Source organism: Ziziphus jujuba, chromosome 8 (assembly GCF_031755915.1).
Source record: "Ziziphus jujuba cultivar Dongzao chromosome 8, ASM3175591v1".
NCBI lineage: Eukaryota > Viridiplantae > Streptophyta > Magnoliopsida > Rosales > Rhamnaceae > Ziziphus > Ziziphus jujuba.
Genome location: NC_083386.1, coordinates 11,919,458 through 12,050,599, shown reverse-complemented (window position 1 = coordinate 12,050,599; position 131,142 = coordinate 11,919,458). Strand labels below are relative to the sequence as shown.

The 131,142-nt window shown below is 29.8% G+C and overlaps 16 protein-coding genes, 1 long non-coding RNA gene, 1 other non-coding gene and 1 pseudogene across 22 annotated transcripts; 12 read left to right on the top strand and 7 right to left on the bottom strand.

Moving 5' to 3' along the window:
- The first annotated feature begins 4,325 nt into the window (after nt 1–4,325).
- On the top strand, nt 4,326–5,964 carry LOC125421538 (CASP-like protein 4D1). The gene is made up of 3 exons (XM_048470743.2): nt 4,326–4,561; nt 5,386–5,506; nt 5,748–5,964. Exons 1-3 carry the CDS (start codon nt 4,401–4,403, stop codon nt 5,949–5,951), a joined length of 486 nt encoding a protein of 161 aa, XP_048326700.2. The 5' UTR covers nt 4,326–4,400; the 3' UTR covers nt 5,952–5,964.
- An 8,414-nt stretch (nt 5,965–14,378) lies between these two features.
- On the top strand, nt 14,379–15,392 carry LOC125421537 (CASP-like protein 4D1). Its single transcript, XM_048470742.2, is given in 4 exon segments — nt 14,379–14,522; nt 14,525–14,550; nt 14,666–14,789; nt 15,183–15,392. Coding segments are annotated over 4 exon segments (504 nt in total).
- Nucleotides 15,393–21,287: 5,895 nt separating this feature from the next.
- LOC107413482 (heat shock cognate 70 kDa protein 2) lies at nt 21,288–24,695 on the bottom strand. Its single transcript, XM_016021437.4, has 2 exons — nt 24,134–24,695; nt 21,288–23,893 (listed from the first exon to the last, which is right to left on the bottom strand). Exons 1-2 carry the CDS (start codon nt 24,345–24,347, stop codon nt 21,621–21,623), a joined length of 2,487 nt encoding a protein of 828 aa, XP_015876923.3. The 5' UTR covers nt 24,348–24,695; the 3' UTR covers nt 21,288–21,620.
- Nucleotides 24,696–33,489: 8,794 nt separating this feature from the next.
- LOC107413493 (CASP-like protein 4D1) lies at nt 33,490–35,105 on the top strand. Its single transcript, XM_048470741.2, has 3 exons — nt 33,490–33,687; nt 34,517–34,637; nt 34,888–35,105. The coding sequence occupies exons 1-3, from the start codon at nt 33,527–33,529 to the stop codon at nt 35,089–35,091; spliced, it is 486 nt and encodes a 161-aa protein (XP_048326698.2). The 5' UTR covers nt 33,490–33,526; the 3' UTR covers nt 35,092–35,105.
- A 2,539-nt stretch (nt 35,106–37,644) lies between these two features.
- Nucleotides 37,645–39,740, bottom strand: LOC112491399 (protein ALP1-like). Its single transcript, XM_025072984.3, has 5 exons — nt 39,324–39,740; nt 39,010–39,235; nt 38,508–38,933; nt 37,943–38,298; nt 37,645–37,844 (listed from the first exon to the last, which is right to left on the bottom strand). Exons 1-5 carry the CDS (start codon nt 39,738–39,740, stop codon nt 37,794–37,796), a joined length of 1,476 nt encoding a protein of 491 aa, XP_024928752.3. The 3' UTR covers nt 37,645–37,793.
- A 9,945-nt stretch (nt 39,741–49,685) lies between these two features.
- LOC107413469 (CASP-like protein 4D1) lies at nt 49,686–51,872 on the top strand. The gene is made up of 4 exons (XM_048470740.2): nt 49,686–49,790; nt 50,845–51,041; nt 51,146–51,269; nt 51,663–51,872. The coding sequence occupies exons 1-4, from the start codon at nt 49,686–49,688 to the stop codon at nt 51,870–51,872; spliced, it is 636 nt and encodes a 211-aa protein (XP_048326697.2).
- A 3,957-nt stretch (nt 51,873–55,829) lies between these two features.
- On the bottom strand, nt 55,830–57,627 carry LOC107413478 (protein VACUOLELESS GAMETOPHYTES). The gene is made up of 2 exons (XM_016021433.3): nt 57,439–57,627; nt 55,830–56,851 (listed from the first exon to the last, which is right to left on the bottom strand). Exon 2 carries the CDS (start codon nt 56,835–56,837, stop codon nt 56,070–56,072), a length of 768 nt encoding a protein of 255 aa, XP_015876919.3. The 5' UTR covers nt 56,838–56,851; nt 57,439–57,627; the 3' UTR covers nt 55,830–56,069.
- Nucleotides 57,628–63,587: 5,960 nt separating this feature from the next.
- LOC107413479 (protein VACUOLELESS GAMETOPHYTES) lies at nt 63,588–66,098 on the bottom strand. Its single transcript, XM_016021434.4, has 2 exons — nt 65,972–66,098; nt 63,588–64,586 (listed from the first exon to the last, which is right to left on the bottom strand). Exon 2 carries the CDS (start codon nt 64,567–64,569, stop codon nt 63,814–63,816), a length of 756 nt encoding a protein of 251 aa, XP_015876920.4. The 5' UTR covers nt 64,570–64,586; nt 65,972–66,098; the 3' UTR covers nt 63,588–63,813.
- A 1,611-nt stretch (nt 66,099–67,709) lies between these two features.
- LOC107413477 (uncharacterized) lies at nt 67,710–69,003 on the top strand. The gene is made up of 2 exons (XR_001581065.4): nt 67,710–68,396; nt 68,781–69,003. It is a non-coding gene; the product is annotated as an uncharacterized LOC107413477 (long non-coding RNA).
- A 4,206-nt stretch (nt 69,004–73,209) lies between these two features.
- Nucleotides 73,210–76,836, top strand: LOC107413476 (KIN17-like protein; annotated as a pseudogene).
- A 1,821-nt stretch (nt 76,837–78,657) lies between these two features.
- On the top strand, nt 78,658–81,725 carry LOC107413483 (very-long-chain enoyl-CoA reductase). Its single transcript, XM_016021439.4, has 4 exons — nt 78,658–79,061; nt 79,404–79,443; nt 80,213–80,967; nt 81,411–81,725. Exons 1-4 carry the CDS (start codon nt 78,993–78,995, stop codon nt 81,477–81,479), a joined length of 933 nt encoding a protein of 310 aa, XP_015876925.3. The 5' UTR covers nt 78,658–78,992; the 3' UTR covers nt 81,480–81,725.
- A 2,046-nt stretch (nt 81,726–83,771) lies between these two features.
- Nucleotides 83,772–86,995, top strand: LOC107413481 (actin-1). Of its 3 annotated transcripts, none has more exons than XM_016021435.4 (5): nt 83,772–83,924; nt 84,911–84,980; nt 85,080–85,473; nt 85,914–86,527; nt 86,630–86,995. In XM_016021435.4, the coding sequence occupies exons 2-5, from the start codon at nt 84,921–84,923 to the stop codon at nt 86,693–86,695; spliced, it is 1,134 nt and encodes a 377-aa protein (XP_015876921.1). In that variant the 5' UTR covers nt 83,772–83,924; nt 84,911–84,920; the 3' UTR covers nt 86,696–86,995. The 3 variants fall into 3 exon arrangements, with proteins under 3 accessions (XP_015876921.1, XP_015876922.1, XP_060675454.1); XM_016021436.4 differs by lacking the exon at nt 83,772–83,924 and adding an exon at nt 84,002–84,087; XM_060819471.1 differs by lacking the exon at nt 83,772–83,924 and adding an exon at nt 84,063–84,081.
- A 714-nt stretch (nt 86,996–87,709) lies between these two features.
- Nucleotides 87,710–89,666, bottom strand: LOC107413468 (epsin-3). Of its 2 annotated transcripts, XM_025071726.3 has the most exons (4): nt 89,075–89,439; nt 88,836–88,958; nt 88,427–88,588; nt 87,710–88,337 (listed from the first exon to the last, which is right to left on the bottom strand). In XM_025071726.3, exons 1-4 carry the CDS (start codon nt 89,179–89,181, stop codon nt 87,887–87,889), a joined length of 843 nt encoding a protein of 280 aa, XP_024927494.3. In that variant the 5' UTR covers nt 89,182–89,439; the 3' UTR covers nt 87,710–87,886. The 2 variants fall into 2 exon arrangements, with proteins under 2 accessions (XP_024927494.3, XP_060675903.1); XM_060819920.1 differs by lacking the exon at nt 88,427–88,588 and having other exon boundaries at nt 89,075–89,666.
- Nucleotides 89,667–90,753: 1,087 nt separating this feature from the next.
- Nucleotides 90,754–95,624, bottom strand: LOC107413474 (uncharacterized). Of its 2 annotated transcripts, XM_016021432.4 has the most exons (10): nt 95,391–95,615; nt 95,224–95,272; nt 94,822–94,928; nt 93,819–93,864; nt 92,824–92,958; nt 92,608–92,697; nt 92,366–92,497; nt 92,192–92,275; nt 91,969–92,033; nt 90,754–91,170 (listed from the first exon to the last, which is right to left on the bottom strand). In XM_016021432.4, the coding sequence occupies exons 1-10, from the start codon at nt 95,507–95,509 to the stop codon at nt 90,984–90,986; spliced, it is 1,014 nt and encodes a 337-aa protein (XP_015876918.2). In that variant the 5' UTR covers nt 95,510–95,615; the 3' UTR covers nt 90,754–90,983. The 2 variants fall into 2 exon arrangements, with proteins under 2 accessions (XP_015876918.2, XP_048326890.1); XM_048470933.2 differs by lacking the exons at nt 93,819–93,864; nt 94,822–94,928 and having other exon boundaries at nt 95,391–95,624.
- Nucleotides 95,625–95,677: 53 nt separating this feature from the next.
- TRNAK-CUU (transfer RNA lysine (anticodon CUU)) lies at nt 95,678–95,750 on the top strand. The gene has a single exon. It is a non-coding gene; the product is annotated as a tRNA-Lys (tRNA).
- Nucleotides 95,751–99,061: 3,311 nt separating this feature from the next.
- LOC107413467 (uncharacterized) lies at nt 99,062–100,096 on the bottom strand. Its single transcript, XM_025071443.3, has one exon. It carries the CDS (start codon nt 99,902–99,904, stop codon nt 99,134–99,136), a length of 771 nt encoding a protein of 256 aa, XP_024927211.3. The 5' UTR covers nt 99,905–100,096; the 3' UTR covers nt 99,062–99,133.
- Nucleotides 100,097–109,148: 9,052 nt separating this feature from the next.
- Nucleotides 109,149–110,564, top strand: LOC107413425 (zeatin O-xylosyltransferase). Its single transcript, XM_016021373.4, has one exon. The coding sequence runs from the start codon at nt 109,149–109,151 to the stop codon at nt 110,562–110,564; it is 1,416 nt and encodes a 471-aa protein (XP_015876859.4).
- A 6,182-nt stretch (nt 110,565–116,746) lies between these two features.
- Nucleotides 116,747–118,720, top strand: LOC107413438 (zeatin O-xylosyltransferase-like). The gene is made up of 2 exons (XM_016021388.4): nt 116,747–118,365; nt 118,406–118,720. Exon 1 carries the CDS (start codon nt 117,213–117,215, stop codon nt 118,356–118,358), a length of 1,146 nt encoding a protein of 381 aa, XP_015876874.3. The 5' UTR covers nt 116,747–117,212; the 3' UTR covers nt 118,359–118,365; nt 118,406–118,720.
- Nucleotides 118,721–124,563: 5,843 nt separating this feature from the next.
- On the top strand, nt 124,564–126,298 carry LOC107413443 (zeatin O-xylosyltransferase-like). The gene has a single exon (XM_016021393.4). The coding sequence runs from the start codon at nt 124,641–124,643 to the stop codon at nt 126,054–126,056; it is 1,416 nt and encodes a 471-aa protein (XP_015876879.1). The 5' UTR covers nt 124,564–124,640; the 3' UTR covers nt 126,057–126,298.
- The last annotated feature ends 4,844 nt before the right edge of the window (nt 126,299–131,142 follow it).

The following is a 131,142-nucleotide window of genomic DNA, read 5'->3' as shown; positions in this document are numbered from 1 at the left end:
TGGTAAATACACCACATTAGTTCATATATCCTACAATAGCCACAGAATTTTTAATTACAACGAATTATTGTGAATAATATTATTTTTGGTTACAACAATTAATTTTAGCGACTACCTTAGCTTTTAGCCACAGGATCTTTGCTGTCTTTGCCTATAAGATAGTAACGATATTTATTTTAGCCAAAAATAGATAACCACAAAATATAAATCACTTTAAGCCATAATATATATTGGGGCTAATACCCTGTTTTCTTCGTAGTGGGTTATTTAGGAACACCATATAGAGGCATATATTTCTATAAAAGATTTGCGTCTCTTCTACCCTTAAAATGCTTGGATAAATTATTTACCAGTCATAATTATACTAGTTTAAAATATTGCAGTAATTTATCGAACTAAAAAATTTATGAAAGTTTTTTTTTTTTAGAGAAAATAAATTATACTAGTGTTTTGAGTTTCCTTTGTTTTAAGGGACAAAATAGACATTTTATAATCGTTGAAGGCCGAGTGATGAACTTTTCCTCTCGTACCAACAGCACCTCCACAAACTTTTTGAGTGGACATCTAAACATATTTCACTATAATGGGTAACTTAATATTGTTGCATGAAGAAACAATGATCTAGTTATTGTTTATTCTTGTGAGCACAGTTGCATGACAAAATCATTATTTTCTTTGAGGAAGATTCAATGTTCACGTATCTCACCTTCAATATCGGGAAAAAAGAAAAAGAAAATTAAAAAATTACACATTGAATGGTCTTTGAATGACGGTTTAAGAACATTGCTTTCATCCTTTTGGATAAAACATGATTAGAATTTGGACCAGAGCCTGGGACCATATACTTAGAAGATTTGAACAGGAATCCGAGGGTGGTTAAAGTTTTTATTTTTTTGGATAATTGGTTGGCGTGTGGTCCAAATAATCAAATAATGTAAGCTGATAATGTATCAGAATTTTCAATAATCGCTTTTTCATAATCTGTCACTCTCCATGTTTAGGAGATAAAAAAAGGGCAATCACATATAGCTTCAAAAAATACCAATCCCAAAATCACTGATAAAAGATACTTTTACCCTCCCTTTACATGTCATACAACTAGTTTGGACCACAACCTTTTTTCCCTGCAGAGGCAACAAATTCAAGCCCAAAATTCCCGATCAATAAAGGGATCTTCCTAGTTTGGGCCAAACTGAAATTGGGCCCTTTTCACAGGTAGATCCACAAAAGGCTGTCCATGGTGCCCAACACGAATCAATAAAAATTATAGCCCAACAATTTCCGGCCTGAACCTTTTGAGGCAGAAAATGAGTCACATTGATGAATGTATAAACTATAAAACAAAGTCAAGCGACGTCGTTTCTTGATTTTAAGTCAATCATCTTAAACCACGTTGCAATCTCCATATATCAGTGATATCCACTTTAGAATTTCTTATGCATTTAGGGCTTTCCCACTTTGACTATGAAGGGGTAAAGTTCCTTCTAATCAGCGTCGGATAGGAACTATATATAGGAGATGAAAAGGGAAGTATAGATATTGGAGTGGTCAAAAGTTTGTAGCTATGTATTAATTAAATTAATATTGGGTTTCTATAAGACCCCATTCAGACTTTTAAAATCCCATGTAAATTCGTGCATTAGCTTGAAAAGTGTAATCTGTAAAATGGGCCTAATGGTTGTAGCTAAAAAAACAAAAATAAAATAAAATAAATAAATAAGGGCCCTAATGGAAATTGCTACTTATTGATCATATAAAATGCCTTTTCGAGTATCTCAATCTTTTTTCTTGTTAGTATATTGGTTTTTGGCTTTAGCCTGTCTACTTAGTGCTTGATACCTTTACTATCTCTTAATGGGACCAATAGATATTTTGACCTAAGTCAGGATGGCGTTAAAGCCACGGGGCTTTTCTCCTCTACCAAGGTAACTTAATTTTTTTGCTTATCTAATTCCTCTTTTGCCCCTTATTCTTTTTAAACCAAGAGTTTCTCCTCTTCCCTTAATCTCATGACTCTGTATCTTGCTCATTATTTTTGGTAATATTGTATTTTACTCGTTAGAAATTTAAAATACTTGGAGATGATATTTACTTATTTATTTGTTTATTATTATTATTGTTATTTTTATTTTGATGATAAATATTTGTTTTGGTGATTTTTTTTGGTGAATTTGGTAATAAATATTTGGAGACACACCATAAGGACTTGCCCTCTGATATGTATGATAAAACTCATACATAAAATGACTTAGAAACTTTTGAAGAAACCAGTTGTAACATCAGAGAATGAAGAAAAAATAGAAAAGAAAAAACAAAACAACAAAAATTAGCAACTGATTCATAACATTGTCAATAATAAAATTTTGGAAAATAGACATTGGAGGTTGAAGCAGACAAAGGAGTTTAAATAAGGAGATTTACAGGTATGGGTTGGTTGCTGTAGGCGGAAGGAGAGAAAATGTGGCAAAAAAGTATGTGTAGAACGAGGAGAGGAAGGAGAGAGAGAGAGAAGAGAAGTTGCTAGCGATAGTTGCTGCTATCATGATGGTGGACAAATTAACTGTTTCAAGTTGCCGGAGACAGCGCCCAACGGCTGCTTCAGGATCGGCAACCAGCGATTCTCACTTTGGGATGGATACAAATAGAGACAAGTTACCTGAAAATTGCAAAGTGTAAAGAAAATGGCTGAAAGATTAAAGGGTATAAAAGAAAGATAGTAAAGTGTTTATTAAATTTATTTATCTAATTATATTTATTAAAATATTATTATTTAACATATTTATATAATTTAAATATAAAAAAAATTTAAATGAATAAATAAATTAAAAAAATTAACTAATTAAATGTAATAATATTATTTAATAAATAAATTTGATAAATTTAATATTATTAAAAAATAAATTATATAAAAAAAAAAAAACAGCACCATGGTAGAGGAGAAAAGCTCCGCGGAAATAACACCACCCGTAAAGTTATATCTCCAACCTTTTCACATATGTCGTATTTTCGATTTGAATTTTTTTTTTCTTTATATTTCATATTATTTTGTTTATCTTATTTGTTTTTTTAACACGAGAGTTTCCAAAGTTTCCAACTTGATGCCAATGGCTCTTCTGAGTTTCGACCGAGTGGTTGTCCATGTTAATTTGGATTAATTAATAATAACATTACTTTTTTTTTCTTTTTATTTATTTATTTATTTATTTTTCATGTACAACTCAACTTCTTTGGCTTTGTCATTGACTTCATATATATATATATATATATACACACATACATACATAGAGTAATTACTTGGAATGCTAAATCATTTATTCACGCTTCCAACTTGATGAGAAGTAGCCTAGTAATTGACCAAAACTACGTCAATATAGAAGATTTACTTGGAATGCTAAATCATTTATTCACGCTTCCAACTTGATGAGAAATAGCATAGTAATTGACCCAAAAAAAAAAGCAAAAAAAAAAAAAAAAAAACTTTATAAGAATTTGACCCCAGAATAAATAAAGAAATAAACGAATTGCTAATCTAATTTCCCTTTAATGTATAAGGATTGCTATATATTATTTTAATTTAAATTCGGAAGTTAGAAATTTTAATTAGAGATTCTGTGAGTGAGGACCACCTTCCGCTCCTTTAGTCTTACATTGCTGCCGAAAACATCTAATATGCATATATGTACACGCTCCACTTGCTGGAAGAATATTGTAGATAAGTACTAGAGTTGATCTTTATCCATAGTCAACTAATCAATTAAGGAGAAATATGAACTTCAATTGAAAACTAAGGAAACTATGACATATCCGTATACAACATCTTACTATATCAAATCCTTATATGTAATTTATATAGTTATTTACATAATTTAATTTTATATATATTTATATATATACATATATATATGATGGATGCCATCGTCCATCTTAAATACAGTTAATATTCAATGTTTGATTTTATGTTATTTTTGTAATATAATTCATAAATTAAATGCAATCGGGCTTTGACCACACATATGTTGCCAAAGAATGAAGCCAGTGAACCACCGTAATTTCTTCTCAAATTGTTTGTTTTATATCAATATTTCGCCATCTCTTTCGTGTCAAATTAGCACGATCTGATGAGTGTATCATTTTTTCAAAGTAAACTCACTACATTGAGTACACAAGGTATTGGCGGTATACGAGGCTATGGTAAACTGCCCAAGCAATTTCCAACTATGCTTCCAATAAAATATTAATTTCATACGAATAATAAAATAAAACAAAAGAAAACTAAGGAGTGTGTTTTGGATTGACCAATTTGCTTATAAAAGGGCCTAGTTTGGAGTTGCAAAGTAGACGTGCTTGAGATTGAGAGCATATAGTACTTAATTGTCTGAATTGAGAAGCAATTCAGAAAGATGGCACAAACTGCAACTTCAAGGATTTGCAGTCTTGTATTGAGGATTTTTACGCTGGTTCTTCTGTTAATATCACTCATAGTCCTCACCACCAATACAAAGACAATCGAAGTTAGTGATGGTTCTGTAAGACTTCGTTTTTCCGATGTTTATGCTTACAAGTAAGCAATTCATGAACCGTGTTTGCTTTTATATTTTTGGTTTTTCTTTTATTTATGCTTCGATATCTTAATTTCTTCATATTTACATATATACACAAAATAGAAAGTTAATAAGATTCATAATATATACATATATACAAAAAATGATATGGTAAAGAATTTATAAAAATGAATTGTGAGAAACAGCATTTATAATCATCAGATCTACATGATTTTAATAATTTAACCATTATTGATGGCTATTCTACACATCTCTTTTTATAAATTTTTTTTCATATCAAAATTATATACATACATATATATGATGTTTCGATAATTATCTATTAATTTATTTGTGGAAATCATAATAATAAAATAAGCATAAAAAATTATTACTTTGGAAGTAATTTTATAACTTTTTATTATTTATTAAGGTGATAACCACATCTAAGTTTATATTACATTACAAATTTTCTATATTCGTATTTAGGATATAGTTTTGAGGAGAACAAAATTATACATGAATGTATAAAGACTTTTAGAATTACTTTTGAATTCTTTTAAGTTTGCCTTATATTTTTGTTGAATTGTGGATTTAACTTATGTATAAATATATTTTGAAAAACAAGAAAAATCTCTTTTAGTTATTATTTGGCCCGTTTTGTTAAATGAGATAATTGGTAGCTCAATCTGGTCCCTCATTAACTTAATTTTTTTAATATAATTATGTATATATATATATATATATGTGCAGTGTATGTGTCAAACTCTTCCTAATGTGAATAAATTAATGAACATTAACCAACTTAATTAAGGTGCTAAATCTTATGAAATATGATTTGCAGATATGTGCTAGCAGCAATCGTTTTTGGGACGGCGTATACTCTTTTGCAAGTGGGACTCTCAGTCTTCAAAGTTATAAATGGCAGCGACAGCAACATTCTATTTGACTTTTATGGGGACAAGGTACGTAATAATTTATTAATTACAAGACATAAAATTACCCTAATTCACTTTTTTAGCTGAAAATTAAAAAACCAGCAAATATTTTAAAAATATGATTTTGAGTACCCAATTATATATTCTGATATTATAAATGAATGCTATTATTATTATTATTTTTCCAAATTTGTTTGTTTGTTTGTTTTTTTTTTTTTTTTTTTTTTTTTATTTAACAAAGATTAATCAAACACTTTTGGTGTGGCAGATAATGTCGTATATGCTAGCCACAGGTGCAGCAGCAGGATTTGGTGTGACCGCAGATATGAAGCAATTGTTTGATGCCTCGGAATTATACTTCCATGATTTTTACGACAAGGCGTACGCATCATGTAGTATGCTTTTTTTTGCATTCGTGTGCACTGCCGTTTTGTCTGTGATGTCTTCCTACGCTCTCCCCAAAAGCATTTAGATTGCTTGTTGCAAATACCAAAAAGATTTTCTTTTTTTTTTTTTTTTTTTTTTTTGAGTGTTCTAGTTCTTATTTGTAATGTGGAATTATCTCATTGAATGTGTAATTGGTAATTCTAAACCCTTAATTAATTCAATAATTGTTTTCTTTACTTGTTAAATGTGATCATTTTTATCTAAACTATTTTTTTAAGGGCATATAATACGATAACGTTCATTTATTTATTTTTAGGAAAAGTGCGTTGACCATCCATGTATTTTTTCAATATTACGCAAACCTAAAATAATTATATTGATATCCTCTTCATGCAAACTGTATTGACTTTCCATTAAAAATAATTGTTTTGCCCTTTGATCAAGCAGTATTGACTTTCCATTAAGCTGTTTTGCCTCTCTCTCTCTCTCTCTTCTTATATTTTGCTAAAACTACATAAACTTCCCTTTAAAAAAATGAATAAAACTATAATTAGAACAAATTATAAGATAATAAGAAAATAATGTTCTATAATATTTTTAAATTGATTAGTAGTTTGAAATAAATAATGAGCTTTAAAAATAAAAGTGACGAAAATCTTTGTAATAGTGATGGGTCTAAAATAAAGAAAGAGGTCTTTTTTTTTTTTTTTGGAATTATTTCTATTAATTCTATACTATAAGATTAATTTTGATGTTTAGAAATGTTAATGTGCTATAAATAAAAATATTTCGTTTGTTAACTCAACTAGCTAGTGACTAACCAAATAAATGTTGGTTTAAATTATTTTTGTTTTAGGAGAGAGGTTCATGGAATTCGTAAAAATACAAAGATGTCAGAATAATTTTCATTATCTATAAGTTTTCACATTAAGTTATTTTCCAAAAAAAAAAGGTTTTAACATTATTATTATTATTATTATTATTATTATTATTATTATTATTTTGATAAAAGTTTTAACATTATGTTTTGCATGAAAACGTTATTCACGTTTTATACCAATCAGGAAGTTCCCTTCCGTTAGTCGGCCCTGTTCAAGTGCACTGTACAATAAAGTCAACTTAGCCCGGCCAATAATGGACTGAAAACTGCCCAAGACAAAACAAAATAAAAATATTTTATCCAAAACATATGTATTATTTTTAAGCGAAACAAAGAAATTAATGTTTTCTGATGAATTAAAAAAAAAGAAATTTTAAGACTGTAAACATTAAGCAAACACATCCTATATATATATATATATATATTATTTAATAATAATAATGATTTTTTTCATAATTAATAATAATATTAATTTTTTAAAAACATTTTTGACTTATTATTTTATTTAAGGGTACAAAATAGCCTTAGAAGCCGCTCAGTTATGAATGGCAATATTGTATCCAAAATTCAAAATTTTAGTATGGATAAAAGTATCAAAAATTTAAAATAAAATTTTTTTTATAAAAATATTTGAAAATATTAAATATCGATAAAAATTCATAGAAAATAATAAAAATTTATTTAAAAAATAAAAATTTTTGTTAAAATTTTAGGATTAGCTTATTTAATTAATTAATTAGTGAATTGGTTTTAAAAATTGCTAAAATATTGAACAAATATTATATTTTTCTTAATCAATTTAATTTATAATAAATAACAATAATTATAAATAAACTATTATTAATAAAAATATACAAAAAAAGTGTATATTTGATAAAATTGTTTATTAGCTAAAATAAAACACTTCTAATAATTATATTATATTTCATAAATATTATCTCAATACTCATAAAATTTTTAGGTAGTTGAAAATTATTGGTCTCTTCTTCATTCTTATTTTAAGATATGAAATATAAAAATTATTAAAAGATATATCTCCTTGATAATTTTCATATATTAATGTATAAACCATAAGCATCTTATAATAAATATAGTTGTCCTTAATATTTAGTATAATATATCTCATCATCTTTTTATTTTTATTTGCTTAATATCAATATCAATTCTACATAATATTGTATTTTTATATTATTATTTTATGCTATTATTTTTCATGCTTATATAATCAACTATTAACTTATAATTATGAAATTCTAATGAATCTATTTTATACAAAAAATATAACAAGTACTTATATACTTTATTAATAAATAGAACCTATTAAGGTTATGTAATTCAATTTGTTTCATTTTATTTATATCATTAAATATTTAAAAGACAACTAAAAACTAAAACAACTATCACTAAAGTTAATTTGGTAAACAAATTTACTAAATATTAATAATATTTATGAATTTTTTGATAAAATTTTTTTAAAAAAATTATAGATATTTTTAAAATTTTCATAGAAATTTTTAAAATTCCAATAAATATTATGGATTTTTTAATGAAATTATTAAAAGTTTGATGTAGATATTTTAATGAAAATAACAAAATTTTAAAAATTTTAATAAATATTATGAACATTCTATCGGTTTTCATTTAAGATTTAATTTTTTTTTAACCCCTCATAAAAACCAAAATCCCAGCCAAAATTTCAATATTTAAAACCTTAACTATACTTTAACGTAAATAAAGAAAATTTTTCAATATGATTGCGTGTTTTCTACTTTCACAAGAGTACGTGGGGTATAATATGAATAATTGAATATCAGTGACCCTCTTCTAATTAAAAAAGAAAAGAGGGTTGTATCAAGTGAATGTTAAATAAGCTCTTAACAATTAATATTTACATTTTAAAGCACACATTCGGTACTAGTGAAAAAGAGGTAACACAAGTATATAAAGCATACATAATAATTAATTAATAAAATAAATGAATCCTATTATTTTCTTATTCATCCCTTAAGTGGAGCGTCAAAGAGTTAAAAAGGATTATTCTTTTAACAAATTAGACTAATTAGTTACTGTTAGTGCATATTTATTACATATCGTGGCTTTTATACTCCTTTTTTTATAAAAAAAAAATTCTGAATATTTAGCCGACTGGTTCAAATGAAACACCCAAGAAAGTTTAAAGAATGAAAAAAATATATATATATATATATAAAGTTAGTACAGCCTTGAGATTGGTTTATAAAAAGGGTAGGAAATGCAGAGTAAAGGCCTAGTATATGTGTGAAATTAAACGGCGGAGCTTTCAGGAGCAAGGAAGGAGCAGGGATTAAAAGTGTGATACTAAGGGTTGTGACTTTGGTTGTGCAAGTAATCTCGCTTATTATCCTTATTGCTGATAAATGCATCATAGTCTTGCATTATGATTATTAGCAAAAAAAATATTATTAGAATGATAATAATGATGATCATACTGATGGTCCACTAAGACTCATCCATCTCTGTTTTCAATATTTTCATTCTCACTGGTCTGCCAACTGAGATTTAATAAAATAAAATAAAATATTAAAATTAGCGGATCGTTTTGATTTAAACATTTGTCTTTATATATATATATATATATATAGATCTAAATTAGTCTCTATTTATTCATGAATAATATATATATATATATATATATTTTTTTTTTTTGTGATTTGTTATTAATATTTATGATTTGAAATGCTTAATAGGAGGACTATATATATGATCAAGGGCTACAACAACAAAGGGTTTCCGAAGGGGATTGAACTATGCACTTCCCAAAACTGAATTTCCTTTTTATGCAGTATTGTAGGCACTTATTGTCTCCAAAATCGGCTGTGCATTCAACGTAGCAAAAAGGGTCTGGTGCTTTCTTCAATCCCACATCATCTACAATAATATCTCAAATAACATTAATTACTGCAAGTTAGCAAGCAAATTTAATCTATACTCAATTTATTATTCTTTATAAATGTAAAGAAAATAAAAAATATTCTTGTTGTAGGCAAAAATATTTTGGACTGGAAATTACATATACAACTTTCATTTATTACATTTAGCCAAAAAAAAAAGAAAAAGAACTCTTTATTTATTACCAAAATTTACATACTTATATTTTATACGTTTAATTGCGAGTGAAGAGTATAAAACTTTTATGAGATATTCAAAATTTAGTATACCTGTAAGGAAAATGGAAGAGAGAGTTCTAGCGCTAACTACAACAGAAACCATAACCATTGCAGCTAGAGTGAGCAGAAGAAATTTTTGGAATTCCATTCTTCTTGCTCTTGTCCTTCACAGTAATTTGAATAATGGCAATGTTTTAAATATATATATATATATTTATATGATAGACAGCATAATATCATATAAGACTATTATTTGTTATTGTATACGTATATACCATATATATGGTTCTTCGAGGTTAGATCTAATTAGTAAATACATTAATTATAGATGCGCAGATGAAGTTTTGCTGTATTGTGTAGAAGTGTACTAGATATTTTAAGATGGGTTAATCTACATGTAATTGTTTGTATGTAATTTCCATAAGAAGATCATTTTTAAATTTCCAAATTACCATTGCATGGCTGTGTCTTCTCTTATATGGTATGGGATCGGACTCCATTTGGAAATTATTGAATACGCAATGGAAAAAAAGGCTAAAATATATGGAAATTTTTTCTCTTTTTTATAAAAAATATGTTTTTCAAAAAAACTTTGTTTTTAAAGAAAATTCATAATATTTACAAGGACTTTAAAAATAAACATTTCCCTAGCAATGTTTAAACTTTAAAAGAATGTTTATATTAATGCATATATGTTATGTTAATTTTTATAATCCATATTTTCATTGTAGATGATGTCTTCTCCAACATTATTTAAATATTATCAACTTTTTTGCATATTATTAACTTTTTCATGGGATTGTGGGTAGGACCCACCTAAGAATTTTTTTTTTAATATTTGAAAACAAATATAAAAATATGAAAAATGAAAATAATAAATGGATTTATTAGTATATATAAATAAATAAAAGAATTTTAAAAATGGTTTTTTTTAAGTCAAATATTTAAGTGCTTAACCCCAAAAAAAAAAAAAAAAAAGTTAACTATAAGTTAACAAATTGTTTGATTAATAAAGGGCCGAAGTGAAACAAAAATAAAATGCAAAAGAACTATAATGAAGATTTTCAAAATAGAGATACATTTGTGAAAATAAAAAAGAAAAGAAAAGAAAAAGAAAAACAAAGTAGAGGATATTAACGTGAAATTTATTGAAAATTATGATTTTGTTACTCATTTGGGCCATGCTCAACTAGGCTACATTAAGGTATGTTCACCAAAAATGTCTTAGGTTGTGTTTTTAATGGGTCGAATTTGAAAGGATCAAAAAAATTGGAGCCCAACACTCTCTGCGTTCCTCCATTTCCATCACATTGATTTTTTTTTTCTTTTTTTTTTTTTGTTTTTTGGTCCGTCAGCCAGCCTTGCTTGATCCTCATTCCACTATTTATAAAAATAAAATCCCAAATGAATCTAGTTGTTTCTTAAATTAAAGGTGTAATCTTTCATCTTGCATTAACAATTTGGGTACCTCAATCTTTTTTTTTGTTGTTGTTTTAAAAAAAAATTAATAATGCTTGTCTTTGCCTTCCCAATATAGTTGTTGTATTTTTATAAACTTTGCCCATCTACTCAATGAAAATTAATAATTGTTCATGGAAGTTTAGTCAAAACTTTAATTGTGAATTTGAATCTCATCACTCTCATTATTAAAATACAAAATGAACTAATAACGATATTTTTAGATAAGCATTATTAATGCAACTATAATGCTCCTTGGAACGCATTGGCATTGGAGAACCAAGGTCTCTAACTTGATTCCCAAGCCTTCTCTGGTGCTTATTTTGCATATGACGTATACAAGAGAGAGCAGAAAAGGTGATGATATATATTCCAGTGGCCCCAAATTATAAGGAAGAAAAAGAAAAAAGCAAATTAAAGGGGCAGCAGGCAAAAGCAATCAATATAATTACCCCAACGCTGTCAAAAAAAATGGATCAATAGTATTTATTGGAAAGAATATGGCAAAACCTGGTGCTCAAATATTGCAACTCTTATATTGAGGCTGCTTATTTTTGTTCTTCTATTGATATCACTCATTTTCCTACCATTTTTGAGTTTTAAATTGATTCCTTTCAGCATTCTCCTAAATCTGTATTTTTATATATAATTGTTTTGAATTTATAACATTGATATATTACAGGATATTAGTTAATTAAGTTTTCTATTTAAATGGGAGGCTTATGTTAACTACCTCTCTTTCTCTCTCTCTCTCTCTCTCTTTTTTTTTTTTTTAATCTTGCTATTTATTATTATTGGTGATGATCATCAATTTATATGGTAAATTTTATTTAGAGTATTTAATCTATTATTTTTTAGACTAAAAGCCTAAAAACGAGAATTATTATTAACTATTTTTTTTTTCAATTTTATTATTTACCACGATTGATGATGATTATCAGTTTTTGTGATAAATTTAAATTGAAATATTTTATTTATTATTTTTAATAAAAAAATTCTAAAAAATAAGATAAATATTTAAATTGTCATTTTGTATATAAATCTCCATTTATGATTGTTTATTAGTGGTGATAATAAATTCTTTTTTCAATAGAATTAATTATCTTTTATTTTATTTTATCATTTACAGTATTATTTTGATTTTTCACTTGAAATGTCAAATCTACAACCTTTTCTAAGTGGCTTACCAATTGAGCCAATTTTACTTAAGGAATTACCTATCTATTAATTGTTTTGTTTTGAATTGAAATTACAACATTCACAAAGAAACAAACAAGAAAAGGACAAAACAAAAAAAGAGAGAGAGAGGGAATTGAAAGAAAACCTGCATATGATATATAAGCCCTTCAACGTATTCAAGGGCTAAACTTAAAAGCTCCACAAATGTGGCACTTTTGGACGACCCCACGGGAGAGTCGTTGCTGTATACGGTTTCTGTTTCTAAGGAGTCCAAGCCCGCAAGGCCCATTGAATGGCTGTTAAAGAAAGGTTTGGGCTTTGCCTTTATCAAACTTTCACCTATGAAGCTCAAATTAATAATTTTCCTCTTTAATTACAATAATGAGTGATTACTTTGTCTCAGCAAATAATAACAACCATTTCGATTATTTTCATTTGCCTAACTATTACTTATTGGGGGTATGGAAGTTCGAGTTTGGGATCATTGCTCGATGAAATAGATGGTGGATGTTTCTTTTTCTATTATTAATAATTCGTATATATTATTTATATTTGTAACATGTAGTACACGTTATTTTTTTCCCTTTTGAATATTGAATGTAAATTAATAAATATGTAGACACAAGCGAGCTACGCTCATGTGCATTCCATATACCATCTTGCAACTTGCATTCTCAGTCACCAAGTTGTAGTTAGCAGCCAGCAGAACAACATTCTATTTGACTTGTACAGTGACAAGGTACATTAATTTTGACTAAAAATATCAAAATTAATCTATATGTTTAAGACCTCGCTCTCGATGTTAATTCAGAGTTAGATTTACTAAACATTTTAAATTAGAAATTGATATTTAAAATCTTTTAATTTTGGGCAGATTGTATCATACATGCTAGCAACAGGTGGTGCAGCAGGGTTTGGCATAAGCATAGAAACAAAGCAATGGTTATCATCCATATTATTTGATCAAATTTACGATAAGGCATGGGTATCATGTAGTCTTTTAACCGTAGCATTTGTCTGCACTTTCATATTATCTGTCATTTCTTCTTATACACTTTCCAATAGAGTTTAAAATTGTCTCAAGACTTGAAACTTTATTTTAATTTGTTAAATATTTCTTTGTTCCGCTAAATGAATATTGAAAGCAAATAATAGTATTGTTATTTTTTTTTTTTTCTGTTTGATTAATTATATGTTGTAGTTGAAAGTTTTGGAAATAAATCATTATGTTGTAGTTGAAAGTTTTGGAAATAAATCATTCTCACTATTATGATAATTCTTTTTTGTTTTGGGGTGATTTTTTCAATTATTCTATTTTCACATTCAAATATTATGAAATATAAAATATAAATAGCTTAATGTAAGTGAAATTTTATTAATTCCTTAATTTTAACGTGACCTAATTAATTAATTAATTAATTAAATAAAGTGTCTGAAATTAGGACGATGCAAACAACGTTGAGCCACTCTTAGCTGTCTCTGATCGAGCTAAATGCAGCCAGAAAGCAACAAATCAAAGCAGGCATGGCCAATTGGTAAAAGCCAATACAAAGATGATAAAATTGGCAATAGGCTGGTCATTAATTGGTCAATGAATTCTTTAAGGACAAATATATAAACACAAAAAATCAGTGAGTGGACAAGTGAAGCAGCCAGAGGAAGCTGTTCGCATTGGTTGTCCTTTTTTCAGGCAAGACTTGGTACCAAGTGGGGATCTTAGGTAGTTAATAACTAGGAATTTCATTGATCAATGTTTTTGACCTTTATCGAAGAGCTATAAAAGCCATGGCAATTTGTCAAACTTTTGTGTGTATAAGAATTTTAGTATTTGGAAAGGGAAGAGAGGTAAATGGAATCAATTGTCTCTTCAGGGGGTTGGCGAATTGCTGCTCTGGTCTTGAGGGTCTTAACCATCCTTTTACTACTTGTTTCCTTTGTAATCCTTCTCACTAATTTCGTAAAGTAACTTACACTGATGGTCGGACCAAATCTTTCCATTTCTACGGTGTTGTCGGGTTTAAGTAAGTGCTATTTCAAAAAAAAAAAAAAAAAAAAAAAAAAACTGTTTCTATTTTTTTTCTTCAATTAATTTTATTTATTTTTGTAATAAATCTTCTTGTTTTTGTTTAAATGTAGGTACATAGTTGCCACTATTTTTTTGGGGCTTGCATATTCAATTATGCAAACCATCTTTGCAATTGGCCGTATCAAGAATGAAAATTATGATGGAAGATTGTTATTTGACTTTTACGGTGACAAGGTAATTAATTACTTTTTTTTTTTTTTCTAATATGAAGGTATATATAATTTCAAATTCAGAATTATTTTCCAAATAATTTCTTTGAAATGTTGTACTGGAAAAGATACATTCTCTTAAATTATACAAAATTAATATATATTAAAAAACACCAATTACTTAATTTTTATTTGGTCACTAGATATCTAAAATTTGCTTAACAAAATACATAACATAGAGAATATTCCAAATTACTTTTTCTTGGATGAGAAATTTAAATTCAAATTTTATATTTGAAAAACAGTAGACTATATCACTAAACTGATTGCCGAAGGATGAATATTTCCAATTATGTTGGTTCAAATATGTAAAACCATGTGGGTTTGACAATCCAAAGTAACAATATTATATGTGCAGGTAATTTCAAATCTATTAGCCACAGGTGCTGCAGCAGGGTTTATTGCTACAAGAGAAAGGCAGGAAAGTTTTGGTGAATCGGGAAAATACTATCAGAAACATTTCGACAGGTCTTATGCATCCGCGTGTATCCTTCTGCTTGCCTTCGTATGTACTCTCATATTGTCTGTTATATCTTCCTACGCACTTCCTAAGAGAGTCAACAATTAATTTCTCTCTATAATAGGAAAAGAGAAGAGTGTTTTTGGCCTTCAAGAAAATTTAATTGTAAGCAAGCATATGCATATATATATATATATATATATATATATATATACGGAAATTTTATGGTGAAGACGGTCTGCATGAGGATCGCAGTATTAGTGACGGTTTTTCATAATATTAACGACGATTTCTTAAAAAATCGTCACCAATACTATGAAAAACCATCACTAATACTGTGGTCCGCATGAGAACCGTCCGCACCATAGACGGACTGTATTTATATATATATATATATTTATATCTTGTTGTATGACAATTTTAAATTTAATGAGAGAGATATTGACTTATCACAAATTCACAACGTGTATTTTTAGTCCCTCTACAAATAAAACAGGAAGATGTTAAAAGATTTCAAAATTTTTGGTTTCCTAAAATGACATAATAATAAGTTATTGGTTATCACTTTACCAGTAGATATATTTCATTTGAAAAAGATTCCAAGCCCCTAAGTTTGAGATCCCTTGCATTGATTTACCACCAAGGAAGGAAAAAAAAAAAAAAAAAAAAACCCTTGCATCTTCCAAAACTAAAAAGCACAAATTTGATCAATATATCATTTTTTGCTTTCGATCAGACTAAATTAGACCGGACTATATATAAAATACTCTGCCATAGATTTGAGTCATCTTCTACAGAGGATATTATAGATTTTTTCTTCCTTCTCTAAGCTATAAATAGGTGTGATGCTTAGTTATTAGAAGAAAAAGCTCAATTCTATATGGGTGAGCAAAAGTTCTAAGGAAAAAAAAAAAAAAATTCTAATGAAAAACTAAAAACAATTCCAAATGGCATGACATCCAAACTGCTTAAATCCATTCACTTGGTAGTCCTAACTTCAACAGAGTCTGGAGGAACTTTGAATCATTTTCAGTATTTTTATTTTTTTAGCTAGGCTGGAGCGTTGGATTTTATTTTATTTTATTTTTCTTTTTAATTGTCTGATATGTGGCATAATGAGGTTAAAAATGCAACATGTAACCTAAGCAAACAACCCTAGTTAATAGTTATAGCTATTTTCATGGTTCTTTTAAAGTTTTACCAGATAAACTAATAAGTAAAACAATTGGAATTGATTCAAAGAGCAAGATCAAATTAACTTTAAAAGTATGTTAAAAGGATAACATATGAATTAGTTTGAAGAAAAAATTATATAAAACAAACAACATATTAGTTTGTGTTTGGGATTATAACATGTAGATATATTCCACAAGTGTTTGGCTATGTTCTCTGTTTTTATTATCTTTTTTTCATCAAATAAAAAAGAGTTTTCTTGAAAATAAGTTGTAGTTGTTTGTAAATTTTGTGGTTTTTTTTTATTTGTTTTCTGAAAACTGTTTTTGGCAAAAGAATGACCAGAAAATGTCTGACATTCTCAAAAAATTTCTAATTCTTTGAAACAGAACACATTTTTAAAAGTGATTGGCAAGTGGCATACCCTCCAATCCCCACAGATATTGAAGTAAACCAAAATTGGTAATTTTGTTCACGGGGAACTTAAAATTGTGTTCTTATTACAATAAATTATAGTATCTAGGACTCATCGTGCGACATAAAATAAATGGTATTTACCTTTAATTAGTCTATAGTAATTAAGAAATGTACCTCAATTTCTCCACAACAAATTAAAGGAAACCAAAAAAAGGGGGTGGGGGAAGAAATATTAACAAACAAAGGGGAAAGAAAGTGATAAAAAAATCAACTCTGAAAAATGATACTTTGCTCTTTTTTAATTTATATTTACACCGATTGACTTAAAACTTAGTGAGCGAAAAAAATGAAAAAAGAAATTCCGTATAGGAAAACTAGCTAGGAAGGACTAGTCTACAATTTTCTTTCCCTCTTTTTTTTTTCCCTTGTCCTTTTGAGCTGGTAATAAATCAACCTTTTCAAGCACATTATTTTAATTTGCATTATAATTTCAAAGTAAACCATGCCACAATTTGCAGGGCGACCAACAAAAAATAAATTAAGAAAAAAATTAGTACAACGCTGTTTTGCTGCCTCCTCCTCCTAATTTCTAATTTGCTGTGCTTTTTTCCATACTCTTTAGACTAATATATTCCCTTTACAAAGTCATTTTGTTGGATTCCGGAACGGGCTTCTTTTTAACATTTTAGTCGTGTAGGACTTATCTGCATGTATATATATAGCCAATAAAAAAGGTTTTGGAGATTTTTTTTTTTTTCTTAAATATTGGATTGGAGGATTCAAATTTTGAATTTTTATTAAAAAAATAATAATTTTATCACTAAACTGTTCATTCATGCTTATAAAAAGAAAGCAGTTACCCTAAATTTTCCATGTTCAAGAGCTTCAATAGAGAGAGAGAGAGAGAGAGAGAGAGAGGTGGAATCAATAGTGATCTCTAGGTGTTTGACGATGATCAGTCTAGGGTAAAAGATTTTTACTGTCATTTTTCTGTTCTTCTCAGTGGCACTTCTAACTTCTAATGTTTTGGTAGTAAAATATCAAGAAGATGAATTTAGATCCAACTTTTTTTCATGTTATTGCATATCCGTAAAATTAAGCATATTTATGTTTTATCTAGCCTTTATTCTCATATTTTCAAAATGAATTTCATTTACCAATTTATTTTTTGGATCCATTTATCAAATTAAGTTTTAAAATATTTTCCCTTTTCTTCTAATTATAAGTTTTAGCCAATTGAATTTGTAGATACATGCTGTTGACAATTATTATTGGGATTCCATATGCATCGTTGCAAACTGCCATTTCAATTTATAAAATGAAGAGGGAATTAAATCATGAGCACAACTTTTTGCCGGACTTCTACGGTAACAACTTCTACGATGCAATTCTGTTTACTTTCCATTTCATTTTGAGCTTTTTCAAAAAAAAGAAAGAAAAAAAAAGATAATTATTTTAGAATTAAAGTAGTATTATTATTATTATTTAGTCAGGAATTCAGGTATCATACAAGCGAGAGATTTAGTTGCAATTTTATTTACCCCCAAATTTGATATCTAATGTTTCGCAAAAAAAACCAAAAAATTCAATATCCAATGGGCTAACCTGTTAAAATCTAGTAAGAGATAATGTATCATATCCTATGTACGGCTCAAACCGATTCAAATTTGTCAGCTAAAAATAAATTGGACTCTTGGCATCTCTTCAAATGGCCTAAAAACATGCTGGACTCATTCACAACTAACAGTCCACAAAAACGACCCATTGAACCAACAAGCCCAAAAGTCAGGTGGTAGTTAGTAGGTAGAAATCAGGCCTGCAAATCCTATATAGCTCCGAGCCCGCACATTGAATCTGAACACCCCCAGAAAAAATAAATAAATAAATAAAACTTAAATTTGATCCATATATCAATTGTAATATTTCTGAGAAGGGATATAAAGCTTTTTTAGTACTTTGTGTTAGGAAATTAAGATATATGACATATAATTACAGCTGAAATAGAAATTATAAAAATGAAAAATTTGTATATAAAATATTCAAATGAAACATACACAAAATAATTGACAATTGTAGAAAAATTTTATTATAATAAAAAAATATAATAATTTTTTTATAAAATAAAGAGATCATAATTAACAATATTTTTTTTCTTATAATAGAAAAGAAAAAAAAAACATTTTCTCTTGCAAAGGCAAAGGAAAGAGACAAGTATTTAAAAGAAATTCCCTTTATGATTCTCTCTCTAATACTCTGCTCTTTCTCTTTATTTTCTATGAATTTCGTTTCCTTCAAAGGGTTGAATCGGCTACAAGAGAGACAGCACTAGATTGCGAATATACGGAGAAATATATGACGAAACAAATAAACAACACTTTGAAGCAGCTGGAAATTAGTTTAACAAGTATTTACAAAAGGCATATGCATCAGAGTGTCTATTTCTCTTGGGATTTCTGACCGCTGAAGTGTTATTGGTTATCGCAGTGTAAACAACTCCATAACAAGAATATTTCACAAAAAGAAGAAAATATTACTGAATTCTAAATGTGTATGTTTTGATATTATCAAGCCCCTGCATGCAACCATGTACTCGTACCAAAGATGAGGGATATTGTCCTGCATATATATATATATATATATATGTATATATATATGCTAAGAATTGATTAATTTTTTGAATTTTTTTTTATTACAACTTTAAAGAGAGGAGATTTTCATTGAAATGGACGTTTAAACTTGGATCTGAAATGGATTTTCAATGGTTTTATAAGTGGTCCAAGAGGTTAAAAGTAATGGTACATTCTTGATACCATTTATAAGTTTTTATGATTATAACTTCAGAAAGCTTTTTCCACTGTCGATATTTGAAAATACTTTTCTTTGGTTCGAACACAATATACCAAACTCCAAAACTAACACAACTTGTATAAGTTTTGCCCCAAAAAAAAAGGCCAAGAAAAAAAAAATACAAATCCAACGTCCTGTCATAATAAAACAAACTGACGTAGGAAGTCACAAGTGGAGTCACCGAGGAGCAATTCTCAGGTCTTCAACCTGTCCAGAATTTTACTCTGGTTCAATTCCGTGTTCTTTCTAACAGAGACGGAAGAAAGAAAACTGAAAGTTAAATATTTCAAAATAAAGATTCGTTTGGTATATAATATTGGATTATATTGAATTGTATTGGTATATACTATATTATATTAGATTGTATTGAAATATATTATATTATATTTATACTGTGTTTAATATTGAATTGTATAAAATAATACATAATACAGTATTTGGTATATTTTGATATTATAATATATTATTTTTTATTTTTTATTATTTATTAAATTATTACTATTAAAAAATTAAATATTACAAAAATATCTTATATTTCTCTTTCCATATTATTTTTATTTTTGAAAAAATAAAATAAAAATTTTAAAAAAATAAAAAACTATTAAATTGACAATTAAATAAAAAATAAAAATGTTTCTTCATATTTAATAATCAATATCTCCACTACATAAACATATTTTTCTATGATTGAAATTGTATAATTGAGCTTGGAGTATACAGACGGCCACATTTCAAATTTTCAATATAGAATCTAAAAAGAGCTTGGAGTTGATCAATTTCTTTTTTTTTTTTTTTAATTCATCAATGGAGCATGAGTTTATGTAAAAAGAAAAATAAATGAATACATCGGGTTTCATGCAAAAAGAAAAAAATAAGTGATACTAGCACATCATTCCAAATCCAAACACTTTTTTGTTTCCAGGCATTTTCCAAGTGATACTAGGCCTTTTACAAGTCCAAAAAATAAGTGATACTAGGCCCCATTATCGGGTTTCTAAAACTTTTTTGTTTTTTTGCTAAAAACATATTACACTCAATTAACACGCAATTAACACTTTTTTGTTTTTTCTAACACTTTTCCAAGTCCAAACACTTTTTTGTTTCTAACAATTTATTATACTCAATTAACAAGCAACTTTATTCTCATAAATGAACCACCGAATTTGACCAAGTCCTCCAAAACTCACCAACAGCCAATTCACAGCACAACAAAGATCTAACTCACAACACAACAAAGTCATCTTATCATAAATAAAATAATTAAACAAAATTACTGTAAAGGTTAAAAAAGCAATATCCAATCCAATTATTTCAACAGCAGATTCGAATCAAACTACTCAAGTACAATCAACTGATATTACAAAATTTTCCACAACCGTATTTGCTTGCAGAAAAATCTCCAGAAACGGGGCAAAATTTTCCACAACCGTGTATGCTTGCAGAGAAATCTCCAGAAATGGGGAAAAAAAACAGAAAAAAGGAAACAAAAAAATCAATTCGAAATTCACACCCTCTCTGTCTTACGAGCTTCAAGAGATTCAAAGGAAAAGGGAAGAGATTCAAAAATACGGAACCTTTTTCGTATTTTTATATGTCATAGTTAATGCAATCCATTCCAATACATCCTAATACATCATACAAATATACCCTAAAGGTCTCTACCCTTACATTCACTGGGCTATTCCTTATATTCGTTTTTCCACCATGCAGGGCGAGTAAAATAAAAGAAATAAAACCACATCAGCAAGAAAATAAAAAGAATACAAAACGCAGCGTTTTTTCTTATTTAGATATAAGATATAGACAGAAAAAGAAAGAGTTATGCAGCATTGTATGTCTGGTTTTCTCAGCTGCATCAGAAACTTATTGGAAAACCCATAATTAACTACTATCCACTTTTTACTTAAGCAGTTCAATAAAAAGGGAAGTCACGAGAGTGGTTGGTTCACCTAGGATACAAGCAATTGTCCTGAGAACTGTTTTTATAATCTTCCAATACATCTTCTTACGACTTGCATCATGTTTTCTCAACTTTGCCAAACTCTCTGGAAGCTTCAAGTTCTCCAAATCCAAAGAGTCATTTTTATTATTATTACCGCTACCGACCTTGTCTCTACTTTTCCAAACCTCGGAAACCATTTTAGTAACACAATGAACATGAAGACGGTACTCATTGCGCGATGAAACATAAGACAAGCCTCTTATACCGTCTTTAACTTTCTCTTTTCCGCACCAAAAACAACATGTCGAATGCACGCCTCTGCTGAGCGAAAACTTTTTACCATCGATTTTAAACTCTTGCTTGAGATTACTGCAACAAGGGTGCAAATCTAGACCATTTTTTTTGCAATGGTAAACAAAACCCTTGACGGGTTTTCCACATGCGTCGCAAAATCTTTCGCAGTCTTTGCAGTACTTGTCTTGTTTGCATTTTCGCGGAGGATGTTCCAAGAACTCGAATGTCGAACCTCTGAAGGAAGCGTGGGATTTTTGGTCGGCGAGAAACATGCAATCTTCGTGGAGATCGAAGTCGCATCGGTCGCATCTGTATCTCTTTCCGAAGCCTGTCTCTTTGCAGCCGTCGCATTTGTAGGGTTTGTCAAATTGCTTGAGCTCCAGTGGGTGCTTTGGGTGGCTAGCTGAACGAATGACTGTTTGGATCTTCATCTTGTCTGCTGCTGCATGCTTGGAAGCAATCTTGTCATCCTTAACAGTGTTCCTCATGTTATAGGCATAGTTCTCCAAAGCATTCTTGGCGTCAACCTTCTTCTTGTGCTCCTCATCTTCAGACTTGTATTTCTCTGCTTCCTGAACCATCTTCTCAATTTCTTCCTTGGACAATCTTCCCTTGTCATTGGTAATCGTGATCTTATTCTTTTGGCCGGTGGTCTTGTCCTCGGCAGAAACATTGAGAATACCGTTTGCGTCAATGTCAAAGCAAACAGTGATCCGAGGAACTCGCCTGGGTGCTGGAGGAATGCCAGACAGCTCGAATTTGCCCAACAAGTTGTTATCCCTGGTTCTAGCTCTCTCACCCTCGTACACCTGGATCAACACACCAGGTTGGTTGTCCGAGGAGGTAGAGAAAACCTGCTCCTTCTTGGTGGGAATTGTTGTGTTCCTGGGAATCAATACTGTCATAACACCTCCAGCAGTCTCCAAACCAAGAGACAGAGGCGTGACATCCACAAGCGATAGATCCTGGACCTTCTCATTCCCTTCACCACTCAAGACTGCAGCCTGAACAGCTGCACCGTATGCAACAGCCTCGTCTGGATTGATGCTCTTGCAGAGCCCCTTTCCATTGAAGAAATCTTGCAACAGCTGCTGTACCTTGGGAATTCTGGTAGAACCTCCCACAAGAACAACATCATGGACAGAGCCCTTATCCATCTTAGCATCTCTCAAACACTTCTCAACGGGCTCCATACACTTCCGGAACAGATCCATGTTGAGCTCCTCAAATCTAGCACGGGTGATCGTGGAGTAAAAATCAACACCCTCATAGAGGGAATCGATTTCAATGGTAGTTTGGGCAGTGGATGAGAGAGTCCTCTTTGCTCTCTCACAGGCAGTCCTCAACCTCCTAAGGGCTCTTGGGCTGCCACTAATGTCCTTCTTGTGCTTCCTCTTGAACTCTTGAGCAAAGTGGTTCACCATTCTGTTATCGAAATCCTCTCCTCCAAGGTGAGTATCACCAGCGGTGGCTTTCACCTCGAAAATACCCTCTCCAATGGTGAGCAATGACACATCGAAAGTACCACCACCCAAATCGAAGATCAACACGTTCTTCTCACCCACGCTAGTGGCCTTCTTGTCAAGCCTGTAGGCAATGGCAGCGGCAGTTGGCTCATTGATGATACGCATCACATTAAGGCCAGCAATAACACCGGCATCCTTGGTAGCCTGACGCTGGGAGTCATTGAAGTAAGCAGGGACTGTAACGACGGCGTTCTTGACTGTGGAACCAAGGTAAGCCTCTGCGATCTCACGCATCTTGATGAGAACCATAGAGGAGATCTCTTCAGCAGCGAACTGCTTCTCTTCGCCCTTGTACTTAACCACAATCATGGGCTTGTCTCCAGCTCCTGCAAAAACCTTGAATGGCCAGAGCTTGATATCGCTCTGAACCGATGCATCACTGTATCTCCTACCGATCAATCTCTTTGCACCTACAATTAAAAAAATTTTTTTTTTTTTTTTAAATATCGAAAAACAATTGATTCAAGAAACACAAACACACAGATCTATCTCTATACAGTACATAACGTTTTATTATGAAAACAAAACCAAATCTCATAGTACATGCATTCTTCAGATTTAACTAACGTGTATATATAAAAATTGCGAACGAAAAAATTAGATGCATTATTAAATTTAAAAAAAAAAAATGAAAAAATTGGAGGACTTACCAAACACGGTGTTGATGGGGTTCCTGGCGACCTGGTTCTTGGCTGCATCGCCGATCAAACGCTCAGAATCAGTGAAAGCGACATAAGACGGCGTCGTTCGGTTACCCTGATCGTTGACGATGATCTCGACCCTGTCGTGTTGCCATACTCCTACACAAGAGTATGTCGTGCCGAGATCGATACCGATTGCTGGACCTTCTCCTTTTCCAGCCATTATCGTCGTGATCTTAGATCGAAAGAGCTTCCGAGAAGAAAAGAATCAGAGATAAATATTAGCAACAAAAAATGAAAAACAAGCAAAATAGAAAGGCCAAGGATTTTAAAAGTTTGAAAATAAACAAAAGACACCACAATGAATCTTTGCATGTTCATCCCTCTAAGATGATAGATATTTAAATGCCACCGATGGATTCTAAGGTAGCTTCCTGGAAGTTGCCTACATGTGTAAGTAATAGTGCGCGTAGGTCGTTCTAGATTCCAAGCCAAAAAAAAAGCAAAACAGAACGCAGGTTGTTCTAGATAGTTCCTATTTGGTGCGAGCCGAAAACAGGATTTAGAGCGTAGTAGCAGTGATGTTGTCGCACCAGATTAATTAATTTAAAGGAATGTTTGATTGGATTCGGAATCAACTTTTGAAGTCTGTAGGGATAAAAGATCTTCCTAAAGAATAATATTCAATGTGGAAAATTCAACAAACTATAGCTTGTAATTGACGCATCACGGATTTAATATTTGCATGCCAGTGCCGACCTATCAAAATAATAAAAAAATGATTGCGCGTGCCGAAGAGACAGGAAATAGGGAAGAAATTATGTGGAAAAAAAATTGATTTCTAAAGCTGTCGTAATTCTTGCCCAACCAGCAAAACTTTAAAAAACAATAATAAAATATACAAACAAACAACGTAAATAAAAGCCGTCATATAATATGTAACAATCCATCTTTTTCGTCACATATATATACATATATATGTAGTTTTTTTTCTCTGAAAATCACATATATCTTACAAAATTTTGTTGAAAACAAATAAATTTATTTATCTTGAAATTAGTTTGATTTTATAGTATTATTATTATTATTTTTTTTTTTTGGGGGGATTTCGCAATGCTGCTCATTATGAAATAAAGCGGCATATGGAGAAGCCCAATAAGACCCACGGAAAAGTGAGTGTTGACCATAGGGACAACCTAAAGTCATGCGGGACAAGAATCCGCACATAGCCTAAAGAGACGCTCGGTCATATTTTGAAACTATTATATATAGATGTGTATGCATATGATAGACATAGAGGAGGGTTTGGTACGCCGAATAGGGCCGATTAAATAGAATAAATTATATTTGTTATAGTTTCGAACTGAATAATGAATTAATTGTCTTATATTTGATATAGAATTGGACTGAATTAGACTATTTTATAAATATATTTATAAATTTAAGTGCTATATTTATATTAAAACAACTATTACATCTAATTAAAATTATAAATTTATATATTTATAAAAAAAATTATTACATCTAATTAAAGTTGTAAATTTATATATTTATATATACATGCAAAATAATTTACAAAAGCACAGATAAATGACATGAAACTTGAAACCCACTCAAATTTAAATGAGCTTCTTTTTCTCAAAAAAGGTCTTCTAGTGTCATAACTGCATTCTTGCCACCGACAAGCAAATAACAATTGAGAGAAGAGTAAACACGATCATCTTGGTGCTAGTTGATTTGTTAAGCCCCTGCACTTCTTCCTCTCTGAAAAGGGACGTTGAGCATCAAGAACAGTTTCAAATGAATTCTCATGAATACCACAAAATGGGTTTGTCAAAAACCTCAGTTAACCATGAATAAATTAAATAACCCCACAACAAAACCAATAAATTTAGGAAATATAAAATGTCTAAGGAAACCCGTTCTTTTGCCTTGAACTCATGCTCCCACATATAAAAAGCATTTACCTTTTGGCAAACTCAAATTCTATCAATAAACCAATCCCAATTGCGGAAAAGAGAAATCAGAAAAGAAAAACTTTACCTCAACAGAGCCTTTCTTAGCAACATTGGACCAATCTTCAGCAGAAAACCCAGTCCTCCAATCAAATTCAACAGTCAACGTGGTCTCGGGCTTGTGATCAGGGGCAAAGAAGCAAGTCATGTAACTTCCGGTGCCCTGAATCCTGGTGGTCCGCAGGGTGAAGGGTATTCCCATATTGCGAAGTTACCTATAAATTTCAATCAACCAAACAAATTATCCAACACCCAGTTGACGAAAGCTTGTGGGAAGCGGGAAGAGGATGACCCTCGTTGGGCTTGACGACGCTGTACTTGCCCATCGTCATTGAATTGCTATTTATATCTTCTAAAACGCATTTGGTGTGGCCAGATTTCAGGTCGAACCGAAGGGACTCAGATGTAAATGATAGAAATCCCATGACCAAAAGAAATACTGCTAGTCGTGATTCCACCATTGCTATATTGAAGAGGCTCACTTTAAGAAGAAGGAAGCAGGAAGCAGGAGGGTAGAGAGAGAGAGAGAAGATTCCTTCGTTATTATCGGAGAGAAATATAGAAGAAAAACTCACGGATTCAAGAAGAACACTACTCACCGGGGGGGTTTCAACTCCGAGAGCCACGAATGGTCCGGCGAGCTTGATCTGGCCAGAGATACCAGCAGGAGACACTAGCGAGAGAGACCACAACATTCGATGAGCTTCGGATAAAAAGCTGACCCAGGAGGAGAGACGGGTCAGTTTAATCCTCCTTGAGGGGAATTATTTTACTGTAGTGGTAAGTTATCTGGTTCTCTATTTGATGCTACCAAACACTTGGGATACAATCCTGTCCAACCCGGTGAAACAAACTGCCCATATTAGCCTCACATTTTGGATTTCAGAGGCATGTTATCCTCTAAGCGTTGAACTTTTCTTATTCATATAATGAATAAATAAAATAAAATTATTCATATAAAATATAACAATAAAATAATTGGCACTTGCAATTTCACCAAAAAAATAATAATAAAAAAACAAAAAGTGGCACTTGGGAGAACGTTTTTAAACACTCTAATATGCTTATAATTGTACGAATAATTATGTAAAGTGTATATATATTTTGTAAAGTCAAAATATCCTGGTGTAATCAGGATTATATATATGTATACCCGCAAATCTAAGCTTAGAACTATTATCTTTTTTAGACACCAAGGGGTGGAGCAAATGGTCATCATCATTGGCTTCCTATCATATATGCTTGTAAAAGTTGTGGATTCGAGTTCCAACAGCCCCATTTATCGTTTTGGTGTAGAACCTTTATACACTATAGGGGAAGGGGATTGGGGTAGCCGTATGATGGCGGGCTAGGTAGTCAATGGACTCCGATGAGAGTTGTTTAAGCCATGACCATTAATATTCCATAGTTCTCAATTTTCTGGGCTAAAAATACTCATCAAAAGGTTTATTAATTATTCACCCAAAAAAAAAAAAGAAGCTATTATCTTTCTATTTTTATATTCAAAAAGGAAAAAAGAAAAAAAAAAAAAACCCTTTCCTTTTCATAGAGCCTTTGAATTTTTTATTTTTTCAAATAATATTAGATAGTGTCAAATGTTTTATTTTTATATTCTTTTTATGTATTGAAAGTACGGAGATCATTACCAAAAAGAAAAAAAAAATAGGGAGAATGAAACCTGGACGTTTGCATTACTATAATCATTTTTTTTGTATTCTTATTTAGTTGAAGTCTCAACATAAAAAAGTAAAAAATATAAAAAATTACGTACCTTGTTTCATTGAGGTAATATTACCATGATAGGTAAACATTAAACAAGAAGTAAGAAAACAAAAAATTATAATAAAATTGATATGGAAGTTTAATGTCTTTAGAATATATAATTCGTTTTTGACATAAGAAAATAAGAAATTTTAAGAACATTATTTGGTAGATGTAGAACGGGCTTTCAAGCCAAACAAATAATAAATGTGCTAAAGAAATCCTAGCAACCCTGGTCCGCATTGTCTGCCAATTGCAGTTTCATTTTTCTTTTCTTTTCTTTTTTTTTTTTTGTTTTTTTGTTTTTTTGTTTTTTTGGGTCTTTTGCAAAGCAGTTTAGTTATTTCTTTAATATATTCAAGTTGTAACAATTTAAATTCATAATTATTGTTAATAAAAAAAAAATGGATTGTCCCTGTATGCTGCCACTTTCTTTTTTCCCCAACCTAAAAAATAGAGAAAAATCTATAGTTTCCATTAAATAAATAAATAAATAATGTGTGTGTGTGTGTGTGTGTGTGTGTGTGTGTATATATATATATATTATCATAACTAGGTAGTTGGTTGGTAGAAAACCATTAGAAATCCATTGGCATTGGTGCTACGGCTAGTTGTTAAAAGCAAGGTTTAAAATATTCAATATTTATTTGAAATTTTTTTGATATTTTCATTTTTGGAAGGGTCGAAATAAAATATACGTTCGAAGTGGAAGTGGATAAAACTTCTATAATATCCATTGAATTTCCATAAAAAAATTTATAATTTCCATCGAATTTCCATGGAAAAATCAATTTTTCATAATATCCATCAAATGCTTAATGATTTGGTTAAAAAAATCTATAATTTCCATGAAAAATTTTTAAAATTTTTATTGAAATTTCAAAAATATTAATAGAATTTTTAAATTTTTTTTAAAAAATTCATAAATATTATTTATATTTAATAAAAAAATTATCAAATTAACTTCATTGGTAATTTTTTTTATCATTTAATTACTTTTTAGACATTTAATGATATAAGCAAAACTAGTCTATTGTGATTATAATATGAAACTTACTACAAGAAATTTGCCTTTTACCATCAAAATAATATTGTTGGTAAAAATATAAATTCATCACTAAAACATTTACCGACGAAAATAAATTCATCGGCAGCTTCGTCGTCTATACCTTCTCTGCAATTGTATTTACCGACAAATTTTCAACTTTCCTCCAAAAAAAAAAATATTTGCCGACAAAAATATAATTTTCTCGCTAAAGACTATTTCCAACAAATTCAAAATTGTTGATAAAAAATTTTGGCGACAAAATATGGCATCAAAAAAACTATTTTTCATATTGGTGAAAATTTAACTAGCGATGAAATAATTTTGTCAGCAATACATCTTTTAGCGACGAAAATAATTTAGTCAGCAAAGAATTTTCCAATTTTTTTTTTTAAAATTTGCAAATAATTTTTTAAAATTTTATTTGCTTATAATATTTTTTAATCTTTTTTGCTAACACAAATATTATAAAAGTATTCATATTGTATAAAAACAATTAAACAAAAAAAATAGTTCATACTATTAATAGTAAAAAAGAATATGTATATTACTAAAATTTTTAAATCTACTACAATAAAATAAAAATGAAAAATGTCAACAAGCAATTAATTGCATATGGATTTACTTTACACCATATACAATCCATTTCTCGTAGAATAACTATATTATACTGTTTTGTGAGAAACTAAATTACATATTTATCCAAAATTTATTTATTATGAAAATAGTTAAGTCAAGTAGGTAAAGGAATTTACATCGTTTGTGTTTGGAATGTCACAGGACATTTAAAACCAACATCTTTGGCCGCACCAGCAACAAGGTTCAGATCTTTAGCCTGCAAAATGTAGAATATAATATAATCAATAACTCTCATTCTGAATACCACCAAATCTAGGTATTATATAATTCCTCATAGGCAAAGTTTATTGTACTTTGGTCGCTAGTCCCCAGATCGCTGTTCTTTTTCATGAAATAGTAAAAGTAGTTTCCAACAGTTACTGTCGTCTTTTTAATATTTAGTCAACTAAATGCACACCTATTTTTTTTTTGGGGTAATTAAATGCACACCTTTTTATCTGGTAGTTTTTATTACTTTACTTGCTTCTCTGTTTTTGGGGAAAACTTTACTTGCTTCTCAGCGAAACGTAAAGAAAAATAATAATGCCACCCAAAGTGAATTATGATTTGGTAAGATCTCTAAGCAAATTAAGAAAATTTGTTGCTTAGTTGACTTAATTAACGTAATTCTCTACCCATATGTCTTCGCTAATTGTTCCTATAGAAAGTTTTTCATAACAATTTGTACAAGTTTGTACATATTACATCATATGACTAATGTTGTTTGTAATAATTAATTGTTTAAACAATGTCATCACATGTATAATATGTAAAAATTGCAAGGTGAATCTTATACATGTTGGTAAATATATATATATATATATATGTTCAAAAGCTCTAACTTATATCATGTTTAAAAAATAAAAAAAAAATAAAAAGAAAAGAAAAAGGATCTTACAGTGTTTTTTTTTTCTTTTTTTTTTCTGAATAAAAAAACAGAAAAAAAAAATTCTTAAAGTTGATCAAATATGAGAGTCAACATATGCGGCCCGAAAAATTGCCCCATATATATGGAGATCCATTGGTGCAATTTTATTAAGCTAGGGCTTCTATAAAAAGTAGTGCTGATCTATTCATATATATATATATATATATATATATATATTTTATTTTTTTGTATTACCAAAAATAATTTTTTTTTAAACTCATATCTGACTGTTATTTAGGATCAACTAGATGGTAGTATTTATTGGTAATAACCTCAAAATTGTTAGTTCAACATTAAAATCTCCTTTTCAATTCATGAAAAAAAGTCTAATCATTAATAAATTAAAATTCTATTGCACATATGGTAAATAGTTATTATTATTATTATTATTAACTGAAAACTTCACTGGATTTGTATTTTATAGTGGAGTAATTGAAGAGTTCCATATATGCATATAAAGTTTTGATTTTTAGAAATATGTTTCTAATATAAGAAGAGAATCGTGTAGACATGTGAACTAATTAAAGGGTATTGTCTCAACTACTTATTTAAAATTAAAAACTCAATTGGAAGTTTAAATACCTTTAGTACTTCCAACATCAATATTTGCCAAATTATTAAGATGAGAATTACATACATTAAGAAATCAAATCTATGGATGGAAGGTCATGAATTTGAGATATGAGATGGAAAAAGATTATTGTAAATGATAAAAAAAAAAAAAATTGTATATGTATTCATATTCTGTTAATATGGATCATCATCAATTGTCTAAGAAATAATCGCCTTATTACTCACTAAATGCGCACATACAGGCATCTTGTTTTGATCCCCTTTTAAGAAGTAGAAAGTTTGTGCGCCATCAAACCAAACTTAAATATTTGCACAAAGCATTATTGTTTGTTATATACGTACAAGCCAAATCAAAGTATGTATACACTAACGGCTAGTGTTTTGAGTTTCCTTTGTTTTAAGGGACAAAATAGACATTTTACAATCGTTGAAGGCCGAGTGATGAACTTTTCCTCTCGTACCAACAGCACCTCCACAAACTTTTTGAGTGGACATCTAAACATATTTCACTATAATGGGTAACGTAATATTGTTGCATGAAGAAACAATGATCTAAACATATTTCACTATAATGGGTAACTTAATATTGTTGCATGAAGAAACAATGATATAGTTATTGTTTATTCTTGTGAGCACAGTTGCATGACAAAATCGCTATTTTCTTTGAGGAAGATTCAATGTTCACATATCTCACCTTCAATATCAGGAAAAAAGTAAAAAAAAATTAAAAAATTACACATTGAATGGTCTTTGAATGACGGTTTAAGAACATTGCTCTCATCCTTTTGGATAAAACATGATTAGAATTTGGACCAGAGCCTGGGACCATATACTTAGAAGATTTGAAGAAACCAGTTGGAACATCAGAGAATGAAGAAAAAATAGAAAAGAAAAAACAAAACAACATAAATTAGCAACTGATTCATAACATTGTCAATAATAAAATTTTGCAAATACACATTGGAGGTTGAAGCAGACAAAGGAGTTTAAATGAGGAGATTTACAGGTATGGGTTGGTTGCTGTAGGCGGAAGGAGAGAAAAATGTGGCAAAAAAGTATGTATAGAACGAGGAGAGAAAGGAGCTAAATCATTTATTCACGCTTCCAACTTGATGAGAAGTAGCCTAGTAATTGACCAAAACTACGTCAGTATAGAAGATTTACTTGGAATGCTAAATCATTTATTCACGCTTCCAACTTGATGAGAAATAGCATAATAATTGACCAAAAAAAAGGGGAAAAAAAAAACTTTATAAGAATTTGACCCCAGAATAAATAAAGAAATAAACGAATTGCTAATCTAATTTCCCTTTAATGTATAAGGATTGCTATATATTATTTTAATTTAAATTCGGAAGTTAGAAATTTTAATTAGAGATTCCGTGAGTGAGGACCACCTTCCGCTGCTTTAGTCTTACATTGCTGCCGAAAACATCTAATATGCATATATGTACACACTCCACTCGCTGGAAGAATACTGTAGATAAGTACTAGAGTTGATCTTTATCCATAGTCAACCAATCAATTAAGGAGAAATATGAACTTCAATTGACAACTAAGGAAACTATGACATATCCGTATACAACATCTGACTATATCAAATCCTTATATGTAATTTATATATTTATATACATAATTTTATTATATATATGGAAATTCTATGATGAGGACGGTCCGCATGAGGATCACAGTATTAGTGACGGGTTTTCATAATATTAACGACGATTTTTTAAAAAATCGTCACCAATACTATGATCCGCATGAGAACCGTCCGCACCATAGATGGACTATATACATATATATATATATATATATATATGGATGCCATTGTCCATCTTAAATACAGTTAATATTCAATGTTTCGTCACCAATACTATGAAAAACTATCACCAATACTATAATCCGCATGAGAACCGTTCGCACCATAGACGGACTATATACATATATATATATATATATATATATATGGATGCCATTGTCCATCTTAAATACCGTTAATATTCAATGTTTGATTTTATGTTATTTTTGTAATATAATTCATAAATTAAATGCAATCGGGCTTTGACCACACATATGTTGCCAAAGAATGAAGTCAGTGAACCACCGTAATTTCTTCTCAAATTGTTTGTTTTATATCAATATTTCGCCATCTCTTTCGTGTCAAATTAGCACGATCTGATATGAGTGTATCATTTTTTCAAAGTAAACTCACTACATTGAGTCCACAAGGTATTGGCGGTATACGAGGCTATGGTAAATTGCCCAAGAAATTTCCAACTATGCTTCCAATAAAATATTAATTTCATACGAATAATAAATAAAACAAAAGAAAACTAAGGAATGTGTTTTGGATTGACCAATTTGCTTATAAAAAGGCCTAGTTTGGAGTTGCAAAAGTAGACGTGCTTGAGATTGAAACCATATAGTACTTAATTGTCTGAATTGAGAAGCAATTAAGAAAGATGGCACAAACTGCAACTTCAAGCATTTGCAGTCTTGTATTGAGGATTTTTACGCTGGTTCTTCTGTTAATATCACTCATAGTCCTCACCACCAATACAAAGACAATCGAAGTTAGTGATGGTTCTGTAAGACTTCGCTTTTCCGATGTTTATTCCTACAAGTTAGCAATTCATGAACTGTGTTTGCTTTTATATTTTTGGTTTTTCTTTTATTTATGCTTTGATATTTTAATTTTTTCATATTTACATAAACACACAAAATAAAAAGTTAATAGGATTCATAATATATACATATATATAAAAAATGATATGGTAAAGGATTTATAAAAATAAATTATGAGAAACAACATTTATAATTGTCAGATCTACATGATTTTAATAATTTAACCATCATTGATGGCTATTCTATACATCTCTCTTTATAAATTTCTTTTCATATCAAAATTATATACATACATATATATATATATATATATATGATATTTCGATAGTTATCTATTAATTTGTTTGTGGAAATCATAATAATAAAATAAATACAAAAAATTCTCACTTTTGAAAGTAATTTTATAACTTTTAATTATTTATTAAGGTGATAACCACATCTAAGTTTATATTACATTACAAATTTTCTATATTTTAATTTAGGATCTAGTTTTGAGAAGAACAAAACTATACATGAATGTATAAAGACTTTTAGAATTACTTTGAATTCTTTTAAGTTTGCCTTTTATTTTTGTTGAATTGTGGATTTAACTTCTGTATAAATATATTTTGAAAGACAAGAAAAATCTCTTTTAGTTATTATCTGGCCCGTTTTGTTAAATGAGATAATTGGTAGCTCAATCTGGTCCCTCATTAACTTAATTTTTTTAATATAATTATGTCTATATATATGTGCGTGTGTGTGTCAAACTCTTCCTAATGTGAATAAATTAATGAACATTAACCAACTTAATTAAGGTGCTAAATCTTATGAAATATGATTTGCAGATATGTGCTAGCAGCAATCGTTTTTGGGACGGCGTATACTCTTTTGCAAGTGGGACTCTCAGTCTTCAAAGTTATAAATGGCAGCGACAGCAACATTCTATTTGACTTTTATGGGGACAAGGTACGTAATAATTTAATTAATTATGAGAAGATATAAAATTACCCTAATTCACTTTTTTAGCTGAAAATTAAAAAACCAGCAAATATTTTAAAAATATGATTTTACGCACCCAATTATATATTCTGATATTATAAATGAATGCTATTATTATTACTATTTTTCCAAATTTGTTTTTTTTTTTTTTTTTTTTTTTTTTTTTTTTTTTTTTTTTTTTTTTACAAAGATTAATCAAACACTTTTGGTGTGGCAGATAATGTCGTATATGCTAGCCACAGGTGCAGCAGCAGGATTTGGTGTGACCGCAGATATGAAGCAATTGTTTGATGCCTCGGAATTATACTTCCATGATTTTTACGACAAGGCGTACGCATCATGTAGTATGCTTTTTTTCGCATTCGTGTGCACTGCCGTTTTGTCTGTGTTGTCTTCCTATGCTCTCCCCAGAAGCACTTAGATTGCTTGTTGCAATACCCAAAAGATTTTCTTTTTCTTTTTTTTTTTTTTTTTGAGTGTTCTAGTTCTTATTTGTAATGTGGAATTATCTCATTGAATGTGTAATTGGTAATTCTAAACCCTTAATTAATTCAATAATTGTTTTCTTTACTTGTTAAATGTGATCATTTTTATCTAAACTATTTTTTTAAGGGCATATAATACGATAACGTTTATTTATTTATTTTTAGGAAAATTGCGTTGACCATCCATGTATTTTTTCAATATTACGCAAACCTAAAATAATTATATTGATATCCTCTTCATGCAAACTGTATTGACTTTCCATTAAAAATAATTGTTTTGCCCTTTCATCAAGCAGTATTGACTTTCCATTAAGTTGTTTTGCCTCTCTCTCTCTCTCTCTCTCTCTCTCTCTCTCTCTTTCTTCTTATATTTTGCTAAAACTACATAAACTTCCCTTTTTAAAAAATGAATAAAACTATAATTAGAACAAATTATAAGATAATAAGAAAATAATGTTCTATAATATTTTTAAATTGATTAGTAGTTTGAAATAAATAATGAGCTTTAAAAATAAAAGTAACGAAAATCTTTGTAATAGTGATGGGTCTAAAATAAAGAAAGAGGTTTTTTTTTTTTTTTTGGAATTATTTCTATTAATTCTATTCTATAAGATTAATTTTGATGTTTAGAAATGTTAATGTGCTATAAATAAAAATATTTCGTTTGTTAACTCAACTAGCTAGTGACTAACCAAATAAATGTTGGTTTAAATTATTTTTGTTTTAGGAGAGAGGTTCATGGAATTCGTAAAAATACAAAAATGTCAGAATAATTTTCATTCTCTATAAGTTTTCACATTAAGTTATTTTCAAAAAAAAAAAAAAAGGTTTAACATTATTATTATTATTATTATTATTTTGATAAAAGTTTTAACATTATGTTTTGCTTGAAAACGTTATTCACGTTTTATACCAATCAGGAAGTTCCCTTCCGTTAGTCGGCCCTGTTACAAGTGCACTGTACAATAAAGTCAACTTAGCCCGGCCAATAAGGGCTCGTTTGGTACGCAGGATAGGTCCGGATCGGACAGGATAGGTTCGGATCGGACAAGATCGAATAGTGCAGTACTGTGTTTGGTATAGTTCTGGACTGAATGTTGGACTAGTTGTCCCATGTTTGGTGCAGGATCGGACTGGATTGGATTATTTTATAATTATAGTATTTATTTTGTTATATATGAAAAGATTTAAAATTATATTTATATTTACAAAAAAATTAAATATTATATTTAATTAAAGTTTTATTATTACTTATATTTAATATGTTTTGTATAGATATTTATATGTTCAATTAATTAATAATAAAAATAATTTAATGATATTTATAATACATTTGTAATTTTTTTTTAACACCCATAAACTACTTAAAATATTGTTTTCAAAACCAATTAAAATAAAATTACTAATCATGATTAACAATTAAATACAAATAAAAAAATTGACATAATATTTAATTAAGAACTTGTTAATAGCATAAAAATATCTATCTTCAATTCATACATATAGATATATAGATATATAAATAAATGTCACATGTAGTTGCACTTTTAACAAATATGACATCCGTATATATATATTGGATTTTACAAGGATAATCTAATTATATAAGAAATAAGTAAATAAACCTATTGATAGTAAGCCAACTAAGCAACCTAATACAAAATCATTACCCCACTCATTGTGAAATTGAGCACGTGTATGTACGGTGGTGGTATTTTGTATTGGATTTGCTTCATTACGATTCCTCATTGTTTGTTCTACAAACTCAACATATGCAATTTCAGTTTCTTCAATTGTATTATAGGCTTGATATAAATTATTTGTAAATCCGTGCACTTGTTGATGACATTCAGACCAAGAATTATATATCCCTGGTTGTCGACCTTTAAACACAACATAAACCCTTCTCTTTGCCATTCAATATTCCTGCATATAATAATAAATGACAATATAATATAGTAATATTATTAAACAAAATAACAACTAACCAAATCAATAAAGTACATGTTAATATTCTAAAACATAACACATAATAATAAAATTATCCGTGCATGCATAATTAGAAACCAACATTCAATACGTTACAATATATGTCCATAAGTTTCAATTCCAAATGTTTATAGTTGTCATCCTCTCATACATATCCATAAATATATAATCCACAACAATACTAATTTAGTTATCCAAAAATCCACGAGCAAATTCAATCTTCTGCACATCGGTTTTAATAATCTTGAAAACCTCAACGTTCAATGGATCCGATCTTATTGCCTTAGAGATTTTGAGATTGTCAGTAATAGGGAATCCTAACCTGTCAAGCTTCATAGCTAAGTATTGTGGATAGTTGATATCAGACTTCTCCAACTTGTCTAACTGTGTAGCCAATTTATCAATAAACTTATCTGCTACATTGTTTAACCCGCTAACGACGTCAACATCCTTCGATTGAGCTTTCCTCTTAGCTCTTAATTGGGATTGTGTAGGCAGTTGACAATGTGTTTGATTCATAGACATTGGAGAACCCACATCATCAAATTGGTCATTGTCAGGCTCCATATTTATATCATTAACTAAATCAATTGGAGTTTGTGCTCCATGTCCTGTTGCCCGATCCTTCCCAAAAATATTAGCAAGCCTCTCATATATCGGAAAAAGGTTTATCTCTCCAACTTTTTGCACTTGGATTACTCTAAAATAAAAAAAAACCATCATTTAGTAAAAACATTATATATTTAAGATAAGAAACACAAAATTTAATAAAGGTATTTTTCCTAACAAAGTCAAAACCTGCACATATGCTTTCCAAGCATCGTCACTGTCAATCTCCACACATTTAAGAGTGTCATTCCATCCAAATCCACTTTTGTTCAGCATGTCGTATATGATGCCATATTGCTTCTTCCACTTTTTTAGCTTCGATTCAATATGTGGAGTTGCTCGCAATCCCGAGTTAGGACACATTTCAGCCAGTTGCCGCTCAATCATATTAAGTGTACCAGGTTTAAATGCTCCCATGTCACAACGTTGCCCACTAGCTACTACTTCATCTAAAAGAACCAGCAAAGCTTCTTCCTCACCTCTACTCCATGTACGCCTAGATTCACCCCACCTATTATTGTTACTGCTACCTCCAGCTTTCATTGCTATTCAAGTAAACATTTCATGATTCCAACATTATCAAAACAAGATGCAAACAAAATAACAATAAATCTCAAATGTTGCACTTAATATAATATAAGTTTGCCTTCATACATATTATCCAAAAGATTTAACAAACAATATTAAATAAGCAGTGAGAACATAATTTTTTACATAACCATCAACTAGTAATCATGATGACCTCTCTACTCACCAAACATTTGCTTAGCTAACTCATCTCTCCAATTCATCCATTGATCTGAGGAAGCAATTGATCCTATAATGTCCTCCTCTTCATTAATGTCCACATTTTCCATCCTATCATATTCGACTTCTCCAGGATCGAGTGTCATTTCTCTTCTAATCAGATTATGTATCAGACAATATGCAGTAATGGTTTTGATTTGTGTTGCAATTGGGTAGAAAGATGGACTTCTTAAAATTGCCCATCGCATTTTAAGAACCCCAAAGCATCTTTCTATGATATTCCTAGCTGATGCATGCTTCATGTTGAAATACTCTTGATGATTTATGGGTGCACAACCATCTCTCCATTCGGAAAGGTGATATCTTGTTCTCCTATATGGTGCAAGAAATCCTTCACCATTTGTGTAACCAGCATCCACTAAGTAATAACAACCTAACACAGAAAAATTTCTCCTATTAGTTTATGCAATGTTAATCCACTCGATGAAATATTTAAGGATTGGTCTTACCGGTTGGTACTTTTAGTCCATTTGGCCTACTTATTGCATCTCTAAGTACTCTGGAATCTGAAGCGGAGCCTTCCCAACCCGGTAATACAAATATAAATTCCATATTCGGGTTACATACACCTAAGACATTTGTTGCGATCTCACCCTTTCTTGTTCGATATCTTGGCTTATCGATTTCAGGTACTTTCACCTTAATATAAGTTCCATCTAATGCTCCCAAACAATTCTACGACACAAACAATTTTACTAACGTCAGATAATGCTACAAGTCATCTAACTATAAAATTAATAACCAAACTAGTCCACATACGTACCTTAAACATTTTCCATCTATCATCCGAGCAATTATCCGACACAGGTTCAGGATGCCTCAACAAAATGGAATGTAAGCGCAACACCCCATTCAATACTGAATTGAAATATCTACTAATTGTCTCCCCTGATCTATAGAATCGACTGATAATTGTACGGTTTTTTGTATGATGAGCAATTATGTGCAAAAATATGCACACTTGCTCTTCCAATGTAACAGTACCATCTCTTTTCACATATCCATCCTGGCGTAATAACCGACATAAAATAACAAATGTTCTCCTATCCATCCTCAATTGACTAATACAAGTGACATCATTGTCCAACAAACTATCTATAAAAGATGTACGCAATTCGGTATTCCTAGTTATTCTATTCCTAACACGTCTTTCATTTCTCCTTTGCCACGCTACATACATGTACGTAAAAAAGATAAACATAAAGCCCCAACAAAAAGATTGAATCACAACTAATTTTCTTCCATCCATCTCTACAAAAAAGAAAAAAAAACAACAAATAAAAACAAAATTATAAGAAATACAATAAATTGAGCTGCTATTGCCAATACAATTGAATAAATACAGAAAACAAAAATTTTCCATAAATAATATATTTATATATTAGCATTCACAATAAACATTATATATATTTGGAAGGTCAAAATAAAAGGTGGATTTAAGTATTTTTAAACTCTTCAAACTCAATATATATATATATATATCAAATTTTTTTTATTATTATTAATGATAGAGCCAATGAAATAGTTTTCAAACAACATTGGTAAATTACAAAAATAAAAAATAAAAAATAAATAAAAATTATAATTATTGCAAAAACTAAATACAACTTTTTGAGCTTTTATAATTTGGATAATCATTGTGTTGCAACCCAAACTTATGGTGAAGTATGAGTTAGATGGAGAAAAATATATGTTGTATATAATTAAAGACAAAAAATGAATTATATAAAGAAGTTATTTGAAATAGATTTAATTAATAAATATGCTTAAAAATAACTTTATATAAACAATTGGATTGCAATCATTTTAGCAAAATGATGTAAGTATTTTTATTTTTATTTTAATTTTTGGTTAAAAAGGTTTGAATTTATTGTTGATGGGATTAAGAAGCTTTTTGTTCAGTCTTGTTAATATGATTCTGCTATTATTGAGGTGGAAATATGTACTTATATTTTGTCTTATCTTTAATGTTCAGGGAAGAGCACGCTTTTCGTTCATGGGAGGAAGAGGTGGATATCTTTGGAAGCCAGTGACCTTTAGATTGTCTGATGAAAGGTTAATCCAAATTGTAAATTCAGAAAGATTTAGCATAATATACTTTCTTTTAAAAAAAAATTTTTGAGTTCCTTTTTGCTTTGAACATTTTCATATGGTTTTAAGACTTTGTGTCTTTAACATGATGGTGCTGTTTTTCCATATGGTGTATTACTCTGGAGAACTTTTTACTCTGTTGTAGAACTATGCAAGTTTTTTTTCACTTTAAATGAAAGTGACATACTTACAATTTACAGTGATATGGCTTCAAAAGGTGGAGGTTATCTATCAGTTGAAGATTCTTGAAAATAGTGTGTGTGGGTGTGTGTGTGATAGCTACACTTGAAAAGTGGAAACTACAACTAAAACATTTTGACCACCAAAGCTTATATAGCTATGTATCTCCATTTGCAAGTCTGCGAATTCAAAATACAGAAATACTCCAACAAGCTTAGACATATGACAAGGAACAAGTGGGAATTCAAAATTGACAAAGTTGAGGACAGAAATACTCCAACAAGCTTAGACACATGACAAGGAAAAAGTGGGACACATAAAAATTAGAAATCCATGTCCCTGTACACCTGACATGCATATGTTCAATAATCCGTCCAGCCAATGAGCATATATGATGCAAGAAAACTACAACTAACTATTAATATAGCCATATATGTACATATTCTAATTTCATAATAAGTCTTCGCATATTTTTAACCTGCAGTTTTTTTGTCATGATGTCCATATTTTATAACCATTAGAATAATATAAGGTTTTAAGGGCTAAATATAAAACTGAGAACCTGGTTGGAGCCATCATATTCAGCTTGATATGTTATAGAACAAATTATATTCAAATGCCAAATGACAAAAAAACATTCTTTGACACTTCTTATAGAATACATAGCCACCCAATGTTTCCATTTGTTGTCAGACAATGAAGATAAAAATATGTTTGATAACAAGTTTCAAACAAGTTGACACCAATAAGGGGTGTTAGATTTTTTAATAGAGATGCACATAACCTTATGAGAAACTCACAAATTGCACAGCAAATATATTTCACAAAATATGCAGTGATAAGTTACATTACAAATAACTTCCATAAAGGACTATTATGGTTACATTTTCCTTTTTGTAAAAGTTCTTTTTATTATTATTATTATTATTTGAGAGGCACTTATTTTGCTATAGCCAGGTTTAAGGATATTTCTAACATAAAACAGATAACAGTTTTCCCACTTGTAAATTACAGCCAGGAGAAAAAATATACATGGGGAGAGAGAGAAAGAGAGAAGAGTGGCTGCATCTGGCTTAGCATGATGTAAGCCATAAGTTTTTTATCAACCGTATTAGCCACAAGAAAAATAATTTTAAAAGAAAAAAAGAAAAAAAGAGGAGAAATATTTTCATATTCTGCCAACCACTCCCCATGCTTCAGCACCAAGAAGAGCTTATGAAAGAATTGATTAAGCTAAATTTTTCCCTTACTAAGAGCTAATAGACAACAGCAACACCAGAGTAATCTTAAAAAATTTCAAACTGCTCAGGCTTTACAACCCAAAATACACAACTGGCCCACATCAAATATTCATGAGTAGGTAGCTCACTAGTGCTTGAAAGTCTCTCTCAAATAACCACAAAATGATTTTCTATCTAAATGCAATGTACAATTTAAATACAGATCAGATTTCTTATGCACATACTGATTTATGGTTATTGATTTATATTTAGGAGCTCCTGTTATTTCATTATGAAGAAAAAGATTACGAAGGATTGCCATTTCAGTTCTATGGTGGATATATTGGTTACATTGGGTATGCATTTAAGTTTTATGATTATGATAGTAGTGAACCAGTTTTTCATTTTTATTTGGTGTTCCTTATTACAGAAATCCCTTTCTGTTCTAATAGCATGCAGACAACTATTCACGTACAACTTAATCTTTTATAAAATAGTGATTGTGAATTATCTTTTCAACTCTACCCATGTTTCTATTGGCTGCCTACTTAAACATCTTTCCTAAGTCCTTCCCTCCAAAAACAATAAGATCAAACTTTCAAATGCAAATTATTTGATACATAATTTCATGGTGTGGGGTGTTTGCAGAATTCTGCAGTTCCAGTTCGCAGAGGACAAGGCAACCAAGCAGTAGCCTTGAGAATTGCAGGTGATAAAGCAATGTTCTATAAAGCAAGGTTTTTGGGGAAGCAAGATACGCTTTTAGATGAAAGTGGAACACACTTTTTCTACAAGTGTTTCATCCAAGGCAGAGTTGATTTTGTATTTGGCAGAGCAAGATCACTCTACAAGGTTAAAAAGGAAAAAAAATAAAATAAAATAAAAGCTTATCCATTTTTTATTAGAGAAGACAAAACCCATGTTTCATATTTAGTCTCCTAATCTAGGTTTCTTTCTTTGCTTTCTAAACCTTGCAACTAGGAATGCCATCTGAATTCAATAGCTAAGAGATCAGGAGCAATTGCAGCTCATCACAGGGATTCACCAGATGATCTGTCTAATGTGTTCATTCAGTATGCTTCATTTTGTATCTATCTGCTTGTATCTATCTATCAATCTATCTATCTATCTATCTATCTATCTATCTACTTGGGGTAACACACCGAATTATTACAAACCAACAACCTCAAACCGATTCAAAACAACCACCAATGACAATCCAAAATAAAAACCAATTACACAAACCGGATCTTTACAAGTTTGCATTAGACATGTTAGATCATTCAGAAGAATTTTTCATCATGTTAGAAAAATCAGTAAAAGCGTCTAAACTAGTAATAAAAAAAAAGCAATCTAAAAAGGTTGATATTGCATTGTCATAATTTCAACCATTCTTGCAAGAATGACTAAATAGAAAGCTGTCTCATAGAAATTGTTAAAGGGTCTCATGTTGATTACCTGTTAGATACGGTCACTAGCCTTGGGGATCAACAGGGTGGAAGAGTGGGCAATGAGGGATTGGGGAAAGGCAAGGGAAAAAGAAATGAAATGCTGGAATTTCGGAGTTGGGAGAGAAGGCCGGTTGCTGAAATGCTGAAATGCTTAAATACGCAAAGATATACGATTACAAATTTAATAATTCAAAAATAAATAAAAAAATAAACCACAAATCAAGCAAAGATATCGGCCACTCACAGTGACAAAAAAAAATCCAGTTTTGGATTTTACTTTGGTCGACGTTTGGGTTGAGATTCGAGCTCTTGAGGAGTCTTGGCGACGATAGAAAGGGCGTGGAGTCCAAATTGGAGCTCGTCGGCCAAGGCGTCGTAGACCAAACGATGCCGTTTCACGAGGTTCAGGCCTTCGAATTTCGGGGAGACAATCTTGAGGTTGAAATGGGTTTCGCCAACGGCAGAGTTAGGGTTAGCTTTGACAGCTGCGTGGCTGGCGTGCTGGTAGGAAACGTCTTCGAGGTCAAGAATTGTGGCTTCAAACCGAAAAGATGTGGCGAACGGGTGTGGGAGGCTGAGAGGTTGAACGCATCGAAAGAGGACAGGACAAAAGTGACCCAGGTGTTTTGGTGGGTCAGTTTTGTCCCCTTCGTTTCAGATAATTTGATTAACGGGATAAATGTATCCCGTCCTTCGTTTTCCTTCCCAAACACCAGATTGGGACTCTATCCCATCCGGTCCTGGCCAGTCCCATGTAACAAACACCACCTAATGGACTGAAAACTGCCCAAGACAAAACAAAATAAAAATATTTTATCCAAAACATATGTATTATTTTTAAACGGAACAAATAAATTAATGTTTTTTGATGGATTAAAAAAAAGTAATTTTAAGACTGTAAACATTAAGCAAACACATCCTATATATATATATATATATATATATATATATATATATATATATATATATATATATTATTTAATAATAATAATGATTTTTTTCACAATTAATAATAATATTAATTTTTTAAAAACATTTTTAACCTATTATTTTATTTAAGGGTACAAAATAGCCTTAGAAGCCGCTCAATTATGAATGGCAATATTGTATCCAAAATTCAAAATTTTAGTATCGAGAAAAATATCAAAAATTTAAAATAAATTTTTTTTATAAAAATATTTGAAAATATCAAATATCTATACAAATTTACAGAAAATAATAAAAATTTATTTAAAAAATAAAAAATTTTGTTAAAATTTTAGAATTAGCTTATTTAATTAATTGGTTTTAAAAATTATTAAAATATTGAACAGATATTATATTTTTTTAATTAATTTAATTTATAATAAATGATAATGATTATAAATAAACTATTATTAATAAAAATATATAAAAAAAAAGTATATATTTGATAAAATTGTTTATTAGTTAAGATAAAACAATTATTACAATTATATTATATTTCATAAATATTATCTCAATACTCATAAAACTTTTAGATAATTAAAAATTGTTGGTCTTTTCTTCATTCTCATTTTAAGATGTGAAATGTGAAAATGTAATTATTAAAAGATATATCTCTTTGATAATTTTCATATAATTATTAATATATAAACCATAAGAATCTTATATTAAATGCAATTGTCCTTAATATTTAGTATAATATATCTCATCATCTTTTTATTTTTATTTGCTTAATATCAATACCAATTCTACATAATATTGTATTTCCTTGTTATTATTTTATGTTATTATTTTTCATACTTATATAATCAACTATTAACTTATAATTATGAATTTCTAATGAATCTATTTTATACAAAAAATATAGCAAGTACTTATATACTATATTAATAAATAGAACCTATTAAAGTTATTTAATTCAATTTATTTCATTTTGATTTATATCATTAAATATTTAAAAGACAATTAAAAACTAAACAACTATCACTGTAGTTAATTTGGTAAACAAATTCACTAAACATTAATAATATTTATGAATTTTTTGATAAAATTTTGTAGAAATTTTCGAAATTCCAATAAATATTATGGATTTTTTAATGAAATTATAAAGGATTTGATGTAGATATTTTGATAAAAATTTTAAAAATTTTGATAAATATTATGAAAATTCTATCGGTTTTTATTTGAGATCTAAATTTTTTTTAACCCCTTATAAAAACCAAAATCCCGGCCAAAATTTCAATATTTAAAACCTTAACTATACTTTAACGTAAATAAAGAAAATTTTCAATATAATTGCGTGTTTTCTACTTTCACAAGAGTCCGTGGGGTATAATATCAATAATTGAATATCAATGACCCTCTTCTAATTAAAAAAGAAAAAAGGGTTGTATCAAGTGAATGTTAAATAAGCTCTTAACAATTAATATTAACACTTTAAAGCACACATTCGGTACTAATAATTAATTAATAAAATAAATGAATCCTATTATTTTCTTATTCATCCCTTAAGTGGAGCTTCAAAGAGTTAAAAAGGACTATTCTTTTAACAAATTAGACTAATTAGTTACTGTTAGTGCATATTAATTACATATCATGGCTTTTATACTCTTTTTTTTATTAAAAAAAAAAATTCTGAATATTTAGCCGACTGGTTCAAATGAAACACCCCAGAAAGTTTAAAAATTGGAAAAAAAAAAAAATATATATATATATATATATATATATTAAAATTAGTACAGCCTTGAGATTGGTTTATAAAAAGGGTAGGAAATGCAGAGTAAAGCCCTAGTATATGCGTGAAATTAAATGGCGGAGCTTTCAGGAGCAAGGAAGGAGCAGGGATTAAAAGTGTGATACTAAGGGTTGTGACTTTGGTTGTGCAAGTAATCTCGCTTATTATCCTTATTGCTGATAAATGCATCATAGTCTTGCATTATGATTATTAGCAAAAAAAATATTATTAGCATGATAATAATGATGATCATACTGATGGTCCACTAAGACTCATCCACCTCTGTTTTCAATATTTTCATTCTCACTGGTCTGCCAACTGAGATTTAATAAAATAAAATATAATATTAAAATTAGCAGATCGTTTTGATTTAAACATTTGTATTTATATATATATATATATATAAATTAGTCTCTATTTATTCATGAATAATATATATATTTTTTTGTGATTTGTTATTAATATTTATGATTTGAAATGCTTAATAGGAGGACTATATATATGATCAAGGGCTACAACAACAAAGGGTTTCCGAAGGGGATTGAACTATGCACTTCCCAAAACTGAATTTCCTTTTTATGCAGTATTGTAGGCACTTATCGTCTCCAAAATCGGCTGTGCATTCAACGTAGCAAAAAGGGTCTGGTGCTTTCTTCAATCCCACATCATCTACAATAATATCTCAAATAACATTAATTACTGCAAGTTAGCAAGCAAATTTAATCTATACTTAATTTATTATTCTTTATAAATGTAAAGAAAATAAAAAATATTCTTGTTGTAGGCAAAAATATTTTGGACTGGAAATTACATATACAACTCTTCATTTATTACATTTAGCCAAAAAAAAGAAAAAGAACTCTTTATTTATTACCAAAATTTACATACTTATATTTAAAATACGTTTAATTGTGAGTGAAGAGTATAATACTTTTATGAGATACCCAAAATTTAGTATACCTGTAAGGAAAATGGAAGAGAGAGTTCTAGCACTAACTACAACAGAAACCATAACCATTGCAGCTAGAGTGAGCAGAAGAATTTTTGGAATTCCATTATTCTTGCTCTTGTCCTTCACAGTAATTTGAATAATGGCAATGTTTTAAATATATATATATATATATATATATTTATATGATAGACAGCATAATATCATATAAGACTATTATTTGTTATTGTATACGTATACACCATATATATGGTTCTTCGAGGTTAGATCTAATTAGTAAATACATTAATTATAGATGCGCAGATGAAGTTTTGCTGTATTGTGTAGAAGTGTACTAGATATTTTAAGATGGGGTAATCTACATGTAATTGTTTGTATGTAATTTCCATAAGAAGATCATTTTTAAATTTCCAAATTACCATTGCATGGCTGTGTCTTCTCTTATATGGCATGGGATCGGACTCCATTTGGAAATTATTGAATACGCAATGGAAAAAAAGGCTAAAATATATGGTAATTTTTTCTCTTTTTTTAAAAAAATATGTTTTTCAAAAAAACTTTGTTTTTAAAGAAAATCATAATATTTACAAAGACTTTAAAAATAAACATTTCCCTAGCAATGTTTAAACTTTAAAAGAATGTTTATATTAATGCATATATGTTATGTTAATTTTTATAATCCATACGTTCATTGTAGATGATGTCTTCGCCAACATTATTTAAATATTATCAACTTTTTTGCATATTATTGATTTTTTCATGGGATTGTGGGTAGGACCCACCTTAGATTTTTTTTTTTAATATTTGAAAACAAATATAAAAATATGAAAAATGAAAATAATAAATGGATTTATTAGTTTATATAAATAAGTAAAAGAATTTTAAAAATGTTTTTTTTTTAAGTCAAATAGGTAAGTGCTTAACCCAAAAAAGAAAAAAGAAAAAAAAGTTAACTATAAGTTAACAAATTGTTTGATTAATAAAGGGCTGAAGTGAAACAAAAATAAAATGCAAAAGAACTATAATGAAGATTTTCAAAATAGATATACATTTGTGAAAAGAAAAAAAAAAAAAAGAAAAGAAAAAGAAAAACAAAGTAGAGGAGATTAACGTGAAATTTATTGAAAATTATGATTTTGTTACCTATTTGGGCCATGTTCAACTAGGCTACATTAAGGTATGTTCACCAAACATGTCTTGGGTTGTGTTTTTAATGGGTCGAATTTGAAAGGATCAACAAAATTGGAGCCCAACACTCCCTGTGTTCCTCCATTTCCATCACATTGATTTTTTTTTTCTTTTTTTTTTTTTTTTTTTTTTGGTCCTTCAGCCAGCCTTACTTGATCCTCATTTCACTATTTATAAAAATAAAATCCCAAATGAATCTTGTTGTTTGTTTCTTAAATTAAAGGTGTAATCTTTCATCTTGCATTAACAATTTGAGTACCTCAATCTTTTTTTTGTTGTTTTAAAAAAAATTAATAATGCTTGTCTTTGCCTTCCCCATCTAGTTGTTTTATTTTTATAAACTTTGCCCATCTACTCAATGAAAATTAATAATTGTTCATGGAAGTTTACTCAAAACTTTAATTGTGAATTTGAATCTCATCACTCTCATTATTAAAATACAAAATGAACTAATACCAATATTTTTAGATAAACATTATTAATGCAACTATAATGCTCCTTGGAACGCATTGGCATTGGAGAACCAAGGTCTCTAACTTGATTCCCAAGCCTTCTCGTGCTTTTTTTTTTTTAGCCTTACTATTTGTGATAAATTTTAATTAAAATATTTTATTTATTATTTTTAATAACAAAATTTTAAAAAATAAGATAACCATTTAAGTTGTCATTTTGTATATAAATCATCATTGATGATTGTTCATTAGTGGTGATAATAATTTTTTTTTTCATTAGAATTAATTGCCTTTTTTTTTATTATTTACAATATAATTTTGATTTTTCACTTGATATGTCAATCTACAATAATAATTTTGATTTTTCATTAGAATTATTGAAATTAAAACTGCATATGAAATATAAGCCCTTCAACGTATCCAAGGGCTAAAATTAAAAGCTCCACAAATGTGGCACTTTTAGACAACCCCACGGGAGCGTCGTTGCTTTACATGGTTTATGCTTCCACGGAGTCCAAGCCCGCAAGGTCCATTGATTGGCTGTTACAGAAAGGTTTGGGCTTGGCCTTTATCAAACTTTCACCTGTGAAGCACAAATTAATAGTTTTCCTCTTTAATTACAATAACGAGTCATTACTTTGTCTTAGCAAATAATAACAACTATTTCGATTATTTTCATTTGCCTAACTATTACTTTTTATTTTAACATTGAGGGTATGGAAGTTCGAGTTTGGGATCATTGCTCGATGAAATAGATGGTGGATGTTTCTTTTTCTATTATTAATAATTCGTATATATATTATTTATATTTGTAACATGTAGTACACGTTATTTTTTTCCCTTTAGAATATTGAATGGTAAATTAATAAATATGTAGACACAAGCGAGCTACGATCATGACAAGCATTCCATATACCATCTTGCAACTTGCATTCTCAGTCCACCAAGTTGTAGTTAGCAGCCAGCAGAACAACATTCTATTTGACTTCTATGGTGACAAGGTACATTAATTTTGACTAAAAATATCAAAATTAATCTATATGTTTGAGACCTCGCTCTCGATGTTAATTCAGAGTTAGATTTACTAAACATTTTAAATTAGAAATTGATATTTAAAATCTTTTAATTTTGGGCAGATTGTATCATACATGCTAGCAACAGGTGGTGCAGCAGGGTTTGGCATAGGCATAGAAACAAAGCAATGGTTATCATCCATATTATTTGATCAAATTTACGATAAGGCATGGGTATCATGTAGGCTTTTAGCCGTAGCATTTGTCTGCACTTTCATATTATCTGTCATTTCTTCTTATGCACTTTCCAATAGAGTTTAAAATTGTCTCAAGACTTGAAACTTTGTTTTAATTTGTGAAATATTTCTTTGTTCCCCTAAATGAATATTGAAAGCAAATAATAGTATTGTTATTTATTTATTTTTTTTTCCTGTTTGATTAATTATATGTTGTAGTTGAAAGTTTTGGAAATAAATCATTCTCACTGGTATGATAATTCTTTTTTGTTTTGGGGTGATTTTTTCAATTATTCTATTTTCACATTCAAATATTATGAAATATAAAATATAAATAGCTTAATGTAAGTGAAATTTTTTTAATTCCTTAATTTTAACGTGACCTAATTAATTAATTAATTAAATAAAGTGTCTGAAATTAGGACGATGCAAACAACGTTGAGCCACTCTTAGCTGTTTCTGATCGAGCTAAATGCAGCCAAAAAGCAACAAATCAAAGCATGCATGGCCAATTGGCAAAAGCCAATACAAAGATGATAAAATTGGCAATAGGCCGGTCATTAATTGGTCAATGAATTTTTTAAGGACAAATATATAAACACAAAAAATCAGTGAGTGGACAAGTGAAGCAGCCAGAGGAAGCTGTTCGCATTGGTTGTCCTTTTTCAGGCAAGACTTGGTACGGAGTGGAGATCTTAGGTAGTTAATAACGAGGAATTTAATTCATCAATGTTTTTTTATCTTTATCGAAGAGCTATAAAATCCATGGCAATTTCTCAAATTTTTGTATGTATAAGAATTTTCAGTATTTGGAAAGGGAAGAGAGGCAAATGGAATCAATTGTTTCTTCAAGGGGTTGGCGAATTGCTGCTCTGGTCTTGAGGGTCTTAACAATCCTTTTACTACTTGTTTCCTTTGTAATCCTTCTCACTAATGTTCTTAAAGTAACTTACACTGATGGTCGGACCAAATCTTTCCATTTCTACGATGTTGTCGGGTTTAAGTAAGTGCTATTTCAAAAAAAAAAAAAAAAACTGTTTCTATTTTTTTCTTCAATTAATTTTATCTATTTTTGTAATAAATCTTCTTGTTTTTGTTTAAATGTAGGTATATGGTTGCCACTATTTTTTTGGGACTTGCATATTCAATTTTGCAAACCATCTTTGCAATTGGCCGTATCAAGAATGAAAATTATGATGGAAGATTGTTATTTGACTTTTACGGTGACAAGGTAATTAATTACTTTTTTTTTTTTTTGTTAATATTAAGGTATATAGAATTTCAAATTTAGAATCATTTTCCAAATAATTTCTTTGAAATTTTGTACTGGAAAAGATACATTATCTTAAATTATACAAAATTAATATATATTAAAAACACCGATTACTTAATTTTTATGTGGTCACTAGATATCTAAAATTTGCTTAACAAAATACATGACATAGAGAATATTCCAAATTATTTTTCTTGGATGAGAAATTTAAATTCAAATTTTATATTTGAAAAACAGTAGACTATATCACTAAACTAATTGCCGAAGGATGAATATTTCAAATTATGTTGGTTTCAAATATGTAAAACCATGTGGGTTTGACAATCCAAAGTAACAATATTATATGTGCAGGTAATTTCAAATCTATTAGCCACAGGTGCTGCAGCAGGGTTTATTGCTACAAGAGAAAGGCAGGAAAGTTTTGGTGAAGCAGGAAAATACTATCAGAAACATTTCAACAGGTCTTATGCATCAGCGTGCATTCTTCTGCTTGCCTTTGTATGTACTCTCATATTGTCTGTTATATCTTCCTACGCACTTCCTAAGAGAGTCAACAATTAATTTCTCTCTATAATAGGAAAAGAGAAGAGTGTTTTTGGCCTTCAAGAAAATTTAATTGTAAGCAAGCATATATATACATATATATATATATATATATATATATATATATATATATATATATATATATATATATATATATATATTTATATCTTGTTGTTTGACAATTTTAAATTTAATGAGACAGATATTGATTTAGCACAAGTTCACAACTTTTATTTTTAGTCCCTCTACAAATAAAACTGAAAATGTTAAAAGATTTCAAAATCTTTGGTTTCCTAAAATGACATAATAATAAGTTATTGGTTGTCACTTTACTAGTAGAAATTATTCATTTGAAAAAGATTCCAAGCCCCTAAGTTTGAGATCCCTTGCATTTATTTACCACCAAGGAAAAAAAAAAAAAAAAGAAAAATCTAGCATCTTCCAAAACTAAAAAGCACAAATTTGATCAAAATATCATTTTTAGCTTTCGATCAGGCTAAATTAGACAGGACTATATATAAAATACTCTGCTTCTACAGAAGATATTATAGATTTTTTCTTCCTTCTCTAAGCCTATAAATAGGTGAGATGCTTAGCTATTAGAAGAAAAAGCTCAATTCTATATGGGTGAAGCAAAAGTTCTAAGGAAAAAAAATAAAAATAGTAATGAAAAACTAAAAACAATTCCAAATGGCATGACATCCAAACTGCTTAAATCCATTCACTTGGTAGTCCTAACTTCAACAGAATCTGGATGAACTTTGAACCATTTTCAGTATTTTTATTTTTTTAGCTAGGCTGGAGGGTTGGATTTTATTTTATTTTATTTTTCTTTTTAATTGTCTGATATGTGGCATAATGAAAATTAAAAATGCAACATGTAACCTAAGCAAACAACCCTAGTTATAGCTATTTTCATGGTTCTTTTAAAGTTTTACCATATAAAATAAGTAAAACAATTGGAATTGATTCAAAAAGCAAGATCAAATTAACTTTAAAAGTATGTTAAAAGGATAACATACGAATTAGTTTGAAGAAAAAATTATATAAAACAAACAACATATCAAGTTATGTTTGGGATTATAATATGCAGATATATTCCACAAGTGTTTGGCAATGTTCTCTGTTTTTATTATTATTATTATTATTTTTTCATCAAATAAAATAGAGTTTTCTTGGAAATAAGTTGCAGCTCTTCTGTAAATTTTGTAGTTTTTTCTCATTTGTTTTCTGAAAACTGTTTTTGGCAAAAGAATGACCAGAAAATGTCTGACATTCTCAAAAAATTTCTAATTCTTTGAAACAGCACACATTTTTAAAAGTGCTTGGCAAGTGGCATACTCTCCAATCCACATTGATACTGAAGTAAACCAAAATTTGTAATTTTGTTTACGGGGAACTTGAAATTGTGTACAATAAATTACAGTATCTAGGACTTACCGTGCGACATAAAAAATAATTGATATTTACCTTTAATTAGTCTATAGTAATTAAGAAATGTACCTCAATTTCTCCGCAACAAATTACAGGATACCCAAAAAAGGGGGTGGGGAAAGAAATATTAACAAACAAAGGGGAAAGAGAGTGATAAAAAAAATCAACTCTGAAAAATGATACTTTGCTCTTTTTTAATTATATTTATACCGATTGACTTAAAAAAAACACAGAAAAAAAATAAAATAAAATAAAAGAGAAAATTGTAGACTAGTCCTTCCTAGCTAGTTTTCCTACACGGAATTTCTATTGGTTTTTTTACCCTTTTTTTTTTTTTTTTCCTTGTCCTTTTGAGCTGGTGATAAATCAACCCTTTTAAGCACATTATTTTAATTTGCCCTATAATTTCAAAGTAAACCATGACAATTTGCAGGCGACCAACAAAAAATAAATTAAGAAAAAAATTAGTACTACGCCGTTTTGCTGCCTCTTCCTAATTTCTAATTCGCTGTGCTTTTCCATGCTCTTTAGACTAATATATTTCCTTTACCAAAATCATTTTATTGGATTCCGGCTTCTTTTTAACATTCTAGTTGTGTAGGATTTATTTGGAGTGCATAAATATGTAGCTAATGAAAAAAGTTTTAGAGATTTTTTTTTTTAAATATTGAATTGAAAATTTCGAATTCTGAATCTTTATAGAAAAAAATAATTACTTTATCATTAGACTGTTCATCAGCGTTTATAAAAAAAGAAAATTACACTAAATTTTCCATGTTCAATAGCTTCAATAGAGAGAGAGATGGAATCAATAGTGATCTCTAGGTGTTTGAGGATGATCAGTCTAGGGTTAAGGATTTTTACTGTCATGTTTCTGTTCTTATCGGTGGCACTTCCAAGTTCCAACTTCTAATGCTTTGGTAGTAAAATATCAAGAAGATGATTCAGATCCAACTTTTTTCATGTTATTGCATATCGATAAAATTAAGCATATTTATGTTTTACCTAGCCTTTATTCTCATATTTTCAAAATGGTTTCATTTACCCATTTTTTTCTTTTTTCTTTTTTTTTTTTTTGGGATCCATTTATCAAATTAAGTTTTAAAATATTTTTACTTTTCTTCTAATCATACGTTTTAGCCAATTGAAATTGCAGATACATGCTGTTCACAATTATTATTGGGATTGCATATGCATCGTCGCAAACTGCCATTTCAATTTATAAAATGAAGAGGGAATTAAATCATGTGCACAACTTTTTGCTGGACTTCTACGGTGACAACTTCTACGATGCAATTCTATTTAATTTCCATTTCATTTTAAGCTTTTTAAAAAAAGAAAGAAAAAAAAAAAAGCTAATTATTTTAGAATTAAGGTATTATTATTATTATTTATTCAGGAATTAAGGTATTATACAAGCGAGAGAATTAGCTGCAATTTTATTTATCCCCAAATTTAATATCTAATGTTCCCCCAAAAAACCAAAAAAATAAAAAATAATTCAATCTCCAATGGGCTAGCCTGTTAAAATCCAGTGAGATAAGGTATTATATCATACACAAGGCTCAAACCTATTCAAATTTGTCAGCTCAAATTAAATTGGACTCTTGGCTTTTCTTTAAATGGGCTGAATCACATGGTGGACTCATTCGCAACTAGATAGTCCACAAAAACGACCCATTGAACCTACAAGCTCAAAGGTCAGGTGGTAATTAATAGGTAGAAATCAGGCCTACGAGTCCTAGATAGCTCCGAGCGAGTACAGTGAATCTGAACCAAGAAAGAAAAAGCAAAAAAATAAAAAAAATCTATGTATCAATTGTAATATTTCTTAAAAATGGATATAAAGCTTTTTAGTACTTTGTAAATCCAAGTTTTTTTTTTTCACTGAAAAACTATATTATAAAATTTAATATCAAGTGCATATATGGGCAGGTTATATCAGACTTACTAGCCACCGTGGCTGCAGTAGGATTTGCCATGACGAAATAAATGCAGCAACCCTTTGAAGCAGCTGGAATTTACTTTAACAAATATTTCCAAAAGGCATAGGCATCAGAGTGTCTACTTCTCTTGGGATTTCTGACCACTGAAGTATTATTGGTTATCGCATTGTATCAACTCCATAACAAGCCCAAGAATATTTCACAAATAGAAGAAAATATTAAAGAATTCTGAATGTGTATGTTTATCAATTTTCAAGTCCCTGCATGCCTTTCTCTCTATTTTATTTCTTTGAAAATTAACCATGTACTCATACCAAAGATGAGGGATATTCTCCTGTGTATATATATATATATATGCCAGCTAAGAATTGGCTTGCCTTCAGAGGTTAATTTTTTGAATTTTTTTTATTACAAGTTTAGAAAGAGGAGATTTTCATTGAAATGGAAGTTTAAACCTGGATCTGAAATGAATGTTCAAAATTGGATAAAAAAAAAAAAAAAAATGGGATCAAAAAAAGAAATGAATGTTCAATGGTTTTATAAGTGGTCCTAGAGGTTAAAAGTAATGGTATATTCTTAATACTATTTATAAGTCTTTATGATTATAACTTCAGAAAGCTTTTTCCACTATCGATATTTGAAAATATTTTTCTTGGTTCGAATACAATATACCAAACTCCAAAACTTACATAACTTGTATAAGTTTTGCCCCAAAAAAAAATAAAATAAAAAAAATCCAACGTCTCTTACAACTCTCACACCTATTTACAATGATTCTGTCATAATAAAACAGAGAAACTTATTGGAAAATCCATAATTAACTACTAAACACTTTTTACTTGAGCAATTCAACAAGGCAAGTCATGGTAATGGTTGGTTCACCCATAAGGATACAAGCAATTGTCCTGAGAACTGCTTTTATAATCCTCCAATACTTATTCCCCCTTGCACCATTTTTTCTCAACTTTGCCAAACTCTTTGGAAGCTTCAAGTTCTCCAAATCCAAACAGTCATTTTTATTATTATTACCGCTACCAATCTTGTCTCTACTTTTCCAAACCTCGGAAACCATTTCAGTAGCACAATAAACATGAAGACGGTACTCATTGCACAATGAAACATAAGACCAGCCTCTTATACCAGAAACACTGCCTTTAACTTTCACTTTTTCGCACCAAAAACATTTCGACTTCACGCCTTTGCCGAGCCGAAACTCTTTGCCATCGATTTTAAGCACTTGCTTGAGATTACTGCAACAAGGGTGCAAATCTAGACCATTTTTTGCGCAATGGTAAACGAAACCCTTGACGGGTTTTCCACAAGCGTCGCAATATCTTTCGCAGTCTTTGCAGTACTTGTCTCGTTCGCATTTTCGCGGAGGATGTTCCAAGAACTCGAATGTCGAACCTCTGAAGGAAGCGTGGGATTTTTGGTCGGCGAGAAACATGCAATCTTCGTGGAGATCGAAGTCGCATCGGTCGCATCTGTATCTCTTTCCGAAGCCTGTCTCTTTGCAGCCGTCGCATTTGTAGGGTTTGTGAAATGACTTGAGCTCCAGTGGGTGCTCTTGGTGGCTAGGATGGTAATTACCAGTTTTTCCCATATCTGAGTTGCAACCTGGAAAATGATGAGCACCTCTCAATTATTAGAAAAAGGGAAGAAAACAAATCATATCTATATATATATATATATATAGTTAGTCTCTTATTAAAGAAATTTTTGTTTAGGATAAAAAAGTTAAAGAGTGTTTCTTATAAAGAGCAAAATATACGTACAGTTTGTTGATTTAATGAATTATCTATTTGTTTTTAAATATATGATATTCACGTGGCACAAAACTAAATAGGGGTAAAAAAATCCAATATTATTTATATACTATATAAAAATTAGATTGATTTTCATTAAAAAGTTTACATTTTATTATTACAATTTTAGTATTAAAAGATAAAAATAAAAAACGCTTTAAATTATTAAAGCTGTATATGATTTATCAATTTTATTTTGGATAACCTACTAAATCATTACTGCATTTATATATATATTATGTAAATTAATAAACAGAACTTGCTATGCGTCTGGCTAGCATTTAGAGGCTCTTTAAAGGTATTTTTTTTTTAAAAAAAATGTCAATCAATTCAAGAGTTTTTCCTAAAAGGAGGAAGAAAATGAGAAATTTAAACTAGCAAGCATAAAGAAGAAATTACCTCTTTTTTTGGGCTTTCGAAGCGTATCAGATATCTGTTGCTGCGGTGGGAATAAAAAATGCAAGAAATCTTTATAGGTATTTGAGAGAATACAGAAAGCAATATAAATAGCAATAATTAATTTGGACGTGCATTTTTTCGAGCATAAAATATCCTCTATATATAGAGAGAGAGCACTGGCTTCCTCGTAAAGTTACAATGACCTGAAAGAAGCTTCATGATGGAAATCGCGTTAAACAAAGGTTCCCAGAAATTTTAAATAAAAGAAAAAAAAAATTCTTACTATATAATATATTATTAACCTAACAGTCTCAACGCTCCGTCACCATATATTACATGAAAAAATATCATAGAAAAGTATACAACTTATTTTATGTGGTCGGTTTTGATGCCTTGTTTTGATTAATTTAACGCGCTGTCCGAAATATTACACCTCTTGGGTTCACATAATCTTCATTTTATGATTTTTATTTTATCGAAAAAAATATATAGTGATTTATTTTATTTTCTAAACTCATGCAGCACATATGACAAGGCCATGCATGTAGATCCTTTAAAGATCATATATTTGCACCTTATATTAACTTATATAATTAATTTTCATTATTTTAATTAGCTCAATGAAATGGATCGATATATATACAAGTGTATATTGTAGATAAATCATAGTCATAAATTCTATATGATTTATGTAACCTAACAGTTGTGGATGATTATTTTCATTAATGTAGCAAATAACTTCTCTTATCGTAGCATTTTTGTGTATATATATATATATATATAAAGTATACATATGCAAACATATATATATATATATAATATGTCAAGCAAATTGATTAATTACTAGGCTGAAAACATTACTTAATTATTTTATGGTTTCTGTGAAAATATTATATGTGTATATATATATATATATATATATATTTTTTTTCTTTTTCTGGTCTTGCCCCCAAAACAATATTTAATGGGTTGAAATTTAATTAACTGAAAATGAGTTCCTAAAGTTCTCCTTGCAGATTAAGAAAGAGACCGTGAACTCCACGTAATAAAACCGTCCAATTTTCGTGTTATTAACGTGGAAGCCATGGGGGTGTTTCCCCATAACTTTCATATCTTTGCATAGTCATGGTTTGGGTCGGCCCGAACACGTAAACTGCAAGGAATTTAATGATATATATAAAAGAAACCAGTAGCAAATTAGAGTAAGACTCCTTTTCCCCTTTTTTTTTTTTTAAAAAAAAGATTTTTGTTGTGGAAATGTTTACTGCTTTTTCTTTTTCTGCATATTTTAAGCCAAATATTAACTATTTTTAATGATGTGAAATGCTTTGTGATATTGAAATGTCGGTAGCCAAATAGACATGGGTGTTGGACACGTAGGGCTCACACGCTGATATAAAAACGGTGGAAATTTCAACAAACTATAGCTTGTAATTTACGCATCAAGGATTTGATATTTGCATGCAAGTGATTGCACGTACCAAAGAGACAGGAAATAGGGAAGAAATTATGTGGAAATTGATTTCTAAAGCTGTCGTAATTCTTGCCTAACCAGCAAAACTTTAAAAAACAATAATAAAATATATAAACAAATAACGTCAAATAAAAGCCTTCATATAATATGTAACAATCCATCTTTTTCATCACACACACACACACACATATATATATATATAGTTTTTTTTTTCTCTCTCTGAAAATCATATATCTTACAAAAATTTGTTGAGAACAATTAAATTTATTATCTCGAAATTAGTTTGATTTTATTATTATTATTATTTTTTGGGATTTCACAATGCTGCTAACTGTGAAACAAAACGGCGCATGGAGAAGCCCAATAAGACCCACCAAAAAGAGAGCGTTGACCATATGGACAACCTAAAGTCATGTGGGATAAGGCCCAAGTCCACCAGTTTAATCACTTTAGAAGAAGAGAACAAGAATCAGCAGCCTAAGGAGACGCTCGGTCATATTTTTGAGACTATAAGTGTAGACGTATGCATATGATAGGCATATTAGTCTAACATTTTGGTTTTCAGAGGCATGTTATCCTCTACCCGTTGAACTTTTCTTATTCATATAATGATAAAAAAAAATAAAAAATAAAAAATAAAAACTTTTTTTTATTCGTATAAAAAAAATAACAATCAAGTAATAGGCACTTGCAATTTCACCCCCCAAAAAAAAAAAAAGTGGCAGTTGGGAGAACACATTTAAACATCTTAATATGCTTATAATTGTACGAATAATTATGTAAAGTGCATATATACTTTATAATGTCAAAATGCCTTGATGTAATCAGGATTATATATATATATATATATATATATATATATATATATATATATATATATATATATATATATATTTATATATACACACATAAATCGAAGCTTACAATTATTATCTTTTTTATATTCACAAAAAAAAAAAAAACAAAAAAAAACCTTTCCTTTTTATATAGTCTTTGAATTTTTTATTTTATCAAACAATATTAGATAGTGTCAAATGTTTTATTTTATTTATTTATTTATGTTTTTATGTATTGAAAGTATGGAGATCATTACCAAAAAGGACCCAAAAAAAAAAAAAAAAAACTAGGGAGAATGAAATCTGGACGATTGCATGACTATAATCATTTTTTTTTGTTGTATTTTTTAATATAGTAAACTTGTTTTAGTTGAAGTCTCAACATAAAAAAATAAAAAAAAAGGCACCTTTTTTCCATTGAAGTGATATTACCATGATACGTAATATAATAAAACAACAAGTAAGAACACAAAAAATTATAATAAAATTGATATGGAAGTTTAATGTCTTAAGAATATATAATTCATTTTTAACAATAAGAAAATAAGAAATTATAAGAACATTATGTGGTAGATCTAGAACGGGCTGTCCAGCCAAAGAAATAATAAATGTGGTAAAGAAATCCTAGCAGCCTTGGTCCTCATTGTCTGCCAATAGCAGTTTCATTTTTCATTTTTTTTGGGTCATTTGCAATGCAGTTTAGTTCTTTTTTAATATATTGAAGTTGTGACCATTTAAATTCATAATTATTGTTATAAAAAAAAAAAACAAAGAAGAAGAAAAAACTGGATTGTCCCTGAAAGGCTGCCAGTTTCTTTTTTCCCCAACCTAAAAAATAGAGAAAAATATATAGTTTCCTTTAAATAAATAAATACGGTGTGTGTGTGTGTGTGTGTGTGTGTGTGTGTGTGTGTGTGTGTGTGTATGTATATTATCATAACTAGTAGTTGGTTGGCAGAAAGCCATTAGAAATCCACTGGCATTGGTGCTACGACTAGCTGTTAAGAGTGGGCGATCTAGACCGACTTAACCTTCGATTTTTGATTTATGGTTACTCCAATTCAGTTTCAACAATTTTAATACAAACCAAACCAGATTAAATGGAATATATTTATACATAACTTTTAGTATTTTTATTATAATTAATTATATTTTTAATATATTTTTATGCTTTAAATGATTTGATTTAAGATATTAATAATAGTAAATTTAAATTAATAAAATTAATATTTTTTAAAAAAATATTAATAATATTAACAAAATAATATAATATAATATTAGATCAAAATCCAAACGGATCAAATCACATTAATGGCTGATTTAGTTTGGTTTCTTCAGTGGTTCACTTTGGTTTAATTTGTAAAAAAATTACAACAAGCCAATCGAATTTAACCATGTCCATCCTATTAAAAGCTTCGTTTAAAAAAGAGGTGGTTTATTTCAAAAGACAAATTTGGACCGAATTAGTTTGGGCCACCCAAATAACATTGAAGTAGTTGGGTGGATCCAGTTTGAGTGACGTAGGCAGTCACAAAGTGGAATCACCAAGGAGCAAATATCAGGTCTTAACCCTGTCCAGATTTTGCTCTGGTCCAATTCCACATCTATTATAACAGAAACGGAAGAAAGAAAACTCAATTGTCTATATTTAAAAAATAAAGGTCTTTGCCTTTCTTACAAGAAAATAAGCTGTTTATATCAGTTTGTGATAAAACCACTTCACCACGTAGGGTGTAACCCAAAAAGCCAATCAGCAAAGAAACAATAAAAAATAGCCACATAAGCAGAAAATAAAACAAAAGAACTTAAAACTCATCGTTTTGACACAGCAAAGAGTTGGTCAACTATTTGCTTAAGCTGTTTTTGTTGCACCGGCATCATTGAGCCATGTGGTCTTGGTTACCAAACATGGCGCCTTGATATATATATATATACATATACATATTTTTTGATAAAAGCATGGTGCCTTGATATGGGCTAGTTAAACATAAGAATATCACATTGGAAGAATAATAATTTCATGTTTTGGTAGACTGGACTCTGTAGAGATTATTTTGTAGTTAATCATACATTGATATTTAGTAGTTAATAATCATGTATATGTGAGTGCATATTGACCTTTTTGATAAAGATATCTACTTAAAAAAAAGAAAAAAAGAAGAAGAAGAAGAAGATAAAGATGCAAACTTTTTTAATTGAGGCATTAACGTTTGAAAAACAAACAAAAATAAATAAACCCATCTTATCACTTACTACACTTTTATATAAAATTAAAATATAAATATAATAAATAAATAAATTATTTCTCGCAGGTAGTCTTTTTTTTTTTTTTTTTAATCTCCGAATCTAAGTGAAAATCAAATTAATCATTAAAAAGGTTATGTACATGTGGGCTCCCACCTATTGAAGGCCAAATGTCCAACTATAGATTTTATGAAAATTAAGAAAGCATTAGGAAGAAGATAGAAACCTTTTTATATATATTTTCTTTTTCAGTCTTTGCCTTGTGGAAATGGGAAATGGGAAATGTTTATATTTATATACTATATATATATATATATATTTTTTTTTTTTTTCGTTCTTCTCATTTTGAAAATAAAAATAAAAATTTAACTTTGTATTATATTTGGTTGGATCCCAAATCTTAATTAAATGTCATGAAAGGTTGGAAGACTGAAGGCTGAAGCGTGCGGTGTGTGTGGGTGTCTAATACATAGGGCTTACACGCTTTGACGTTTATATGTTGGAAACTTTAACATGCTATATAGCGTACAATATATCATGTTATATCATACTTCATATATATATATATATATATATATATGTATTATGCTATATAGTATTGAAATTCAGCAGCGATAGCGTGGATGTCTAATGCATCGGGCCTACAAGTTTTGACGTTTATATGTTGGAAACTTCAACAAATATGTACCTTATTTTATAAGCAATCATAGTTGACAACACATTAATTAAAATATTGCATGGTTTATACAGTATTTGCATGTAAAATGTATACAAAATATTGGTACAAAAGAAAGGAAAAAGGGAAGAAATTATTGGGAAAGTGATTCAATTATGATCTATAAAACTATATATCCCAATGAAATAAATAAATGACAAAATAAACAAAAATAAAAATAAAAATTTATCATCTCCTTATGGTAATCCTAAAAATCTCATAATTAGTTCAATGAGGAGCCGAACAATCTCATTAAGAATCATAATCCACATATAACTAAAAAGAAACCCACTAACCTATTGAAATTTTAACAAATCTGTTGACCGTTTAAATTAAGGTTCTACCATTAATTAAATGTATTGAAAGTACGTTTATTAATAATTTTTGTACATTTATTAATAATTTTTATGTGTCCATCACCCAATCATTAATAATAAATAATCAAAAAATAATGAAGAGTGTAAATACAAATGATTTTGTTTTTGGACATTTTATTATTGTTATTGTTATTATTAGAGGTAAATTTGTTTTTCGACAACTTATTTATTTATTATTGTTATATTAGAATATAAATATAAATTAGGGAACGGTATATGAGAAAACTAATTAAATTGTTATTTAAAGAAATTATGATTTTTTTTAATTTTTATTTTTATCATTACTTTGATCAATTAGGAAAGAAGAATTTCATTACCAGATTTTATATTCAATGTCTGAAAATTATCATCTCCGATCATTGTCATCTTAAATGTTCAAAAGGAACAAAAAACTATGATCACAGTATTGAAATTTCTCCATTAACTTATATTATATTAAACCATCATACAAAATAACCTATTAAACAAATTATTAAAACTTACAACTATTTTTACATTAGAAGTACACACAACACAGCTATATATATATTGACTTTATACAATATGGAACAGATACATCATATTTATGTACATGTACGTCTTTGTCTTTACAAAGAAGAACAACTTATCAATATTTTACATTACATGTAATAAACACAAGCAAATGCCTTATATCCTTTTCATAGCAAACAAACAAAAACAAGAAGAACAAAAGCAAAAATATATTTTGTCCTCGTCTTGCACTCAAACTCATGCACTAGTCGAAGAAACCAAAGCTTCAACAATAATGGCAATCCCGCCAGTTGGATCACCAAAAATGGCGGAAATAATAAGCTTGAGAACCATTTTTGCTATCCTCCAAAACTTTTTAGCTTTACTCCCAAGCCGATCTCCTCTCTGTGCTACCTCATTGGATGGACTAGCAATTTGCAACAACGCCAAGTTGCTTGTTTGAGCACTAATATTGTCATTGTCTCCATTAAAATATCCATTTCTCCAATTTTCCAGAACTAAGTCCTTCACACAAGCAACGTGGTAACAATATTCTCCACAAGAGGAAACGTAGGACCAACCCTTAATCCCTCTTGAAATTTCCTTGCTATTACATTTAAGGCATTTCGAAGGAACCTTATCAGAAAGACGTAACTCAAAACCATCACCAATGATTATACGTTGAAGTTTAAGACAACATGGATGTAGGTCATGAGCATTGTCATGTGTGCATTGGTACACAAAACCCATCACATCTTTCCCACATGCATCACAGTATCTACCTCCATATGTTTCCTCACAAAATCTGAGCTCACATCTTTTTAACAATGGGTGGTAGGACGATTTGGAAGCCAGTGCACATTCCTCATGGAGGTGGAAGTTGCAGTCTTCGCACTTGAAACATGGACCAAACCCTAGCTCTTTGCATCCGTCACATTTGTAAGGTACATCGGAAGATTTTAGCATCAGAATGTGATCAGGGTGGTTAGGATGCTCAAACTCAGTTATTTTCATACTTGCTGATAACAGGGCTGCAACATACATGTGTTAAAGAGCTTTAATTACTTCACACATGGTATAAAATCAGAGTAGTTAGTAGCATTGGTAAACAATTTGGTGCTTATAGCATAATTGATATACATGTATATACTTTTAATTTTCTCCTATTTGGTATTTTTGAACGAAATTTGTTTAGGATTCATTTTAATATTGCTGATTAGATAATGAGAAGAACCTTATTACTGATAATAGGATGAATCTTGGACAAAATCTATCTAAGATTTCTGTGAAAAAAATAAAAATAATTATATTATATATATATATATATATATTTTGGAGAAGCTAGCATCACCTTTGGCATAGATATAGGATTTTTGGAAAATATATTGAGATGCAAGTTTGAATGTATCAAAAATGAAAGAGAAATTAAATGATAATGAGAAAGAGAGATGGGAAGAACAAAATATTTTTTTATTTAATGTAAAACTAACCCTAACTATCTTAGTTTTGTCAACAAGAAAAAATAGCTGTCACTATCATTTTCATAATACAAAAACCTTGAAACAATTTCTATCTTGATTAGTATCTGAGAATATTCTTTTAGTTTCAAAATATGACTATATTAATGCAATTCTCAAAAAAAATATTTGGAATCTTATTGATGATCAAAAAGTGAAAGCAAAAAAGAAAAAATATATAGGGAAGAAACATTACATCATTTTCAACAACTTAATAAATCATGTACGTTGAATAGAAAACTAAATATCAGTGATATATTAAGGAACCTTGATAATAATAGTTTATTTATAGTAGGTAATGGCTATGAATAAAAATAATAGAAAATAGGATTGACATGCAAGAGTTTGAGTGCACCCAAATTAAAGGTTCAGATAAAAAACAAAGTCATAATAGAGAGAGATGAGGAAACCAAATCTTTTCATTTAATTTTAAACTAATCCTAAACTTAGCTTAGGCAGCAAGGAATCACTTCCAACATCAAAACCTCTTAGCTTAGTCAGCAAGCAATTACTTCCAACATCAAAACCTCTGATTTCTTTCTATCTTGATTTGTCGCTGAAAATATTCCTCTAATTAAGTCTCAAAATATGATTATATATATATATATATATATATATAAATATATTAATGCAATTCCCAACAAAATAAAATAAAGTTTTGAACATATAGGAAGAAACGTCATATTATCTTCAAGAAATGAAATTATATATATACCATGAACAATAATACAAAAATTTTTCTTAATTAATTTAATAATTTATTTGCTAAAGGAAATAAACATGCAAACAAGCTGTACGTTTTACAAAAACAAAAACACAACAAAACAAAAAAACGAATAAAGTACTGATTGAGTATACATAAGTGTATATATATATATATATATATATAGGAATGTTACCTCGGTTTGGTAAGGGTTGCGGCGACTGAATAAATGTCCGAAGAAGAAGAGACACAGAGTAAAAAGAATCTGGAACAGAAAAGAACTAAAAAAAAATTTGGTGTAAAGCACTTGTATTTTTTTGCATATTTATAAACAAAAACGAAGTTCGTTATGGGACGTTTAGTCCTTTTCTTGGTCATTTCCTTTTTCTTTTTTTCTTTTTTTTATTTTTTAATCATAAAGAAACTTCATGGAAACACCCTAAAATATTAAGATTAATTAGGATGTATATTGCGTAACTCAAATCTCTAGCTATCACAATTTTTTTTTTTTTTTTTTTTTTGGTCGGTGCCTCCATGGCTCACTGTTTCTAGAACTGCCACGTACTTATAATATCTCTAACACCTCCCAACCAACCTAAATATATGCATGCATATAATACATAGATATATTTATTTATATTACTCTTATGATTAAACTTCGTAGCAATTGGCTTCATTTTCCTTTTCTCGTTTATTTGTTTAGCTGTCATGGTTATACACAAAATACCTAACCAAGTTTACTTTTATATATTAAAAAATACCGAAACCTGATTATGATCTAAATTATTAGTGATAAATGCCATTAGCTCCAACATCTATCGTTAATTAGCTTGATCATCCACTTTTAATTATTTTCTAGAAAGTAATAATCATTTGACTTTATCCTAAAATTTTGGGGGAACTATAAAATGGATAGTTGAATTAGCTTTTTTATTTTTCTATATATATATATATATATATTTATTTATTTTTTATTTCTCTTTGAGAAGGCTACGTGGTGGGAATATGATCAGATAATACATATATATATATATATAATTATATCAAACCTTATCAAAACCGACCAAAGGAGACTGCTAAAGCTGTAGCACTTTCCGTGTATTTTGTTGTAAAAAGGACATTAATTCCATCTTCTAAATTTGGCCTTTTTCATTTGTCTTCTAGTTCCCCAGTTTCTACGATTTTAAAGTTTTGAGTTTTATCCAAAAATAATAATAATAAATAAACTATTAAATAGTATTTATTCGTGTTGATGGCAATACCTCATGGTCAGTGGTTCTAGAAAAATATGCATCATGTAGACATGACTAGCAAAAATATTTGAAAACCAAAACAAAAGTATTTTTCTTTCAAATTTTTTTTTAAAAAAATAAATGTTTTGTTTTTTTAAGTACCGTATGAAACCAAATACTCACAAATGAGTTATCAAGTTAAATATAGAAACCAACGTTTTATTAACATTACCATTTTCTTTTTCACATAAATATGTGTTGCGTTTGTTTTTGAAGGATAGTTTAGTGGAAATATAACTATTTTCTTCAACTAATACTAAATTCCAATTCATATACTTTCAAAATTCAAAAAAATAATGTTTCTTTTTAGATATTATTTTTTAGATTTAAAAAAATTCTGATAAAAAATAATGATAGTTCAATATTATTTTAATGACCACCATAAGCAGAATTTTTTATATTTTTAATATGTGAAAATAAAATATTTTTTAGATATATATTTTATTTTCACATTAAAAATATATAAATAAATATTAAATTTATTTTTTAATTAATTTTTTAAATTTGAACATTTTTAAAAAAAAATATTTATAAAAATTAAATTTTAATTTTAATTCAATATTTTTACTAAATATATAAATAGAAATTATATCGATCAAAGTAGGTAATTAATAAAACTGTGTTTCTTAGAAAGGATAAGGGGCAAATTTTCTACTTCTTTCCTCGTTCCTCCTTTCCGTTTGAAGGGTTCTGCTTATGATGGTCATTAAAATAATAGCTACAAATTAAATATCTTCTTTTACTTTTAATCATCATCTTTTAATTTTTTTAAGTCCAAATAAAACGACTTAGAAACTTCTAATTTAAGAAGCAGAATTATTCTTATTATTTTATTGGCACAGTTGACCCGTCGACTTCTTGCACCTCTCTCTCTCTCTCTCTCTCTCTCTCGTAGGTAAAACTATTTGAAAGTGCAAAAATGTTGAAAAGTAATAGCTTTCTATATTATTCCTTGAAAAGTGAAAACATTTGGCTTGTATAATATTTTCTTTTGGACTTTTAAAATTAAATATCTATGCAAAATCGCAAAATGTAATTAATTCCCAAACCCTAACAAATAAGGATTCAGAACTCTGGGCTCGGATCTGTTGAATTTACTTACGGAGAAAGCCTGGAGGCCCAGTTATTATCTCAACGTTTACCGCTGCCATAGGTCCCAAAATCCATTGGGTGGCGGCAGTGGTGGTTGTGTGTTTGGGAATGAATCAGAAATTTGGGGGAGGGAGGAAGCCCACCGGCACTCCTTCACTGGCTTTGTCCTGCGTCGTCGTCGTCGTTTCGCTTCTCACCGGCGCCTCTGTCGTTCACAATATCTACAAGCCTGACCTTGTAAAACCTCTTTTTCTTCTTTTCTTTTGGGTGCTATTATCTGATTATAATTCAATGTCTGTTACCTGTTCGATGAAATGCTTGTGATATGCGATGCCATGCGCTATTTAAGCAATGAGCATCATAACACGCTCTCCGAAAGCAGATTGCTTCTTCTTTTTTTTTTTTTTTTTCCTTGTGTTTTCTGTTCATCCTCCAAGGTGCGAATGATCGTTTTTGATAAAGAAAGTTATAGTCAGCTGAGTATAATGTCGGTAAAATTGCAGTACCTCGATGAGATTACTGCATATTACCTGTTTGATGAAATGCCAATATAAGCCATTTTCTAAGCCAATCCTTGCATTTCTTTTTTTTTTTTCTTTTTCTTTTTCTTTTTTTTTTCAGAGATTGCCACCTGTAGAGGATATTGAAAAGGCCAAGCTGAAACAACCTGAGAGAGAATGAAGATTTGTTCGTAACCTCTTCCATCTTTGCTAAATTTTGATACCGCTTTAATTTAGGTTTTGTATTTTGGCTAATGTGACTTGCAAGTAATTATGTCTGTATTGGATATCTGATGCTTAGGATGTTGGACAAGTGCATTTTTTAGATTAAATTTCCTATGGAATTTTCGTAATATATATATATATATATACACTTTATATGCCAACGGAATTATCATATTAGTTTGTCTAATAAACCCCATCAAAATTCTGGTTAAAATGACATTTTTCCTTTCTTAATTTTGATTTATTACATATGACTTGTCCTATATTGATATTTAAACATATTACATAAAGGAATATGACAGATTACTAGTAAGTGTGTAAGTGTAAACAGTGGTCGGAATTGGTGTGATAGAATGATATTGTTGACAGGAAAATTAAAGGTTCGAAAATATACACAAATATTTATCGTAATAGGGAGAAAATTTTGATGTTGAAAAAGACATGAAAGAAAAATGAAAATTGATAGGAAAATTAAGAAAAATTTTAATCAAATTTTAGGATGCCCTTCCTTCTGATTTCTTGCCTTAAACGATCGATCAAGGGGCTTACCTTTCTCAAAGCAAAGGGCTTAAACAATTTGCTTCATCAATTTGCCCCTTCACCAAGAAGAAATTCTTATTGCCTCTTTTTTTATAGAATCAAGTATAAAGAAAGCTGTTTATACTTTCTATAATACTATATAGAATCAAGTATCTATCCTTTTAGTTCTAAAAAGTTGAAAAAAGTTAGGTGTATAACACATTTTCTTTCTTTAAGGATAAAAATTATAGTAAGCATAATTTTTATTTAAATTTTTTTTTATTAACTAAATGCATGTATTGACCAATTATAATTGTAAATTTGTAATGAAATATTATATTAAAAGTGGCAATCCAATAAAAGTCCATTTGGTATAGCTGATGAAAGTAGAGTTTTAGTCTGTAAAGTTTTGTATAATAGTCTTTTTAAAAAAAAAAATTTATTAAAAAACTAATAAATGTTTGGTTGTAAATAGGGGTGGGCAAAATCCAATCCAATCCGTTCAACCCGTCCAATCCAATCCATTTTTAACGGTTTGGATTGGATTTTTACATCAATTGGATTGGATTTGGTTCAAAATATTATAAATTATATGGATTGGATTGGTTATGGATTGAAAATATAAATCCAATCCAATCCAATCCAATCCAAATAATATATTATATAACTAAACAATTATATATTTTTTATTTTTTTTCATTTTTATATATTAATTTTAGTATTTTTTTTCATTTTTATATATTAATTTTTTTTTATTTTTTTTCCATTTTTATATATTGATTTTTAATATATATCTATATATATATATATATATATATTTTTTTTCTTTTACATCCCCATATCACAAATCTAAAATCAAATTGTAAGTTGTAACCTTAAACTAAACATTTACCTTTATTGCCGCCCACCACCAATCCATCACCATCACCATAATATATATATATATTTTTTACATTCCCATCATATATATATATATATATATATTTACATATATTGTATCCAATTGTTATATATGTTTAAATATAATTTATTGCTAATTTTATTGTTTTGATCTTCGTAGAGTTTACAGAATCAACTAAAGTTGCTAATTTTAATGTCAACGTTGATTGACTTATGATTTACCAAAGTATGAAGGTTAAAAAAAAAAAAAAGGAAATATGCATTGATTCTTGAGTGAATGAATTTTGACGAATGTATTATTTTACATTATTTGTTCTAACAATTTTAATTTAATTTTATAGGAATGAGATGATGACATTAATGTTTGCTATTTAATAAGTGCATGATGTGTATCATTTGCTATATTTTCTTTTTTATTTTCCATTGTAGACTATGTTATATTATTCTAATTGTATTTTATGTTTGGATAATTATAAATTATTATTTATATTTTATATTTGAAATTTTTTTTATTTGTATTATATATTTATAAATTAGTAAGTTTCAAACCGATCAACCAATCCAAACCAAACCGATTATAAATGGTTTGGTTTGGATTTAATACTTTAATGATTTGGTTTGGATTGTAAATTAGAAAAACCGATATGTATGGATTGGGTTGTATTTCGGTCCAAAACCGAACCAACCCAATCCATGCCCACCCCTAGTTGTAAATAAAAAAGATACAGTAAATGCTCGGTAAGTTGTATTATATACTTGCTAAATTTCAATATAAAGTAAAAAAAAAAAAAAAGCTTTTTATAGAAAAATTTAAATTTTAAACTTCTTTAAAATAGTTTTTAAAAAATTTATTTTTTGACCAATAAGTATTTATTGATTTTTATCAAACATATTTATTTTTTAATAAAAAAAATTTTGGCCTTCAAATAGAGTTTTTAAACAAAAAAAAAAAAAAAAACTGTCAAATAGAGCTTAAGTATCGTATGAATCAAATTATAGATAAATATTGAATTAAATAAAATACTTTAATTGAAGATAAGTGAAAGATGAAAATAAAAATGAATTAGTGGAGAAAATTATTAAAAAAACTGGAAAAGGAAATTCAAAATATGCCCTTGGAAATGAGAGAGATTGGGGGACAACTACTCAATTAAGCGTAAAATTGTAAGCATATAAAAACATTAAAAAAAAAAGTTAAAAAGGCCCCAAAAAAATTTTTTTTTGAGGGGAGCACTATGTAAGTTCACTTATGTGTAACAGCTATATTTTTATTTATATAAAAAGAGGGCTAACTTTTGAGTTTAAAACTCCTTTTTTTTTTTTTTTTTTTTAATTCTGTAAAAGAAAAAAATGGATTTTTTAAAGAATGCAATATATATATATTAAGAACAAAAGGTTTTCCGTTAAAGATAAGAAATTACATCACTAATAAGCAAATTATTCAAAGCTAGAGGAATATTAACTTCCCAAGATGGAAAATACTTATTCAAAACATTTTTAGCTATCCAATCAATAAATTCATTTGTTGAGCCAGGAATAAACCAAAACCTACTGATATGAAATTACTTGTTTTTCAATGGGGTGATTTTGACTTGTTTTTCAATGGGGTGATTTTGATGGGTTTTGCACTCAAAATTGGTACTGAGGATAAAAAATGATAAGCATAATACGGTATACTAGTATGGATGGTAATTCTATACTGATATGAAATGATGGATGGTAATTTTGGATTGAATAGTGTACTGTATAATTAAATTTTTTTTCAATATATATATATATATATATATTAGACATAAATTTATTTATATTTTCAATAATTTTATTTTACCCAAATAATTATACAATTTTAAATATTTACTTTATATAACTTATTTTATTATTATATCAATATAAGTAAAAAAATTTAAAAATAGATATCAACTAAAAAAATAACAATGTAAGATAGTTGGATGTTCTTTATAGTGAAGCAAATGTTATTTTACACTCATTACCAAAAAAAAAAAAAAAATCATTTTACACTGTCGCCTGTGAAAGATGAGAAAGGATTGTTTTCTGAAAAAATCATTTTGCACTGGAACCTGTGAAGGATGAGAAAGGATGGTTTTTTGTTTTTTTCTTTAAATGAAAATTAAATGTTCATAAATTTAGCACAATCATAAAATCAATAAAAATACATTTCCAAATCCTCATCCAATCAAATTCAGGTGAAAATCCTTTCTATTTTAATATATATATATATATATGACTTCCTCATCGGGAAAATAAAAAATAATTAATAAACATTCTTTTTTAAGGTATCAAGTACTAAGTACTAAGTGTCTATTATTTTTGAAGATATTAATAGAAATCAAATAATACTAGAAATGTCAAGTATTAACTATTTGATCAAAATATTTGTCAAGATGATATGGTTTGTTAACATGAAATTTCAGTATACTCTAAATAAATTTTTAAAGAATAAATGTAATTAAAAATAGATCAATATTATAATATCACTTATTATTTGCTAAATCTCAAATAGATTAATTGATTTATTCATAGGAATTTAATTTCACATTATCAAGATAACTTGGTTAGAAAATAAACTAAATACTGAATAACAAAAATGAAAAGTAGAAAAAAAAAAAAACCAAATATCACTACTTAAAAATATAAGATTAATCAATGAAAAAAAGTTAAAAGCTTAAGAATTAAGATGTTTTTTTTTTTTTTTAAATGTGTGTTTTTCAAAGGGTTACACCTAAGACAAATAACATTAAAAATTTTAAAAAATATAAAAATTAGTTTAAGTCTCTATAAATATAGAATTGATTTGAATTATGTTTGTTTTTTGATAGAGAGATTTGAATTATCTTGTTAATAAAATATGTAGGAAAAAAAAAAAAAAAAAACTCCTTTCCTATTGGGGGCGGTGGGAAGGGAAAAAATAAACAGTGTGGAGTGCGGCAAAAGTAATTTTTTCCTTTAGCTCACTTCCTCTCCTTTCTTTTTGGGGAAAATTGATACATTGGGTTTAGGGTTTAGCATTTTTTTTTTTTTTTTTTAATTTCAATTCCGCAATTGAAAACAACCAGAATCCTAGATTGAGATTTTGATTTGAAAAAAGTTTCTGAAATTTCAATGGGGAAGAACGATTTTCTAACACCGAAAGCAATCACGAACCGCATCAAAACCAAAGGTCTCCAGAAGCTCCTTGGTACTGTCAGATGTGCCAGAAACAATGTTGTGACGAGAACGGATTCAAATGCCACTGCATGAGCGAGAGCCACCAGCGCCAGATGAAAGTCTTCGGCCAAAACCCCAACCGTATCATCGACGGCTATTCCGAAGAGTTTGAGAGTAATTTCCTCGAACACATGAAGCGCAGCCACCGTCGTCTACAACGAGTACATCAGCGATCGGCACCACGTCCATATGAATTGGGCTACGCTCACAGACTTCGTCAAGTACTTGGGTCGTACGGGCAAGTGTAAGGTCGAGAGGAGACCCCAAATGTTTGGTTTATCACTTATATAAATAGAGATTCGGAGACCCTTTTCAAAGCAAAGTTGAATAATAAGAGGATTAGAGCGGATATGGCAGAGGAAGAGAAACAGGAGAGCGAACTAAAGATACAGATTGAGAGGGCTGAGCAGTTGATGCCAATTGGAAATGGGTCTGATTCTGATCAGTCTCTACAGGCTGAGATAAAAAAGGGAATTAAAATTGGAGAATGGTGTTACGATTGGTTTTGCACTTGGATCATCTTTATCGTTGAAGAAGAAAGGAGAGAGTTCGAAGTTGGTGTTTGAAGAGACAGAGAGCGATAAGAATGAGACAAGGAAAGCTGGTGGGAGTTCAGGAAGGAATGGAGGTGGTGGTGGTGGTGGTGGTAGTTCAGCTTTGGAGGAAGAAGAAAGAGAAGATTAATAGGAAGGATTATTGGCTATGTGAGGGAATCACTGTTAAGGTCATGAGTAAGGCTTTGGCTGAAAAGGTTTATTATAAGCAAAAAGGGGTTGTGAGAAAAGTGATTGACAAGTATGTTGGAGAGATTGAAATGCTTGAAAACAAGCATGTTTTGAGAGTTGATCAAGAAGAGCTTGATAATGTGATTCCGCAGATTTGTGGCCTTGTTAAGATTGTGAATGGCGCCTATCGCGGATTGAATGCGAGGTCATTAGCTGTGGATACTGATAAGTTTTGTGCAAAGGTGCAGATAGAGAAGGGTGTCTATGATGGTAGAGTTCTTGAAGCCGTTGAATACGAGGATATCTGTAAAATTATCAAGTGAGTTTCATTGTATTTCTTATGTCTTCTTCCAACCCATTGCTACTCTGTTCTTGTAGTTAAGCTATCTCTCTTCGTAATTGTTGCGAATGCTTCTTTCATTACATGATATTTCATTCCTTTATTTATTTATTTTTTTTCCTCAATATTATTTTTTTGCTTTAATTTTCATCTCGTGTGCTCTAAATGTTGTTTTTGAAATTTGAAAGAATGAAGAGGCTTCTCTCTCTCTATGCAGTAAACATTGTTGTACACGTCTTTGGTCTAATTGACTTTTCGCTTTATGAACACTTTCACTAATAGCTTATAATTATGTTCTATCTTTGATGGAAAATTATACTGCATGTACCGATTGAACAATGAAATTGTGATAACACATCTTAGAAGATGTAGATTTTTCTGCAATATGAACTTATATGAATAGTTTATATTTTGCATTGTTTGTTGCAATATGATGGTTTCTATCTGTGGGATTTCCATAGACCTAATTTGCCGTTGATAAATCATCAGTGTAGGCAACTTTTCATCTCAACGATTCAAAAGATCAGCTGAGCATTTAGCTTATTTGACTGATTGTAGGAACTGAATCAAAAAATTTGTGATGCATTATCAAGGAATTCAGAATTCCAGAAATCAAAGGTCCTCACGCATTATAGTTATCTGAAACTTAAAGAAGGGCTGTCTTTTGGTTTCTACTTACTCCTCTGTATACTTGTAGGAATCACCTTTTTCTTGCATGGCACATAGTTTCTGCCTCACATTTCAACTTTAGCTTGACACTCTTATAAAAATGCAATACCATCAGCTTCCTTCCTGTAATACTTTTGTCTCATATCCAAGACAATAAGTAGTCTTCCTGTAATACTTCAATCCTAAATTCTAGAAAGCTTGGATTGTTGGACAAGGACTAATCTTTATACTAATGGTGAACTCTTGCTACAATACACAAGATTGATAAGGTGTCGATTTTCCCATCTTTGTATATTTTTCAGTCTACAATTGTTTTTCTTTCCGTCCTTTTATTTTGTTTTATTATTATTATTATTATTATTATTTTTTCGACGAGGGAATAGATCTCATTAGAAAGGTGAAAAGAGTGGCAACCAATCCATGGACAATTGGACTAGTCTTTGCTCTTTATGGTAATGGTGACCCCTTGCTACTGCACACAAGATTGAAAAGGTGTTGATTTTTCATCTTTATATATTTTGTAGTCTAGAATTATTCTATTCCTTTCTTTCGTTTCATTTTTTTTAGCATATGATAAATCTTATTACAAAGATGAATAGAGTGGGAACTAACGACTAAAAAGCAGCGTAGAGGTTAGCCACAACAAGATAAATTGAGCTTTTTCATTTAATTGGATTAAATATATACAGTTTGAGACCAAGAAAGAATGGGCATGGAAAAAATGGGCTTTCACTTTTAATTTTGTAGTTCGAGTTTTGGGTACTCAAAGAGTTGTGGCTAACTATTAAGTCCCTTTAAGTATTCTCCTTCGATCCAAAATGTTTTCCCATACAAATACCAAGTAGGAATGAAGTTACATTCATTCGGCTTCAGTACCATGGAGGTCATGCTGATACATATGAAGCCATATGGGGAAAGAGTTGAATTCTAATAATGATGTATCTTCATTCCTCCACCATTGACTCCACCATTGAGAATGATAAGATGCTTCTTTTCCTCCTTCCTCACGCTCTTACTTCTTCCTCCAAGTTTTACTCTTTTGACAATACCATTTTCTCAATCCTAGGAATCTTTTGTGTCTTTTTTTTTTTTTTTTTTTTTTTTTTTTTTTTTTTTTGGGGTTGAGTTATCATGTATACAAAATGGTCAAAATAGGAAAGAATGAAGTGGCATCTCTTTTCTCTTTATACATTGAACATTGTTTTTATACATTTCCAGTTGCAGTTTAGTTGAATTGACTTTTAGTACTACACACTTTGAGCAATAGCTTGTTTTGTATTATGCTGCATGTAGCAATTGAACAAGGAAAATTGTTTGACACAGCTTAGAAGATGAAATACAGGATTCTATTTAATAAATTTATATGAATAATTTCTTTTATTTTGCATTTTTTGTTGTAATGTTGATGGTTACTTACTATCTGTGCCAAATTTCCAAAGACCTAATTTGCCATAGATCAGTCATTAGCTTATTCAACTCTTTCATCTTAAAGATTCAAAATATCAGTTGAGCATTTTGCTTATTTGACTGAATGTAAGAAATAGGAAATGAATAAAAGATTTTGTGATTCATTATCAAGGAGTTCAGAATTGCAGAGATGATAGGTCTTTACAGTTTTTTCTCTGAAAGTTCGACGAATTCTGTGTTTTGGTTTCTACTTCCTCAGAAAATGGTATTTTTATGAGCTTAACTTTGATTTTTCAGTCTAATAACTTCAATGCTAAATTTTATATTAGTCTTTTACTTATGCTAAATCTAATGTGTGACCACATTTTTTTTTTTTTTTTTTTGTTTTTTGAAAAAAACGTGTGACCACTTTTAGTTTAACATTATGGTATTTCTCACATTGTATATTTTGAGATTTTTCATTATTTAGAAAGGTTTTAATTTTGAGTGGCGGAGAAATAGAAGAATAAAGCTTCTTTTTTTTTTTTCGGTGGGTTCTTTGATTTTGTGGGTGGGGGGTGGGGGGTGTGTGGAGGGGGGTGGACAAGCGAGAATTAAGAATGGGAGATAACGGTTGCAAAACAATGAAGATGGTAGCCTGTTACAAGAAAAATTGACCTTTTTCGTTTAATTGGATAAAAGATATCCAAATTGAGACCCAAACAAATAAAATAAAATAAAAAATTAATAAAATTTTTAAGTGATAACGATTTGGTATTTGGGTATTTAGTGTAAAACCTGAAGTATGAAGTATGAACGTGTCCTCAGAATTATATGTTAAGAGAATTTTGATTTTTTCAAGTGTAAATGGAAATTTATTTACCCCAAAAAAAGTGTAAATGGCAATTTCAAGTTCTCCAAAATATATATTTTTTTATTTTTTAATGACAATTATAAATTTTCCTATATAAAAACACACATTAAATTTTGATTGTATTTCATCATTGAGAAATGTATATATATATATATATATATTTGAAGACATGTTAAATTTAATGTTAAAACTGGTACCTCATGGACAATATATTATTGATCTTTTCACCCGGAAAATGATAACTGAATAATTTCTGAGATGTGGTTCTCTAAGAGATCAGGCATACCGTTTTCCGTGTAAGCAAACTTGGCCTTTGTGAAGAATTCAACATTAATTCAGCTTAAGGTCCATTGGTAGGAAGATAATGACATATACAAACCTTACTTAAGTAAAGAAACATCAGCAAAACTCCATCTACCCAATAATAACTAAAACTGCTAGCTTTCTCTTTCAACAATTAAAGTTTTCTTAATTAATACTTTTTTTCTTTTTTTTTAAATTTCTTTGTCCAGTTAGTATGCTAGCTGCTACCAGTACATCTATGTTATTTAAGAATCATAAATTTGCAAATTTAGTTAAGAGAATTGAAAGAACGAATGAAAGTTAGTAGGACGTAATTAGATGAATATGACAGCCTCTCAAGCCCCACAAAAAATTGGATCAAAATGCTTTAAATTTTGAAGAGAGGAAAAAACACTTTTATTTTTTTAGTTATTTAATTCATTTCACACATCAACTAATACCTCAAACTCTATTCATTAAAATATTAATTAATTAAACTATATTAAATATAAAACTATTTTGATTTAAGGTATACTAAAATATTGTTTTAAAAATGGGATAGTTACAAAAAATATTTTCCTTTTATAAGTTTTTGAATATTTTGAAATTTCATAAAATATTTCCATTTAACTATAAAAATCAAGATGATGAGTTTGAATCTTTCCGCCCTCTAGATCAAAAGAAAAAGGAAAAAAAAAAGTCATAATTAATTAAATATAAGCATATAATTAAATTTCTCCGAAACCAACATTTTTTTTTTAATAAAAAAAATAAATTGAATTTTTTAATATAATTTTAGATAAGATGTTCATCGGCTCCAATGTCGAGGTCCTATCTCGACATGGCCCACCAGGACAAGACCTTGGTAAAGCCCAACTGAAACAAGAAATTGAATAGGAAAATGTGGTTCATCGGCCCTCACAGTTAGCTCAACGCCCCAACCATACACCATTATTGTTTCACATCTCCAAAACCAACACCCACCTGGGAAATTTTCAGCATCTTATAGCGATTCTGCCCATTTCGAGATCTCATTCGGGCTTCCGATTCTTCTTCTTCATCTTGATTTCGTTGACCTTTTCACTTTGTGCATGGTTCTTGCATGAAATCGTTCTCGATTTGAAAGAATTTTCTTAGTCTTTACACTATTTTTGTGAAGTGGGTCTCTGTCACTTTGGTCTTCAAAAGATGAAGGTGACCGTCGTTTCTCGTAGCGGTAAAGAAGTCATCAAGGGTGGCCTTGAGCTCAACGATTCCGTATGTTCTCTTTTTCCCATTTTTCTTTCTTTTATTTTGTGGTGATTCGCGGGAATCTTCGCCTACTATGGAGAAATGGTATACCACCTCTATTTTTATTTTATTTTTATTTTTATTTTTTCTTTGGGTGGTTTGCAAAATGGGAAAAATCTGTTGCATGTCTGATGAAATTGGGTTGGATTCCGTTTGAGTTTAAAAAGCTTGAATTTGTTTTTTGAACTAAAATTGATCAAAAACTAAAAATCCGAAAAGTACAATCTCATATATAAATTTTAGCAGAAGTTTATAGGAGCCCATCTGGGTACACCTATGATTGTGTTAGTCTTTTATGTTGTTTTGCAGGCCACGGTAGCTGATCTGCAGGAGGCTATCTATCGGAGAAGTAAGTTCTTGTTCTTCCTTTTTTTGGAACTTGTATCAGTGAATGGGCTTAGAATGTTTGTTTTGCTTTTGCTCGTACTTACTCCTTCTGGTAAACTTTATATAATTGATCGTGGTAGCCATATTACTCACAAGTAACCACTGTTGTTGGTTGCTTACTGGGTGTCTGGGTCTTGGATATGTAGAACGTGGCTGGGGTTTTTTGTTTGAGTTAGTGAGATTCGTATTTCTGCTTTTAGAGCTCATATGCTAAATAATTCTCTAAGTTTCATAGGAGTATCATTCCTGGTTGAAAATTGTGGTACTGAATTCAATAGTTTAGAGTCACAACTAGGTATCTTATTAGTAAATGGCATCCCTGTGCAACATTTTCCCTTATTGCTGTGCTAGGCAACAAAGGTGAAACAGAACTCTACACAGAGTCCATGTTCTTGGTATTGTAGCAAGGCTTGGATAGGATATGGACCTCTAGTTTCGATTGATTTGAAGTTGCCAATGATGATTGTTGATTCTTCTTGTATGCTTTTAAACAGAGTCGATGTTCTGGTCTTGTAACTAAGTTTACACTTAAGTTGCTAGTTGGTTAAGAGCCTTTAGCTTCGATGTATTTGAAGTTGTCAATGCTTATCGCTGGTTCGATTTGTATGCTTTATAATTATGCCATTCATTTGACCGTTACCTGTAATGTATAAACGAATAATTAAATACTTAACAAAAAGAAGATTTTATGTTTGTATTGCACCATTGATTCTATTCCTTAACATCAACAGCCAAAAAGTTCTATCCTGCAAGACAGCGACTGACCCTCCCCATCCAGCCGGGTTCCAAGGAGAGGCCTACCGTCCTTCAGTACAAGAAAAGTCTCAAAGATTACTCTGGTGGAAACTCGGACAACTTAACAGTAGTGTTCAAGGACCTCGGCCCACAAGTTTCCTATCGCACACTTTTCTTTTTTGAGTATTTGGGTCCTTTGATCCTCTACCCTGTCTTTTACTTCTTTCCCGTGTACCAGTACTTTGGGTACAAAGGAGAGCGCATCATCCACCCAGTCCAGACATATGCTTTGTTCTATTGGTGTTTCCACTACTTCAAACGTATTATGGAAACATTTTTTGTGCATCGATTTAGCCATGCAACCTCACCACTCTCCAATGTGTTCCGCAATTGTGCATACTATTGGACCTTTGGCTGTTATATAGCTTACTATGTGAATCACCCACTTTACACCCCTGTTAGTGAACAGCAAATGAAGATTGGCTTTGGGTTTGGGATACTTTGTCAAATAGCAAACTTCTATTGCCATATCTTGCTAAGCAATCTGCGCAGCCCTAATGGGAGTGGAGGGTATCAAATTCCACGTGGATTTTTGTTTAATATTGTGACATGTGCAAATTACACAACAGAGATCTATCAATGGGTAGGTTTCAACATTGCAACACAAACAGTTGCAGGTTATATCTTTGCCATAGTTGCTGCTTCTATCATGACCAACTGGGCCCTTGCAAAGCACCGCCGACTCAAAAAGGTAACTTCCTTTGCTTTCTTGCTGAACTAATTCCGTATACAAAAGATTGCATTTTGCTGCTCAGATGTTTTTTACATTGAGATCAACCTTGGTTAGACTTTATTGCATGGAGCTATCATTTTAGGAGTAAATTATTCTCGCACATATACATGTATATTCATGTGTGAATAATTTTATATTTTGATAGAAGAGTTTATGTTGCTGTTCTTAGGTTTTGCATGTCTTATATTTGGTCTGTTTTGGAGTCCATTAGGCCTATGTGCTATAAACAATGAAAGCCAGCCCTCTCCCATCCCCTAACTCCCCCAAAGCTAAATAAAGTGAAATTTGATCTCTTTTACAAGGGTAGAAACTTTTCCAGATGTTTAGTTACTCATGTGTCGTTTATTCTATGGAGATTAGCCCCCATTAAAACTAATGTTGTGACACCTTGTTGTCTGCAGCTATTTGATGGAAAGGAAGGAAGACCCAAGTATCCACGCCGATGGGTGATTTTACCGCCATTCCTATAGAGAAGATATTGGTGAGCCTGCTCCTTGGCCTGTTTGGTGTTATGTTCATTCTCACCAGTTCTGAAGTAGAGATCACATTTTGTTCCAGTTTCATGTATGTTTTTAGTCTTTCATTTAGACAGTGTAATGCATTTGAACTATAAGGATGACCATCCTACTTGTTCTTTTAATTTATTTAAAATCATTCGGGAATTACTTTTCGTCCGAATTGATGGCCGTGGTATAAATTCATCTTTTCTTTGAAAATGGGTCAATCATTTTTCCTCTGATTTCATAATGGGATGCATAATGCATAAATCCCATCACAACTTACAAAAAAAGCAACACTTAAGATGCTTTTTGTGAGCAGCCCTCAATGGAGATAGGTTCTTGTTATGGATATTCCTCTGATTTTGTCCTGACCATTAGCTTGTTTCTTGAAGATTACAGCGTAAAGCGATGGTCATGACTGACGGTTGTTCTGTATCTTTCTTAAAATGACAGAATGTTGTATGTTTCTGAAGAGAGTGCTTACTTCCTAGTCTAGATGATCTTCGTACAACTTAAAATCCTAACTTTATTTTATTTTATATCATCTGTGGTGGACGCCAAGCAAATTTAAGATGTTGAAGGCTGGCAGCCAAGCTGGTCCCAGAGAAGATAAAAGTAATTCACTGCACTTTTCCGTAGCTGGTGCATCATTAAATCATATATATATATATATATATATGTCCGCAAAAAGACGCTGCATATAAATTTAGCGAAAAGAAAACCTTTATTAATTTCCCTTTCTTCTTGGCCCACAACTTTTTTTTTAATAGTTTTTTTTCCCTTTCTCTAGCAATTTATTCGCATAGATACCTATCAAGCCTGAATGTTGACGTTACATGGTTGGGGAAACCGTGCACCACCGGCTTTATTAAGATTTCATTTCCCACCAATCACAGTACGTAACTTTGCCTTATCAACCTTCTATCTTACTTTTTATTTTTTATTTTTTGGGTAATAAACCTTCTATCTTACTTATGTACCAAAAAAAACTTCTATCTTACTCATACGCCACTCCTCTCAAAAAAAAAAAAAAAAAAAAGCACAGAAAATCTGTTTTGCATTGCTTTCCTTTTATCTTCAACAATGCATTAAAAGGCTCAATGTTGTTTTAGCACATGAATTTAGTAACTTATTCAGAGGTCTGTTAGCTGAAAGACAGAGAATTTGAATTTCGAAAATCTGAAGATCGTTTTGGTTGTTGCGCACAAAACACCACAAAAATTCTGACGCAGAAGCATTTGGGAATAAAACACTCTTGGTATTCAAAAGAATAAATGAGTTATTTTGGTTTGGGGACACATGGCACTTGCAAGATTGATCCATTGCCTTGTTGTCCTATTAACCACTATAATAAAGAGACAATGACAGATTGGGTACTTTTTTGTCTTGGTCCTCTCTGCAACTGAAGCGTATGGTATATATTATGATGTTTGGACCATATGGATTCACATTACAAAATTAAGTTTCACCAACCTTGGTACAAAAGTTAATTTTTACAATCCACCCTTCCCCATAAAATTAAATTAATATATAAACAAAATACCCTTCAAGAAGTATCATTCAAGCTCAAGCATACTATATGGTTGGATATATGTTAAATTAGGAGAGATTTTTTATTATTTTATTTTATTTTATTTTATTTTTGGTTCTCCCCTCTACACCTTATAGAAGTCGGAATCTTGAATTAAACATTAATGATAATTGTCATTTGAATTATATAAGTTGATATTTTTTTGCTTGATATTAGAAATGGAAGGATTCCAATTGTATAATTTGAATAAAATTATAAATCAAATCCTTATCGACCGGTGTTCGGTGCAGAAAAAGAAAATTATGGATTGCCATCATGAATCCACCTACCTTCATGAAATACATTAATTCTTATTTCTTGGATATAGTATGCTTCAAACATCGGTTTTATAGATGTGCCATAATAATGAAATTTGACCCCCCAAAAAAATAAAATTTAAATTATAAGAAGGAAATTATATAGCTTTAATTTGGGGTTGCTAGAGTGATGCCAGCCAAGAAGAAAAAATAATAATGCGAAATAATGATTAAAAAAATAATAAAATAATAATAATAATAAAAAAGGGAAAATAAAGAAAAATGATTGGAAAGAACCCCGCCAAAGGCCAAGCCCAGCCTAGCGAAGAGCGGCCCATGCGCGCGTTTTTCTAACTTCTTCTGACTCTCTTCGCTTTCAATTGCCCCAAAAAACACCAAAAGAAAAAAGAAAAAAAGGAAAGTTGAAGAAAAATTCGAATTCCAGAGTGTACAAAATCCAACGACCCAGATCTCATGACCAATCTCAATCTTTAGTATATATAAATATTGAGATCCCCCATTCGCATTTTCATTCACTCTCCCCTAACAAACGCCTTCTCTCTCTCTCTGTCACTCGCATTCATACAGGTCAATTTTTCCTCTCTCTCTTTTTGTTGGCTTCTTTTCTGTTTTTATCTCTCTTTATTAGGATCTGGATCTGTGAATTTTCTTTCATTCAGTTTTATTTTTCTGTGATCCTTCGATTTCTCTTTCGCATTTTCTTTCTGGATGTTCTTGATTACACGTAAATGTACTATATTTTTGTATATCTGCATTGTTCTTTGTGTTAGTTAATCTCCTTTGTTTTACTTACAATTTTAGTCTGCTTTGAATGACGAATGTGATTTTTTTTTTTTTTTTTTAATGGGTCTTGTTTGATTTTTCGAATGCCCATTTGTGTGGGAATGGTTATAAACTAGAATTTATTGTTCATTCGATAAATTTCGATTGTATGATTGTTTGTTTGTTTTTTTCAGCATAGAAAAGGAAGGGTAGGAATTGAATTGAACCAAGAAAATGTGGAGATCAAAACTAATAAATAAATAAATAAAACAAAAGAATGTACAATCTGCATTCTTGAAATGGATTGATCTTGTGATTGAAAAGATCAGCTATGGAATTTTTGGTAAACCACATTGGAATTGTTAGCGTAGATTTTCCTACCCATTGATTTGGTTAAATTGCAAATCGGAAACAAGATTTATGAAAGAAGAGAATAATGATGGTTAAGCATGGAAATCATATACATATTCTGACTAGATAGGCTAAACGAGATTCCATTCATGCCTACAGCATCCTATTTAATGAAGTCAAACTTTCCTAGGATTTCATTTTAGAAATGACTGTAAGATTTGATTATTTACGGCCTTTTAGTTTGCATTGAAAGAAATTGTCTGTTGAACTTATGTAGAAGTAGTGTATTATGATGTCATTATGCCATGCAGTAATTTTTTATTATATTATCCGTAGGATAATCTAGCTGAGAGATGGCAAGTTTTGGGAATAATAAGTATACAATTGCTTTTCCTTCTAAAAAATCCTGCATTTATTGTAAACCGATTACAATTTTGCAGGTTGTAGAAAATGGCAGAAGCTGAGGACATTCAGCCATTGGTGTGCGATAATGGAACAGGAATGGTCAAGGTATTAAATTTGGTCTTTCTTCATTTTGACATTAATATTTATGCACGTAAAGGTTGTGCCTTTTCTTGTCATTGGCTGATTATTGTGTTATCTTTTAAGGCTGGATTTGCTGGAGATGATGCTCCACGAGCTGTGTTCCCTAGCATTGTAGGTCGTCCACGTCATACTGGCGTGATGGTTGGGATGGGCCAGAAAGATGCTTATGTTGGTGATGAGGCTCAATCCAAGCGTGGTATTTTAACTCTGAAATACCCAATTGAACATGGTATTGTGAGCAACTGGGATGACATGGAAAAGATTTGGCATCACACCTTCTATAATGAGCTTCGTGTTGCCCCAGAAGAGCACCCAGTTCTCCTAACTGAGGCTCCTCTCAACCCCAAAGCTAACCGTGAGAAGATGACTCAGATCATGTTTGAGACTTTTAATGCACCTGCTATGTATGTGGCCATCCAAGCAGTTCTCTCCCTATATGCAAGTGGTCGTACAACTGGTGAGCAGTTTCATTAATTTTTTTAAAGCAGCAAGGTTTTCAGTTTTTTTTCTGTAGATTGTTTTGACATGGAGAAGAGGTCTTAATCACTGTGATTGAAGGTTGAGATTTCAGTCTCATTCTTTTCTGCCCCGTGGTTTACTGGTGTGGCTTAGGTTTTTAAAGTTTTATTACTAGTTAAATTAGTATCCCTCTTAATATTATAAAACTTTATGTTCTATTGATTAAGTATTGCACTTTTGAGTCCTGCCATCTATCACAAGACATGAGCTTTTGGTCATCCAGTTAAGTGGCTCCCGTTTGCTGCACAATACAGTCACTGTCAGCTGAATGCAGGAATCTGTTCACATAGGCCGTAAAGTTTAAAGTTTTGTGATGAAATATATTTTTCTACCTTATCATCCAAGACATTTAGATGGTATTTTGCCTTTTCTGTATAGGTATTGTGTTGGATTCTGGTGATGGTGTCAGCCATACTGTCCCCATCTACGAGGGTTATGCACTCCCTCATGCCATCCTCCGTCTTGACCTGGCTGGTCGTGACCTCACTGATCACTTGATGAAAATTCTTACTGAGCGTGGATACTCTTTCACCACCACAGCCGAACGTGAAATTGTGAGGGACATGAAGGAAAAGCTGGCTTACATTGCTCTTGACTTTGAGCAGGAAATGGAGACTGCCAAGACCAGCTCCTCGGTTGAGAAGAGCTATGAGCTGCCTGATGGGCAAGTTATCACTATTGGTGCTGAGCGTTTCAGATGCCCTGAAGTCCTGTTCCAGCCTTCCATGATAGGGATGGAGGCAGCAGGAATCCATGAAACCACATATAACTCAATCATGAAGTGCGATGTTGATATCAGGAAAGACCTGTATGGTAACATTGTCCTCTCTGGTGGTACAACCATGTTCCCAGGCATTGCTGATAGAATGAGCAAGGAAATAACCGCTCTTGCCCCAAGCAGCATGAAGATCAAGGTGGTTGCTCCTCCTGAGAGGAAGTATAGTGTCTGGATTGGAGGTTCTATCTTGGCTTCCCTCAGCACCTTTCAGCAGGTTTGTGTTCATAAATTCAATCATAGATTAATTTCAACATGACGTTATGAGTTGTTCTTGGATTCTTACCAATTGGAATAATGACATGTTCTCTGTCTGCAGATGTGGATTGCAAAGGCAGAGTACGATGAGTCTGGGCCTTCAATTGTTCATAGGAAATGCTTCTGATACAAATAACTATAGGACCGTTGAGAGAGATAGTACTGCATTCGTTTCTTTAAGTCTAGTTTTTAACAGGTTGGTTCTAGCTTTGTTATCCTTCTATGTCATTTGCATGTTGGAGTGATTACTTTGAGAAGGCAGGAAGTAAACTGCCGAAGTGATCAGATTTTGTTATCCTCTGTTTGTCTTTGAATATTACCGTTCCAGTATTTTTCTATTTTTTTTCCTTTTGGCTGCACAAAATGCCAATCTGTTATGCCCCATCAAGGATTGTTATGCTATTACATTGATTTGCAATTCTACTTATTATTGAGTTTTGGTCTAATAAAAGATCCCTTTAGACATAGAACAAAAGACTTTCGAAACATATATATATATATATATATATATAGTAATGGCTCCAATTTTATGATTTATTTCTTGATTAGTCTTTGTCGTGGGATTAACAAGCAGAAGGGCTTGATCTAGTTTTGTTTCCAATTGTTTAAACAAGGCAGATCTCATATGCCATTTACTCTTTAACTTGGAATTTCCAAATGCTTCTGATCGGTAAAGAAGCTAAGAAGCCAATTTTTGAGCAACTTTTCTTTGATCCCGAACTCCATAATTTACTTGTTTCAGATGCGAAGGACTTTGGAGCCTTTGAGTTTGTCTGAGAGAATACCATATGATAGTTTAGAATTTTGTTTGTTTTACATATATGTTTTCCTCAATCACAGGCTTTTTTTTTTTCTTTTTTCTTTTTTTAAATTTTATTTTGACTTAATTTCTACTTTTTACTTGATATTATATTTCTTTTTTATATATTTTGCTAGTCAAATGAATATTTTTTATAATAATTTGATCGCAAGTAATTTCTACAATAATCTGAGTATTTTGTTTAAAATATTAACGTTGCAAGACATAATTTTCATAACAATAATATATATGTATATTTTTTTTTTAAAACCATGTTTCATATATTTTAACCATAATTTTCCTTTTTCCCAAATGAAAAATCAGTGGTTGCACACGTGAAAGAAGGTTTTTCTTTTTTAAATTTTAGCAACAAATCATTTAAATATTTTTCACTATACACGAAATTATATGTCTACAACTAAGTCGTCTCAAACAGTTCTAATTTCTACGTACACAAAGTGGAATTCTTAGAACAGCAATCCTAGAGCAAACCTATAAGTTGTTCTTAATTTCATGCTTTCATTCTACGGAAGAAAGCAGGGAATCTGTGAGCGGATGCTTGTTCTTAGTACAAAATGGATGATCCTCTGTGCTGTATTCATCTTCTTCACTCAACCAGTTAGAATCTGAATACTTTTCTGGTTTTCTGGATTCCAAATCGATATGCCTTTTCTTGCCAATCCCATCTTCATCAACAAAGAAAAATCCGTTCGAGGCCAAGAACTTGGTTTTCTGATTTTGATCACCATGTTCATTGTAATGAGAATTACATCTCCCGTAAGTCTTACTAGCGAAGAATTCCAAGCTTTCTTTTGAATTGGAAGAGGAACGCTGATTGAAGCTCCCAAAGCCTTGAATTCCTCGAGTTAGATTATGAGCTTTGGCCCTCTCTTGTTTACGAAACAACTCATCTTCAAGAAGCTTCAATACTCTCTCTGACAACTTTTTCACACAAAAGCCCCAGTTGAACCTGTTTGCATATGGAAAAAGTGCAAAAAATTTTAAATTTGGGTTGCTGATGCAAAATTAAATGACCATATGGAAAATACAAATACAAACCCCTTCTCATCAATATGCTGAAAGCTTCCCATGTTTTTGATAGTATCTTTATCATCCTGAAACTCCAAAGCAACACTTAGAGGTCCATGGGTGAGAAGGTGTTCCAATAATATTAGAGCCTTGTAAGACCCTCGCCAGTTCTCCCTATCAAAGTTCATCAACCTGTTTTTCCCAATGGAAAAAGGTTCAATGATCATTTTAGGTTTTGTTTGGGATAAATTTTGATTTTGCAAATCTTTATAACTTGAAATTTCTTTTTTAAAAAAAAAGCTTTACGACTTTCAGTTGCTTTGGTTTTAAGCTTTTCTCAAAACTCTTCTGGGAAAACTAGAAGTAGCATTTCAGAAACCATGCCAATGGGTATTTACAAGATAAAAGAAAATTAATTAAGCAGTGGCAGCAATTAAACCTCTTGTGTAGAATCTCCACAATCCTCCAGTAATCATCAATATCGAAAGCAGCCCTCGAAATCACTCGAAAGGTACGTGTGTCTGGTGGCCATGAATTCCCATTTGTAGCTTCGTCTGTCATTCTGTATATAATTCCCGGCCCCCAACAAAGAAAACAAAATTTAAAAAAAAAAAAAAAAAAAAAAAAATTTAGGAAAAAACCCAACAAAAAGATCAAGAATAATAGAGTGGTACATACAGTTGTGTAGGAGTTGCATCAGTGAGCACCAAACGAACAGTTTTAATCTTGTCTTTGAAGAAGAACGAAGCTTGCTTCTTCAATTCATTCAGAAATGGAGTTGCCATAATAATATTCTTGTATGTTTTGTTTTGAAAGATTATTGTAATATATATATATATATATATATATATTTTTCAAAAATGAAAGAGATTTGTATATTTTCTTTGTGATGTAGATGTACGATATCTGATATATGAACGTACGTAAGCAGAGGCTAACTACTCCACAACCATATCAAATATATAAAACTAACTACTCCAAAAAGGTTAAAAAAAAGTGGTATTTTGCATATGTAATCAGAAAAGATTGATTAAACTCCCATTTATTTTACATTGAAAAGTAGAGAATTAGGACAACTCATTTTCGAAGACATGCTGCCAATGGTGATATCAACACGGTGGTGGACTAAACAAGGTACCTGTTTACGGTTATGGCCAGGCCCAATTAATTGTCGCCACGCTAATCTGTTGACTTATAGATATTTTTTTTTTCTTTTTCTTTTTCTAGTTTTATTATTTTGCTCTCGTAAAAGCTTGAAAGTGTCATTTGACTCGAAACTTTTTTTTTTTTTTTTTGAAACTATCCCATTTTTCACTTCTACATATGGAATGTAAATATACCGATTCCTTTTTAATTTGCATTTTCTTTTTTCTTTTGCTTTTTTATGTTTCTCTCTTTGCCCAAACTCGTATTCAACGTTGAAAAACAAATAATTATCTATCATGCATTTTTTTTTGTATTCTTTTATTATTATTATTATTATGGTTATACAATCTCTTTCACGATCTAGCTTTTAGGTTAAAACTAATTAAATTGTGCTTAAGCATTTAGCCTTTTTTTTTTTTATTCAACTTTTTTTTTTTGCGTAAAAATTGGTAGGCTAAATATATATTTGATTGCTTCAATATATATATATATATATATATATACATATTTTTTTTTCCTATTGTTATAATTTATAAAAAAAAAGGGTTGCTTATGCAAAACTAAGTTATATTCCATCCACGATTCTTTTAAAATGATATTTATGTTGTTATTGCGTATAATCACTTATTTTATTAATTAGTAGCTAATTAATCAATTTTTTTATTGTAATTATTATTATTATTATTTTTCAGGACGTACTTAGTTTATGAATATTTGATGCTTTGCTAATTATTTTAACAATTTTCATAATATAATCAAGGTCTTGATACTCTTGATTCTTGATACATCTAGAGAATAGTGATATACAATGCCTCTTTTTTATTTTATTTATTCTTATTATTTTATTTTCAAATTTCTTAAGGCTTTAATTGAAAAAAAAAAATTAAAAATCAACTTCACCAACTCATGCAACCTTCTAGCAATGCCTCACAAATCAACTTCATGCGACTTTTGAACAAGATGCTGGAACTAAAATCAATTAGGCAAGTAATCGTTGCGAGAATGGAGTGCATTTTTCTACACCAGTGACCACATCATTATAAAAACTTCGAGCACAATACGTACGACAATCCAAGTCAAGGAAACGATAATTTTTATATTCTATTTTTTACTTTTATCATATCCTCCATTTTTAAATTATGTTACTCCATGGTTAGTCAGCAATATATAGGTCAAAGTACAGGTAAAGAAAAAGAAAAGGAAAAAAGCAGTAGTCCACAGAAATTAAAATCACATGGTTAGATCTTAAGCTCATGGTTCAACAAAACTAAAAGTCATTTTTCCCTCTTGCACATGCTTTTTGAAGGTAACAAATGTATGCCGATGATGTTGCCTAATTAAGGTATTTAGCTTCTTTTTTTTCACTAGCACTGAAGTAGAATTAAAAAAACCACCAAGACCAACATGCTTTTTCTCCTAAATTAAACTCCGTTATGATCGTTCAGGTACTGATTCTCCACATACGTGTCCTATATCCAACAGACATCAACACAAGCTCCCAAAGCATGTTGGGTATGCTCAAAGGGTTCACCTTGGATCCAGGAATTTCAGACCAGTTCACAGATATCTCAAGCATTGGGATGCCAAACCATTTGCATAGGAAAACCAACTCAACATCAAAGCACCACCTGCAGAAATTCCAAATTATTTCTCAGTCCCAATACTCTGATCTAGAAGTTGAAGGAAGCAAAGGAAACCAGAGAAGCGACTAATAATTTTTTAACAGTATATCATAAATTAACAGGTGTTAACTTTTCATCGCACTTAATTAAACTTCGGGATCAGCATTAAACAGCATGTCACTTGGAGAACACAAAAATTCATCATCTGCTATGTACTAAAACTAAACGTAAACCCACAATGTGGTTCCTGGGAATCAGCTAGAATGCCCTTTTAGAGAAAAGATCTTCGTAGATAGGCATCTACTTATATGTCTGTCAAATGAAAGTTTTGTTTTTCCATTTATACATCAAGAAACTCCATGAAAAGACACACATCCATGGCAGAAACCAAGCTTGTGCTTTTACCAGACTATCTTTTATCATTTTACCTGTAATCTCATTATGAAATTGGAGAGGCGGTTGACATAGATTACATGACAATTTTTATTACATATACATGTTCTAATCCAATTTTTTCCACACTTGTAAATAAAATTTCCTATATGATCTTTGTGAAAAAAATTTCTATATTGTTGCCTAGGTATGGTGCCCAGGATAACAATACCTAGGGGAAATGTGCAAATTGAACAGAAACATTCATTTAAACAATTTGGGCAATAACCTTCAACTTCCAAAACCCTAAAGGGAAAAAGCTAAAAAGCGATTGAAAAAAATAAAAGATGGAAGAGCTTCCTTTCAAAGCTAAAATTTGAATTCGAATCACATAGAGTAATTAGGTTATTTATGCTGTCTTCTATCAGTTACCTTTTCAGACGGATGTTAGTGAAAAGCTTCCTTGCAGCAGACCTTGTAAACATCTTAAAACCACACTGTGACACATGACGAAGAGTACATGAGAATTACAAAGAAAGTGAACCAGTCAAAAGATTTAATAACCTCTTTAATCAGTACCCCAAATAGTATTAGTTTGTATGTTCCCGAACAGGAAGATGAGTTGATAAAAGATAATATGAAGTTAAGAATTTACCTGTGTATCCCGGATTCCCGGACCAGCTGCCAAAAGAACCACAAGATGGAAACCCTTCATCAAAAAATTGCGGTACCACTTCCTCTGAAACAAAAGTGAGATGGTTCAATCCAGAGAAATAAAGATGGAAACAAAAATTCAAATTCACAGCACAAATCAAAGGCGATACTGAACTGTAGCCAGGGCTTTATCCTCAAGATGAGCACGGGAACCAAAAGCAGAAATTGGGATATCCGACACTCTAAAATTTGAGTCTCTGGATGCTGAATCTCCTAATTTAAATTCCTTTCTTGCAACTGTTTGGACCTTGAGGGCAAATATAAGTTAGTCTTGGTAAACATGTCCATAGCCCAACTAAAAATTTTACAGAAAAACAATATAGGACAGTTTTGCCTTTTGTCACAGCTGATACAAACCTCATTTTCTAGTTTTTCTAGGTCATTAACATTGGTTGCTCCATCAGCATCCAGCATTAGAAGTAGCTCACCACGTGAATGAAGCATTCCCTGTTTTACAATGCTTTCACGAAGGTAAAGAGCTCCAATCAGTTGCCAAAGCATTGGGAGAGAACATGGAAAAATTTTAGTAGCAAAAAAAGATGCCCACGAGCAAATGGCTCAGATCAGACTCACTTTTCTGATAGCTTCTCCCTTCCCATGATTTCTACCAAGAAGGATAACCCTCACATTGTCAACGGTGTATTTTCTTACAAATTCAAAGGCTACTCTTTTTGTTCCATCAGAACTTCCATCATCAACAATCACCACCTGTACAACAACAAATCATCTTTAAATAATGCATAAAGGCAGCACAAAAGTGAGACTTGAATTTGCGCATGATGAATAATTAATATGAATCTATGTGACAGTCAATTTCTTCTAACACCTAGACAAATGAATTTCACTATCAAAGTCTTTCACATTTTCAACCTAACAACCATAATCTCTTTGACAAGGACAGGTTCCAAAATCTTTGTAAGCAAAGTAACTGACTTAGTCCATTTGTATGGATTGGTCTCAAAGAGACAAACATCGAACATATCCATTAAAAAAATATATATATATACATTAATATATTCTTATGAAGAAAATAAATCCCTCAAAGAAAGAAGACTAAAGTACTAAAACTAGATTTTTTTCCTAAATATGAAGGAAACTACCCCTGAACAATATGCAACACCTAATATCTACGGACACAAACAAGACAAAGCAACGGAAAAAGCTGACAAAACACTTCTCTTAGATGTTTTTTGATTATTAACATTAATTGAAGAAATCCCTGTTGTCTCTTAGCTTCCTCACTTTTGGGAAAAAAAAGAGAGCACCTGCATTCAGCTATTCAGGAATGGTTCTGCCTAAGGAAGGATTACTAAGATAAACTGATAAAGGCTTGAAGCCTTAGAGTTCACACATGGAACAAGCAGGATGACTAAATCATATAATGAAGTGGACAAACCCATTCTAAGTCAAGATTATTGAGATTGAAATAAGGAATCCATTCATCTTTGGAGGGTAGATAAATTGTGCTCAATAAGGGAAAAACCTTGCTCTTCATTGACCTCAAAAATCAGAACAGAAACCATTGCAGATGTTGTGGAAAATGTAAAATAACAAAAACAGAAAAATACCTCATAAGAAAATGACTTATCCTTTGCTCCACGCTGTTGCAAATAACTACAGAGCAAAGAATTTATCATTATTATGGCTCAATATTGTGATTCTCATAAAAACCATAATAATTTAAGTCTCCAAATGAATAATTCTCATGACCAGAAAAGCTATTCAAGTTTTATTGCAGACTACAAAATAACAAATCATATTATCCTAAAGAAGTTAAATTTGAAAATAACAATTTAGCCATAACACAACTTAATACTGTTCAAGGTGCCAAGTTGTAACTGGTTCAAATTCAAGCCATAAACCAGTAACCATTCCTTATCAAGGGTAACCAAGTTTCTAACCATCCTTCAACACTTGAAATATACATAATAAATATGACAAAGAAAATGATTGCAGCAAAAAGAAAGGATGTTGATTTTTGAAAGTCCTTCACATTCCAACAAGTTCAGCTACATTGAGCTATATCAGTTAATAATGTTTGATTTGCAAAATGTATCATCTACAATTGTCCACACAGCTTTCAATATCATATTCACCACCCACTGATGGTACTTTACCAGCTTTCTTCATTACTTTCTAGCATTTAACTACCAAAGTTAGACAAATTAAATTAGAAGCAATGCCATTAAATTCACACAATGAAAGGCTCCAACATAACCAACAACAACACTGCTCACACCCAAAGTCAATCTCTTACTGATTAATTTTCCAAGTTTACTATTCTCACGTATAAGTACAAAAAAAGATAAATTGAGGATCTTCTTACTCTATTTTCCAATACTACTTATCTCCATCTAAGTCAATTCGCTTGTCAAATTTTCTGGCGGTATATTTGCATCAGAATGTAAATAAAGTGCTAAGAAGTTAGTGCCTCCTTAACCCAACTGCCACTTTAGGAAAGTTAAAAGGATCATATTATCTAAAACGCCTAATGATAGTACAAATGTAATTGCTTTCAAACTCAGACAATATTTTGAAGAAAATATTAAAAGTGGCAAAGCTTCAACTTACTTCATGGTTTCCTCAAGAGCACCAGGAAGCCTGTGCTCTTCATTGAATGCAGGAATTATCAAAGATATGTACTTTTCTGATGGATCAAAAATTGAAGGGCAAGGAACCTTGAATAGAAACAATTACTATCAGAATTAGGTCACTATAAAACAAAACCTACAATCCACAAATTGCCAATTCTAACTAATAAATCCATGTAGCCATTTAGGATTACATGGTTGACTTGTATAACAATAGCAAACAAACTAAACTAAAATAAAATATAATAAAATAAAATCTTAAAAATAATCCATTCATTCATCATTTTGTTATGAAAAACCCACAAAACACTAAATGGTGAAATCAAAAAAGTAATCTTTTACTCTAAATGGAACCTTAAAAAATAAAACAAAATAAACCCACCTGTTTCAACGAATTGGGATCCTCGAAGATCGCGGGGGCTTCGACATGCCTACAAAAAAATTCAAAATAAAAAAAAAAAAAAATTTAAAAGAAGTCCCAATGAGAAAAAATAAAAATAAAAAATGGATCTTTAATGGATGGTTGGAAATAAAAGTTGGGGTTTATACGCGTTGTTGAGTCTCCTTCTATAAGCTTCGAAGAAAATAGCAGAAACCAAACCCAAGGCTACGATTATTAGGAGGGACAAAATAACCTCCACCATCGTCAAAACAATTACACTCCCCATTTTTTCTTCACAAAACTCAGCTTTCGGCCTTCTGCGTCGCTTGCTGGGCTAATACTGTGAGAATCGCTGCCCATCCTACGCACGTACATAAACCTCAAACGTACGAAGTGGTCATCACTCTATGTTGATTTTGTAGAAATAAGTTTTAAGGAGATGACTGACCAGAAAGCCCGTCTAGCTCAGTCGGTAGAGCGCAAGGCTCTTAACCTTGTGGTCGTGGGTTCGAGCCCCACGGTGGGCGCTATTTTCATTATTCTAATGTTTAATTAAAAGCAGTTTTTGCGTTTACTTTTTGGACCGTAAGATAGACTTGGCAATTTGGATCATGATACGGCGATACGTCTCGAAAACGACACGGAATAAATGGGTTTGGATTTATTATAAATGGGTTCGGGTCATAATCGGGTCAATCCGTTTAACACGATTATTAATCGTGTCATTTTCGGGTTAACCTGTTTAACTCGAAATTGACCCGTTACGATCTATTTATTAAACGTATCAGTTTCAACCCGACACGATTATACACCTATTACAACCCATTTAAATTTAATTTTAAATTAATATTTTATCACTAATATAATATTTAATAACTAAAAAATATTATAAATTAAAAATTTTATAAAAATAATTTTCTATTACTAATTTTTTAAAAACAAAAAATACATCTTTAATAAAACAAAAACATAAAAATAAAAAAAAAATTTCGGGTTAATAGGTTAATTTTCGGGTTAACGGGTTAATAGGTTAGTTTTCGGGTTAATAGGTCAATTTCAGGTTAACAGGTTAATAGGTCAACACGACCCGTTAAAATAATCGTGTTAAACGGATCGTGTCGTGTTGACCTGTTTATAAACAGGTCGGGTTAGTGTTTTAGGTACCTGATACAATTAATAAATGGGTCGTGTTCGGGTTAGACATTTTTGACACGATTATTAAACGGATTGACACGAACACGATCCACCAACACGAATTGCTAGGTATACCATAAAATGTGACGACAGTCCTGTTTAGCTCAGTTGGTGGAGCCTTAAAGTTTTGGACTTCACGGCATGTGTTCGAGGCCCACGGTGGGCGTTATTTTTTGGTATTTTAATGTGAAATTTACTTTTTATACCCCAATTGATCGCTTACGTTTAAAGGATCTTTTGACTGATACATTTCGACAGCTTTTCTTTCTGGAGGTTTTACCAGCTTGTTTTTTATTTTTGTTATGGTAAACATCTTACAAGCTTGTATTGTTTCTGTCCCTTTGAAATCTTATATATAGAGGTTTTGATGCATGTATTTTCAGTGTTATCTAGGTTCATTAAAAAATGTGTTCTAAAAATAAAGAAATAAAAATAAAAACACATTAATAAATATGGTCCTTTAAATAATATAACATAAAGTTTGTTGTGTAATTAATATTAAGATATTGATCATAAATAAATGTACGATTTAACTTTGTCAACACAATTTAACAAACTCAATCCCAATAACTAACACACCTGGTCCCATAGAAATGTCAACATATATCATAATTATTTGACAAAAATGTTGCCCCAGAGTTTTTATATTTATCTTATAATAGTTGAAAACTTTAACTTTTTTGTAGAACTCATCTCAAATTCTTCTTGTACATGAAAAAACTATGTATAAAGTTTTAAAACATGTTTAAAAAAAATATTTTTTTTTAGAACAAAGTTTAAAAATCACATTAAAGCCTACATATAGTACCATTACTTTTGATAAAACACTTATTTCTATTTTATAAGTTTTCTTTTCAGTATACAGCATGTGACACCCTATGATGCATTGTCAGTGCGACACACCATATACTGAAAAGAAATAAATAGATATATATACATATTGGTCCAACCAAATGCACAGTTGCATACTTATTAACCCACGCATATACCTATAAATTGCACACATTCTTTAAGCTCGTTTACCCAAAAGTTGCAGTAATATCAGGACAGAGATGTCCAAGATTCATGTGAAAAAGTTAGCTAGCATGGCCATTCTCAAGGGATGATTAAAGCCACAGGAAAAAAATATATAGGACACAAAAATAAATAAATAAATATATATACATACATATATATATATATATATATGGTATTCTTTTCTTTTCCTCACTTTTTTAGACCACAATGCTTTTTGAAGGTGGAAGAGGTTGGCCCTTCACCCTACCCCATTTCTGCTTTACCATCATTCCATTACCAAACAATTCTTTTCAAAAAAAATTTTAAAAAATCGTCCAAAAAAAAAAAAAAAAAGTCCCTTTTTATCATCTTTATCATCATATTCATCCATGCATCATGTGTATGGTCATCCCTTTGTTTATCCCTAATAAGATGATATTATATTATGATATATATCATATAATACAATAAAGCTTTTCGAGTTCATAAATGTTTATTTCCAAAGGAGGAAGATTTAAGATTTCAAGAAAATATTTTATCTTAAAGTATGTAAATATTCTAATATAATATTTGAGGCGCGAGTTCTAAATTAATAAGAGAGCTTCAGGTGTAACTTAAACACTAGGTTCACGGGTTTAAAATCTTGGCACAATTTACCAAAAAACAGTGTCAGATGAAGGGAAAGTGGATGTTTTGGATAAATTCATGCATTCACGATAATAAGAAAAAAAACTCAGCGCAAAAAAAAAAAAAAAAAAAAAAAAAAAGGGAAGAAAAAGATATTAAAAAAACAAACTAATTGTAAATTATCCATTTGTTTTGATATAAATACATTCTACAAAAATTTAAACCTTGCAACTTTTTCCATTTGAAAACTTATATATATAAATTATCCAACTCATAAAACTATGCCTACGTCAATGTGGGTTTAATTTATATTGCTTAAAAACTTGGACACTGCGCCCGTTTCATGGCTAAAAAAGCTATATACATATGGAGAGAAAGAGACTGATTTGTAGGTAGATATGCCTAAATGAAGTTATACATTTTATAGTTCAAATGAACTCAATCCACTAAAGATATGTCTAAAAAACTTAACGAAAAATAAAATTTTAAACTAGTTTGCTAAATTGCTGAAATCATGAGGTGGGTAGGAGTAGTTAATTTAGAAAAAGATGTAAATGATGTAGAAGTAAAGGAGAAGTGTTATCTAATAATTAAAATCAATATGACAGAGAAAGAATTGAAAGGCAGGTGGAATTAATTAACCACTTCTTACAGAAAACACATATAGAATATTCATGGTTAATAAATAAATATATATATATATATATATATATAAAACACAAAAATCTACCTTAATAAAATCAAATTCAATTAATCTGTGACACTTACCTTCATCTTCAGAGAATAATCAAGAAGCATATGATGCAGCACTGCAATTTAAAGTGATGCAGCACTGCAATTAAAACAGACACATCAAACATATAATGAAACAGAGATTCAGGCTCTGAGAATTTACTGTATATATAGTAGTAGAAGAAAACTGTAGAAAAACTATTATTTGCTACTAAAATACAATTTTCCAAAATGAAAAAAAAAAAAAAAAACAAAAAAACAAAAAACAAAAAACAAAAAACAAGATCTCCAACAAATTAATAAACCAATTCCCATTTCCCCATCATAATGATAAAAAAATAAAAAATAAAAAATAAAATTTCTAGTGAGCCATAGCTACAGGACGAGCATAGCTAATGCTTCTCTGGTTTGGCATGGCAAGCATAGCAGTGTGGTCCAAGAAATCGTTGAGAGCAACCACAGACTGCAAGATTGTCCTTAGATCATCTGCACAAGAGAAACCCAAGTTCCCAATTTGCCGAACCGCATATACATAGAAAGTTATACACCCTTTCCTAAACTTGAACCGAGCCATCTCGCACCCAGTCAAGCCCCTGATCAGCCTCTTGTTCACTTCGCCAAGCGGAATCTCCGGCGGCCAAACCCGGTCTACCGCAACCTTCATGCTTTCGGTTTCGAACACGAAGAGAAGGACTTTGGATTTCTTGGTTCCCAGCCCGAGAGTGAGTGTGTGCCAGGCATGGTGAGCTAAGATTGTGAAGTTTGTGGGCAAGAAAGCTGTGGTTGAAGGGAACGGAAGCTTTTGGTTGTTTGCGTTCTTGGTGTTTGATTTATTGCCGCTGTAGTTGTTGGTTGTGGTGTTGGTGTTGTTGGTGGGTGTGGGTGTGGGTGTGGGTACGGTGGTACTTGTTGTGGGTGGGAAAGAAAGGAGTTGGAGGAGTTCTAAAGGCCTAGCACGACGGATCGTGAAGGATTTAACAATGAATTGGCCGCCGAAACGAATACCTTTTACATCAGAGCTGGGTTTGAAAGAGAAATCTGAAGTTTTTGTGGTCTGGTCATTTGGGTGCTGGTGTTTTTGCTTCTTGTTTTGGTTGTTGATCTTCTTCTTCTTCTTCTCTTTTTCTTCCATGGATTTTTGTGGGAAAAAAGAAAAACTAGATTTTGGTTGTGGCGGTAGGTTTTGTTTGTGTACACAACAAACCAATCTTGAGCTTTTGATGGTATAATAGTATTTGAGTTTTTATTATTATTATTTTTTTTGGAATAAAGATTTTACAGTCAAAAAAGAGAGTGAGCAGTGCATAAATATGATTAGTCTTTATTCTATTCCAACCAGTAATAGAAGGGCTATATTTATTATGTGTTTGCCTTTATTTGTGTTAGTTATATATATCTAGTACTATTATTACTATTATTTATTTATTTATTTATTTTGCTAAGGATATAGATCTATTATTACTGAAAAGGTGATTGTTAGGCTGGAGTTCTCAACTGCCTTCTTGCAATTGTTGTTTACCTCACCAGACGAAGAATAAAAAGAAATAAAAATGAAATCCTTCAAACATATTATTTATATATTTCAATTTTTGGCTTTCTAAATCTTTTCCAAACACTTGTCATATCATTGAAAATTTTGGGATCCATAAATTTGGTATGCTTGGCATTTTTCTGTCAACACTTAGTATCCAGTTTATTACAAATATTTAACAACAGGAACTTCTGAAAATAATCAATAACTCTCAGTTCATGAATTATTGAATTACATAAACAACAAAGAGCTCTGCATGGCATCAAATTCTCTCTGTTTCGCAAATTTTTTTATAAATCCGGAAGCATAAATCAATTAATTAGAACTCTCTTCAAAAAACAAGTTTCAAAAGCATAACATGTGCAAGCAGAAGATTTTGGACTAGTAAAATTATTTACTCACTATATATGGCATATAAGCTAACAAACAGAGAAGGTGGTCCTTCCTTATACTGACCTCCGTATAGAAGTTGCCCAAACCAAGAAGTTAATATGTTTCCTATTATCATAATTATACCCACTTGTTGAAAGTCTTTACATCGAACTGGCTAAGGTCTTTTAGTTGCAAATAAAAATATTATTTGTTACAGTGACACATAACCATTTTAAATGGATCCATGTAGATTTGTTAATAATTAATTGGTTTGTAATATGAGTTCTCTTTTATATAGGTTTTCAGTTTTAAAAAATTAAAAGTAATTTAAACGCAACAAAGTAGTAATCTATATATTAAAATATGAATCTCATTTATAATGATTATCAATAGTGACATTTAAGGCTTAATTAACGTTCACAAATTAGCGCCATGGACAACTCGAACAATTAGCTAATGAACACCAATTAGCATTGTCAGCATATAGATGGGCACCACACCGAGTAGCCTTCAAAGAATATAAGCATATTTTAATCATATATATATATATATGAGGTGTCAAATAAGCATTGGTTGGAAAGTGGCCCCATAAATTCATATGTGCGGTTTTGGTGAGTGTTTGGTTATAAAGAAAAGAAAAAAGATAAAAAGAAAGAAAGAAAGAGTGGTTGCATTTTGATTCTCAGAGTTTGATAGAGAGACAAGGGAGGCTTACCTCATTTGACAGCCCAAAAGTCTTCTTATTAAAGTTGTTTCCTTCCAAAGGCACCGCTGCCTTTAATCATTTCAAAGAAACAAATTTTCTGAGGCTTTGAGAGCACCCACCAAATGCAAACACGCTTTACTCTTAAAGATAGACTACCTTCTGTTTACAAAAACAAACTGATAAATTAGCCCTTAATCAATTAACTAAGAATATCTTTAAAAATGACATATATATATATATATGTATAATAATTATTTAATGAGGATATTCCTATTTGATAAAATCAAAATCCAGTATAAAAAAGTATAAAAAAGTCAGATTGAAATGCTAGTAAAATCAGTTTAAAAAAATCAGCCTAAAATGCAAGTGATCAATTTCTCCTAACTGATTTACATGGTACTCTAATTAAAATTAGAATATCATGACTGGTTATATATATATATATATATATATGATGTATTATATTGAATTTTGTTATTTTCATGCTTTAAATTTTAAATATATAATATCATATTTATATTTTTCACAAAATAAATAAATACGTACTGAAAAGCAATGTAGGGCAGATATATATTTATATATAGATTTAGTAATGGTATATATTGGTTGGTATCTTAAATACTATAACTTTAGTATGAGTGATATTATATTATCAAACCCACTATTTATAAAATGAACCAGCAATTCACCTGAAGGAGTCTCTATCAAAATTAAATACAATGAAATTATTAAATAACGTGATCAATGAACTCGAGCTATCATTATATGTTTGAAATTTTGTAGCATTAATTTCAGAAAAATTGATTTACAAAATCTTGATGTAAAGTTGGGAATTTTTGTTTGCAATATAAATGAGGAATATTATACTTTTCACATAGAAAAATTCATATTTTTATTTCCTTTTTCCAAATTAAATAAAGATAGATAAGTTATATATATATATATATATATATTCTATGGTACAAACATCCCTGTACTTTATGTATATATATGGATATTTTATGATGCGGACATTCCTGTACTTTTATAGCTGGTGGAAATTAAAAAAGACAATGATTTTTTAAGAAATAGTAATTTTTGTTGATAATATTGATAATAATTTTTTAAAATTATCTTCTTCTTTTTTAATGTTCATACATTAAAAAATTGCCAATTTCTTACTATAGAATAACACTATATAATATATATATATATATATATATATATATAACTTAATTAATATTTACAATTATTTTCGTGTTATAGTTATGAATATTTATGTGGTGTTTATGAATGGACAAAAGTATATTCTCCCATTTCGTTAGAATTTGGGCATCTCAATTTGGGTTAACCAAATTGTGCTATTTCAATAAATTTAATTCAAAAATTTAGTTTTATCCATATCATTATTGTTAAATTGGACACAACTCTCACTTATCATTTAGTGTTTATTTCCTTTTATGGTTTAGAATTTTAAATAAAACAATGACAACCAACAATAGAATTGTTAATTTTGGGGAAAAGAAAATTCTAAGATATAACCAAACAATATATTATATACGTAATAATTATCTTTTGATAATCTTAATATGTTTTTTTGAATAATCTTTATAGTTAAATAATTAAACAAAATAAAGAGAAAAAAATCTTTTGGTTGTCATGTCCTGTGTGCATAGTCTACTCCTTCAATAAAAAACGTTTTCAATTTGAAGGCTTAATGTTTAATCTAAAAAAAAATACATTGTACTAAACTGCAGTTAACCTATCAAGAAAAAGCCCTCCCTCCCCAAAAAAAAAAAAAAAATGAACAAAGGTTTAAACTTATTGGTTGGTATTGACATATGTTTAAGCAATTCATGAAGAAAAAAACTGCATATGAAACAATGTGTGAAAGAGATATTGCTGCCAAATAATTTCCATTTTTCTTTATGAAGAAAATATTATAAGCATATAAATAATCCACTGACCAAATTCTCTCTATATGTAGAAATTCCCCCATGGAAGATTTCCATTCAATTCCATGAACATATGTTACTTTCTCTTTTGGACATTACCCAGAAAGAGCACGAATGAGGGGGAAAAAAAAAAAAGAAAAAAAAAGAAATTTTCATTTGCTTTTTCAGGGAAAAAATAATATATCTAAGTCTAAAGTTATACTTTAACGAGATATAGAAATTACCTATATATATATATGGAGAAATCCTTTTGTAATTGCCTAGTTCACAATGATTATCAATGATAATCTTCTAAATTTGGGTTTAAGGCTTGGTGATAAAATCTCCTCTCCCATTAATCAATATATATATATATATATATAGAGAGAGAGAGAGAGAACAATCCATGTCGATTAATTCGTCTTCCACCATATATCAAAATGCGTATTCGCTAAAAAAAAAACACAAAAATTGCTTATGGTGCATGTAACTTGTTCATCAAGGATTTTAGGTTAGCTTTTCATGTTTTCTTCAACTTAATAATTCTTTCATTTTAGGAAAAAGAAAACACAAATAAATGAATAAGAATCATACAAATAAAATAACAGTAATTAAGCTCCATATATAGGATTAGCTTGCATAAGCTGTGTTGATGCAAAAATTCATCCTCCAATATCTCTTTTAATTTGATCATCTTACTAATCATCGGTTCGTCAAATCGACTAATTGTCTTTCTAGCCGATCATTGAATTGACATTGGTGCGTCATATCTGCTACTCATTGTCTAACCGATCGTTGGTCTATCCAGTCGACCAATATTCAATTGCTCCTTGTCACTATCAAATTACTAACCGGCAATCAAATGCAAAGTTAAACCTTGGGTACAAATATGGTACTTGGCAAAGGTACAATGATATTTAAGTCATAAATTGACTATAGTGTTTAGTAAAATAGATAATAGAGAAAATTTTTAGATTGTATAATTCTTACAGAAATAAGAATTATTTATAGTAGCATCTTAACCTTTGAGGATGATAGTGCCATTTGAATTTGAATTCATCGAATCATATAGTTCAAATCATGAAAAAATCATAATATATTATTTGTTATCTTTAGATACCGTATTATTTAAGTAAAAGATAATCAATATAAACACAGATCGTATTTATTGTCATTCGAATTTTAAGTGTATAAAGACTTCGCTATTTGACACTCTTGATATCCATAGTAGAAATTATATCTAGTAATTGTGAGTCAATTCCTGATCAAGTAGACAAGATCAATCATTGATCAGTAAACGAGGTCAATACTTAATCGAGTAGACAAGATCAACATTGGTCAATAGATGAGACCAATTGCTGGTTGAGTAAATGAGACCCTTCGTTTAGTTAACTGTCATCACTACCATATTTATTGATCTTGAAGATGAGCGGTGATGATCGTGCCATATGTCTTGAGCTTATTTTTACCATAACAAGCTGCTCTAATTAAACATCACTTATTATTTGTTGTTTACAAATATATATATATATATATATATATATATATATATATATATATATAAATATAAATCAGTCTCAAGTGAGATCTATTTTACTTTATTAAACTAAAGTTCACCTTTGATAATTATTAGATTACATGGAGTATTAGGATTTAAAATTTAAAAAGTAATCAAATATAGATTTAGTGATGTACTAAAATCCTATTTAAAAAAAAGTAAATTCTATTGGAAACTGATGATAGATAAATATAATTTTAAATTTTATCCTTGGATACAATCCAACGACTGAAAAAAGAAGATCTCATGTTATTTTTTCGTTTAAAAACTTATTTGAGTCTGACTATATCTATATATTTGTGAAAAGTAAATGTATAATCAAATTAACATTTTACTAATTTATTATATGTATTTTTTCTTAAGCATTGTTTACATTCTTAATTAATTGTAGGATACTGTACTTTAATTCTAACATTTTATTAATTTGTTATATGTATTTTTTTAAGCATTTTTTACATTCTTAATTAATTGTAGGATACTGTACTTTAATACTTTGTGTTTTGGTTAAATTATATATAAGATTTTAGAATTTAAAATGTTTCACATCGAGTCTTAAATTGAAAGTTTAAATATTGAAAAAATTAACTGGTTTTTCCAATTTATAAATAAGATAAACAAAAAAAAAAAGAGAAAGAAAAAAGAGATTAATTGATTAATGAAAAAATTAGTTCATTTTATTTTTAATTTTTAAACTTTTGTTAGCCAATTTAAAATTTTAATTAATATAAAATAAATTAAAAATTAAAAATTCGATGTGAAAGTTTTAAATTCAAAAGATTCAACGTACAATGAGATTAAAATATATGTACTAAAATACAATTAATTCTTTTTTATTTTTTGGTAAAGGTTAGTTGAAATTCAGGGCGTTAGTACTAAGATTCGTATCTCAGTTCACTGTCATCCAATCAATTCAATCAATTTACAATCATACCAGGTCCAGCTCAGTGGTTAGAGCACACACAGCCCCGGCCAGTGGACGCTGGGTCGAGTCTTGGGGGGGGGGTCGGGAATGTCCGGGGGCATAGCGCAAAAAAAAAAGGGAATAAAATCAATATGTTTCCAATTAAAAAATAAATAGATAAATATATAATTTCAGACATTCATGGTCCTGAATGGACCATAAAATCTCCAAACCATTGAATTTTTACTTACCAGTGATTCATGATCAGTTTAATTGCCAAGAAATTCATGTGACTGATATAGTTCCAAAATACTAAACTAATCACAAAGAAATTAAGAAAAAAATAATTTCAGATATTGGAATGCTCCTGAATGGATCAGACAAACTCCAAACCATTGAATTTTAGTTACCATTGAGTCTTCATCAGTTTTTACGAGAAATTCATGCAAATGCTACAGTGTCCAAATACTAAATTAAGCACTAAGAAGACAATTTCTGCTTTTTATTCTCCTTTATCTTTCTCTTCATTCTTTTACAGTTAAGAAGACTCAACTTGATTGTTCATTGCTAATAATAAAAGGAATACCAAAAAAAGAGCATAATAATTTTTTTTTTATCATTTATAATAATTTATAATCATTTTTTCATTTTCATTTATCTACTACCTCCTAATCATAAATGTAAAATGTATATCAATTTAGTTAACTTCAATTGATAGAGTATAGTAATCTTAAGCTAGAAGAAAATGATGGGACCTTTAAAACTATATCTTATAATAAAATGATAAAAATGTTAAAGAGTTTAACCTTAGGGTAAAAGAAAATGATAGGACCTTTGAAATTATATCTTATAATAAAATGATATGAAAGTTAATGAGTTTATTTAGCATTAATTAACTATGACCAAACAACGTCCCCAACCCTAGTTTTGAATGGAAAAAAAATTTAGGAATAGATTTTTTTTAGAATTTAGGAATAGTCAAGTCCAAGGAATAAGCTTTACTTCACCATATTGACTTTTACTTACCATTGATTCTTCATCAGTTTTTTCCAAGAAATTCATGCAAGTGCTATAGTTTAAAAATACTAAATTAAGCGCAAAGAAAACAACTTCTGCTTTTTATTTTCCTTTATCTTTCTCTTCATGCCTTTATAGTTAAGAAAACTCAACTTGATTTTTCATTGCTAATAATAAAAGAAAAAAAAGAAAAGAAAAGAGCATGATGACTTTCTTTTTTATCATTTACAATAATTTTTCTTTTTTATCTTTGTGTTTTGAATTTATGACATTCCAATTATTGGTGTAAATGACTTACTAATTGAACCAATTTCATTTGATAGAGCATAATAAACTTAAGCTAAAAGAAAACGATAGAACTTTTAATACTATATTTTATAATAAAATGATAAAAAAGTTAAAAAGTTTAATCTTAAGCTAGAAGAAAATGATTGGACCTTTGAAACTATATCTTATAGTAAATTGAGAAAAAAGGTTAAGAAATTTATTTAGCATTAATTAATTATGACCAAACAATGTCCCCAACCCTAGTTTTGCATGGAAATATTTCAAGAGTCTATTGCTGCCAACAAATTTAGGAATGGTCTTTGTCTAAAATTTAGGAATAGTAAAGTCCACGGAATAAGCTTTACTTCACCATAGATTTCATATCTCCCTTCTCTTTTTGAATCTTGAAAGGGCATATAAATCCAATAGAGGCCTATTTTCACCCCCAAAAAAAAAAAAAAAAAAAAAAAAAAATTCCTATAGAAGCCCACGGCTCATTGAACTCCTGAATATAAGTTGTGCACATTCTCAATCCTTTTCACGTAATAACCGTTATGTCAACATCATTTTTGTAATTTTCAATAATCATATCCAATGAAAATTGAATAATGTATAATTTTATACAACTTCAAAATAAATAAAAAAATATACAACTTTACAAAATATTTGTATTTTTTTTTCAACCTAGAAAATATTTGTTAAAGTGTTAAATTATAAGTGATTTATTATATTATATTATCTATGTAACAATTAAATATAAGACTTTTTTGGTTTTAACCTTTTTATTAAAAAATATATACATATTATCCGCCTCGAATGATCCATTGATGATGGATGGAGAGTGGGATTTTTCCACTGTTTGCTAATCAAATGGATTTTTCATTGCAACATGAAGGAGCAGTAAAGCTCAATAACGAGACCGGACACAACACACCCATCAATATTACAAATCAAGCCCAATTAAGAAAGGCCCGCTTTTTTTTTGTGTGACTAATTAAATAAAAGACCTTTTGCTTTGTGAAGATGATATGTAAATTTTACTCAAAAAATATCAAAGTTCCAATTGTTTTCATAGGAAAGTAAAACCTCCAGAACATATTCGTTTTCTTCTTTTCTATATTATTATTTTTCTTCATAATTTTATTTCTGTAAAATCCAATTATATTTGGTTTAGAGGTATGTTAAAAGACAATTTTTTTTTTTAATTTTCCCATAAAAAATGGGGATTTCATAAATAGAGAGAAAAAATGCATATATATATATATATATATATTTTCTTTTTTTTTTTAACTCCCCAACATAAGGCCTAAATGCACCTTACCACCATTATTGTTTGAAAATTCGTCAGAAGGGTATGACAAAGCCTTCCACGCCCCTAATCCATCTAAGACTTTTCTAAAAAGTTTTAAGTTGAAATAAAATTATATAAAAAATCGTTCATACCTTGTCAACCGTTTAATCTAACAGATGACTATTAACGGCAAATAACAAATTTTGATAGTGATGTTGGCTATGTGTACGTATTTAGGCCAAACCATGAGCTCAATAAAATTAAGCCTTATAAATAAATCCAAAAGAACAATGGGTGATTGAATAGTAAGAAAACTGGATAATGTAGAAAATTCTTGGCAACAATATTCAAAAATGTAAAATACCGGGGGTCTTTTTTTATTTAATTTTTTAAATTTATTTTGGTGAATAACAACCAGGAATCAAGCTTATACGAAAACAAAGACCCCATATGCAATTGGACCCCAAAGCCTACATTCTAGGGACCCAAACAATGTACCACCAATAGTGGAATATATAAAAACACTAGCTAGTACTCCCAGTGGAAGCGGAATAGCACCCACAAAAATAATTCTATTCAAAATCACATTGAATTATGAAACAAAGCCAATTTATTTATTTATTTTTTCTTACATATGCACTCTCGCAGTATCCAAAACCGTTGTACTTTTTCTTTCAGCTTTTTTATTTTTTATTGGAAATGGTAAATTCAATCTCCAAACCACAATTGTCACGCTTTAAATATCAGAAAATAAGTGAAAAATTCTACAAATCAACAAACTTTTCAGAACACCCGCCCATATACCCAAAATTCTTCATCGATGGCCACCAATAATCATTGCCTAGAAGAAACTAATTCGGTCATCGTGATAATGGTTCCATTTCCAATGCATAGCCATATGAACCAGGTCTTGCAACTCTCTTTCCTCATATCATCTTACAATATACCAGTTCACTATGCTGGTTCTTCCATTCACAATTCCCAAATAAGAGCCCGAGCTCATCATCTCCACGATCAACTTTCAAAAATTCAATTCCATGATTTCCAAATTCCTCCTTTGTCTCCCGACTCCTCTAGATTTATGTTTATCCATGCCATGGAGCACCTACGTAAACCAGTAGCACTCCTTCTTCATGAGCTCTCTAAAAAAGCCAATAGAATTATCATCATCCATGATAATTTAGCCTCCTCTGTGGTTCAAGATTGGACTTCTATACCAAATGCTGAACCCTATATGTTCCTACCCACCACTGCTTTCAGTGTTCTATCCCGAATCATTTCCCTGGAATCGGGAATATTTCTTACGATTCCAAAAGAATTAGCCCACGATGAAAATTATAACTCCGACCCAATTGAAGTCCCATATGTTGAAGAAAGTGTTAGCAAGGAAATTTTTGATTTCATAGGCTACCAACAGCAATTTGCTCAAAATTCAGTCGGCACTGTGAACAACTCGTGCAGATTGGTAGATGGTATTTTCGTTGATATGCTGGTTGAAAAACTGAACAAAACGATTTGGTCAGTTGGGCCTCTACACCAAATAACATCCAGGAACAGAGAGTGCTATAATTCAATCAGTGGCAAAGACAGATGCTTATTGGATTGGCTGGACAAACAAGAACCCAACTCTGTTTTGTACATCTCTTTCGGAACAACAATTTCCATGGCGCACCATGATCAACAGCTTCAAGAACTTGCTACCGGCTTGGAGCTAAGTGAGACAAAGTTCATTTGGGTATTTAGAGATGCAGATATGGATGACCCCGACTACGATGGTAAAAGAGGTGAACTTCCAGAAGGGTTCGAGGAGAGAATGAGAGAGAAAGGAATTGGAATGGTGGTGAGAGATTGGGCACCACAGCTTGAGGTTCTGGAGCATAAATCGACAGGTGGGTTTTTGAGTCACTGTGGGTGGAACTCTTGCTTGGAGAGCATTAGCTGTGGAGTTCCTATTGCAGCATGGCCAATGCACACAGACCAACCCTCCAATGCTCTGCTCATAACTCAGGTGCTCAAAGTTGGACTCCATGTTAGGGAATGGGAACGAAGACATGAGCTTGTGAGCTCGTCAATGGTTAACAAAGCTTTGAGAAGGTTAATGGGTTCGGATGACGGAGCTGAGATGAGGAAAAGAGCTGAAGACTTGGGTGCCAAAGTTCGAAATGCTACTGCTGACGGAGGAGTTTCTCGCTTGGAATGCGATTCTTTCATTGCTCATATCACTAGGCAGACTTGAAAAGACATTTTCATAGGATGATGTGGGACCTTTTATATTATTTGACATAAAGCCAGTTACATGTAATATATAAGTTATTTGACATACCGCCAGTTACATGTATAATATTTGGGTTATTTAATAAAATTTATACATATACAAGGATGATGTGGTACTTTTATTGTTATTTGACATACGCTCAATTACATGTAATATATGGGGTATTTGACAAAATTTATAATAATGTTGCCTCGTAGAATAAAATTATATATATATATATATATATATATATATATATATATAAGTATATATATTAGCCTTGCTATGATGGACATTGATGCTTATATTAAGGCAGTATCATAGCTTAATTACATGTAACCTATGAAGGTATTGTGTAATTTTATATATAGTAAGGATAATGTATGAAGGTATTGTGTAATTTTATATATAGTAAGGATCTTATGGTAAGAATAGTTTATAAGCAAGCTATGTCATCTAAACGGTACCATATCAACCAAACATATATTTTGAATTTTTTAATAAAACCTAAATTATGTAATAATAATAATAATGATATGTCATATTTGCGTGGAACCTATTGAAATTTGTTATAAAGGTTGTTTGAATTTTTTTTTAATTTAATTGATAATTTATTTTTGCTATATGATAACCAAAATAGATGACATGACTTATTACATAAGATATCCTCATAGCCTCATGGCATCCTTATTTTTATCAAAATTCTAAAATTAATAATTCAAGCTTGAATGTAAAAGTATAGCTTTGTTTCTGTTGATAGCTGCTTTTGCAACTACTTTTCTTGATGAATAATAAAATTCATATACACTTCTAAAAGCCATAATGTGAAAAGCACCCCCCCCCCCCCCCCCCCCCCCCCCTAAAAAAAAAAAGACGTATAAAGCTATTCTGCCCCATTTGAAGAATTGTTTAAAAAATTAGGCATAAAATTTATGCTGTTATTCTTCTAAAACCATTTTGCTAGAGACCATTTTCTTGAAACTTTCCATTTCTTTTTATTTGTACAAATATAGACTTCATGACAGTCACTCTAAATTTTTGTGCCACTCGACATTTGTCTCCTAGTTATGCGATGCATGAGCATTTTTTTGAGTGAACGAAGATGATGTAGGTACATTTTTTAACACATAAGGTCGTCCGCTTGAGAATTACAACTGAACGCAACACACAGTAACGCTCTTTTACCGCTTCATTTCCCCGATTCCTTTAAAGCAATGTGGATCGGAGATTCCCTTTTCCCCATCTCTATATATATATATATATATATATATATATATATATATAGAGAGAGAGAGAGAATCTATTTTTATCATGTATACTTTGAAAAAATTATCATCATTTCTATCACATAAAGATAAAACTTGATGATATTTTTTTAAAAAATCGTTATTTTTAAAGCCATTTACACCATAACATGATGCTAACCGTCCGCATTATAAAATTTCATTATATATATATAAAATGTTTTAATCTTTATTTTGATATAAAATATACATATTTTATATTAATCTATTAGATAAATACATTATTTATAGAATATAAAATATATATGTATTATAAAAGACTTTATCCCATAGCAAGTTTTGTTTTTTCCCCCCTATCTTTAGGCACCCCATTTAAGCGGGGAATCCTATAGACATTTTTGCTGCATCAAAAGAATTTTATCAATAATATCAAATAATGGCAACATAGTTTTTAAATAAATAACCATATTTTGGAAAGTCCTTATTAGTATAGTTTCTTATTTTGTTTCTCTTAATACTCAATTAAAAAAAAAAAAAGTATATGAAGGAAAGCCGTTTGATTTTGTTGAGATGGATATGATATTTTTCTTACATGAATAAATCTAGACTTAGCAAATTTCTTAACTAACTTATTTGTAATGATCCATTATGAGAAAATATCAAGAATTTAAAATTTTGTACGATTGGACTAAGGTTGATCAAGTTTGACGAAAATAAATTTTTAAATGGGATCAAATTTGACTTTTTTTTGGAGATGGATTTTGGCTTTGAATCTTATGCCCTTATGTAGAGTTTGTCGGTACAAGTTCATAAACTAGTTGTATGCTCAATTTCAAGTTATAATTAGAAAGTTATGATTTGAGAAAAATTTTAAACATCATTATTATATTAGTATCTCAACCAGTCTCGGATTTTTATCTATTAGTAAACCAAGACCTTATAAATAAATTAGAAAGAGTGTCCAACAGTGAACGATTGCAAAAATACCTAAAAAGATTCCAAAAACCCTACATACCTATGGAACCCAAAACTAGGTTTACCTAACCTGTTTCCACCACCAGACCATGTAGGTCGGTTTTCTCTGTTTTTCAACCATCAATGTTTAGATGTGCCAGCTATCATGGTAGAGCACTCAATGCAACCAAAAGCACCAAATTTCCCGGACTAATTCCCTTGGAGGCTCTGGGATCGGGCCGACGAAGTTGCGGCGATGCCATCACGGGTCATTAACGGGTTGACTGGATTTTTGATTGTTTCAGCTTGACCGATACCCCTTGCCCACTATTTTTGGGCCCTTTGAGCACAAATTTGATCTCCGTTTGTTGAAAATTTTCATGGTTTGATTTATTCGTCAACATCAAATTTGGAAAAAAATTTCGACGTGTTGTGTGGCCACCAATAACATTTTTGGACCAAGATGAGCTTAGATTCTTGTTACTTATTCCACAAGCTTTCCATTGATATAAAGTTTGTATATTTTGGATATTATTTAATAAATTTTTCATTTTTGGATCAATTAATTTAATATCCAGCAAAATTGCACTCTATTTGAACATAATTGGGTAGATTGGATAAAATTGGAATTGAATTAGTGTAATTAGATGTCAATAAGGCCCATGTGAAAGTTTAATTTCATCAAACTGATCTTCGAATGAAAAATCCCAAATTTAGATATTAAGTATTAAGGGTCACAGTATAATTAGGCTATTTGATGACAAATTTTGGTAATTGGAGTGCTGTAACAGTTATTTTAAGATATTTGATAGCACTAATGTCTGTAGTTTAACTTGTGAAAGCCTAAGAAGTGTTATTGTTATATTTTAGGCACTGAGATGGAGACTCTGACAACAAATTATGAATGAACTATATCTCTGTAAGTGGATTTATTTTTCTAAGTATTTTTGGGTCATGTTAAATTAATGTTTCATAGTTTTTCTAAAGTTTATGAAATTTTATATAAATTTTTGGTTATATAATTATATATGTTAATATATGTGAATATATATAAAAGTTATTATTTCTTTTTATAAATTTTACTATGCTCATAATGGAATTGTGGATCTTGATATTTAAAAAAGTTTAAGTAGTTAGATTGATTATTGCTATATAACTTCACATAGTAATATTTTTGGCATTAAAAAAATATTGATAATTGGGTTATCTTATTTAGTTTATTTATATATGATTTGTATATGTTATGTTAAATAGTTATATTAAGCTTTTGGATATGAATATAAGAAAATAAATGATATTTTGTTGTAAGATATATGTGAGATATGGATTGACGATATTGTATACCAAACAATACCAAAATTACAGATATAGATATGAATTCGGTTATGAAATCATATATATATATATATATATATGGCTCAACTCTCTGCTATTATTATATGATGTATAGGTTGGTTGAAAGGTTCTAGCTCTGCAGCAGCTTAGGGACACTAAGAGTTATATGACAAGTTTCCTCTCCCTTATTAGCTCTATGATGCCTTAGAATGTTAAGGATCGTATGATAAGATTTAGTATTAGGCATGACACACAAATTCTGATATCATATGAATTATGGTTGTAGAATCATTATTTTTGCTTATATGATATTTTTGAAAAATAATATTTATTTATTTAAGTATAGAAAGTTATGACTAGTATCATATTTACAAATATTTTCATATGAAATATGAGATTCACTATTTCTTTGAGAAAATTCATGGATTATATGAAAGATTTTTTTCAAAATAGATGAACTTTTTACTCTGCTCATTGAGTTTGTTTTAAAGTTTTGTTTTTAAATTATTTAGTTGAACCTCAATTGAAAGGTTTAGTCTATCACATCCAAGCATCTTCATCTTTTCTATGGTGTTCTGTTGCTGATGATGATCGCTTCTTTTCCTTTGACCCTAATAATAGTAAATATTCTTTCCTTCATTGAATTTTGAAGTATACATTATATTGAGTACTTTTTATTGAATTATGAAGTATACATTATATTGAGTATTTTTTATATGTTATATTGGTTCATTGTACTCTTTAGATTACTTTGGTGGATTAACCTAATATTTGTAACTTTTATATTATTAGGATTAATGATTTTGTGAGAATTCCATAAAAAAAAATTCATGTTATTTTATTTGTATTATTAAGTTATATCCAATTAAGAGGGAGTTCTACTGGATTTTTGATAGAAAATTTGATTGGGCTGCCCTAGAAAGGACCACTTCGGATGTTTGGAAAGAATCCTGGAGAGATCGTTATCATTTTTTATATCCATTAAGTTGCCATTATTTCAGTGAATTTATTTTCCATAATCTTAGAGTACTATTAGTTTATCAATCATTTATAAATTGTCAAATTATTTGACACAAAAAATTTGGTATATGTAAGAGTGCCTTGTTACAGTGCCGCAGCAACATATGCATGTAAGTCCATTTTCATGTTTTTCAGTAATGAAAAAGATAAAGAACAAGTGCACTGAATAACAAGACAGTAAGCCAGGGAAAATAAAAATTAAATAAATAATTATGATGGGAAAATCCCTATGAATATTATTAACAGACAGTAAAGAAAGAATATCTTTTTTAAACCCGCTAAACGATTCAAATGCAAATATTACTAAGTATGTCAGAAAGTTGAAAATGAATTGAAAGATTAACATTTAATTAATGACCCTGATGACAAGTCCAAATAAATTTTAAGTTTTACTATTGTTAATTGGCATTATTTAATTATATTGATATTTTATTAAAATATTTTAATTTGGAAAAATTAATAATTTAAGATAACTATTTAATTTATCAAATGACATAAAATCCTACTAATGATGGTCATTAGCCGCGATAAACGATGTTTTTTATATTATTAAGAGAGATTATGGTCCATTGTTAGCTAAAAAAAAGAAAAAAAAAAAAGAGAGAGAGAGAGAGAAAAAGGTTAACAAACATTAATTTACATTTTTTTTTTTTTTGGCCAAAGTCAACAACATGATTAAGCCCATTAAAACAATTCAAATGCAAATATGATTAAGCACATCAAAAGCATGAAAATAAATAAAATCAAACCTCCCCTTCGAAGATAAGGAAAAAATTAAAAAAAATAAAAATAAATAATGTTTTTAGTTTGGTAAAGTTAGTGGCAATTTAATTTGTTTAGTAAAGTGAAAATTTTAATATGTTTGGATATTTGTTAGAAAATAAAAAAAATATGAAATTATATTTTTAAATTCAGAAAAAAAAAGTTTGAAAAATTTATTCCCATATTAATGTCATTTTTAATTTTTTTTTAAAATACTAGTTATATAGATTTTCTAAAAAGATAAATTTACTTTTAATTTCTAATATAAAATTCAACTTAGTTGCTTTTGTGTTTGGGAATATTAATTCCTTGAAAATTAAATCATGTAAATCAGTTTTTCTAAAAAAATTGACACTTCTTTTTATTTTTTTTGACAACAAACATTGCAACTGCAATGTGGGAAAATCACCATTGCAATTATTAGGACTAAAGAATATTGTTTTTAATTTTTTAATAAAATTACAATAACACATGCATATGTATTTTTCAGAAATTAAGAGAAATACAGTAGATTTCAATTTTATTGGAATGTAACCTATTGCATACCCATATCCTTTGAGTTTTTCCGTAGTAAAAGGCCACGTTATTTTCCAGCCTGTAGGGACCCATACAATGTCCAATAAAAGAACACTAGCTGGTCCTTTCAATGGAACTGGATTATCACTTTGAAAATCACTTCACATGTGAAAGTGCAATAATTCACCGATAACAAAACAAAACGCAACGAAACGAAGCCATCTTTTTTCTTTGCTTACGTATGCACTAACGCAATATCCAAAACTGTCATTAATTCCTCAAAAGTCGAGATCGATAAATAGTGGTTGTGCCGCAGGGACAGTTTCTCGGAGACCACAATTATTATATTTTAAATATCAGAAAATAAGTGAAAACTTTACATCTTACAAGATTTTTAGAACCTAGAAAATCTTTTGAATCCTCTTATACATAAATATATATATATACATATGTACAAGCTTCTCATCAATGGCCACCGATGATGGTCATCATCAGCAACAGGAAGTTCAGAACCATGGCCTGGAAGAAACTAATTCAATCATCGTCATCATGGTTCCATTTCCGCTTCATAGCCATATGAACCAGGTTCTGCAACTCTCTGTTCTAATTTCATCCTACAATATACCTGTTCATTATGCTGGTTCTTCCGTTCACAATTTCCAGGTAAGAACTCGAGCTGAACATCACGGTTCGTGTCGTCCTCTTGATGATGATCACTTTTCAAGAATTCAATTCCATGATTTCGCAATGCCTTTTTTCGATCCCAACTCATCAAACTCCTCTGGATTTTCACTGATCCATGTCATCCAGAACCTTCGTCAACCAGTTGGTCTTCTTCTTCATGAGCTCTCAAAAAAAAGCCAAAAGAATTGTCATCATCCATGACAATTTAGCATCGTCTGTGGTTCAAGATTCGACTTCTATACCAAATGCTGAATCCTATATTTTCGAACCAACCACTGCTTTCAGTATTCTATCTCGAATCATTTTCATGGAATCCGGAAAATTTCTTCTAATTCCAAAAGAATTAGGTGCTGATGATAAAAAATTCAATGATCCAATTGAAATCCCATGTCTTGAAGGAAATTTTAGCAAAGAAATTTCCGAATTCATCAATTACCAACGACAGTTTGTTCAATCTTCAGTGGGTTTTCTCAACAACACGTGCAGATTGATAGACGGTATTTTCCTTGATCTTCTTGCGGAGAAACGGAATAGAATGATTTGGGCAATTGGGCCTTTACACCAGATAATACATTCCAAGAACACAGAGTACTATAATTCCAATAATAATGGCAAACACAAATGCTTGTTGGAATGGCTAGACAAGCAAGAGCCAAACTCTGTTTTGTACATCTCTTTCGGAACAACAACTTCCATAGGGGACCATGATGAACAACTTCAAGAACTTGCTATCGGGTTGGAGCTGAGCGAGACAAAGTTCATTTGGGTATTTAGAGATGCAGATCATAAAAAGGATAATGGTAAAAGAGTTGAACTTCCAGAAGGGTTCGAGGAGAGAATGAGAGCGAAAGGGATTGGAATGGTGGTGAGAGATTGGGCTCCACAGCTTGAAATCCTGGAGCACAAATCGACAGGTGGGTTTTTGAGTCACTGTGGGTGGAACTCTTGCTTGGAGAGCATCAGCTATGGAGTTCCTATAGCAACATGGCCAATGCACACAGACCAACCCACCAATGCTCTGCTCATAACTAAGGTACTCAAAGTTGGACTGAATGTCAAGGAATGGGAACGAAGACATGAGCTTGTGAGTTCGTCAACGATTAATAAAGCTTTGAGAAGGTTAATGGGTCCAGATGAAGGTGCTGAGATGAGGAAAAGAGCTCAAGACTTGGGTGCCAAAGTTCGAAATGCTACTGCTGATGGAGGAGTTTCTCGCTTGGAATGCGACTCTTTCATTGCTCATATCACTCGGCAGACTTAAATTGTTATACCCCGATGATTGGACTTGATTATACGTAATATATATGGGGTATTTCACCTCTCGATTACATGTAATCAAGCCTCAATCCATCAATATAAACTGTCCTAGCCTCATCCAATAAAATAAAATTATACATATATAATAGTTTTGCTATTCTTCTGGGTATCGAGGCTTATATTTTGATGTGTCACCTTCTAATTACAAATGTAATTCATAAACATATTGCGGGTATTATCTTATCATTAAATTCCATATAATAGAATACCAAACCCCACCATATTGTGTGTGAATATTTATGGTAACTAACTCTATATATATATATATATATATATGAAATTAATAATTTTAATTTTAATATTCAAGCATAGCTTTGTTTCTGTTGTTGTTTAGCTGCTTCTGCAGCTTCTTTTCTTGATGAATAATAAAAATCATATATACTTCTAAATACCATATTGGGTAAAGCCACAAAAAAAGAAAAAAAGGGGAGATGTTGACACCTATTCTGCCCTATTTGAAGAACTTATATGTTTAAATTTCAAGCATAAAATTTCATATCTAAAGCTTTTTTTGCTATTGCTAGACACCGTTTTTCTTGAAGATAACTTTACATTTTTTTTTCTGCTAGCGTTGAGCCATATGATGCACATGAGAAATGTAATCGTACTAAATGATTTTGATAATCATATATGAAAATTAATTCATTATAATTAAATTAGATATTAAAATATTATACAAAACAACTACACATAAAGTTTTTAATTGAAATATATGTATATTTAAAAATAAATTCTGAATTTTTTTACCTGATATATTTAGAATATGATTATTACTTATGGATAACTATTAATCTAATATACAAATTTAAGCATGAAATACACAAAAAAAATATATATATATATATATATATATATATATAAATATATATATAAATATATATATATATATATATTCTTTGAAAAAATATACATTAAAACTTGTACAATGATATATACAAATAATATTATCATTTAACATTTAAAACAGTTATAGATAAAGTGTACTCTAGATCCTGAAACACAATATCAATGAGTTTGCTTATTTTTCTGCTTATTTTTCCAAGAAAATTTTTGATACTTAGAATTGTTTTTTACAACAACCTTTCTAATTATATCTTCAACAAAATTGAAAAAAAAAAAATTTGTCAATAATAGGAGCATAAATCATTGCATAATCAATTTTTTACTTACTAACAATTACATTTTATCAAGTTTAATTGCATTCAAAATATTAATAAACAATTTGAAGATAAATTTTTGTGCTAGAAAACTTTCATCCATAATATCTAAAACATTAGTTTTTCCTCGTAACATCAATACCTATATCAACATTTTTTTTAAAACATTAGACGCGTATAAATATTCTACTGACCAAATTATCTCTACGTGTAGAAATTACCTCATGGAATATTTCCGTTCAATTCCATAAAAAAATATGTTAGTTTCTCTCCTGGACATTACCCAAAAGAGCAGGAATGAGGAAAATAAGAAAGAAGCTCTGTAAAATAGATAAGAGAATGTTTGACACAGGTATTTTCGGTATTTCGAATACTGTACTGCTCTCACGATCATAATTTTTTTTTTTTTTTGGGGCTACGAATCATAAACTATTTTATATTGTTTATTAACAAAAGAGGATAAGAACACACAAAAGCTGTATGGTAAATATCTCCTAGGCTCCTTCCTGGAAGGTTCGTTATTTTAATTGAGAAATGGGCTTGCTATTTGTTTAATACTTGGCTTGTTTGAGTCCAGAGATTGTTTTGTGTTGGGCTCCATCGATCATGCTGTGTTAACAAGCTCCATTTGCTTTTTTGAGGTAAAAGAAAAAAAGAGAAAAAGAAAAGAATATATCTAAGCGTAAAATGACATACATATATATATATATATATATATATGTAATAATGATCATTAATGATAATTTTTAAAACCTTAGTTTAAGGTATGGTAATGGATCTATTCTCCAATTAATCAATATATATATATATAAAAGAGAGGGATAAATAAAAAAAAAAAAAAAATATATATATATATATAGAGAGAGAGAGAGAGAGAGATAATACAGGTGGATTAATTTATTTTCCACCATAAACTCTCCAATTAATCAATATATATATATATATATATAGCGAGAGAGAGAAATCAAAATATATATATGAAGGGAGATACAATACAGGTGGATTAATTCATTTTCCACCATATATCAAAATGCTTATTCATCCCAAAAAAAAAAAAAGAAAAAAGAAAATTGCTTATGGTGTATGTAACTTGTTCATCAAGGATTTTAGGTTAGCTTTTCATGTTGTCTTCGACTTAATTATTCTTTCATTTTAGGTAAAAGAAAAAGCAAATAAGTGAATAAGAATCGTGCAAATAAATAACAATAATTAAGCTCAACATACAGGACTAGCTTGCATAAGCTGCTCTAATTAAGCAACACATATTATTTCTAATTTGTTGTCTACAAGTATCTACATATATGTATATATATATATATATATTAGTGAAAGTTACATGTATGATTAATTAACATTTTATTAATTTGTTATATGTATTTTTTTCTTAAGCATGGTTTCTAATTCTTTCTTTGAATGTGTTATGTTTGTTATTAATTGTACTCTAATACCTTGTACTTTAATCAAAGTGTATATTGGATTTTTGAATTTTAAAATGTTGCACATTAGATTTCAACTTGATTAAAATTTAAATATTGAAAAAATTAATTAGTTTTTTTCAATTTACAAATAAAATAAGTAAAAAAAAAAAAGAAATTCAATTTATTGATTACTGAAAAAATTAGTCAATATTTTAAACTTCTATTAATCAATTTGAGAATTAGACTAATGTAAAATAAATTGTAAATTGAGAACTCAATATAAACATCTTAAATTCAAAAATCTAATATACCATAAGATTAAAATATAATTAACCCTTAATTAAAAATTTAAAAATCATTTTTTTTCGCAAAGAATAATTGAAATTCTTGACTCTAGTACTAAGATTAGTATCTTCGTTCACTATCATCCAATCAATTCAAGCAATTTACAATCTTACAAGGTCCACAATCAATATGTTTAAAATTAATAAATAAATATATAAATAATCTCAAATATTTGAATGGTCCTGAATTGACCATAAAAACTCCAACCCATTGAATTTTTACGCACGAGTGATTCATGATCAGTTGTGCCAAGAAATCCATGTAACTGATATAGTTACAAAATTGTAAACTTAGCACAAAGAAACTAAGAAAAAAATAATTTAAATATTTGAATGCTCCTGAATGGATCAGAAAAACCCCAACCCAATGAATTTTACTTGTGATTCTTCATCAGTTTTGCCAAGAAATTCATGCAAGTGCTATAGTTTCAAAATACTAAATTATAAGCACAAAGAATTCACCCAAAAAAAAAAAAAAAAAAAAAACTAAGCACAAAAAAGATAAATTCTGCTTTTTATTTTCCTTTGCCTCACTCTTCATGCTTTTATAGTGAACAAGACTCCACTTGATTTTTCATTGCAAATAATAAAAGGTTAAAAAAAAAAAAAACAGAGCATGGTAACCTTAAATCAGGAGAATATGACAGGACAGGAGCTTTGAAACTATATCATAAAACAAAATGATAAAAAAGTTAAGGAGTTTATTTAGCATTAATTGATTATTATGAGGAAACAATGTCTCCAACCCTAAAGTATGGAAATATTTCAAGGGCCTATTGCTGCCGACAAATTTAGGAATAGTCTTTTTTTTTTTTTTTGGGTAAAGAATTTACGAATAGTCAAGTCCAAGGATTTTTTTTTTTCGTTTTGTTTTGGGTAAAGAATTTAGGAATAGTCAAGTCCGAGGAATCTTTTTGTCTTTTTTTGGTAAAGAATTTAGGAATAGTCAAGTCGAAAGAATAAGCTTTACTTCACCATAGATTTCATATCTCCATTATCTTTTTGAATCTTCAAAGGGTATACAAATCTAATAGGGGCCTATTTACACACACACACACACACACACACACACACACACACACACACAAAAGACAAATAAAAAAAAGAAGCCCAATGGAGGGCCACGGCTCACTGAGCTCCTGAGTACAAGTTGTGCACTATTTCAATCTTTTTCATGTAATAACAGTTATGTCAACACCATTTTTGTAATTGTCAATAATGATCTGCCATGTAAATTGAATACTGTATAATTTTGTACAGTTTCAAAATAAAAAATACAACTTCACAAAATACTTTTTTTTTTTTTAAATCTAATAAATATTTGTTAGGTATTAGATTATAAGTGAATTATTATAGCACATTGTCTATGTATAAAACTTTTGGGTTTTATGAAGGATTAAATATATGTTGACAATTAACCTTTCTATTACAAAAAAAAAATATATATATATATATATATATATTTTAACCGACTCCAATGATCCAATTTATGATGAATCGAGAGAGAGATCTTTCCTCTGTTTGCTAATCAAATGAATTTTTCATTGCAATATAGAAGAGCAGCAAAGCTCAATAACGAGATCGGACACAACACAACCCTCAATAATACTGATCAGGCCCAATTAAGAGAAGACCTTTCGCAATAACAAGATGATATATAAAATTTACTAAATGTAATAAAATTTTACTTAAAAAATATCAACGTTCTAATTGATTTCATAAAGATGTAAAACCTTCAGAACACATTCGTTTTCTTCTTATCTATATTATTATTTTTCTTCATAATTTTATATTTGCAAATCCAATTTAAAGTTTTGAAGCTTAATATTTGGTTTAGAAGTATATTAAAAGACAATTTTTATTTTTATTTTTCCTTAAGAAAAAAAGATTTCAAAAATACAGGGGAAAAATGCATATAACTCCCCAACATATGGCCAAATGCATTTCACCACCTTTAGTTTGAAAATTCATCTGAAGGGTATGAGAAAGCCTTCCACGTCTCTCGTCCATCTAAGACTTTTCTACCAAGTAATTTTAGGTCTCTCGTCCATCTGAGACTTTTCTACCAAGTAATATAGGACTAGTTTAGGATTGGTTTTGGAAGGGTCAAAATCAATTTTTCCTAAAGTTAAAGAGCATGAATATGTTTAGTAAAATAATATTTTTTTAATTGTTTTATAATTTTGAACAATTCCACAGCTTCTTTTAGAATCAATGCAATGATGATTTAAAAACTTAATTCTTTTTTAATGATGACAAATAAACTTGAATTCCTAAAATATCCTTAATTAATCAATATAATACAAAATTATATTTATTTCTATTTTATCAAACAATTATACTTAAATTAAAACTCATATATATATATATATAAATTAAAATCAAAACTTTAATATAATTATTGATACCTTATTATATATTCTTAACATTATTTTTTAATTTAATTTTAGTATAAAAATATCATAACAAAACTACATATAAATTATTTGAATTTAAAAAAAAAACTACATATTAATTAATTATTTTTTATATTATATCCATTTTAGTAATTACAAAATTTACATATTTTAATTTAATAAGTTATATAAATTTTATTACCTTATTATTTAGTACGAGTTACAAAACATTTAATTGATTATTTCTTCAATACAGCAATAGCTAATTCTTTGTTCAATACAATTACAGTCGGTTCTTTTAAAAAGTGTAATAAAAATTATACACAAAATCGTTTATACCATTTCGACCCTTTAATCTGACAGATAACTATTAAGGGCAGAGGGCCAAATAACATATTTTGAAAGTGGTATTTTCTATGTATATATTTAGGCCAACCCATGACCATGAGCGCAATCCAAAAGAACAATGGGTGATTGAGTGGTAAGAAAACAGGGACCCTACGTGCAATTGGATCACAAAGCCTACATACATCATTCTAGGGACCCAAACAATGTCCCAGTCGCGGAATGTATACAAACACTAGCTAGTACTTCCAATGGAAATGGAATAACATCTAGAAAAATGGAAAATTCCATTCAAAGTCAACATTGAACGCTCTAATAACGAAAAGTAACCATTTTTTTTTTTTTGTTTCTTTGCTTAGATATTATGCTCTCAAGCAATATTCAAACCGCTGTACTTTCCTTTCGTTTATTTTTTATTATTTATTTTTTGGAAATGGAAAATTCTATCTCCAAAGCCACAATTCATACTTTAAATAGCAGAAAAGAAGTGAAAAACTCTAAAACTTAACAAACTTTTCAGAACCAAAAAAAAAATTCAAATCCCCATATACCAAATTTTTTCATCAATGGCTACCAATAATCATTGCCTTGAAGAAACTAATCCGGTCATCGTGGTAATAATTCCCTTTCCGATTCATAGCCATATGAACCAGGTCTTGCAACTCTCTGTCCTCATATCATCCTACAATATACCAGTTCACTATGCTGGTTCTTCCATTCACAATTCCCAAATAAGAACCCGAGCTCATCATCTCCACGAGCAACTTTCAAGAATTCAATTCCATGATTTCCAAATTCCTCCTTTGTCTCCCGATTCCTCTAGATTTATGTTTATCCATGCCATGGAGCACCTTCGTAAACCAGTAGCACTCCTTCTCCATGAGCTCTCAAAAAAAGCCAAAAGAATTATCGTCATCCATGATAGTTTAGCCTCCTCTGTGGTTCAGGATTGGACTTGTATACCAAATGCTGAACCCTATATGTTCCTACCCACCACTACTTTCTGCGTTCTATCCCAAATCATTTCCCAGGAATCGGGAAAATATCTCACGATTCCAAACGAATTAGCGCATGATGACAATTTTAACTACGACCCAATTGAAGTCCCATATGTTGAAGGAACTGTTTGTAAAGAAATTTCAGATTTCATGGATTACCAAGAGCAATTTGCTCAAAATTCAGTAGGTATTCTGAACAACGCGTGTAGATTTGTAGATGGTATTTTCGTTGATATGCTGGTTAAAAAACTGAACAAAACGATTTGGCCAGTTGGGCCTTTACACCAAATAACATCCAGAAACAGAAAGTGCTATAATTCCATCAGTGGCAAAGACAGATGGTTATTGGATTGGCTGGACAAACAAGAACCCAACTCTGTTTTGTACATCTCTTTCGGAACAACAATCTCCATGGCGCACCATGATGAACAGCTTCAAGAACTTGCTACCGGGTTGGAGCTAAGTGAGACAAAGTTCATTTGGGTATTTAGGGATGCAGACATCGAAGATCCCGACTTCAATGGTGAAAAAGGTGAACTTCCAAAAGGGTTCGAGGAGAGAATGAGAGCGAAAGGAATTGGAATGGTGGTGAGAGATTGGGCTCCACAGCTTGAGATCCTGGAGCACAAATCAACAGGTGGGTTTTTGAGTCACTGCGGTTGGAACTCTTGCTTGGAGAGCATTAGCTGTGGAGTTCCTATTGCAGCATGGCCAATGCACACAGACCAACCCGCCAATGCTCTGCTCATAACTAAGGTACTGAAAGTTGGACTGAATGTCAAGGAATGGGAACGAAGACATGAGCCTGTGAGCTCGTCAACGATCAATAAAGCTTTGAGAAGGTTAATGGGTCCAGATGAAGGTGCTGAGATGAGGAAAAGGGCCCAAGACTTGGGTGCCAAAGTTCGAAATGCTACTGCTGATGGAGGAGTTTCTTGCTTGGAATGCGATTCTTTCATTGCTCATATCACCAGGCAGATTTGAAAAGACTATTTTTTATGATGCGGATATGCGAAATATATTTCTATAAAAGGATAATGTGGTATTTTTTTGTATTATATAGGATACACCCAAATATATGTAATGTATTGGGTATTTATTTTTTTAATAACACCTAAATGGTGAAACAATAACATGTTAGATTTGCATGCACCTCTTAAAAGTTGTTGTAAAGGTTAATTGGATTTTCTTTTTAAAAAATTAATTGATAATTTATTTTTTTCCCATATGACAATGAAGATAGATGATATGACATATCATTTAAGATATCTTTACTATAAGATTCTTATCGCATCCTTATTATATCAAAATTATAAATTTAATAATTTAAATTCTAACAGGTATGGCTTTGTTTCTGTTCTTGTATGGCGCTGCTTCTGCAGCTTCTTTTCATATGATGGATAATAAAAATCAGATACACTTCTAAAACCCATATTGCGAAAACCCAAAAAAAAAAAAAAAAAAAAAAAATAATGAGAGACACAGAAAGCTATTTCCCTATTTGTAGAACTTATTTGTTTGAAAAATAAGGCATAAAATTTCTGCTGTTATTTGTACAAATATAGAGTTCATGACGGTCACTCTAAATTTTTTTTTTTTGTAACTGGACGCTTGTCTGCTAGTTATGCGATGCATGAGCATTTTTTTTGAGTGAAGGAGAATGATAAATGTACATTTTTGGATATATAGTAGGATCCACCTAGGAATCACAATGAGCAGGACACGGGAAGGCTAGAATATGCTCCATTACCTCTTCATTTCTCCAATTCCTCTAAAGCAAGGCGGAGCGAAGATTCTCCATTTTTCCATCTAAAACGATGTGCATATATATATATATATATATAAATTTTATTGCATGGACCGTCGATATCGTAGTGTGAACTTAAATATTAAAAATGATTTTTAAAATCATTGTCAATATTTTTTTTTATATGATAAAAATTATGGTCAATATTGAAATTTATAATGTAAACATCCGCATTATGATGATGGAACATATATATTTATTTTTATTTTTATTTTAATATACAATCAGTTTATTATATAAATACATTATTTATAGAATATATATAAATATGCTCTGTCATGACTTCATTTCCCCAATTCCTTTAAAGCAAGGTGGAGCCGAGATTCCCGTTTCCCCATCTAAAAATATATTTAAATATATATACATATATATTATATTAATTTTTATTTTAATATAAATACACATGTTTATATCAATATATTATATAAATACATTGTTTATAGAATATAATTTATTAAAAAGTTCCCGTCCTCGAACAAGTTTTTTTCTTTTTTCTTTTTTATTTTTTTCTCCCATATCTCGTGGCACCCCTTTTAAACGGGAATCCGATGGTTATTTTTGTTGCATCAAAATAATTTTATGAATAAAATCAAATAATGACAATATAGATATTGAATAAATAACTATATATGAAGAAAAAAAAAATGGTTATCTATCATGTCACTATTAATGAATAATTACTATTATATTATAATTTATCATATGATAATTTAAATGTTTATTATTAAATTATTTATTTTTAAAATTTAATTATAAAAATAATAAAATTAAATATCTTAATTAAAATTTATTACAATCGCTGGCTTTAATGGTAACAAATAGCAAAAGTTTTTAGAAAAATCTTTATAAAAATAGTTAGAAATTAAGAAAATGAGATTATAATGTCCTGTTCCATTTGTTGATATCATGCCACCTTATTTGCATAGTTATTATTATTATTATTTTATATTTAATTTTTTTTTGTTTCTTTTCTATTATTTTTTTTAAATAATGTAACATTATATTACATGGATAAAAAAAAAAAATAGGGATCAAAAATTAAATTCAAGAAATTGGTTTAATGGTTTGGTTTCTTATTTTCTCTCAATATTCAATTAAAGAAAAAGAAAAAGAAAGTATATGGAGAACCCTTTGATCTGTTGAGATACATATGATATTTTTCTTACATGAGTAAGTCAGAGCTTAACAAATTTATTAAATAAATTTTTAGTATCTAATATGTTGTCATTATTTCATTAAATTTACCTTTCATAATTTTAAAGCATTATAAATTTATCAACTATTAATAAATTATCAATACCAAATTATTTGATATAAAAAAAAAGTTGGTATATGTAGCACTGCCTTGTTAGAGTGCCACATGCAGCATATGCATGTAAATTCATTTTGATGTTTTTCAATAATAAAAAGATGAAGAAAAAGTGCACTGAACAACAAGCCAGTAAGCCACGGAAAAATTAATGTTAAATAAATAATTATGGTGGGGAAATCCCTATGAACATTATTAACAGACAGTCAAGAATGAATATATTTTTTAAGCACGTTAAACGATTCAAATGCAAATATTACTATGTCAAAAAGATGAAAATGAGTGGAAAGATTAATATTAATTAATAACATGATGGGAAAAAATCCATATAAATATTATATTTTATAATTTTTATTTGGTATTATTTAATTATTTATTAATATTAAACTTTAATTTGGAAAATTAAATAATTTTGAACAATTATTTAAATTGTCAAATAGGATATGAATGTTAATAGCATAGTCAATAATGGTAGCAAATGACATTATATATATATATATATATAAACAGAGAGAGAAAGAGAGAGAGAGAGAGAGAGAGAGAGAGAGAGAGAGAGAGAGAGAGAGAGAGAGAGAGAGAGAGAGAGAGAGAGAGAGGTTAACAAACATTATTTTACTTTTTTCTTCTTCTTTTTTTGGCAGAAGTCAAGAACATTATTGAAAGCACATTAAAACAATTCAAATGCAAATATTATTAAGCACGTCAAAAAGATGGAAATAAATAAAATCAAATCTCCCGGTGGAGGATAAGCAAAAAACAAAAATCTTTTTAGCGTTAGTAAAGTTAGTGGAGAATTAAATTGTTTAGTAAAGTGATAATTTTAATATGGATGTAACTAGAAATAAAAAGTTAGTGGAGAATTAAATTGTTTAGTAAAGTGATAATTTTAATATGTATGTTACTAAAGATAAAATGCAAACTTTTATACGGAAACGGACTATATATATAAAATCAAAATTTAGTACCAAAATATATATATATATATATATATAAATATGTATGTGTATATAATCCAAATTGCCCTTGTATTGAGACGGACATGTTTGTAGCAAATAGAATTATATTAACAATAATGCTAGAAGCACCATAAATTTGGGCAAATAATTTACCAAATGACGTCGTAAAATGAAGTGATATTATTTCATTAGTTTGGATTTTTTATTTCACTTATTCATTAAAAGTGTTTACTCATTTATACTTGGATTATATATATTTGTTAACTAATAAAAAAATAACATATTATCTTTGGCACATTATTTGTAAACTATTTGGTAAATTGTTTTGTGCTTGTAGAACTATTGTTATATAATAATAGGATAATTTTATACTTATCAAATTTGTTGACTAAAATTTTAATCATCGATGAGTTGACATTGTTTCTTTAGCTTTTACCTCTTATAAATATAAGGCACTATTAATTTACATCTTATAAATATAAGGCACTATTAATTTACATCTACATCTTGGGTTTAGAATTTGATGAAGTTTTTAATCGCTATAGCATTAATGATTAATTATATTAAATAATGGCAACAGAATTATTAAATAATTAATTATATTTTTAAAGTACTTATAATGGTTTAGGGCTCGTTTGTTAATGATTATGCTTTTGGTTTTCTGCTTTTCTTTATTTTTTTTTTTTTTAAGAATTTAAATATACATGAATAATAAATGATTTCAATAATAGTTATTTAAAATAGTAAAAAGAAATATTTAATGTTTCTATTTTCTTTTTCTTTAAGCTTATAACTAGATGAGAAATTTAACTACTATTTATAAACCACCAAAAACAGTAAGATTAAGTACCAGTGATAACCAAATAAGTTCATAGCAAAACCAAACAAAGAGAGTTGAAATAATCTTTTTTGCCGAACATTTACATACAACCTCCCTCAGCCAAAATATTTACATACAACCAATGATTAAAATATTGATATCAATGAAAATATATCAAAATTACAATTTTACAAAAATATTGATGGATATGCTAATATCGATGGAAATTCAAAAAAATATTATGATATTAAAAAAATTCTATAAGTAAATATAGTGCTTGTTAGTGCATATGTGATATTGAAATTTATGAAATATAATAAATATTATCTAAATACATAGGTTCATAATTATGGTGCTTAATTTGTATTTTTGTTAAAAGTGGTAAAAAAAACTATTAATAATTGATAATTGAATTGTGTATATTGGCATCAACGATATATATGCCGAAAACTAATGAATAATACAATATTTCTTCAATATTTCTATAAAAATCTACTATTTTTTAATTTCTATTTATAATTATCTCAATAAATTTAATATTTTTTGGGTAGAGGTGACCAATAAATTTTGCCGCTTATTATATAGAATAAATGAATAGATAAATTTTATCCTTAATTATAGATACCAAACATAAATATATATACCTTTTATTAGTCAAACATCATTTTTCACTGGTAAGATATACAAGTGGTTTTTTCCACAATGATTAAAATATTTTTTTTCTCATTTAATGACCATTTTCAGCAGAAAAGTTTTCCTACTTTTCATGCCTTTTAGATGCGTTTACATGAGAAAAATAATATTTTAGTCAGTTTTTGAAAGTTAAATAATGTTTTTACTATAAACAATGTTTGAGAGAAATATAAATAAAATAAAAGTTTATTTTTTATCGGTTTAAATTTTTATTATCAGAAGTATTTTAATATGGTATTAGAATCAGAAATCAAAATATACTGAGTTCAAAACTCAATATTCAATTTAAAAAATTAAAAATACATATAAAAATCTAAAAAGAATGTCAAAAAAAACAAACTTATATGTAAGTTAAATGTTAAAAAAATATAAATAAAATAAAAATTTATTTTCTATCAAAAATGTTAAAAAAATATAAATAAAATAAAAATTTATTTTCTATCTATTTAAACTTTTGAGATGAACAAAAGAATAACCGGATAGCA

What these genes read in the sequence shown, in the direction of transcription:
- LOC125421538 (XM_048470743.2), top strand. Translation starts at nt 4,401, where the DNA reads ATGGCACAAACTGCAACTTCAAGGATTTGCAGTCTTGTATTGAGGATT. An exon ending in TCCGATGTTTATGCTTACAA is followed by an intron (nt 4,562 to 5,385) that starts GTAAGCAATTCA and finishes TATGATTTGCAG; the next exon opens with ATATGTGCTAGCAGCAATCG. An exon ending in TTGACTTTTATGGGGACAAG is followed by an intron (nt 5,507 to 5,747) that starts GTACGTAATAAT and finishes TTGGTGTGGCAG; the next exon opens with ATAATGTCGTATATGCTAGC.
- LOC107413482 (XM_016021437.4), bottom strand. Translation starts at nt 24,347, where the DNA reads ATGGCTGGAAAAGGAGAAGGTCCAGCAATCGGTATCGATCTCGGCACG. An exon ending in CCCCATCAACACCGTGTTTG is followed by an intron (nt 23,894 to 24,133) that starts GTAAGTCCTCCA and finishes TTTTAATTGTAG; the next exon opens with GTGCAAAGAGATTGATCGGT.
- LOC107413493 (XM_048470741.2), top strand. Translation starts at nt 33,527, where the DNA reads ATGGCACAAACTGCAACTTCAAGCATTTGCAGTCTTGTATTGAGGATT. An exon ending in TCCGATGTTTATTCCTACAA is followed by an intron (nt 33,688 to 34,516) that starts GTTAGCAATTCA and finishes TATGATTTGCAG; the next exon opens with ATATGTGCTAGCAGCAATCG. An exon ending in TTGACTTTTATGGGGACAAG is followed by an intron (nt 34,638 to 34,887) that starts GTACGTAATAAT and finishes TTGGTGTGGCAG; the next exon opens with ATAATGTCGTATATGCTAGC.
- LOC112491399 (XM_025072984.3), bottom strand. Translation starts at nt 39,740, where the DNA reads ATGTATGTAGCGTGGCAAAGGAGAAATGAAAGACGTGTTAGGAATAGA. An exon ending in TGGACTAAAAGTACCAACCG is followed by an intron (nt 38,934 to 39,009) that starts GTAAGACCAATC and finishes TTTCTGTGTTAG; the next exon opens with GTTGTTATTACTTAGTGGAT. An exon ending in CTTGGAAAGCATATGTGCAG is followed by an intron (nt 37,845 to 37,942) that starts GTTTTGACTTTG and finishes TTTTTATTTTAG; the next exon opens with AGTAATCCAAGTGCAAAAAG.
- LOC107413469 (XM_048470740.2), top strand. Translation starts at nt 49,686, where the DNA reads ATGACAAGCATTCCATATACCATCTTGCAACTTGCATTCTCAGTCCAC. An exon ending in TACGATGTTGTCGGGTTTAA is followed by an intron (nt 51,042 to 51,145) that starts GTAAGTGCTATT and finishes GTTTAAATGTAG; the next exon opens with GTATATGGTTGCCACTATTT. An exon ending in TTGACTTTTACGGTGACAAG is followed by an intron (nt 51,270 to 51,662) that starts GTAATTAATTAC and finishes TTATATGTGCAG; the next exon opens with GTAATTTCAAATCTATTAGC.
- LOC107413478 (XM_016021433.3), bottom strand. Translation starts at nt 56,837, where the DNA reads ATGGGAAAAACTGGTAATTACCATCCTAGCCACCAAGAGCACCCACTG.
- LOC107413479 (XM_016021434.4), bottom strand. Translation starts at nt 64,569, where the DNA reads ATGAAAATAACTGAGTTTGAGCATCCTAACCACCCTGATCACATTCTG.
- LOC107413483 (XM_016021439.4), top strand. Translation starts at nt 78,993, where the DNA reads ATGAAGGTGACCGTCGTTTCTCGTAGCGGTAAAGAAGTCATCAAGGGT. An exon ending in GCCTTGAGCTCAACGATTCC is followed by an intron (nt 79,062 to 79,403) that starts GTATGTTCTCTT and finishes GTTGTTTTGCAG; the next exon opens with GCCACGGTAGCTGATCTGCA. An exon ending in AGCACCGCCGACTCAAAAAG is followed by an intron (nt 80,968 to 81,410) that starts GTAACTTCCTTT and finishes TGTTGTCTGCAG; the next exon opens with CTATTTGATGGAAAGGAAGG.
- LOC107413481 (XM_016021435.4), top strand. Translation starts at nt 84,921, where the DNA reads ATGGCAGAAGCTGAGGACATTCAGCCATTGGTGTGCGATAATGGAACA. An exon ending in ATGGAACAGGAATGGTCAAG is followed by an intron (nt 84,981 to 85,079) that starts GTATTAAATTTG and finishes TTATCTTTTAAG; the next exon opens with GCTGGATTTGCTGGAGATGA. An exon ending in TGCAAGTGGTCGTACAACTG is followed by an intron (nt 85,474 to 85,913) that starts GTGAGCAGTTTC and finishes TTTTCTGTATAG; the next exon opens with GTATTGTGTTGGATTCTGGT.
- LOC107413468 (XM_025071726.3), bottom strand. Translation starts at nt 89,181, where the DNA reads ATGGCAACTCCATTTCTGAATGAATTGAAGAAGCAAGCTTCGTTCTTC. An exon ending in GATGCAACTCCTACACAACT is followed by an intron (nt 88,959 to 89,074) that starts GTATGTACCACT and finishes AATTATATACAG; the next exon opens with AATGACAGACGAAGCTACAA. An exon ending in CAGCATATTGATGAGAAGGG is followed by an intron (nt 88,338 to 88,426) that starts GTTTGTATTTGT and finishes ATATGCAAACAG; the next exon opens with GTTCAACTGGGGCTTTTGTG.
- LOC107413474 (XM_016021432.4), bottom strand. Translation starts at nt 95,509, where the DNA reads ATGGGGAGTGTAATTGTTTTGACGATGGTGGAGGTTATTTTGTCCCTC. An exon ending in AGAAGGAGACTCAACAACGC is followed by an intron (nt 95,273 to 95,390) that starts GTATAAACCCCA and finishes ATTTTTTTGTAG; the next exon opens with GCATGTCGAAGCCCCCGCGA. An exon ending in AGGGAGAAGCTATCAGAAAA is followed by an intron (nt 92,698 to 92,823) that starts GTGAGTCTGATC and finishes ATTGTAAAACAG; the next exon opens with GGAATGCTTCATTCACGTGG.
- LOC107413467 (XM_025071443.3), bottom strand. Translation starts at nt 99,904, where the DNA reads ATGGAAGAAAAAGAGAAGAAGAAGAAGAAGATCAACAACCAAAACAAG.
- LOC107413425 (XM_016021373.4), top strand. Translation starts at nt 109,149, where the DNA reads ATGGCCACCAATAATCATTGCCTAGAAGAAACTAATTCGGTCATCGTG.
- LOC107413438 (XM_016021388.4), top strand. Translation starts at nt 117,213, where the DNA reads ATGTCATCCAGAACCTTCGTCAACCAGTTGGTCTTCTTCTTCATGAGC.
- LOC107413443 (XM_016021393.4), top strand. Translation starts at nt 124,641, where the DNA reads ATGGCTACCAATAATCATTGCCTTGAAGAAACTAATCCGGTCATCGTG.